This window comes from Mauremys mutica, chromosome 7 (genome assembly GCF_020497125.1).
Source record: "Mauremys mutica isolate MM-2020 ecotype Southern chromosome 7, ASM2049712v1, whole genome shotgun sequence".
In the NCBI taxonomy this organism is placed as follows: domain Eukaryota; kingdom Metazoa; phylum Chordata; order Testudines; family Geoemydidae; genus Mauremys; species Mauremys mutica.
In genome coordinates, this window is record NC_059078.1 from 17,320,478 (window position 1) to 17,464,656 (window position 144,179).

Below are 144,179 nucleotides of genomic sequence, written 5' to 3' on the forward strand. Positions count from 1 at the left end.
TATGTTATGACTGAGTTATTAATATATATTGATGTGATGCCATGTATGTGCACAGCATTATACAACAAAGGGAATGTGCAGATAAGCAACAGGTTCTTGTCCTAAGGAGCTTATATTCTAACAGCACAATGAGTACCACACTGGATGCGTGTGGGTCTAATAATAATCCCTGGAGAAATGTGCATACCAGATGCAAGCTAGTTCTCACTCACTGACTTGGATAGATGGATATATTACATTTTTAAGTTGGGGTTATTGCCTGCAAACTATCAGATTATAGAATCAGTGAAGCAAAATCAAGAACATCCCTCGGCCCACGCTGCTTCCCACAGCCCCCATTGGCCTGGAACAGCAAACCATGGCCAGTGGCAGCTGCGATCGGCCGAACCTGCAAACGCTGCAGTTAACCAAACCATCCCGGCCCAGCTGTGGATTTCCCTGATAGGCCACGTGCCAAAGGGTGCCAATCCCTGAAGTAGTTAGACGGACACACACGTTGTCTGTAGTAAAGGGGCAGCTGCTGTAAGCTCAAATCAAATGAAGTTTTGTGCAGTAAAATTCCTGGAATTGTTGACATTATAGATACAGGAAAAAAGACTTGGTCATTTCACCCATCTCCGCGCACCATTCCCTAGAGCACATTTTCTAGCGCTTTGCCAAGTCATGTTTTAAATAGCACAACTAGTGGTGTTTTGCCACTTCCCTTAGAATCCACTACCTAATAGCTCTCATTGCCACAAAGTTTCCCTGGGCTTCTGCCTACACTTTCCTCCTCTTAATTACATCGACTGATTCTACAGGTGACTAACACAACCCCTCCCTCCTTTGCACTTGGACCCTTTGAATACTAGTAACCAGTGATTAACAGAGATTGAAATAGGAGGGAGAGTTCTCACCAGACAAATGGGAAAGGAGCTATCAGGGAGCACCAATAGCCCAAACAACTCTGGCAGGGGGTCTGGGGGGTTCTCTCTGCTTTTAGGATAGAAGGGGGAGCGGTGATCTAGCCTCTTCCCTCCCTACATTAGACTGTAATCTTGCTCTCCCTGCACCAGTGCAACTGAGAGGAAAATTAGTCCCTATGTAGCTATTGGATTTCAGCACAATGACATTCTGAAGCTCTGGTTGTTGAGGAAACAGGCCTTGCTGAATGAAACAGTGCAGAAAAAGAGCTGTTTATACAATTAATTTGCACTCAAACATAGCAGGTATATGGGCCAATTTAAGGAGAAATGTGTTTTACCAAGACCAATCAAAAATAAAAACTGGTCTCCCATAATGCAGAAGGCCGTGCAGTCCCATAAATCCACTAGGAGTGGCTCAGTCTACTATGAACCCTTCTGATTTAATATGAAATAGGGATGAGGCCACTCGGTCACTGCAGTATGAAGCAACCCCAATTCCCTGGGGCTCCTCAGTGGCAGCAGGGTCAGAAGAGGATATCATTTACATGACACTGTGATGGGTACAAGGGTTTCCCTCAGAGTTTGTAGAGAGCCCTATATAACCATGGGCAGCCCTGAATATCCATTTGTCATCCCCTTTCAGTAAATACTTTGTTACCTCTGCTCATCCAAAATAGAACCTTCTGATTGTCCAGGGTTTCTAAACGCTAACCTTATATTCTAACATATGAGAGGCAGTGTGGTCCTGTGGGTAGGGCACTTAGCCTGTTGGAACACTGGTACAACGACCATCCACAAGCTTTTCCAAGTGATTGTGAAAGCAACTTAAAATGAACAAGTTGCAAGTAAAAACCAGACATTCAATCCTGCCCCTGAAAATCAGCTTATATTATAGTGTTATATTGTACTCCATTCAAACTGCAGGCTGCGCATCAGCAGCCGCTGTGTATATTATGGCTCATCTGCTTCATTTCCTCTTGAGACAAAGGAAACAAGTTGGCTTTTAAGTTGGATGTATTTTGCACTTTTCTAAACAGTCGAGTCAGATTATTAACACAATTCCTGTTAATGAGTTAAACGTGTATGCTGCTCTAAGTCTCCAGCAGTGCTGACATCACATTAAACTCCAACAATTGTATATAAGCCTTGCTAGCTAAAGCAGCATGTGTCAATGCTTTATTGAAAAGGCTGAACGTGATGGCATAACTTCCGTACCAATTGTTGTCTTAGACCTACCCTTTCCAGCTCAGAGCGCTGTAATTGTGTAACATCTGGGATCTTTTCTTTCTTTCTTTTCTTAACAATTTACCTTCTGTATGCGCACCAAATAATATCCTTTTATATGTTGATGTCTCCATAAGCTTAAGGTTTGTTGATGGGTTTTGTTGCCCAGCTGCACACTCAATGAAATTCACAAAGGCGCAAAGAATAATTAATGGTAGGAGATGGTGCATGGAGTTTACAGTATGTTTCTCTTCTTTTTTTAACCCTTTCAAAATAGCTGGCTCTCTAATATGCCTTAGAGAACGTATACAAGGCAAATAGGAAACAAATTGTTGTACTGTTGCAAGAAACACAGTAACCAAACTGAGGACTTCTGAACATAGTAATGTGTTAATCGGGTCTTCTATAAGGGATTCCAACTCTGTCCCATATTTGTGTTCACAATTTTTCACCCATAACTTTTTGCCTGCAGTCAGTGGGTGACACAAATGATGCCGTTTATATGGCTAACTGGTGCAAAATTGGTCCACTTGGTTCATGTGCAAAGGTTTGTCTGTTCTTTGTGTGCCCTGTTAAAAATGATGGCAAAAAAAGAAGGGCTTTGCTGAAGCACTGATTGCTGTGTAGGGATACCTTGGCTCAATTAAATTGCGTTCTTGATCTCTTAGCCTCTGCCCCCATTATGCAGGAGATTATGTGTAAAGTGTAAAGTTGGCTATAAATGAAGGAGCAACTTTTGCATGGGTTATGGAGATAGATATGTAGGGTCTCTTGGACTGGAGACGTCATAGAGACATGGGTCCTAAATGCCTGTAAGGGGCATTTTAAAAAAAGATGGTTTGGAAAATTACACAGGGAGAGGGGCAGGATGCAACATGTGCTAGAGATAACAGAAGTGTGGTTAATATAACTGCTAGGCTGCATGACTCACTGATGATTAGGAGCAAAATAGCAAACATGAGTTTTATTGCACTTTGATGAGTTATCCTAGTCTGGCTGGGAGCTAGACTAGGTGACCTAATGGATCAGTCCCATCTTCTATTTCTATGAGTCTGGTTTAATAAAAAAAGATATTGAGCTGTATTCCAGCTGGGAGCACATGACCATTGATGATTCCGTTTATGAGCAAAAATGTGTTTGCCCTTGACCCGGTTAGTTTTCTTTTCATTCTTGTGAATTTCCTCCCAATGTAGCCTGCATGATGCTAGACAAAACCCTTGGATCTTTGGTTTCTATGCAGGTACATTTTGTGCAGCCAAAACTCCATGTAAAGATTCTGGGGAGACGGACTGAGGGAAAATATTAACTAACTTATTTTGCTTCCCTCGGACACTCACGCTGACTCTGGCAACATGCCAAAACATTTCTCAAAGAACAAATGACTTCTGAATGGCACTAAACCTTTCTCATGTTGTTTAACATCAAAAACTTTAATAAGACCATGGCTGTGTTTCAAAATGGCTTAGATCTCCACCTGGAGGTCAAGGCTAAGCAATTTTGAATATGGAATTGGCATTAGTTCTAGCTTGTAAAGCCTTTCTATTAGATTTTCTATATATGATAGATGGGTCAAACACAGCCTGCTAGGGTCTCTCCTTGAAGGAAAGATGAATGATGTCAATATTTTACGTGAGAAAAGCCAAACAGAAACCTAGGTTGCATTCAGGCTTGTCCAAATGTGGGGAGAAAAATGTTTAAGCTGTAGAAGAAAGAAGAGAGAACATGGGAACATTGACTATGAGGGAGGCCTCAGTTGAAAGTTTCGGATAATGATCATGCTTTATATAGAGAATTGGTTGAGAATTTTATATAGAGAATCGGTTGAGCATTTTTCATTGGAATGATTTTCCAATGGAAAATGTGGTCTCCACAAAACTGACATTTTTCATAGGGAAATTTCAATGTTTCCAAAACATTTTGATCTTCTGATGGGGAAAAGCTAAATGAAACATTTCATTTGGGTAAATTCAATTCAGAATATTTCATTTTGTTGAACTGACCTGAAATGATTCATTTCAAATCATTTCAACAAAACTTTAAACTGAATTTCCCTATCAGTACATTGCCTCATGGACCTTGTAGTTTGAGCCCACATTCTCTCCTAGGGGTCAGGCTCTGGTAGACTAGGTGTCCCATAATACAATGCAAATTCCCCCTCACTCACCTGAGTGGTGCATCATGGGAGTCGCATGACTCTGGATGAATTATGGGAGATGTAGTCTGGCCATGGAACCCAGTGGAGTACAAATGTTTGCTCCTGTTAAGGGCATGATCACCCAGCAAATTCTATGCAGTGGTACAGACCAGAAGATGGAGCCCAGGTCTCCTCCTGCTATGCTGCAGTAGCTGTTTGCAGCCTGACTACAAGGGCACAAATGCCCCTAAGCACTTGCCTGAGCTGAGGAGTTCTTTCCAGGTTTGTGAGTATTAGTTGTTTCTCATCTTGGGGAAACGAACTCACCTTTGATGTATTAAAAAAAAGAAATTAAAGGAATTGATAGCTCTGGCACTGCTATAGCACTTTGTACATAGTAAATGCACACAAGAGTTTGCTTGATGTGTTTCAGGCAAGACCTACCACTGGGATAGAGTGTGTATCAGAGCTACTGAGTGAGAAAGACATGAGATAGGGAGGAGAATAAGTTGCTTCAAACTGTGCTTTGTAAAGGCATCTGTGAAGTGAGGAAAGAAGCCTAGGGGAAGCTTCAGAAACAGCCCTTTGAAATGCTCTTTTCTTGGAAATGCAGTTTGGTATGTTTTACATTATCATATCTGATGCCAGGAAAGTGGGGGGAGAGACTGTGGTGAGGCAAAAGAAAAGTCAAATATTATTTTAAAGTGCATTCTTCTTAGCAGGTTTTCAGTGATTTTAGAAATGCACCTGAATCAAAGCCCTAGATCACAATATCTTGCCACAAATTTGAGGGCTTCAAAATCTAATTCCAAATGCTGTAGCTCAGACCAATATAAAAGACCACCCAAAGCAATATGGATTTAAGCCATAATACGGGAATCTATGGACAAATGGCAGCCGACTCAGTCTGTGAGCCTAATTGTTTGTCTCAAGAACAAATGCCAGGACTAAATTCTACTGTGTACTTGTTAGCAGAAGTCCCAGAAACCATGCAGTCCAGAATCTATGCAAACAAAGTTGATGAAAAATGGGATGCCAGGAAAAACTACGTTTCTGTTTGCATTTGCCTCCCTCTGGTGGGCAAAACTATAAGGGCCTGTACCTCTCCCGGCTCTCACCCTCCATGTGTTACAGTAGATTACCAATGGGATGCTTCTTGCTCTTCTAGAAATCATATTAGACAGACCTCCTGTAAAAATTCTTCTGCTGTAACATTACTTTCAAAGGCAGTGGATTCTGCTAAATTTAGAGCAGTGAAAAGAATTTTGAAAAATGGTCCATCAACACAAATATTTATCCGTTTTTTATTTTTTAGTCTAACAAAATTCAAGCCAAGCACCATGCTTAATCTGCTCCCACATGACCTTGCGATGTCAATAGGAGTGCTATGTGCAAACCGAAGGCACCTATTCTCCCCTGCCTTTCTCCTTTTGTGGTCATTTACACTTACACAGGATAAAAAGCTACTGTTCTGATTGGATAGGTATTTATACCCACTTTGCAGAACTGTAAATGAGCATGCAAGGTACAAGGCAGGGGCGAATCAGACCCAGTTTATGGATCTTAACTTGCTAAAACCACAAATATTTGTATGCTGCACTTGCTGAATTACCTGTCTACACCAAGTATCAGGGGGTGGCCGTGTCAGTCTGTATCCACAAAAAGAAGGAGTCTGGTGGCACCTTAATGACTAACAGATTTATTTGGGCATAAGCTTATGTGGGTAAGCTTCATGCATCTGAAGAAGTGAGGATTTTTACCTTTTGGGTAAAAGGATTTTGCTTTTCTGTCTACACCAGACACAAAAGGAGCCCTTAAGAATAATCAGAGGCACAAATTGTATTGCTTGATACTTATGTCTATCTGTTATTACCACCCAGCAATGTACTCAGTATTGCCAACTCCAGCTATTTGAAAACCAGGAGTCAGGCTCCAAAATTATGAAATTGCCTTAAAATTCATGAGAGACAAGGTGGGTGATGTAATATCTTTTACTGGACCAACTTCTGTTGGTGAGAGAGAGACAAGCTTTTGAGCTACACAGAGCTCTTCTCCCAATCTGCGGAAGGTACTGAGAGTGTCACAGCTAAATACAAGATGGAATAAATTGTTTAGGGTAAGGAGTTAACATATATTCTAAGGGATAATTCAAGGTGAAGTGGCCTGTTAATATGTCTGCAATCATAGGATAAAAAGAGTGGGTTACAGATTATTGTAATAAGCCATAAATCCAGTGTCTTATTAAGACCATGATTTGTAGTGTCTAGCAAAGTTATGAATTAAGCTCCCCAGCTTGTTTATTGAAGGTGTTGTGCAGATTTTCTTTGAGGATGAAGACTGAGAGGTCGCATATGGAATGATTGTTTTGTAAAAAGTGTTGGCCCACCCACCCCTTAGTCTAAAAAACTTGAATCCTAAAGTCTGGTGTTAGGGATGGGGAGAGGAATTAACCATTGGCACAAACAGGTGGTGAAATTGACCCCTCATTCCAAATCCTCACAGGATTACAGGAATTGCATCAGGATTTGAGTAACACGTCTTTTCTGCTACTCATGGGAGCATGTGCTGGTTTCTCAGGAAGAACAATAATCTTTAATGACTGAGAGTTTCAGCATTGACTTCAGCGGGAACAAAATTAAAAATTCCACCCTACAAATACATACAATTAAATAAACAATTCCGCTTTGACCTGCCCACAGGCCTGGTGTCCTTCACCTCCTCTCCAGCTGCCAAGAACATCACACACAATGTACAGGGTGCCTGAAAATGCTGTTTATTCTTATCTGATACTTTCCATACAAGTATTATCACGTCAGGCAAACTCCAGTTGGTATTTTAAAATAAAATAGATTTAATAATTTAATATATAGAGAAATATGTTATCTGTTACTACGGGTTATATGTAGTAGCTCAGGGAAATCCTAACAAAGAAAAGAATAGAGAAGAGAACGCATCAATCATAAGTAGCATAACCTTGAATGTAAAAAAAAAGGCTTAAAATATGTAACATTTTAATGGTGAATCATTACAGCAATAAACAAACAAAACATCCAAAGCATCCTCAGATGGAAATACTTTTCTGAAGGCCTGATCTTTCCATTGACCCTAATGAGGCTGAATCAGGCTTTGAGCTGCTAATAGCATTGGTGAGTATGTGAGTTGTGTTCCTTATTCTCTCTCCTGGTGAGGTTTGTTTTCTCCTTTCATTGACTTCATCTACACTGCAAAATTTTGGTCCATGCAGTTCCTTGGGTAATAGCACTAGATAAAGCTGCAGAGTAAACAGGACTCGGGAGTTATTACCATCATGTCTTCCAACTGTACCCTGAGTGGGGCCAGATGAAAATACCCAGGTCCTGCCATGCTGTTTCTTCCTCTGGTGCTGACCCTGCTGGTGCTGCATTCACGGGACGTTAATATTGCCATTGTAAGTGCAGCTATTGTCTGTTTCACACTGAAGGACTCTGGAAGCATTCCACTGCCATCATATGATGGTGCAGCCACAGCAGTACCTCTCTGGGTAGTCCAGTGCATACACCTTGTTTTCTAGTCCATAGACATAGTACAGGTACGTCTTCCCTGCATACAGATAATGAACTTCTGTGATGGGGATCAGCTCAATAGTCTGGCGCTGAGAAAAGAAAAAAAAGCAAGTGAAAAGTCTTAATTAAGTTAGGCTGACTCCTCATGTTTTGCCACATCTGAAGAGGAAGACAGAAAAACCTGACATCCCAGAGAGAGAGATGCCTTCAGCCACCACGTCAGTTGTCAAATGCTCTCCCCCTTCTTCAACAAACTATCCTGTGGTGTTCGGCGCTTTCGGCCTTGTGCACACTAGAACATTGGCAGTGAGTTTATAACCACGTTGTGACATGCTTGATTTGTTCAAAAACAAGACATGATTAATACTCAGTAATCCTGGGGGCTAACTGTGTGCCTAGGCCAGGCCACCATGTAGTTGTCTTCCTATAACCAGGTTATGACAGTGTTATTTTGCTGTGTAAATGTGAACCTTTCACTGTGTCAACAGGTTAGCCAGTCCTGTATTGTCACAGCTCTGTGTGTGGTAACACAGCCCAGAAAGCATTGCCTCATATATTGCTGGTACATCTCCTGTAGATGCAGTTCCCCCTCTCTGCCCCCACAAGGCACTATGGGATAACTACATGGTACAGCAGCTTTGTATGAGTAGATGTGTAAACAGTGGACGTACAGTTTTCTGGTTAAAAGCCATGAGGGTACAAGTCATCTGTGCTTGCTGTAACCAGGGCAGATAAGCATGTCAGTCATGACCTTGTTACAAAAGTACTTGCGTACTTGTAGATGGATGAGTGCTTAGCTTCCAGGAAAGTTTCCGAATAAAGGAAATTAAAGACATGTTTATTGCTTCAGAAACTAGGTCTGCATCAAAGCCAGCAATCAGGTAATTAATGTCTAAACTGGGTCCCGCACCCTGAAGGATACTGACAGAGCTAATTAGAGCTCTTCATTGGTCAATCAGGGCCCAGGTGTGAGTCCCGTATTAACCTACCAACCAGATTCATTTATAAAGAGATCCCTTGGGTCAATAACCAGGACGGCTGAGGGGGAGGGTAGCAGCAAGGCCTGTATTCTAAAAAAAGTGACCTCTAGAGAGTTAGTTTAGTTTTGGGTGAGCAGGGCTCTCTGTTTGGATTTCTGTGAAGGGTTTACTCCAATCTAAAACCTTTGCTGGGTTCTTTTGGTTATCTAGGAGTTAGGGCTAGTATGTTTTAACAGGCCTAATGCACAAACAAATACTGTGAGTCATTTCCTGGTTTGCGGGGTGGAGGGGTTGTCGATAGTGGTTGGTTTTTGGGGAGAGGGAAGATTAGGGTAAGAGTACAGAAGTCTAATCTCCAGCACACAGTGTGAATGTCCTCAGACATTCTCAGGTCAAACAGAAAAACTGTCTGCGGAACTGCCCATGTGGGAAGAGTACTAAGACTTTTTTTTAAAGTGAAGTATATAGACAATAAGCAGCAGCATGGTCAGAGCCACAGATTCCAAGCTTTTAGACAATGAGATTGCCTCGAGGAGGCATAGTTTGGTCCATTAAATTACAGTTACAGATTCTTTTCAGCCCCCATTCCATGTAGCCTCCTCCCACTGCTCTCAGATAAAGATTGTTAGGAGCATTTCTACCATGGCAACGTTGGAAGAAAGCAATTAAACTTTTTAAATCTTCCCTTTTCATCTAGCTACCCTTGTTCTTTCTATAAAATATTCTACAGTAAAAGACACTAAAGAATCAGCCATTACTACACAGTTGTCCTAGATAGCGCCCATTCTGAATGGGGGAGGGGAACATTAGACTACAGGATCAGCCTTTTGGCTAAGATAAACTGGTATGTTTTACTATGCGGCGTGTCTCTTATTGGAATATGTTTTCCCCTTGCAGGGCGGAGAGGCTTTAGAGTTCAATAGGTCTTGACCCTTTCTAATGTGAATTAAACCCTGGAGAAGTTTGAACCCATGGCTGTTCCTTCTTTCAGTAATGTGCCACATCAAGAACTCCAATCCAGGAGCCCCTGAAAGTTGGGGAGGTTCAGATTTAGAGCCAAAGATTGTTGCTCAGGCCTTCTCTAACCTACAGGGCTCCTACAGCATAAAGAAAATTAAATGGGTGGTTTCAAAATACACAGTAAACTTTGTGTAAAAAGAGACCATATTGCAATCTACCTGCTTTTCAGTTATATACAGTTTACGCTGTCTGGTTATAGTTCTTTTTGATTTAGTCTGTCTGTAATCAATTTCCAACTGGTTCCTATTTCAGCTGTTTCTTTTCTCAGCCAAATACCAGTACTATTGAAGTTTTTCAGATGCTCAGGGAGCTAGAGACATTTTTGCAGAGTGAATAAGGATTATTCCTGTTCTTATTCTTCCGACTCAACGTTTAATGGAGCTCTTAGACTTGTTTCTTCCTTGTATTATTGCTCATCCTCCATTATTTAGATTCAATTTTACTATAGTGAACTTACACTATATACAGTTAAAGTTTATGCCTGTAATGCCTGAGTGGCATATGAACACACACTTCTTTGGTAAACTTTTTCTGTAGTGACTTACTGTTTATTAATAATAATAATTCATTAGATGTCTTTTTATACAGGAAGCTCACAGTGACCCCTTTGTATTCAGAGCAGGGCATCCTTCTACATATTATACAATATTTATCTCACAATCCTGCCCTTAGTGGCATATTTCTTTTCTCATATCTTTTATAAAAGAAAGAAGCAGGATGGGCCAATAGTTAGTGCATTAGCCTGGAACTCAGGATACCTGGGTTTAATTCTGTGCTTTGCTACAGACCTTGGGCAAGTCATTGAGTCTCCCTGTGCCTCAGTTTCCCATCTGTACAATGGGGATAATACCACTGCCTTACAGGGATGTTGTAAGGATAAATCCATTAAAGAGTGTGAGGTGCTCAGACACTATGGAGATGGGGCCTATATAAGTACCTAAGATAGCCACAAGATCATCCTTCTGAGTTAAGGTGCTGGGCTAAGGGACTCAGGAGATTTGGCTTCACATCCCGGCTCTGCCACAGACTTCCTATGTGACCTTACCAAGTCACCCAATCTGTGTCTCAGTTCCTTGACATAGAGATAATACTTCCTTTCTCTTGTCTGGGCTATATAGACTGTAAGTGGGAGGTGTTTACAGGATCCCTACCCTCATGGCTTGGAAGGAGGAAGCATGTCTCAGTAGCACTGTTCTCTCTTTCTCTTACCCAAAAGAGACAATAGCTCTGCGGGCTTCCAGATATGTGTATGGAGAGGATGTAAACAAGGGACATGCTGCACAGACCGTATCCTATTTCCCAACCCTACATACAACCCAACATAATACTTACCAATGTACAACCCAGCAGAGTTCTTGTGAAGTTTAATGCTGACCTTGTTAGCATTAATCCACCCACCTTTCCCTCTTTGCAACCTGATTTTTTTGGAGAGTGGATTCTTGGTGTACTGGCCTGTGGAGAGCCCCTTGTAGCAAGAAGAGGCACACAGGGTCTGGGGGCAGAAACACAGAACTGCCATAAATTCCATGCCACTCTCTTCCCCTAATGGAAGAATTTGTAGGAAACTTGCAAAATTCTTGTACTCCGTATAAGGGCCTCAAGAATATGTTTGGGTACATTTCACTTCTGCTGGAACTCAAGCAGATTGTGAATCACAGAAACAAAGCATTTCCTAGGTGTTTGGTGCCTTTTATAGCATAAAGTGTCACCAATGCAGATTGGTTGGGTCCCCTTCAAATGTTGGCCTCACAAAACATTTCCACAGTAGTTCAAAGACAATGACAGCAAAGACTTGGTGTTCCTCTTGAAGGATCAGCATCTTCCTGGGGGGTTAGCATGTCAGTAAAGAAGTAGCATTGAGAAAGGCAAAGACGAGTCCATCAGTTGTCTTTGGCGCATATAGAAATCTGGGCCTAGGGATGAGTTGTCACAAAGAGTGGAAGTGGTTTAGGAGACAGTGCGGTCCCACGGCTAGAACAGGGAGCTGGGACTCTTGGATTCTATTCATGGCTCAGTCAGTAACTATGTGAATGTCGGTCTTTCGGGGCATCATGGTACCAAACCTCATCTAACGCAGTCCCTGGTAGGACATCACTTGTACGACAGCTGAGATAAGCACTGTAGGTACTTCAACTGCTAAGACTCTATCGCTAGTGGGTTCCCTGTTGCACCCAGTGCTTTCAATGCCACACTCTTCCCATGGCCAAAGACACCCTGACTCTGCCCCTCATTCTGCCCAACTGCATCTTCTGATGGCCCTATCACTCCCTCCCTCACACCCCAGCAGAAGTGAAAATGCAGTCACAGAATCACCATTAGCAGATTTGCCATGCTGGCCCCTGCAGACTCATCACTGCTGAGCTGACTCATCCCAACTAGCTGCATGGCCTTGGGCAGTTCACTTAACAATTCTGTGCATCAGTTCGCACATCTGTGAAATGGGTATAGTAATCCCAACCCACTCACACCATGTAAAACATTTTGAGGCTCTGTGCTGAAAGCGGCAGATAAATCACACGTGCCAATTAGGGAGTTACCTGGGACAAAATCATATTGGGGGACATTTTAGCGAATATGTTTCAACAGCTAGAAATAACTAATCAAGTCCAAATATTTCAATGAGGGACCATGCCAGAAAAAAGTCTGCACAGGAAGCTAACACCTCAGGTTAAATGCCTGTTTGCTAACACCTTGAGCTAAATGGCTGTTCACTAGTCTGTAGTGTTTTGAAAGCATGCATTCAGTTAAATCATTTGACTACATAATTCTCTTTCTTTAGTTCCATTCAGCCTTGCAAAGATGTACATCTCCACTGGTAGCATTTCTTATGAAAAGACACTGCCATCCAGTGCTGAAGCAAAGCTAATGCAACTGGGATCCAATTTAGTATAAACTAAAAAGGCGGAGAAGAATGCAATAGCTGTGGTAGATTAAATAATAATCTCCTGCTCTCAGTAAGTAATGATCCTCAGTTGTCCACCCTGATGTGTTACAATTACACACAAAGTCAATGTTCTAAACACAACTAAATGAAGCAAGCAAAAACTGCCAGACTGTTGTCACGCTGAGCCTACGGAATGTTTATGGGCACAATATTTACCTCCATCATATGGCCGACTTCATAAAAAGCTGGAATGCCAGCCAAACAAATATGCAGTAAAAGGTGTAGAAAAGTGGTAGAACTTTAGCCAAGAGCAAGTGGAGGGTGCAAAGAATTAAGTAGTGAGGAATGGGCCGGCAGGACGCAGCCCAGACCTAAGTAAACAACACATGGTCTGGGAGATTTGGCACTGGAAGAGCTTCTCGACACCTGCTTTCCCAGGCAGCTAGAGGAGGCATTTGGATGGTGTGTCCCAATCTAGTGAACAAACTGCTTTTGATAGTGAGAAGTGGAGATTATCGCCTGGAATTAATTTGGAAAGCACGAGCTTGCCAAAGAGCTGATTTTAGATTGACAGACCATATGGAAAATCAAACCATTGCCCCTTTAGCTTATTTTGGTCTCTTAATTTACTTTTCTTTTTTAAGGTGGCATTTTTCTCTTTCCAGAGGGAAAAGGCAGTATGTACCAGCTATCATTTAGCATTTGCAACCTAATGAAGGCAATAGATGTGACTTGATGGAACATAATGGTTATGCAAAATTAGCTGCTAGGATATTAATCTAGGAGAATAAAGAATTTATTTGCAGTGACTTTGTTTGGAAAAGGGGAAAAAAGTTTCTCTTGTCTTTAGAACCAAGAGCCATTATTTCCCCTGGGATTTCACTCTGATTTTTAAAGATATCGTGCTTTACATCTGCTCAAAAATAATATTGCTCTTAAATGACTAACCTAGTAGTTAACATCTAACATCCTCCTCCCCCATCACTGGTTTTAATCAATTCCACGAATAAATCTAATGACATAAACACAGTCCAAAATTATCACGAGGTAATACCACATACCTATTTGATATTCCCCAGCTTATACATCCAAGGATCACATTTTCCCTCTTAGTTACAGCATCACACTGGGAGCTTATGTTCAATTGGTTCAATTGGTTATGTACCATTACCCTAAGTCCTTTTCAGCATCTCTGCACTTCAGGATACAGACTCCAATCTTGTAAGTGTGACCTACAATATGGGTTACTGGCTAAGAACCTGATTCTTTGACTGCAACTGCTGTCAGTGCGTGTTGGATCAGGCACTAAATTCCACAACCTTGGCTTGCATGAGTAAGAATCAGATCCCCACACCTTTTACCCTTGGTCCCCTATCTGGCTTCCCTGCTTACCTGCTGTAGAATGCGTGATGATGTGGCGAATGCTGCATTATGCTCTGTGATGGCTCTCTGTGAAGCTAGGGAAATCTCTGGTATAGGGAAGTCAATGATGGGATACACCTGAAATTTAAAAAGAAAAGGAATAAAAACCCAACCTGCGTGGCACGAACTATCTGGTTTGTCACTCTGTCAACTCATGCAAGGAGCCAGCTACAGCACAATGAAAACATATTGAATGTCCTTAAATAGTGAAATCATGGATACAGATTTATATTCATTTTACCATAACATTACAGACCTCAGAACGTAATTGTGGCTGGAAAAGAGACTGTGTAAAGATGGAATCTTCCGACTTGGAAGCCAACACTCTTCTCATGCAGTAACACAGCAGCTGAGACCAGCCGATGTTCTCTAATTGATAAGCCCCAGATTCCAGTGCCAAGGTGGTAATTCCATAGAAAGGATTTCCATTATGGAACTCACTCCCGTCTTGTTCCAACAGAATCTCGCCAGTCTTCTGGACTTTGAAGACTTGTTGCAAAGCCTCATTGTCTCACCAAGGCTTTGTCTCAGTGTGTTGATGATTTATGGAAGAAGTACTGGTTCTGTGCATTGGGAAGGATCACTGACCTGGTCAATCAGCCAAATGGAAATCTGAATGGATTTTTTTTTTCCAAGAATGATTTGTTCATATCCCTGGAGCTTTGGAGAGACACATTATAAAAAATATCTCTCTCCCCCTCTATCCATCTACGTCATGAACATAAATGTTTCCTTTATACCTGTGAATGATGTATGCTTAGGACTGCAGAGGCAATACAGCTCTGAGATAGTGAACTGGATTCTATTCCGCCTCACACACCCCTGAACTAAATTGCAGGATCTTTACTACTGACATGACAGGGTTTATTAAACTCTAAGCATTTGGGGGCAGGGACTCTGTTCAGTTACATGTTTGAACTGTGCCTAGCACAATCGAGCCCTGGGGCATGGCTGACACAATACAAATAAATAATATAAAGAATTAATCTAATTCACAGTTAGTTAGTGGTTTGTGGAGCTGGTAGTTATTTTAACTCAAGTCCACTATGTATTAAAACTGACTTGTGGTAAAGTGGAAGAAAGTCCAGAAATAGGAACAATCACTAATTTCCTCCAGCCCTAAGATTTACTCACCAGAACATTTTCATCTTTAAATACATTCTCTCCATTGACTTTACTGAGCAGCTCTCCTGGAAAGTTCAGCTGGTGCTCAGAAACAAATTCAAACACTTTGTTCTTCCTGGGAGAGAAAAAGCATCATAGGTTATTTATATTACTCTAAACTATTTCTAAACACTTGAGAAAGGCTCTAATGCTTCCTGATTTGAGGACAATATTCACTCTTCACAACCTTTATGCTCTTCTGCAACAACCTCTTTTCTTAACAACCTCAAATGTTTTTATGGTATGGATAACTCTTGCATTAAAAGATCCTGAAACTAGGACTTCATGGTTAACAGGCTACCTTACAGTTTTCAAGATGACTTAACCTATTATTTTACTATTGCAGGTTCAGCCATCCGTATATCCTCCTACAGAAGCCATGGTTTCTGTTATAATTAATTATTTTGCCTTCTGGCTTGCAAGATAAAGGCTTGGTTACTAAATAAGGATGACTTCAAAAAGAAGTTATACAATGCTATTGGATATACTGTGTATCAGTGGTGAGCAGCCCACAGGCTGCACGTGACCCGTCAGGGTAATCTGCTGGCGGGCCGCAAGACAGTTTGTTTACATTGACCATCGACAGGCACGGCCGCCCACACCTCTCAGTTCGCTGTTGCCGGCGAGGGAGCTGTGGGAAGTGGCGGCCAGCTCCAAGAGTAGACATACGTATATCTCATGTGTATACAATATTATAACATGCCTTACTATGTCATTCAGTTGCCTGAAGGACTACATGTCTTGAGGATTTAGTGATGAGAAAATAGAGCTTCCCATCTCAGAGCCACTGCCCAGAATGGAAGTATGATCCAAATTTGTTTCCATCTGTTGGCTATGTTGCATCTTGTGCCAAATAAATGTGTAGTGCCAGTCCTTTTCTTTAGTAGTCTGGTGTGCATTTCATAAAAACCATCACCACCACTTGGCAATTCCTGATTTAAAGGTTGTTCCAGGGATTTTTTTGAGAAGTGAAGTTCTTAATACGGTGGAGCTTGGGCATCTGTTAGAAAGTATTTTGGGATGTGGGTCAGCAGGAAATGTGTGGCTTTTAACCAAAGCTCACAACCTGAGATGCTGTTAGACCCTTCTGTTACCTCTGGTTCCAAAGCGCCCAAATTAGAAGTGCTAATACTGGAGCCACAACAGAGGGAACCAGCATTTTTCTGTAGCATAAACCCTGGTACGTGAGGTTCAGCTGCTAGACTCAGATGTCACTACTGGCACTGAGCCACTCAAATAACCAGTGTTAATAGCAAAGTGCTAATGTCATCCATTCTGCTCTGGCTGGTAACCTAACATTAACTCAGACTCGATAATTCATTTCACTCTCTGCACAAAAGAGATGCTTCCAACTGTGAGATGCTGCTGATTACAGGCAGAAAAGCTAATCTTTTGGTTCAAGTGCTGGACAGGAACTCCAGAGTTCCTTGGTTCCATTTCTGACTCTGTCACAGACTTCCTTTGTGACCTTGGGTAAGTCATTTCTCTCTCTGGACCCAATCCATCTCCCACAAAAATCAATGAAAAGACTCCCACTGACTTCAATGAGAGTTGGAGCTGGGCCTGTGCACCTCAGTTCCCTATCTATAAAATGGTAATAAATATTTTTTTTAATCTGTGTCTAGCTCTTATTACCTATCTTGCATAATGAGGCCCAATCTTGGTTGGAAACTCAAGGCGGTGCTGTACTACATATAATAACTACAGCATTCTACCCACTCTACTTACCAGGTTATGATCAGCTGTATGAAATGTAAGAGCTTTTTCTCTCCCTGGCATGTCATACAGGTTTTGTTGCCCCGCCCAGAACAGGTGCTGCACCTTTTAGAGGCAAAAATAAAGGTTTGTGTCAATAGCAGTTAAATGGTTCAAGTTTAACGTTGGAGGGATCTGCAGGCTCAGCCCCTTCAATGTTTTCAATGTTGTTTGGTTTGTTTCTTTTTTGAGCCAATCTCTGTAAGGCAGTAAAGAGGTTAACAAAATTATATGCAGTGGGTGTACTTCTTTCATTACTCTGTGAGGCAAGGGATTTGTATTTATTGTATAAACTGAATGATTAATACCACCACAAAGACTGTTTGTAAATGTGGAATTAGTCAAAGAAATTATTTGTGCATCTAATTAAGGATAATAACCGTTTCCCTACACAATTGTAGAAGGCTGAGTGTCCCTTTCCAGACACTGATATCTCTGCCGCTAACAGATGCAGGAGGCATACACTTATGCATGGAACATTTTGATTGCCTCAACACAACTCAGATTAGCAGCAGTTAATAACTGATTCATTGAAGCTCTTCAAGCCTTCATTAGCCCCAGTGGATTCATGCTTTACAATTACTGCCATGATTATCCACAATACCATCTCTGTTATTTTAAACCTAATGGAGCCAAATAAGCAAAACAGTTTAGCACAGTGGCTTTTTCGGTATGTCACTTAAAGATCATTTTTAAACCTGTTAAGTTTGGTGTTCGGAAAGGCAACAGGGCAATAATTCTCCAAGCTGCACTCGCTTTGTTAAACCCAAACAGTGTTCTGTAGAAACGTAAGCCCTGAAGCAAAGCCCACAGAAGACAATGAGGCTCTTTCCACTAGCTTCAGTGGACTTTTGGATCAATGCCACAAGGCTATTAGCGTTGCTTGGGTCCATTCTCTCTTCCTTGTTTTAAGCATTCGTACTGTGTCTGGTAAACGCTGAAGGCAGTATTGCCAACTCTCATGACGTTAACAGAAGTCTCGTGGTATTTGGTGTCTCCATGTCCTCCAGGTATGAGAATCTTAGGTTTCTTTTCTCTGGTTTGTTTTGTTGTTTTTTTTAAAGTAAGTTTCTCTGGTTGCAGACTAAAGTAGGGTTACCATATGTCCGTATTTTCCCGGACATGTCTGGCTTTTTAACCACCCAGGAGGATTTTTTAAATATATAAAAACGTCTGGAAAATACGGACATATGATAATCCTACCCACTGCCCCTCTCTCCTCTTGGGGTGTCAGCTCCCTGCAGCCTGCAGATTGCAATCCCTCCCCACCCCCAGCCCCCATGCTGCTGCAATCCTACGCCACACGGCTAGGAGCGGTGGCGTCTCTGCAGCCAGCTGCGGGTCGGGGGGTCTCTGCAGCCAGCTGCGGGTCAGGGGGTGACCGCTTCTCCCTCCTCCAAGTATCCCCTGTGGCTCTGGCAGAGCCTTAGTCTATCCCTTCCACCCCGGCCATGCAAGGCCCCGCCCCCGCCCCCGCGCCAGCGGCACGCAACACTTCTCTGCTCCAGCCCGGCCAGAGAGGGAGCCCGCGTCTGGGATGCAGCCTTGCAGGTGGGAGCGGGTTGAGGCTGGGATGCCCAGCTTGGGGACCAGGCCCGGGGCCTGAAGCATCTTCCCGCCCTCCTGGTTCTGGCTGCTGCTGCTGCATGGGGGAAGTGCCCAGCCAGGGGCGCACGGGCTGGAGAGCAGCGGGAGCTGGGAAAGTTGGAGCCTGGTGAGGAGGCGGCTGTTTCGTGAGGCTGGGAGGGAGGGAGGAAGGATGAGGGGGAATGTGGCGCGCTTAGGAGAGGAGGTGGGGCCAGGGCAGGGATTAGGAAAAGGGGTCCAATGGGGCAGGGAGGGGGTGGAGTTGGGGCGGGGACTTTGAGGAAGAGGTTGGAATGAGGGCAGAGCTGGGGCAGGGCCGGGGCCCCTGTGCAGTGTCCTCTTTTTTCAATGTTAATAGATTCATAGATTCTAGGACTGGAAGGGACCTTGAGAGGTCATCGAGTCCAGACCCCTGCCCTCATGGCAGGACCAAATACTGTCTAGACCAGGGGTCCCCAACCCCCGGGCCGCGGACCGGTACCAGTCCGCGGCCTGTTAGGAACCGGGCTGCGAACCGACCCCTAGCACATCAAGCGGCGTGTCTCCGGCGGGGCCCCTGAGCCCCGCCCCCTCAGAGCCGTGTGGTGAGGGGGCGGGGCTGCGAGCTCTGGGCTGAGCTCAGCTGCCTCCGCTCGGCGTGGAGCTCCCAGCCCCGCCCCCTCACCACGCGGCTCTGAGCGGGACGGCGCTCAGGCCCCGCCGGAGGCACGCTGCAGCTGTCGGGCGAGGCGCTGAGACTCCGGGTGAGGAGGGAGCTGGGGGTAAGAGGCTGGGGCCGGGGGGGTTGGCTAAGGGGCAGGAAGTCCTGGGGACAGACAGGGCACAGAGAGGGGGCGGTGGTTGGGGGGGCGGTCAGGGGGCAGGGAATGGGGGGGTTGGATTGTGGGTGTTCCGGGGGGGTCTGTCAGGACTCAGCGGGGGGGGATAGGGGTTGGGGCAGTCAGGGGACAGGGAGCAGGGGTGGGGTCCCAGGGTGGTGGGGGTCTCTGGGGGATGGTGAGGGGACAAGGATCAGGATGGGTCGGGGATTCTGAGGGGGGCGGGCAGTCGGGGGGACAGGAAGTGGGTGGGGGTCAGATGGGGGCAGGTCCGCGGAAATTTTTTTTTCGATGAAACCGGTCCCTGGTGCCAAAAAGGTTGGGGACCGCTGGTCTAGACCATCCCTGATAGACATTTATCTAACCTACTCTTAAATATCTCCAGAGATGGAGATTCCACAACCTCCCTAGGCAGTTTATTCCAGTGTTTAACCACCCTGACAGTTAGGAACTTTTTCCTAATGTCCAACCTAAACCACCCTTGCTGCAGTTTAAGCCCATTCCTTCTTGTTCTATCCTTAGAGGCTAAGGTGAACAAGTTTTCTCCCTCCTCCTTATGACACCCTTTTAGATACCTGAAAACTGCTATCATGTCCCCTCTCAGTCTTCTCTTTTCCAAACTAAACAAATCCAATTTTTTCAGCCTTCCTTCATAGGTCATGTTCTCAAGACCTTTAATCATTCTTGTTGCTCTTCTCTGGACCCTCTCCAATTTCTCCACATCTTTTTTGAAATGCGGTGCCCAGAACTGGACACAATACTCCAGCTGAGGTCTAACCAGCGCAGAGTAGATTGGAAGAATGACTTCTCGTGTCTTGCTCACAACACACCTGTTAATGCATCCCAGAATCATGTTTGCTTTTTTTGCAACAGCATCACACTGTAGACTCATATTCCTACTGACTTCAGGGAAACTGGTCATAAGATTCCTGACTTTGCCCCTTTAATGTGCCTCAACCATGACCAAAAATATCCTGTGCCAGTTCCTCAGCTGGTGAAAATTATCCCAGCTAATGATCATAGAATCATAGAAGATATGGGTTGGAAGGAGACCTCAGGAGGTCATCTAGTCCAACCACAACTAAACCATCATAGCCAGGGCTTTGTCAAGCTGGGCCTTAAAAATCTCTAAGGATGGAGAGTCCACCACCTCACTAGGTAACCCAATCCAGTGCTTCACCACCCTCTTAGTGAAATAGTTTTTTTTCCCCTAATATCCAACCTAGACCTCTCCCACTGCAACTTGAGACCATTTCTCCTTGTTCTGTCATCTGCCAGCATTGAGAACAGCCGAGCTCCATCCTCTTTGGAACCCCCCTGCAGGTAGTTGAAGGCTGCTATCAAATCCCCCCTAATTCTTCTCTTCTGCAGACTAAATAAGCCCAGTTCCCTTAGCCTCTCCTCATAAGTCATGTGCCCCAGCCCCCTAATCATTTTCATTGCCCTCCACTGGACTCTCTCCAATTTGTCCACATCCTTTCTGTAGTGGGGGGCCCAAAACTTAATGCAATACTCCAGATGTGGCCTCACCAGTGCCAAATAGATGGGGATAATCACTTCCCTCGATCTGCTGGCAATACTCCTACTAATTGAGCCCAATATGCTATTAGCCTTCTTGGCAACAAGGGCACACTGTTGACTCATATCCAGCTTCTCGTCCACCGTAATCCCCAGGTACTTTTCTGCCGAACTGCCACTCAGCGAGTCAGTCCTCAACCTGTAACAGTGCATGGGATTCTTCCATCCTAACTGTACGACTCTGCACTTGTCCTTGTTGAACCTCATCAGGTTTCTTTTGACCCAATCCTCCAATTTGTCTAGGTCACTCTGGACCCTATCCCTACCCTCTAGCGTATCTACCTCTCCCCTCGAGCTTAGTGTCATCTGCAAACTTGCTGAGGGTGCAATCCATCCTATCATCCAGATCATCAATGAAGATGTTAAACAAAACTGGTCCCAGGACCGACCCCTGGAGCACGGAACTTGATACCAGCTGCCAACTAGACATCGAGATGTTAATCACTACCCATTGAGCCCAGTAGTGCATTCATCCAGCCCATACTTCTTTAACTTTCTGGCAAGAATACTGTGGGAGACCTTATCGAAAGCTTTGCTAAAGTCAAGGTATATCATGTCCACCACTTTCCCCATATCCACAGAGCCAGTTATCTCATTATAGAAGGCAATCAGGTTGGTCAGGTGTATCCGTGTTGACTGTTTCTGATCACCTTCCACTCCTCCAAATGCTTCAAAATGGATTCCTTAAGGACCTGCTCCATGATTTTTCCAGAGACGGGGTGATGCTGCCCAGGCTGTAGTTCCCCAGTTTCTCCTTCTTCCCTTTTTTAAAGATGGGCACTATATTTGCCTTTTTCCAATCACCTAGGACCTCCTCTGATCACCACGAGTTTTCAAAGATAATGGCTCTGCAATCACATCAGCCAACTCCCTCAGCATCCTTGGATGCATTGCATCCGGCCCCATGGACTTGTGCATGTCCAGCTTTTCTAAATAGTCCTTAACGTGTTCTTTCACCACTGAGGTCTGGTCACCTCCTCCGCATACTGTGCTGCCCAGTGCAGCAGTCTGGGAGCTGACCTTGTCTGTGAAGATTGACGCAAAAAAAGCATTGAGCACTTCAGCTTTTTCTACATCATCTGTCACTGGGTTGCCTTCCCCATTCAATAAGGGTCCCACTCTTTCCCTGACCACCACCTTGTTGCTAACACACCTGTATAAACCCTTCTTGTTACCCTTCACATCCCTTGCTAGCTGCAACTCCAGTTGTGCTTTGGCCTTCTTGATTATATCCCTGCATGCTCGAGCAATATTTTTATATTCCTCCCTAGTCATCTGTCCAAGTTTCCAATTCTTGTAAGCTTCCTTTTTGTGCTTAAGACTACCAAAGATTTCTGTGTCAAGCCAAGCTGATCACCTGCCATATTTGCTATTCTTTCTGCACATCGGAATGGTTTGCTCCTGCGCCCTCAATAAGGCTTCTTTAAAATACAGTCAGCTAGTCTGAATTCCTTTCCCCCTCATATTAGCCTCCCAAGGGATCCTGCCCATCAGTTCCCTGAGGGAGTCAAAGTCTGCTTTTCTGAAGTCCACATTACGTATTCTGCTGCTCTCCTTTCTTCCTTTTGTCAGGATCCTGAACTCGACCATCTCATGGTCACTGCTGCCCAGGTTGCCACCCACTTCTACTTCCCCTACCCAGGGCCGTCTCCAGGAATCAATGGAGGAAGCACGTGCCTGGGGCAGCACATGCTAAGGGGCGGCATTCCATCCATTCTTGGGGCAGCACATTCTGGGCGGCTTTTTTTTTATTCTTTTTTGCTTGGAGCAGCAAAAATGGTAGAGCCAGCCCTGCCCCTACCAATTCTTCCCTGTTTGTGAGCAGCAGGTCAAGAGGAGCACCGACCTTAGTTGGTTTTCCCAGCACTTGCACCAGGAAGTTGTCCCCGACACTCTCCAAAAACATCCTGAATTATCTATGCACTGCTGTATTGTTCTCCCAGCAAATGTCAGGGTGATTGAAGTCCCTCATGAGAACCTGGGCCTGTGATCTGGAAAATTTTGTTAGTTGTCTGAAGAAAGCCTCATCCTCTGAGTCTGGTGGTCTATAGCAGACGCCCACCATGACACCTTGTTGCACTCACCTCTAAACTTAACCCAAAGACTCTGAACAGGCTTTTCTCCAGTTTCATACTGGAGCTCTGAGCAATCATACTGCTCTCTTACTTACAGTGCAACTCATCCACGTAGAGGATCTGCCTCTCTGTGCACAAATGAAGATTAGATTTTTTTTTCTTAATAAATCAAATTATTCTAGAAAATAATCTAAATGGAGCCATGGTAGCAAAATGCCAATGAGCCCACCTTACCTTTTACGTCCAGTACCTGAACGCATCTTGCACCGCTTTTGCTGCTTTTTCCTGTGTCTGGCCCCACTGCACGTAACACATCTCATCTAAAAATGCACCAGAGAAATAAAATATGCCCTCCCTGATACTAGAAACAACCATGTTTCAGATTTGTAAAAGCCAGATTTGTCTTGCACGCTATCTTTATGCTTGCTAACCACAGCCTTGCTCAGTCAGGTTTCAGCAAAAAAGAAGTTATGTTAGGTATGTGCTTTGCACAATGTGATAAATTAGAGGGGGGATAGCTCCCTTTTGTGGACACCCAGCCAGCCAGTTGGCTATGGAATCCCGCTTGGTGGTTGTTCTCTACTTGCTTTACTTGTAAAGGGTTAACAAGCCCACAGGTAAAAGGAAAGGAGTGGGCACCTGACCAAAAGAGCCAAAGGAAGGGTTAGAATTTTTTTAAATTGGGAAAAACTTTCCTTTGTCTGTGTGTTGTTTTCCGGGAAAGAGGGGAACAGGGAGCAGTTATGCTGTGAGAAGCTTTAAGCCAGGTATGAAAAGCCATCAGATCATACCTAAAGATTGCTTATCTGAAACCCCAGAAATGTAAGTAAATTAGGAGATGTCTAGGAAGACGCAATTAGGGTTATTTCTTTTATTTTTTTATTGGCTTGTGGACTTCTCTGTGCTAACCCCTGATGCTTTTGTTTTGCTTGTAACCTTTAAGCTGAACCTCAAGAGAGTTATCTTGATGCTTAATTTTTGTAATTGTTTCTTTTAAGATCTAGCAAAAAGCCTAAGTTCCAAATATCCTTTCTTTTGTGGTTTAATAAAATTTACCTTTTTTTAAGAACAGGATTCGATTTTTGTGTCCCTAAGATGTTTGTGCATATGTTGTTTAATTAGCTGGTGGCAACAGCTGATTTCCTTTGTTCTTTTTTCTCAGCTCTTCCTGGGAAGGGGGGGTGAAAGGGCTTGGCAATTAGGTTGACCAGATGTCCCGATTTTATAGGGACAGTCCTGATTTTTGGGTCTTTTTCTTATGTAGGCTCCTATTACCCCCCACCCCCATCCCGATTTTTCACACTTGCTGTCTGGTCACCCTATTGGCAGTATTCCCAAGTGTTCCTTCCTGGGTTCTCAAGGGTTTTTTGTTTTGTTTTGGTTTTTTTGCACTTGGGTGGTGGCAGCATCTACCCATCCAAGGTCAGAGAGAAGCTGTGACCTTGGGAGTTTAATACAAGCCCTAAGTGGCCAGTATTAATTTTTAAAATTCTTGCAGGCCCCCACCTTCTGCACTCAAAGTGCCAGAGTGGAGAATCAGCCTTGACAACAATAATGTGGAAAATAGAAGGTTGATTAAATCTCAGTGCCTATGAAAGTGGGCTGAATAGGTGTCTATTTATCAAATTTACCACTGGTATAAATGAGATTGGAATGAGATTAAAAGTATTTTATATTATATACACATTTTTGCACATATATTGGTGTATGCAATGACTAGCAAGCTGCTTTGCAGACACATTTTTGTAAAATCTGACTAGATTTAGCTAAACAGTATGCTCTTAGTGCTGTGAACAACAGTATGTTTTTTGTTGCTGGGAACTTTTATGCAGGATAAGCACATTAGAAAGTGGAGGCCGAATGCACAGCTGGGAACTACTCAGTCAGATTACTCTTGCACTTAAAGTTAAGCATATGGCTTGCTGGACTGGGGACTCATTTCCACTGAGAAATTTCAAAACTACAGTCTGAGCAAATGTGTTGATGGATTTACTGTATTGTATGTTTAGGATTCGCACTCATTTGATTGCATGCAGAGTGAAATCTACTCTCAGACAAACCAATGTAATCCATAGGCTAGAGAGGAGTAAGGTATTATAACTCCTGAGGTTGTCTATCTACCGGCGTGGATTTCCAAATAGGATTCTTTTCATTCATAAAGTTCACAATCCAGATTCTGTATATGTGGATCCCTTGATGTCAATAGGAAGTTTGGGTGTATAAAGAATGCAGGATCAGGCTTTTACTATGCAAAGTTTGGAAGTAAACAACTCTATCCTGCTGATTTACCACCCCTACACTCATCCTGAATCCTCCCCATTTATAAGTACAGAACCACTGCATTAAGTGCTAGATAAGATATCTGTGAGTGAAGCACCCAAATGAAAAGTAGGGAATTGGGGACCATCTTGAAGAAGTCATAACTGCTACTTACCCTGCCTGCACCATGGCAAGCACTGCATTTGTGTCGGCCACGACCCTGGCATTTGTGGCATGCCTGAAATCAAAATATTGCTCATGTATAAAGCTACCAAGATATTTCAGAAACATTAACATAGGATTATGCAATCATTTTACATCAAAAATACTTTAGTGATGGTATTTTACTCCCAATCAGACAGCATCAAATAGAGTAAAACCTGTTTTAAAAGACTACTAAAGGAATCATCAATAGTATATTATTTAACGGAGAAGAATTTCTAATTAGACCAACCAGAAAAATGGAAAATATTTTCTGTGCATACTTTTGCTGAAATTTCTTTTTTTTAATCAAAATTTTACTTTAAAAAATTAAACTATCCATGGAGGTGGTCAAAAGAGGAAGGAGATGTCATGAAAAAATATTGGAAAAGCTTCTGCCAATTTTTGTCATTATTAATAAAAGAGAAGGAGAGGGAAAAAAATCACCCTGCACCATTTCTTATAAAGCTTAGAGCAAAATTTGTACCCAAACAGCTAAACAAAAAAGTAGTAAAAAATAAATTATACCTATTTGCCCATATACTGATAGAGATTGTGTGTGTGAGCGTGCATGTGTGTGTGCAAGCACATACAGACACTATATTTTCATATGAAGATCCATAAGATAAAATTACAAAACTAACACTAAAATGTATTGAGAACTCTGCCCTCCACAACCATAAATAACCCATTAGATCTTTGGAAGGCTCATCTAAATGAATGTGTCCTAATTAATAACACACTTTGCCCTTGATTTTAACCGATCCATAGACTAAATTACCTTCACTAATGAAGAGTGAGGTACTCGGAACTTCTTTGTATCATCCTGAAACATTGGCGGCGCCTGGACCTTAATATCCCATGGCCGAGGAGAAGCGCCATTTTGTGGTCCGTCTACCAAGTTATCTGCATCAGGAAAAAAACCTTGTATAAACCTTGGTCGAACATTGCCCTGATGTATATGTTATTGGAAATGAATCTGGTGTTCTCCAACCACTTCCCAATGGAACACCAACAAGCCCCACAAATGGCAGTGCACTACAGGGTGCTCTTGTTGGCATACTCAGCAAAGGATGAAGACTGAACTGCCTACTCTTTCTCTGGTGTAGACTTTCTTACTGACTCCTTCAACTGCCTCTCACGGAGCCCAAGGCCCATCCTAGTCAGGGTTCAGGCACATTGTTCAAGGAGTGTAAGGGACTGTTATCTCTGCTGTACCTTTCTTCTGCATAAATAAAAGAACTTCACTCTCTAGGGCTGTCAATCTGAAATCTTTCACAAGCACCACAGTATATCACATTTTGCAGGAAGTTATTACTATAGAGGCAATCTGCTTTTTCTAATGGAAATAATGTCATTGGCTTCCAAGACCCTTAACAAAAACCTCACAAAATGGGAATAAAATGAACCTAAGTCTATAAAGGAAAGTCTTCCATCCACAGTGCTCTCTTCAAAGTCCCTCAGCTGCTTCATATAATAGGTCATGCCAATCACTTCAGCCAGAGTGTATTACTTCTCTTAGAAACCCATCACACCTCACCTTTGCAAGACAGACCTCATTGTGTCCTTGACTTCTCACAAGCGGTTCTCTTTTTACTCATTAATTTTTTTATTTATTTATTTTTTATCACACATACTGTAATCTGACAAAATACCTCTTTAAAGTAGTCAGTTAAAGCCTATTTTCTTGGTTTAAAGTCCCAAGTCTTTAAGTACTGTAGACAGTTGATCAAGAGAACCCGTGCAAAAAAAATGAATTAAATCTGAATTTAAATTGAAATAAAATAGTTTTAAATGTTAAAATTAAGTTAATGATCTAAGCAGTGAATAGCAGAGCTGAGTCAGCTTCCTATCCACCTGCTACAATATTCAGGCATTACATAGGGTCTCTGAACAAAGTATGATTTTTCAGTGTGTACCCTATTATAGATGGGTGCAAAACAAAATCCCAGGTCTGACTATCCTTCCCCTAAGCTTGGAGAGAGATCTGATCCATTTCCTCATCCAAACTTTTCATCTTAGGTCCATATCTTATAGGTACTAGCAGAGGATGGACCTGTGTGAGATGGTCTAGTGAAAGAGGATGAATGTTCTAGTCATGTGGACACCATAGACTTCATCTGTGACCTTGAATAAATCACATATTCTCTCTTAGACCACATGGGTACTTATTTAGGGCGGCTAGCACATGTCAGCTCTCTCTGCTGCCCATGCCACCTTGGCTACGCTATTACTTTCAGTGCAATAGTTCAATGAGAGCTAGCATGAGTATGAGCTGGGAATCACACCCCTAGCTCCAAGTGTACACACAGCCTCAGTTATTCAAGCATTTCCTGTTTGTGTCATTTCAAATTGGTTATGTGGCAGTTACTCACTAGTAAAAGGTTGAAAAGTCCATTCACTTAGCCTTGATTCCTGATAGGTCTCCAGTCTATACTAGAAAAGAGAAATAATCATGCAATCAATTACCGTTAAGAGAAATTGTATTAAGCCGCCATAGAATCATAGAATATTAGGGTTGGAAGAAATCTCCAGAAGTCATCTAGTCCAATCTCCTGGTCAAAGCAGGACCAACACCAACTAAATCATACTGGAGAACTTTTCCATTTCAAGTTTTAACAATAAGTTGCGTGAAACAGTTGGCAAGGACATTCACTGAATCATTTGACTCAAAGATAGAGCTCCATCAACTTTTTATTTATTTATTTAAAGAATTGGACTAGCAAATGCAAACGGAAAGTCTTTTATTCATGGGATTCTGTTGCTTGTTTACTCAGGAATGTTCAGATAACAGCTAGAAAGTTTGTGAATCCCAAAAGTTGAACAACCTAGTATAAATGGTTATTTGTCTGAAATTTCCTACAAAAGGTGCAGTATTTATGATTTCCTATTCATCAGTTGTCATTTATAGTCTAGTCTGAAGGCTTCAGAAAACCCACTGGGGAGCAGAAACAATACCATGTGACTTGGATGAACTATCACTCAACACAACTGATGTTGTGTTCACAAATGAAGGACTAACAGGCCATAGGCTAGATATTCTTGATTCTGAATATTTAGTGAATACTTCCAAATTACTAATAACCTCGCACCTCATAAGTCTTGTGTGAACCGAAAAAAGGGCTAGACTGGCAATAAATATTATTTTAGTGAGTTATTCAATGAACTCCATTGAGAACACAAAAAGTTTTGTCTATTGTGCTTTGGTGTCTTGTATTTCTCTTTTTAAAAGCTTTGAAGCGAGAAGTGCTCAATTATATATTAGAACTTGCTGCAGCATAACATTTTTGTTCTATTTAACAGCTATGCTCGTCCCATTGTATATGTATTAGAAAGTTGAGTGATCCATTGTGTATAATAACCAGGGGGCGTCTGCATTCTGAAACTCATTAATGCTCAGTTCAATGGCAAACTGGCATTTTTGGAGCAGCACAAACTATTTTAAAAAAACATAAAAGAGCATACACAAAAGAACTTTGCTACAGAGCGGAGAAAGGAGAGAAAGCGAGAGGGAGAGCTCCTCTTGAGCTCACTTTAATAAATTTGTGATGGGGGTAACATAAAGAACCTCGATCAGTCAGTTTTCAGCTGAATTATATATTACAGCGAATAACTCTGGTAGAGTACATTTAGGATTACAATTTGTTCCCTGTGTTTGTGTGAGTAAACCAAGTGCAGGTTAGCATATACCTCCAGTTTTGCCTGGGGAAAGGCAGCAATTTTAGGGACCTGGTGCCGCAGACAAATTCCATAGTTCAGAAGGGAGGAGAAAATCTTTCAGAAATTTTGTAGCTTCTAGGTATTGCGGATGCTCGTACTATAGAGAAAGATGGACTTTTTCACTTGTAGAAGGTTGCAAATAATTGTAAGGTGGGTTTTCCTTGGAAAATATTTATTTGAGCTATAGAATTCCATTTCAAGACAAATGAATTAAAGCCATTTTATTTAATAAATAGATGATTCTTCATGGACCAGTATCACACGACAACTGGAAAATTATCCAAGCAACTTGGCCAAACATGGCCCAAGCACCATTTTTTTTTTCAGTTTCAGATCTGAATATACTCACTCTGTATACAGTCATCTGTCTCAAATCCTGAATGACCAGTTCTCCGGCAGCTTTATTGCCATAGCAGCACTTGGAATTGACGAAGCTGAGGAAGGCATTCCTGGCCATGTCTTCTGTCATTGTGGGAATCCTAAGGATTAACATTCAAATGATAAACTCTTGATTTTTAACCTTTTAAAGAAACAGCCATGTCTATTTAGCATGTTTAACTCACTGCAGAGGAGAGAAGCCCATTTGAGAGAAGCCCAGTCTTTGACACTAATCACTGCTGGCCTCAGCATCTTTTTAATTGCAAACAAATAAAAGACAAATGTATTTTTAAATTACCTGCAAAACGAAAAAGATCTCACTTTGCTCATTATTAGAAAAATGGGTCTAACCCAAAAGTTTGAACCCCCACCTTAAACTCTGCTGGTTGGGATAAGAAAGATGCCAGATCTAAAACAAATTTGCAAAATCAAAACCCAACCTGTGATTTCACCAGATCCAAACCAAAATACAAACCTCTTTCCTGTCCGATCTCTATACACACTTAGAGACTACGTATAATTTTATACATGAAAAGCAGCCATATCTTGAGTCTGGATTTTTTTTATTTCAGTTTAATAGAAACGGCAACAACAAAAAGACTAATGGGCACATGAAGAGACCATAATATGTGTCCTCTGTAACATGCTGCAATAGCTCTGCTCTGAGTGGCGACTACCTCCACAGACAGCAGCCTCCTAGAACTGTAAGGATACAGTACACAATATAACTAGCATACCGACATATACAGCTGAAATAGAATATGAATGATATACTAGCAGTCACAATGGTAATAACTGATTTTAAAGCCCTGCTCCTACTGCCTTTGGTAGTCAATGGTAATACTCACACTGACTGCGAAGGTGGAGGACTGGGGCCTCCATGCCCCCCCTTGTAATACTGTATGTTCTCCTTTTCTATATTTGGTACATTTCTCTAATGTAAAAATGCTCTCGCAAAGATGTATTGAAATACTGTAGAGTGGATGCTAATAGAGGGGATCAGCTCAGCGTTTGCTGTTTGGGGAATGCTTAAGAAAGCAATTCTTTTCTTAGGAGGCAATGATGACTGAATCCTCCCAGGTAAAGTAAGTTTTGCTAAGGATTTGTTAGGGCCCTAGACAATATCCTTTAAGAATCTTTGCTGTCAGGATTGTGACAACTTATATTAAGAAGCCCCTTTTCAATAAAAAGGAAGAGCTAATATCACAAATCCGACAAATAATATGATGCTACAGGCAGTTATCAGAGAGCGCAAACAACCATTTTATAGGCTATTAGCCCGATAAGTCTTGACAGGATAAATCACCCCTGCAGGCCTTCCGATCAATAACGTGAATGTCTGAAACATCCATGACACTCTGATTAGAGACTGGGGGGCTAATAAATCATCCTTGTGTTCATGCTATCCAAAGGAAATTTAAAACACATCTGCTCTTAGCAAATATTCCTGAGCCTCTAGATCCCTTTTTATTTGGCTCAGATGTTTGATTTAATGAGTGTTTAGCAGATAACTATCAACTCACAGCTCCTATGTTTCTTTATTACCTTTTCTGTCATTACCAGGTTGTGTTTAAAAAGACATTCAGGCAGGTCCTAATGCCCTTCCCTCTCATAAAGACTGAGAAACTTAATCCCACTGTACACCTTGTCTAAATCTTTTTTGAGGCTCCCTCCAATCATTACACTATACTGCAGTTCATTAAAATGGTGCTTTCTCATTTGTACTTTGCTTTTCTACTTTACTGGCAAATGGAAGATTGTTTTAAAAGGGTGAGGGCAGAGGCAAAGATGGAAGGTGCTGAGTTCAATACCTGGGACTGCACGTTAAAGGTGAAATTCACCCCTGAGCTGAGGGCTAGCCCAAAGTGCCACTTAAGTTGCACAAGAAAAATGTTGACAGGTTTCGGTGGTAGCCGTGTGAGTCTGTATCAGCCAAAAAAATGAGGCGGCCTTGTGGCACCTTAGAGACTAACAAATTTATTTGGGCATAAGCTTTCATGGGCTAGAACCCACTTCATCAGATGTATGAAGTAAAAGATACAGGAGCAGGTATAAATACATGAAAGGATGGGGGTTGCTTTACCAAGTGTTAGGTCAATCTAATGAGATAAATCAACAGCAGGATACCAAGGGAGGAGAAATAACTTTTGAAGTGGTAAGCGAGTGGCCCATTACAGACAGTTAACAAGAAGGTGTGAGTAACAATAGGAAGAAATTAGTATTGGGGAAATTAAGTTTAGGTTTTTTAATGACCCAACCTAGGGTGACCAGATGAGATGAAGAAAATATCAGGACACATGGGGGGGTGTCCGCCGGCGGAGTGAAATATCGGGACAAATTGTGTCCCGACCGAAGATCGGTCGGGACAAATTGTGTCCCGACCAAAGATCGGTCGGGACGCAGGACAACCACCCAAATATCGGGACGGTCCCAATTTTATCGGAACATCTGGTCACCCTAACCCAACCACTCCAAGTCTTTATTCAGGCCTAATCTGATGGTATCTAGTTTGCAAATGAATTCCAGTTCTGCAGCTTCACTTTGGAGTCTGTTTTTGAAGGATTTTTTTGTTGAAGAATTGCCACTTTGAGGTCTATTATTGAGTGACCAGAGAGATTGAAGCGTTCTACTCGTTTCTGAATGTTATGATTTCTGATGTCAGATTTGTGTCCATTTATTCTTTTGCGTAGAGACTGTCTGGTTTGGCCAATGTACATGGCAGAGGGGCATTGCTGGCACATGATGTGCATCCCCCACTCACGTGAGTTGGTCCAGTCACATGTGAGTAGTCCCAATGAAGTTAATAGATCTGCTAGAGAGGAGGAATGGCCTTGTGACTATGGCATCGGTGGGAACTCAGGTCAGTGCCTGGCTCTGCTTCCTGTCTGGCCTTAGGCAAATCATTTCATTTTTCTGTAACATGAGGAGAAGAATGTTTTCCCTTTGTCTGACTTGTCTATAGAGATTGTAAGGGCGGGGACTGTCTCTCACTATGTCTTTGCCCAGCACCTAGCAGAATGGGGCCTTGATCTTGGTTGTGATCTAGGTGCTGTTGTAATATTAATAATCATCAAAATAATATTCCTCGGGCAGCAGGCTAGGGTCCTAGGTCATGTTAAGCAAATACAGCAGGAAAGGCAAGGATCTCACCTGTGTTCTGGAAATATGGACCTGTCTCTCTGTTCACTGAGCTTTCTCAGTAAGTCTGCAGGTGGTGGCAGGTTTTTTCCTCCTAAGGTAAACAATAAAAATGTGGAATTAGTCTAAAATTTAACAGTAAAATCTTTTACTTTACAGAGATTGTCTGTTGCTATGAATTAGTAATGGCGGAACCTCCAAAAAGAGAGGAATTTAGATAAGGTCTCAGGAGTCTGGAGGCTTATCCAAAATCTGCAAAGTATGGATTATATCCTCAGATGGTGTCAATCATCAAATCTCCAGTGGTTTCTGTGGAACGACACTAACTTATGCCAGCTGAGGATCTGTCCCAGAATCTCCTGAATAGACTTTCTCATGAGGTTTCTAAACCTTTCTATTTTCCGGCAGGCCAGAGTTTGGGAGAGAAGGGCATTTTCTTTCGGAGGGTTTGACAATTCTAGTTTTGGACCTGGCCAAAACCCAGCAAGGCAGAGGAATCAAAAATGAAAATAATTGAGGAGAATGATGAATGTTGGTCACTTTAAAAAAAAAGAAGTTTCAGTTTGAGTTTTGTCAAAGGCTTTTTCTCTGTGGTTTTTGAGAGTTGATGTAGCGACTGAACTTTATCCACGTCAGCAAACTCCATTAATTCAAGTGGAGTTCCGTAGCCTAATAATCCAGAAATATTGGATACATTGTAATAGATTTACTAGTTCATTACTAGGTACTGTTAACTCCTAGCTCAACATCCAGCTGAGGACTCCATAGCCTCCCAAGCCTGCGAAAGAGAAGTACAACCAGAGGTGAAATGGGCTAGGTTCAGGAGGGAGATGGAGGCTGTTGTCAGTAGGAGCAGCAGCAGGCCAAACACAGTAGCCTGAGAGCTGGCAGTGGATGAAGGTAGCCTGGGAGGTGGAACTAGATGGCCTGAGAACTGGACAGAGATGCAGAGACTGTCCGATGGATACAGTGCAGTAGCTTGCAGGAAAGACAGTGTGCAGGGTTTTCATGGGGTCCTTATTACTATTTATTCACCTGTGCTGGGTTTAGCTTTTTTGTTGTTGTTGTAATACTGAAAGCAATTGTGCCTAGGGTGTTTGCACGTCTTTCTGATGACAGGCCTAGTAAAGAAATCTTCTGTGACTCAAAGCATGCAAATGTTTTGAGGAACCCACTGAGCCTAAAGAACCTAATCCTTGAAGCCTTGGAGACACCCAGCATGCTACCAAGTGTTTATGGGACTGGTGCACCCCAGCACTCACAGCAACATCTTGTAGTGGGACCGGGTACAGTATTTAACCACAATCCAGAAATATTTAACACCGTGGCATAGACAGGTGGCAGAGTGTGTTCTTGCACCTTTCTCTAGGGATTTCCTAGTGAACATTAGTGCACTGATCTCATCCAAGTCCCATTCACATACTTGACAAAGCTGCCTCACATGTTGGCATGAACAGCTGCCTCTGCTCAAGAGTGGCCTGGGACCACAGTAGCAAATGTTTTCACACCAGAATAGAGACTTATAGGCAAGAGTGATGAGGGATCTTGCATGGCTCTTGCTTGGATAAAACAGGGGCAATTAATCTCTCACTTTCACAGAACCAAATTCATATACAGATTGTAATAAAAGAGAAACTGTCCATGCTGCACATATACCCCCATCTCGCAAAGTCCATTCATAGCCGTCTAGTTGTTCCAGAAGATCTTCAGGGGGTGCTAGTGGACTTTCAGGCTCCGATTCCAGGTCCAGGATCACTAGTATAGAAATAAGGAACATAAAGTGATCAATTAAATGGAATAATCACTTACTGTGCTATAATTTTACTGGGGAGGGAAATAGGGCAAAGGGAGACAATAAAGGTAAAAATGGAGAGATCACTGCAAACCCTGCCTCCTGGGAGCTCAGTCTCCAGGCTGGGGATGGAGCAACTCTCAGTACACATTTGCAGAAATGTAACTGATGTAACCTAATTGTTAGAGCTGGGGCAGGAATCCTGGGTTCAATTCCTATCTATTCCAATGAATCTTTGACTTTGGGCAAGTTGTTTAACTGGGCCTTAATTCTCCCACTTGTAAATGGGGTACAATCATGCTTGCCTTCTCAGCATTGGTATCTTAATGGAAATGCTTTCAGATCCTCAGATGAAAGATATTGAATACAAACAAAATCATTTCTACTCATGAAGTATTTGTCCTGTTGGATATAGTGAAAAAGATGAATATACTACTGATGTGATTTAACAATAATATTTTGTCATAATTTAAACACTTCACAAACTAAAGGCTCATCGCTTTTTAAGCAAAAAAAAACCCCTTGTACCTGATATCAGATATTAGAATTTAGGTTCTGATTCTGCAGATACTTCTGCACATGCTTAGCTTTATAAACACATTACTTTAATGGGACTATTCATACTTGTGATGTTAAACATGAGCATGCAGAATTAGGGCCTCACAGAAGTATTACTGTAAATAACAGTTTTCCGGAGGTTGGACTTCTCTATTTAGTAACTGGATAAGAAAACATGAATGAGAATTTCAAATTGCCTAAGGGATTTAGGCCCATTAAAGCTAATGAAAGCTGGGTGTCCAACCCCCCTAGCTATCTTAGAAATCTCACCCTTTGTTTTTAGTAATAGTAATGCTGGTAACTAGTGGTGGCTTCTATAAAATTTTGCCACACTTTTAACTATTTTAATCCTAATCTTGGGACACCAGTTGTTTGTTTCTTTATGTGCTGCTCTAAAAATACTCCCCTTCCTGAGCTATAACAATTGGTACTCCTGGTTCTTCATCCAGAAACAATCTCTCTTATTAACTAGCCCTCCATCCAGTGACCTTTCCCATCATATTAGAGTGGTTTGCACCAGGAAGCAAATTCAGTTAATATAAAAAAAACAAAGAAACACGTGGAAGAGCCAGGAAATGTCATCTGCTAACAATGTACAATTCAAATGACACAAAGAATGGCTCAGTGCAGTCATCCATCAAATTGATTTACTTGACTTTTCTTCTGAGACCATTCTTAATACTTCAGAGAGCCTAAATTAACCTCTTCATTATTTTACCTTTGAAAATAAGAAACTATATGCTTCAGTAGAAATGTCACCTTTCCTGTGCAGGAGAAGACAAGGTTGTCCTTGTACTGAAGGAGTGAAGATATCAGCCTGATGTTGAGTGATAAACACTATAGGACACTTTCTTTTAAAAAAAATCCATATGTTGCTTTCAGTATAATTATTTTGGGCATGTCCAGAGCAAATTCAAGGCAATTTTATTTAAGGCAATGAGTAAAGCATCTCTAGAGAGACGAGTAGATTAAATCACAGATTACGGTATATTAGTCTATTAAGTCTCTTGGTTTTGCAAATTTAAAATCAAGGGATTGTTCGATAGTTCTGATCTAGGTCCCATTTTATCTGCACTTCCAATGTCCAGGGATAGGGAAAGGTGTTGGATAAAATACTTCCAGTTTTGCCCCATCTCTGTGTTCAAAAGAAATTATCTGCTGAAAAAAGAGATCTGGAGAACCTACACCTATCTATGACCCACGACCTGGAGGGTTCACCTCTGGATGCTATGAAAATTATTAGTGTTACAGTAGTGACTAGAGATCCAATGGATTTTGAAGGCTCATTGTGCTAGATTCCATACAAATAGATACTTACAGACAATACTTGCCCCAAAGAGCTTTCCAGCTACAAGACAGACAAAGGATGAGTATGGAAACAGAGGCTCCGAGAGGCTGAAATGACTTGCCAGAGGCCACACAGTGGGTCAGTGACAGAGCCAGGAATTAGGGCCCGTATTAGTTGATGCCTGCTCACTCACAGCCTCTCTAGAAGTTCAATTTCCACGATATTTCTGCTGAGATTCCCACTAACAAGTTGAACAGCCGTCCACTATGAACTAAACTGTGACAACCAACCCAATTCACCAACTCATATGACGTAGCAATGGAACTCACTTAGGTCATGATACCCACAAGAAATCAGTCAATTTTATAAATTTGTCGCATTCAGAGAACTAAAAATCCTTTATAAACATTAATTAAGACTGAAATCATCCTTGTGTGGTAGGTGTGCATTATATACATTTTATAGAGGCATAAACTGAGAGTCAGTGGTTTATCCATGGGCACTCTCAGTGCAGACACAAGAACCCAAGTGTCCTTACTCCTAGAACCCTGTTAACCATTACATCACAATCTCTGCCAACATTTTTTATTTCTAAATCACATTGTACTTATAAAAAATATATAGTTCTGCATGTTCCCAAGAGTACCCAAACATTTATTTTAATGGGCTAAAGTTAAAAATAGCCCAGCAATTTTAAGTAACTTATTTACAACAAAAATTGAGCTGAGAATATGTGCTCCAAATTCCAGCTCCACGCAAATGTTTTAACTGGCTGAGTTATAAATATCCCGAATTTGGAGCATATAAATCACCAACAGACTTGTTCCTGTTGCTAGATATCACAATAATATATAAACACATGTACTTTAGAATAACAATGAGACTGAGAAGTACTTTGACCAAAGCCAGGAAATTGAGAGTGTAAGTTGTTACTCATAAGTTGTGCCTCAGTTTGCAGCATGTTCTTGTATTGTACATTAGAGATCTAATCCTTCGCCCACTGAAGTCAGTGGCAAAATTCCCATTGACTTCAGCAATGCATGGAAACACATGGTGACACCAATTTGGAAGTGCCCATGCCCCAGAATTCCATCCACAGACCATATGGGTGCATGGATGGACTTCCAGAATGCAGAGCTCCTCTTTGGGTAGATGCTTTCCACTGTGGCCACCCCAAATTCAAAAGCAGGGTTGTCTGAGCTGTCATCAAAATAGAATGATTTCTTAATGGAAACACCATAATTTTATGATGAAACTAAGGTTACAGGAGTGTGATTTTTTTTCCAGCAAACGCCAACAGGGCAGGTCCGGTTTGGGTTTGAGTTTCTGGCTAAGCAAAACTATTGTATGCCTTATCCTATACTGTTGCATTCTTATACTTTCTGTGATATCTCAGTCATTTGTTTTTCAGACTTTGGGGGTCTATAACAAGACTGCAAAACCAATGCCCCTTCCCTTCCATTGAGCAATATGGAAGCTCAGAGTGATTGGGACTGCCTGGTTAAGAATCCACAATGTAGATATGAGTGGATGAGTGATGGGTACATATAAAATAAATTGCCAAATACATTTTTCCCCTATCATAAAATAAGCAGAACTTAGTCATCTCTTATTTCCCCACCTTTCTTTTATGCCATTTAGCACACGAAAAGCATTTATATATTTTTACTGGAAATGGAGAAAGTGATATTTGGACAAAACTTAAAAATGGTTTGAGAGAGTTCTGGTATTACAGCTGGTTTAAATCTGTCGTCCTTTCCCTACATGTAAAGGAATGTTTATGGGAAAGTTTGTCAATAGTTGGCAAGAATTAAGTATTGAGAAATTATTTTTTTCCTTTTGATGAGAAAGGGAAGGTTTAAAGGTAGAAGTAAATGGTGCCAATGCATTTATATGACTCTCATAATATATTGGGATGATCATTTTCTTTTTTTAAATTGCAATATGTTTATAATGATGCCCTTTTTCTGGAGGAGCAATTGTTTTAATGGATATGTGTAATAGTATATGTTATTGCAGGGTCTGATCGAAAGCCCTTTGAAGTCAATGGAAAGACACCCATAGTTTTCAATGACTTTGGATTCAGCCCTTTCTGAACAACATCTAGCCAATCTCACTCGTTAGAAAAATATAGCCTTCAAATATAATTATTTCTCACAACACCCGGGAAAAGCATCATTGAAACCCAGAGTGAAACCCAGTTCACTCTGTATCCTTTCACCTATTTCTTAACTCTTTGGCGGTTAGTCAGACCAGGAGTTCAGCTTTTTGCATAGAGATTAATATCTCCTTTTTATCTTGATTTAACAATACTTCATGTAGCATCTTTATTTCTCCGAACAATAATCAAGACTTTCATCATTCACGAATTAAACATCAGTACACAATGACGTTTCAGCAGTATTAGTGACGGCAGTGTATCACTGGGGCCCCTTGAAATGGGTGTCTCTTCTGGGACTGTATTATAATCTCTTTAAAAAGGTGCAGACAAAGATTTCAGATAAAAGATCCTTTATCAGAGATGTCTTAATTGCACAGCATTTTATTAGAAGAGATAAATGTCCCTGTTCAATTCTTGCCATGCAGCTTTGTAGTAGAATTCAAAAGTCCTCCGTTTATTAAAAACAAAACTGTGATGCAAAATTACTATGGAATTCTAGTTATGGAAGATATTTTAAGGGCCTGATCCCTTGAAGGAAATTGGAGTTTTCCACTGATTTCAGTGGACTTTGGATCAGACCCTAAGTTTGCACTGAACACCCTCAGCTGTCCAGAGAGGTGTATTTAAGGAATGCATTGACGGTGGCCACATTTTCACAGACAATGGGAGGAAGCATGCATGTATTTATTGTGGGCCTTTTCAGTGCTGGAAACATACTGTTGTTCAGTGCGTGGCCTGAAAGAAAAGCCTATAACTATTTTTAAGCATGCATTATAACAAAATAGGACAACAAACTATTAGAGAAACGGTCCTTTCTGGGCTATATTTCCTTTCGTTTTACTTACTGTCTTCTTCATTCTGTTCATGGTCCATTTTCAAGAGTCAGGAGGCAGAGAGGATTTTCTAATCCCAATTTCCACCATGGAATGCGTTGTTTTCTGAGCATTCTGTGTTCATAGTAGCTAAAGCCCACCCCCTCCAGCCACTCCCACCTCACAAACAATTCAAAGGTCAGAATTAAAGTCAAAGCTGACGCAAAAGTGAGTGACGAAAATAAAAGCCAAACAAATTTATGAGTTTCACGTTCCCCTCCCAAAGCAAAACCCATAAGAGGGGACAAAATGTTTAGAAAGACTAACACACAGGGTCAGATTACGCAATGGGCCCTTCAGGCCAGCTAGCCTGATATAAACGGGCTGTAGAGTAGGTGTAAGTCCCCCTACACATCCTATTCCCATCTGTCCCTCTTCTCCATCCAGTAACATGAGAAGGGTAGTTCTTTCATTACGGGTTTAATGTGATCATGGGCTTTATTCATTTTACTCATCACCCAAAATACAGATGTACTGTTTTATATGTATGTAACAAACACCTTCATGTTATGGGACTTTGCCTTTTTTTCCCCTTTTCACCTATTTTGCTTTCACTAGAAGTCTTTGTATCTGATGTTAGGTATTATCTGCTGTCATGTATGATTATGATGGCTAAATACATGCCAGCTAGACACCAGAGACTTTGGCAGACTTAAGCAATGATCAGAATCCTCCATTCATTGCTCTTCATTTAGCCAGACTTGTATATATGTGAATCCTGTACATTACTACAACTCAAATTAGGATACTTGTGGTCCCTAGTGAATACTGTTGCTATACCAAATGAGCTAATAAATATTCTGTGCCAAGCTATGCTAAGCTTTCCCGACTCCCTCTTGTGTACCTTATATCCCTTTTCTTCTTCTTCTCTGATTCCACACACATACTTCCTTTTTGAACTTCAACCTTCATCCAAAAAAACGAAGTTTACTGTACTATATGAAGACAGCATTTCTTTGGTAATATGTGTGCTCTCTAATGTTATCCATCATTTCTATGAGCTGAAATATTAGGAACAGATTGATACGGATAAGGACAATAAGCTATTGTCTGTCTGGGAAAACAGTTAATAAGATACTTTGGTCAGGCAGCTGATGATTATCATAAACAATTCTGTTCTTGAATTTTCTTATTTATTTGCTATTTCCATCTTGTGCATGTATTTATATTTGTTTTCTTTCATTATTGTTTATATTTTATAGAATAACAAAAAATGGGAGGTTTAAAAAAAATGAATGGAGGATATGTTGTTACTAGCCAATTTTTCAGTGACTTACTTATTGGTTCATGTGACCAAAAGGTTAATATCCAATGATATTCAAATATTTGATTCATTCGGAGCCTGATTCTGTGTCATCCTTATAGACTCAAGACTCAGAAGGGACCATCATGGTCTTCAAGTCTGACCTCCTGCACAACACAGGCCACAGAATTTCACCCACCCACTCCTGTAACAAACCCCTGACCAATGTCTGAGCTATTGAAGTCCTCAGCTTGTGGTTTAAAGACTTCAAGGTGCAGAGAATCCTCCCGCAAGTGACCCATGCCCCATGCTGTAGAGAGAGACAAAAAACAAAACAAAACCAGGGCCTCTGCCAATCTGCCCTGGAGGAAAATTCCTTCCCGACCCCAGATATGGCAATCAGCTAAACCCTGAGCATGTGGGCAAGACTTACCAGCCAGCACCCAGGAAAGAATTCTCTGTAGCAACTCAGGTCCCACCCCATCTAACATCCCATCACAGCCCATTGGGCATATTTTCCACTAATAGTCAAAGATCAATTAATTGCCAAAATTAGGCTTCACACATCCCTTATGTAGGTATGAAGCATGTCTGAGAGAGAGAGGCTGTAGGAGCCTTTCTCTACATGTCTTTGGTCAAAAAGTTCCTTCCATCCCTTTTTTCAATTTTTCATGAAAATATCCTTTTGCATGGACTGCATAATGGACAAGCAAAATTGCAGGCATGATGCTTATACTTACATTGGGTGCTCTCTGGGGTAGGGTTTGGCTTTTTGTTTTGTGTTTGTACAGGGTCCAGCATAATGCGGCCCTGGTCCATGATTGTGGCTCCTAGATGCTGCTGCAGAACAAATACAGCAGCAGCAATGGGGAATCAGTAAGGACCTTATAAACCAGGGGTTCTCAAACTGGGGGTTGGGACCCCTCGGGGGGTCGCAAGCTGTCAGCCTCCACCCCAAACCCCACTTTGCCTCCAGCACTTATAATGGTGTTAAATATGTAAAAAAGTGTTTTTAATTTATAAGGAGGAGGGTTGCTATGTGAAAGGGGTCACCGGTACAAAAGTTTGAGAACCACTGTGAGAAGTGGAGAATACCTGTAATGTAGTGTTCCCTGGCCACACCACTGGCATGCCCTGATCCATGCCTTATGTCTGGACTGGGTGCACAGCTGGTGCATAACTTTTACTCCAGTACGTCACCATCCAGAAAGGCTCCCTACATAAGAGCTATTTGGGGGAGCTGCCTACACATACCTTAAGGCAGGTTTATGCTGTCAGAGTTGTATAAACTGACCTTAATGTAACTCAGAATGAGGCCCTATTATAGCTCCAAACCCTTTATACATTTTGGTCCATACTGACATTGCTCTGAGGTCATCAAGGAAGAGAGTTCACATTCTACTGCTAGCTGCAGTCAGCAGGAGCACATGAGCTGAATCCCCCTCTTTCCAAGAGAGAGGGGGTGGCTAGCAGAGTGTTCTGAGTGAGGGCACCAGGACTCTGGAACTTGCTCCCCTTCTTAGTCCAAAATAGTCTGAATTTGTTAACCAATGACATCTCTTTGATAGGGCTTTTGGAGAGGGCTGAGAGGTGGAAAGGAGTCTCTGTAAGAGTCTGGCTGGCTGAGTTCCTGTCTGAATCGATCATTTAATGCTGCTGAGATGTAATTGTGCTGTTACAAGAGCACTTACAGCCTAGACTAGGAACCTTTTTAGCTATTATTTAAATCAGATTTTTTTAAAAAATATCTAAAAATACTAACCACCCATGGGACAGTGCTGATAAACATTGAGATAAAGTGTGGCATAGAGCCACACCTCTGAGCGGGATAAATGAATAGTATGTATTAATAGCAGTGAATAGATCCATTAGCCCCAATGCTAAGTATTATTACTGCCAGCGACAGTTGTTGGTGTTCATTAAATGCTGTCAGTGTGCTAGGTGTCGTTGTTATTACACCTGAATTTCAACTTGAGAAGCTGTGATTCATTAAATACCTTCAAGATTAAAATAAATGGCTCTTAATGATCGAGCTAGACTTCATGTTGCTGGTAACTTCTACTCTTTAACTAAAAGCTTCAAGCATCCGGAATAGACTCTAAGGCCCTAAACTTGCAATGTTAGCTGCATGGGTGGACCCTCACTGAAATAACTGGGGCTCCTGGGTCAGCAATTTGCATGATCGGGACCTAAATATGCTGCTTAAACTGATTTTTTTTCTTTCCTCCATCTGTCCCTTCCATTTTATGTGAAAAGGCCTGAAGGCTGTCCTGATGTGTTGACCATAACGGTTCACTTTCCATCTAAGTCATACCCATCTTAATAAAAGTCTAATTGTCTTAATAAAACTTAATAGAACTTGATGGTCACATCTTTTCTGGGGTCTCTGATCTTTTCCACCACTGTGTCTGTGCTATATCACATTGAGGCATAGTCAGATTACAATGCTTTGTTGACAGGTTGCAGCATTTCATCATCCAACTGAAAGCCAGAGGGTCTGAGGATTTCTTTGGTGAAGTTCATCTTTTAAGGCTATGAAACAGTCTGATATAAGCGGGACAAGGCATGGAGGCACTGAGTCCTCCTAAAGGTTATTATAATTATTATAATTTGTGAGTGAATTTACTACCCATGAAAGTGGAGGTTTTTATATCAATGATTATACATTGTGCAACCCTTCTCCACATATTGCAGCTTCTGATGGAGTAGGCTGGTAGTATGGTTTGGAAATGTGGTTAATACAGATAGGTCCCATCTATACTGCAAACCAAACTGTGTTGTTTAACTGGGTTGGTTTCACCAGTTTGTAACTGGAGCCTCCAGCACTGTTACTTTTGTAAAGTAAATGGAACCAAAGAGAGAGAGAAATTCCATCCAACTCAATGAGATGTTGGTGCTGAATCTTCAAAAAAGTGTCCAAATGTCACTGTTTTACTGCTGGTCACTTCAGTAGAAACTTTCAAAAACTCTGCGATTGTTGGCAGAAATTAAATTTTGGGTGGGACTTGAGTAGAATCCCATTACAGTGTATTTGTTCCAGAACGCTTCGGGGACTAGAAGACCTAAGGTCTGGTGGAAAAGATAGCAAGACCAAGTGAAGCGAAACCAGAATGAATGAACTGAAGTGGTTGGAGACACTCATTGAGTTTGTGCTATTTTGCTAAATTCACTTCCATTACAGCTCTCACCTCCCTTTACTAGTGAGTAGGACGGGCTGAGTTTTTCCAATTCTGTAACTGAAATTTTAAAAAAAGCAAAAGCAAAATAAAAATAAATGCTGAATTTTTCCCACATTTTTTGACCAGCCTTGGTAGAAATAGCAAGTGAGCTAGTCACAGTCTCATTTCAGGCTAACAGGACATATGTGAGAAGTGACCTTTCCCTTACTCTTAAGATGCTTATTTTACAATTATGTGTATTAGTGGTATCAGTAAAATTATTTTCTATACTTGTGTGAATATATATTGTACTGGGTCTTCCATCCCAATCTAGGAACTCTGGAACTAGCATGTTGTTTCTCTTTGTCAGGGATACATGTAAAAGAGACACCCTTATAGCTATAGTAGCTGCATGGCATTGGCTATTTCCAGCTGCTGAGCTGATGTTAGTTTCTGTTAGCTAATCATATTTTTAGAGGCATTATAGGTTTTCTGGTGTTGAATTTGGGGGTGGGGAATGAATGCACTTTTATAACTGCCCGTTTTTTTTTAAAGACATTGTTGATTAAACTCTGGTTTGGGCCTTATGAGTTTTGGTCAGCTGTAGAATTAGGGCTCATAGTTTCACGGCCCATCCAAAACCTGACTACTGAGAAATGCTCACACCCTTCATTGCATGTGAATTGTATAATGTAAATAAAACAAAACAACTCCTGCCTGTTAAATTGTGATAACATTGTTATCGAATTATCAACTCTCCCTGAAAACAACGAATTACAGCGTAAATATTAGCAAGGGAAAACCCTAGATTCCATTCAGTAGGATAATCTAGAGTAAATAAAAAACAATCTGTGAAATAGCAATGATTCCGGGAAGTATTAAATACAATACCTTATGATATGTGTTTGCATCATCTCTGATTGGAACAAGTTGATGTCTCTCCCAGAACTTTTGGAATGGAAAAGATCTTCCTGGATGTATATTTAAATAATACTTTTAAATAAATACTTCGTGTGGGGATCTCATAGGCCAACACCCCAAGTACAGAAGGGTAAATTAAGGTACAGAAAGATAAAATCACTTGATCAAGCTCATGCAGCAAATCAGTGGCAAAGCTAGGAAACCAAGAGTCCTGGCTTTAAGTCCAATGCTCTACCCAATGGACACACTGCCTCCTATTTTAGAGGTTTTGTGCAGGATTTCAGTCAATAAAATCAATGGGAGACATAGCTATAAAACCTCTGTGTGATGTTTTGAAAATCTACCCTCAATTGTTAACAACCCTTTGGAATTTTCTTTATAAAAAGACATACATGTTCGCTTGGCCCGTGGAAAATTTGACTAAGGCAGAAAATGAAACACACTGATGGCGGAGTTCTATGCCACTCCCAGGGGAACTATAGCATTCTGTGCTGTGCTCAAAAGATAAATGTGACAGGTTTTGGATGCCTGCTGTACTATGATTAAAGAAGACTGAACATACAAACTTCAGTCGGGAACAAATACATTTATCTTTGATGCTAGGAGTCATCTGTTTTACTAGTTAAATAGGTCTATTTTAACTTCGACAGCTCTAAGCCACGAGCAACCCATCTTTCCGGCTGCCATGGAGTAACAGGGAAACCCCAGTGTCCGGCTAAAGCTGCTGTTTAAAGAGTTTCATAAATGCAAGTATGGTGCAGGAATGATTGAATGAGACGCTCAGATACTATGGCAAGGTTGCCAAAACTTAGATTTTATTGCAAGTCTTGTCATATTTGATGTTTTACGTAAAGCCCCAGCTCCTGGAGACATGCATTTAGGTGCAATTCTCAGCTTTCTTTTTATTTTTTTTTAATGAACATTTCTGCCTCGATGGTTGCAGAGAAAAACTTGGAAACATGACCCAGGTGCCCCCAAAAGGTTAAAAAACCTGAAGGCAAATTAAAAAAACAACAACTATTTATTCAGTTATTAAAATTTCTTTATGGGGGCAACTCATGAATTTTGAATGTTTGGGTTTGGCAGGAATTCTAATTCACGTCAGAAAGGAAAGAACCTCTGCCAGCTATTTCCCACAAGCAGGGGCGGCTCTAGACATTTCGCTGCCCCAAGCACAGCGTCATGCTGCGGGGGGCGCTCTGCCAGTCGCCGGTCCCGCGGCTCCGGTGGACCTCCTGCAGGCGTGCCTGTGGATGCTCCACCGAAGCTGCGGGACCAGCGGGACAGCCGCAGGCATGCCAGCGGGAGGTCCACCGGAGCCACCTGCCACCCTCCCAGTGACCGGCAGAGCGCTCCCCGCGGCATGCCGCCCCAAGCACGCGCTTGGCGTGCTGGGGCCTGGAGCAGCCCCTGCCCACAAGTGTTTTATTCCTTACAGAGTTTGGGTGTTCAGCCATTTAAAATGTAGTGTCTAGTCTGCCCAGTGCTAAGCAAATCACATAATCAGTAAGATTTTGCCATTGCTTACATTAGGGCTGTGAGGTAGAGGTAGTCTGAAATTTTTTTCCCACTGAAATTTTAGATGAAAATGAAAAAAATTCCATTTCCATCTACATTTTCCATGGAAATTGTTGAGTTTTGGCTGAAAATGGGAGTTGGATTTGTAGTTTGCTCTGTGTCCCCATTCCCCCGGGTACCAGGCTCTGCAGCTGGACACCATCTCCCACAGTGCACTATTGCCAGGGATTCCATGTTACACAGGAGTCCCCTTATTGGTGGGGGAGATGTAATCCTGCGGGGAACCCTCGCATGTAGAATGAGGACATGAGATACAAACTATCACTTGCTACAAAGCACTACAGCTCCCATTTTTGGCCCAAACCTTTTGGGGCATTTTTGGCCCAAACCTTTTGGGGTGTGACCAAAATATTTTAGCGAAAAACAAAAATTTCCATGGAAAACAGACACGCTCTGCAAAAAAATTAGTCAAAAAACCAATTTTCTGTCAAAAAACAATTTGATAGGAAAATATTGACCAGCTTACTGTGAGGAGTATGTAGGTCTTCATGCTGCCCGCTTGAAGGGACCCCGAGTCCAAAGCCATACCCCACCCCAATGGTGTCACTAGAAGATCCTGCCAAACCAGACGGGTCTGGGGTGTTAAAGTTTAATTTCCAGCCAGGTTCAGGGGTTGCTCAGAGAGGGCCTCTTGGGGGGAGGGATAGCTCAGTGGTTTGAGCTGAGCATTGGCCTGCTAAACCCAGGGTTTTGAGTTCAGTCCTTGAGGGGGCCATTTAGGGATCTGGGGCAAAAATCTGTCAGGGATAGTACTTGGTCCTGCTGTGAAGGCAGGGGACTGGACTCAATGACCTTTCAAGGCCCCTTCCAGTTCCATGAGATAGGTCTATCTCCATATTAAAGAGGTACTATGAGCTGGAGTCACTTAGATACCCCTGAGCCTGTTTAGGCTCAAGACCTTAAGAGAAGGGTGCTACTGTCACTGGAGGGAGACATCAGAGGCTTATGCTGACCAGAGAAAGGAGCTCTGCTGTATGAGTGATACACTCCAGTTTTGTTTTGAGTTTATTGCATGGAAGGAATGTGCAGCTCAAGCCTTTTGCCAAGTTGGTGTCAATTTGGGTTAAATCTAAATCCCCTGCAATAATACCCCAAATCAGAGAGAATAATTTGTATCCAAACCTAACCTTGCAAGGTTAAGTTTGGATACAAATTAGTCTTTCCATACTTGTCCTGCTACAAGGGCTATAATCACTTGGCTAAATGTTTGACCCTTGTTTTGACTGTGGTAGAATTGCTTATAAAGACAAGGTGGTGAGGTCATATCATTTATTGGCCCAGCTTCTGTTGGTGAGACAAGCTTTCGAGTTTACATAGAGCTTTTCTTCGGAACTGGGACAAAAAGATATGACCTCACCCACCTTGTCCTATAATATCCTGGGATCAACACAACTACAACAACACTGCACATTATAATTGTTTGTGTCAGTTAGCTTGCGCTAGTAACTGTACCCAGTTACACAACAACACAGACTACAATGGCTTTGGAGTGCTATCGTAGTTACTAATCTGGTGGCCTTTAGTGTTGGCATTTACTTTTCCTACTCCCCGCCCCCTTTCTCTGTCTACCCCGACAAAGATCTTGGGTCTGAAAAGGATGACGTTTAACTACACACATGAGTTGGTTTCAAAGACAAATCACTTGTTGTGCTGCTCTAGGGCCTGATGTCACTTACCAAAAAGTGCTGTCACTCAAGGGAATGGAGTTACTCTTGCTGTACGCCTTGGCCAATGACAACAATGCAGGCAATGACAACAATAACTATATGATTTGCACCTCAGCAGGAGGTAGCCAGCAGCCTCATTGGCTGCTTGGAGGTAACATCTAATATAGAATATGAAGGCGAGGGAGAAAGGTCTGATTATAATCAGTCTGTGAAGTGCTTGAAGAGAGTGTTGCTATTCCACCACTCATTTAGAACAGCCCGGGCGGGGTGGGGGGAGGTTCATCATCCTCAGAAAGCTCAGCTCCAGTGTTTATTTTATTAACTGGACAGCATCAGGCACACGACAGACAAGACACAGAGGAGTTCATGTTCCCTGCTGCGAGCAGCTCCCACTTTAAATAGACGGCCAACAGAACCCTTCTGGGTCTCCCAGTGTAAGGGTCTGTCCTAAATCCTAATTTTTTAAACAGACCACCCTAGTGAGGAGCCTCCTGAGATCTTTCTGTAATTGACCCTGCTTGTGCTGACAGTGTGGTTTGAGCCCAAGTCCTGCAGAGCTGAAAACATGAGATGCTATCAGTTGAGCTAGAGAAGTAGCTCCAGCAGTTCAAAGCAGACTCGTGGCTGTTGTGTGGCTCAGTCACAATGAGGGAGACAAAGACCCACATTCCCCTTGTGTACGTTACACATGGACTTTTGCTAACATCACTACCTATCCCTCTCTGAACCAATCTCTTCCCCCACTTTCTTGTGAAGGTCCTTATCAATGGATAAGGAACACACATCTGTTGCTCCTGACCCTGAGAGCTATTGCAGAGTACTAGTGTATTTGCAAAATGACAGATCACAGTCCTTCATTTCAAACTCTGTAAGAGAGCTACCTGAAGCTGCTTACATTTCCATCATTTAGAATATGCATTTCACACATAGGAATTTAAAGAATACAGTTAGCAAGCTAAATATCTCAATGCAAAGCTATGGAGAACAAAACCAAAAGCTTGGAATTCAAATCTGTCATATAATATGCTCGCAATGTTTAGTTTTCATTATCACAATTTATTCGACTCCATAAACAAAGAGCGAATGGCGAGGGGTGCACGAGAGAGGTGTTCTGCTGGTTAATTTAAGCACAGTATGACCCACATAAATCATTACTGCACTGATAAAGAGACACCCATCACCCTCTGTGATAATGCTGGGAGTGAAGATCTTTAGATCTGCTGTCCAGTGAAAGTTGGAAAGGAAGGAGTTGCTCAGTTTATTAAAGAGAATAAATAATTCCAGCTGCGCTGTGCTGTGCTGCCCGATGGTGTGTTTCTTAGCAGAACTTCTGACCTATCTGTGAATCACATGACTGAACAGCAGCACTTTGCTGGGTAGTCCTCTGTATACACTTTATTCTCATTTCCAAAGACACAGAAGGAATAGACTTTTCCTCTCCATTCATACTCCACCTTGGTGAGTGGAATCAGCTCAATGGTTTGTTTCTGGAATAGACAAAGGAAATATATGATTGTATCTGATAATAATCCTAAGGGCAGAGTTTAGGAGTCAGATCCTGCTGCCCTGGCTTATGTTGAGGTGCACCTTACTCACAAATAGCCCCTTTCACTTCCCGGGTAAAATGCTACTCAGCATGAGCAAGTGGATCACAACCGGGCTCTTATTTGGTTTAAGGAGCCTGATTCAAAGCTCACAGAAGATCTCAGGAACCAGCGCTGGTCCAAGGATCAGTGGTTGAGAAACACTGGTGTAGTCTATCTGTGCCTAGTGTTTCACTCCTCTCAGAATTCCTATGGTGATGGTGAATTCTTGGAATGGTTTCAGTTCCTTTCCCAAGTATCCTTTGACCGCAACATATTCACACCTTTCTTGCACACCAGGATATTTAGAAGTAGTGGATTTCATTGTACAGGTTTATACCACTTAAATTATTCCATCCCCAAGTTGCTGTAAAACAAGCTTCTTTGAACTTACTGTCTCCCATCTGACTCTCCTTTTATTAAAAAAAAAAATCTTGGGGACTGACTACATCGTTTACATTGATTTTACATGATGGATCTTCATTCGATTTTGATAGATTTACTCCCAGTGAAAGGCAGATCAGAATCATGCAACAGAGATCTGGTAAACACGTGACAAGATGCAACCTCCCGGGCAGATGGTATATTAGTAGCAACTTGCGTTCGCATAGGTGCTGCAGGGAGGTGCAGTAAAACAGCTCCAGGAACAGGAAGGGAAAGCTTGGCTGGCTGAAGGTTGGTCTCTGAATGTGGGGCTGTAGATTTAAGTTAAGAGTCCTCGAACCGGGAGAATATTTTGCATGTTGATGTTTTTGGAGTGTTTTTTGTTTTCTGAGATTACAGTGCACAGTTCTCCTTGAGTAAAGGGAACTGACTGGCTGACCTTGTGTGATTTTGCTGTGTTGTTTTACCAGTTTATAACTGTAAATTACATATTCTGGAGATTAGCAGTAGAAGGATAATATTTTCCCCCAGTTGCCTCCCATTTATTGGGGCAATGAGCTCCCATCTGTTTGGTGCATCTTACTTACCTGTCTCAATATACGACTATTGGAGGCAAACTGCATTTGGTGTTGTGCAATGCATGATTCTGAACCCCTATCAATGGCTGGCTCAGGGAAATTCACTATAGGATACACCTGTGAAAATAAAGACAGAGTTATGAAGGGCATATTTATACACCCTCCAAAATGCAGTTAAAGATAATTAGTAAAGAACTGTAGTCCCTTGGGTATGTTTTAATTTTATCCCATTGTACAGACTGCATGTACAGTGCCGATGCCCTCCTAAGCATCAGTTTGACTGGCAGCTGGCAAAATGTCAGTGCTTCAAGGGATAAATCAGTTTTAATCTAATTTTAAATATAGATCCTGGACTATCCCGCAGCACCTCACATCCCTGGCAAAAAGCAGACCTACAGCTGGCTAAATCAGCACAGGATAGTGAGATTCTCAGATGGCACAATAACCACTCTGGAGAACTCCTTTCCCTGTCTTGTGCTGTGACAAAAAATGGGCCCGAGATGTAACGTCCCTTTATGGATGCAAACTTTCCCTAAATTCCTAGTAGTTCAGATCCAGGGTTCTGGTTCAGGCCTGTCTCTCTTATTGCTCATCCACAAGTATTGATAGCTATCACCAGTGTTTAACTGGACTGTAGCATGATGCCCGTGTTGTAACATGATGCTATAGCAATGGCTGCTACTGTGTTGTTCTGTCATTGGAAAATTGCCGTCACATTTTTTTACTACATGCAGTGAAACCCTCCTATAGAAATGATACATTTATCATAAAATGTATGGCTATTAATTTTACTTCTTTGTCCCTTTAAAATTACTTGGTACTTAGAGAGCTAGTTCATAAACATGGCAGCGTGCTCTGCAGTTTCAGTGGATTTGAGATACAAGAATTTTAACACAATAGCGTCATTATTTACCACTTGATTTTCATCGCTAAATATTTCCTTCCCAGTGACTTCCTGCAGGTGATAAATAGGAAACCCAAAATTCTTGTCAACAACATATTCAGCCACGCTGTTCTTCCTGTTGGGAAAATGGGGGGAGCATGTTGGTTTCTATTTCTCTTCCTTAAAAGTTAGGATTGCTATGATTAGCTGTATACAACAAAACCCCATAGTGTTCAACATGTTTTACAAGCCCTGGGACAAAATCATGCCTTGGGAAGCACACAGGATTATGGCGGAAAAGCCACAGCTGGGAGGGGAACCATCAGGGGTAACTTTTGTGACCTGCTCTTATCTCCCACAAAATCTGTCAAGTTCAAGCCTTTGTAGCTAGAGGACATTCTGGGCTGGGCTTTGGTTATGTGCCTCACATGTTTTAGCTCATATGTCTCAGATCCTACCACCCCCTGCAGGTTACTGCTTTCCTTGGCCTGAATAAACTATGTGAGAAGAGATTCCCAGGGCCACAACCAGTCCCAGGTCTACCTTAATTCTGCCTTTGCATTGATTAATGTGCGCCATTGTGCAAACTCCAAGCAATGAGGGCTTCCATTTGGCCTAAGATATACAGAGATGGTTTCTTCCATGACTGGAATTCAACCACTGGTGGGGTATGAGAGGCACCCTTCAAGCAAGGCACAGCAACATTAAACAGATCAGAATTTAAAGGGAAGATGATGGGTCTGACTCTCATTTACACTAAAGTTCCTTTACACCTTAGGGGCAGTGGCAAGTGTGTGTACATTACATGTACACTCACTTTAAGGCCCCTTCATCTTGCTAGAGCAAGGTAAAGGGATCATAGCGTAAACAAGAATCAGGTCCACTACAAGAAAATGTTAGTGAGGTGAAATGTAGTTTACTCAGAATTCTGTCTGGGCATTGAGCTAAGGAGCTCTGGCTAACCACACCGAGAGAGTTTTAATAGGCACTAATGATCGAGACCTTAGTTTTCTATTTGATCCAAAAGTTCTAGCAATCTAGTTGAACACTCCAGGTCTCTGAATATTTGTGTGCCAGATGCATTCAGCATGGACTGTGATAATGTCATTTCTCATACTGCTTAACTAAAATTAGACGATCAAGTGACTTCTGAAACTTACAAAATTATACTTCCTAGAGGTGAAAGCTGGAGTTCAATGCCACTCTTTCTTTCAGATCTACAGGTAAAATATCAGTTTCTAAGGATTTTGTTAACACTTCTGTTAAATGACGTGACTATCACCAGGAGCACTGATCTCATGGTTGAGCCATATATTTTAAAATGTTGGGCCATATAACTGGCAGGTGTAAATCAGCCTGGTTCCATTGAAGTCAGTACTCCTAACCCTGGCCCAGCATTTCACAGGAATGACCTCAGCTGATCTACCCTCATTTACACCAGTTGATGATCTGTCTCAGTAACATCAGCATGCTTGAGAATGGCCAACAACTGTATATACCCTCCTGTCTAACAAACCCCTGTGTTCATTTGATTTCAACTTACCAAGTGATTGTAAGTTCAGAATGATATAACAAGAGGCCTTTTCCAGAGCAACGGATGCATTTCTGCCAACCGCCACCATGACAGTCTGAGCAACTATGGAAGAAATACAACATTTATGCACTCGCTTTACACATACAAGCCTCCTTTATAGCACTCTCAGGGTACGTCTACACTACCCGCTGGATTGGCGGGTAGTGATCGATCTATCGGGGACTGATTTAATCATGTCTAGTGTAGATGCGATAAAAACGATCCCTGATCACTCTGCCGTCGACTCCGGAACTCCACCGTGGCAAGAGGCGGAAGCAGAGTCGACGGGGGAGCAGCAGCAGTTGACTCGCCGCTGTCCTCATGGCCAGGTAAATCGGCAGAAGATACGCCAGCTTCAGCTCTGAAGTTGCGTTTCTTAGGTCGACACCCTTCCCCTCCCCGCCCCTGTGTAGACCTAGCCTCATTTTCATCCAGAAAAGTGGATCGGTTCAGTGGGCTGTCTGATTTCAATGGGTTCATTAATCGGACATCACCAGTTTGCATGTGTGTATTCTAATGTGACACCAAGGAGTGGGAAAAACAGTCATCTGACTTGACTTTTTAAATTGTAAGGTTTTCAGCCCAGGGATCTTCTCTTACTATGTGTTACTACAGTGTGAGTGAGGCACAATGGGTCTCCAGATCTCGATTGGGTCCCTTGTGTGCTAAAATGATATAATAAATGAATAACAACCTGCAGAAAGCGGGTACAGAATACCATTTTACACCCACTTTGTATTCATTTCCCACTAGTTTAAATGATGCAAAGTAGTGAAGGACAAGGCCCACTGCCTCTCTGTGTCTTAGTCTCTCCAGCATAAAATGGGATTAATAACACCTACCGCACTTTACAGGAGGCTTAGTGAATGTTTGCAAATTGCTTTGCAAGCTTTGAATGCAAGGTGCAAATGTTTGTTATTATAAATGGAAAGATTCCCATTGACTCTAGTGAGCATTGAATTGGATCTGTAGTTTGGTTAAGTTCTTATTCAGCTGGCTCCATTTCACCTATCCCCATTTTCAAAGAGCGTGAAGGAAATGATATCCTAATAAAGAGCTATCTGGTCAACGAAAGCTGTGAAAGAAATACAAATTGCAGCTGGTATTTTAGCATTTTCTTACCATCTCTTTCCTGAACCTGAGCAAAATAAACAACTCTGATTGGATGAGTCTTGCCAGCCAGTCCCATTACAAGCTGTACATCTTCTCTACATTTAAAAAGGTGAAAAGAAAAGAAAAAGATTTTTTCTCTGACAAGAATTTGATCTTCTGACTTTTCATTTTGTCAGGTCCACATTCTCAACAACAAAAGTACATTCTCAACAATACAAGTACCTGGAGCTCAGAACGGGGTAACCTAAGTGGATCTATTTCATCCCATGCACCATGCGGCAAGGGCACCTATGATGAAATTCATCCCTGTGCAAAGAACCCACACAAGATCTGTGCACTATTCTAGTCCCACCAAATCCTAGTTTTGAAGGTTTAAATGGAATGAAAGTAATGCATAGGCCTCATGCTGGATTTCTATACAGGGATGAATTTATCCCCTAATGCAGAGTATTCCAGTAAGGATTCCATATCCAGCAGAGTATTTAATTGCAGACAACTTAATGCTGCTGCTTATGTAAGTGACATCACTCCATTAATATTACTGTTAAAATGAGGTAGGCACATCCTTGTATCCATTCTATAGTCTGTACAAGCTGATATATTAGCAAGAAACTTTTCATAACACGTTTTCTGTGTCTGAAGATGGCAGTAGAGTCTGTCCAGTTTCAAATTTTGCAGTGCTTACCTGAACATGATTGAGTAGCACCTGCAGATTCCAGAATTAGGACTACAAATTAAAGGCAAGAGATTCCAGCAATACCTATTCTTCCATCCTTGTTAACCATAAAGGTTTGTTAGTCTCTAAGGTGCCACAAGAACGCCTCGTTTTTTGGGTTTTTTAGTACTCTTGCAGTTATCTAGACTCATAAAAGGGCTGATACTCATAAAAGTAGCCTTTACCACCTGCAGGACCTGTTTTTCTCCTATAATTTGCATCCTCTGGAGATTCAAGTCCTTTGTCTACAGATACTGCATGCATAGAAGCACTGCCATATTACTCACATTGACTGACCTATGAGAGTGAGCAGTTATGGAGTCACCATTCTTAAGCAGTCCTTTAACCTCTTTGATGAAACTGCCAGATGGGATGAGAGTTGCTGCTAAATCAGATGTGAACAGCCATCGTATCACAATGAATTCTGATTACTAATGAACTGAGCCAGAACAAACTGATGAAAAGCTCAGCATCCTATTACCTGTTCTCTGAGTCATCCAACTAGCTCCTCCGATAAAAACCCCGCATGTCTCTGACAGTGACAATGGTTTAGCTATTGGAGAAGGGTAATTCCCTGCCAACAACTGCTGTGACAGCTATATACCACAGAACGGAAGTTCTATTCAATTTTTTTTACCAATTTCTCATCCTAAATTTGTATAGGAGAGCCTGGGAAAACTTTTCAGGGGACTTGTGCTAAACAATTAATATTGACATCTATAGTGGCTACAGATGGGCAGCCCTTCTTTTTGTGGTTGGTTAAGTACTGAGATGATATTTACAAAGGAAGCACCTCAGTTGAGGATCTCTTTAATTGCTACCAATATCTCAGCATCATTAGTGATCTGGATGATGGGATAGATTGCATCCTCAGCAAGTTCACAGATGACACTAAGCTGCGGGGAGAGGTAGATACTTTGGAGAGTAGAGATAGAGTCCAGAGTGATCTAGACCAGTATTTCCCAAACCTGGGATGCCGCTTGTTTAGGGAAAGCCCCTGGCGGGCCGGGCCAGTTTGTTTACCTGCCACATCCACAGGTTCGGCTGAAGAGTGAGGGGGGGATTTGATAGCAGCCTTCAACTACCTGAAGGGGGGTTCCAAAGAGAATGGAACTAGGCTGTTCTCAGTGGTGACAGATGACAGAACAAGGAGCAATGGTCTCAAGTTGCACTGGGGGAGATCTAGGTTGTATATTAGGAAAATCTATTTCACCAGGAGGGTGGTGAAGCACTGGAATGGGTTGCCTAGGGAGGTGGTAGAATCTGCTTCCTTAGAGGTTTTTAAGGCCCGGCTTGACAAAGCCCTGGCTGGGATGATTTAGTTGGGGGTTGGTCCTGTTTTGAGCAGGGGGTTGGACTAGATGACCTCCTGAGGTCTCTTCCAACCCTAATCTTCTGTGATTCTATGATTCTATCATAGTAGTGTACAGACATAAGGGCGCCTTCTAATGTCATCTTATTCTCTACTCTAGTCATTCATCAACTGTGATATCTGCATTTCTCTTTCTGCCTTTCATTATATCTGGGCAGACAAAACACAGTGAAACTAGTATAAGAAGCCACTCTTAGCAGTTAACCTTCTGTCCTGAAACCTTCCCAAATATTCTGGGTACAAATCTGCTCCAACTTGATTAGGATGCCATTTCTGTTAAGCCTCCCAATTTCTGTCATTCCCTTCACTGTTCACTTAAAACAGGTTAGATTAAATCACTTCTTTATTAAGGGAAAGCCCTAGATTCAAAGAGAGGTCAGACTCATTTGTCAATATAAATTGGGATCAAGTTTTTCTCAAATAACAATGGGTCACGGTCAACTCCCACTGATAGAAAGATTCCCAGTGACATCAATGATCTTTGGATCAGGCCCATAACCTTCCATTCTTTAGCTGTCACACAACCATTTACATCTCCTTCCTGACTTTGTCATTTCTCTTTGAGAGATTTGTCAAAGACTGGGAACAGCTGCCCCGTTTTTGAAAGCTGAAGACATATGTTCCCTCAGTATTTATTAAAGACCTAACTTTATCTGTTCCATCTATTTGGAAGAAAGAATGTGAATTGAATGTCCAACAGACACATAGGTGGGACCAGTTCCTACTAGTGACTATTGTTCTCAGATGACTTGTAATTTGCTTGTCAAGAGCTCAGAAAGAGAAAAGTTTGGGCCAAGTGGTTTTTATATACTCTTCCAAGTATTTTTGAAGAGAAATTTAAGTGTTTTCTTCCTTCCCTGTAAAATTGTACTGCTAGGAAATGGTGACACGTGAAAGAGAACTTGCCATAGTTGCATTATAACATACCTTTCCAGATCCACTACACAAGTGGCACTGATTCTTACCATGTCCTTGGCAATTAGGACAATCCTGAAAGCAAAGCAAAAAAGGTACAAGTAACAGATCTGTGGGTTGAAAGAGAAATACAGCAGCTTGGGGCTGCTGGCATTAGAGCCCATGGGCAATTACTTTTAACCCCAAGGAGTCACCATTCTCACCTAAACCTCATCCTCTCTCTCTATTACACCTGTAGGTCAGGGGAGCCTTGCTTGAAACCCATTGGCAAAGAAACCTAAAATTACTAGTGCAGACAGGGTTTCCACTGAGAAATTAAATGATCATATCACGGGGGGGAGCAGAAAGTATAAAAAGACTGTCAACCCTACATTGAAATACATGCTCAAAGATCTTCTGTCCCCCTCCTAGTGGAAACATCAGGAAGCAGGATATATATTTTCTTACCTAGGTTACTGAGTTCTTACACAAAACCAGTTGGGTTGGCTTTTCTGTCTGGTTTCGTTTGTTTTACTCCAAAAATAGTCTTGCTTTGTTTTGTTGGGTGGATACAAATCCTTTTTCATGGCAGCCTGCCCACTTGAAATGCACACTTCAGACTATCTGGAGCAGTAAAATCAACTCCTTGCCAAAAACAAGGGCTAATCCTTTATCTCATTATTTAAAGCAACAAAAACAATGCTACCTGCCAGAAACCTGAGTTATCTTTTCTTATCCTAAATCAGGAGGGGAAGAAGCAATAAATATAATTATACCCCAGAAGAGCCATTGCAATTAGTAAAAATAGGTATATGTGCTAGATATTTAACCACAAATATAAAACTGAAGTATGATCGCACAGTGATTTTAAAATCAATGTGTAATCAAGCCTTCTGCATTTAGGATAACATGATGTCTTGGGACCAGGATCCCGCTCCACTGAAGCCAATGGGAGTTTTGCCATTGATTTCAATGAGAGTAGGATCAAGCTCTTGAAGAAGATCAGACTTTGAGTTACATGCTGCTGGATTTAGGATTAGAAATATTTTCTATTAGTGTAGGTACTAAGGCACTGAAGTGGGACTTAAAAAACCTGGGCTCAGTCCTGGCTCTGACACAGACTTCCTGTGGGATCTTAGGCAAATTGCTTAACTGCTTTTTGTGCCTTGGTTGCCCCTCTGTACAATGGGATAATAATATTTTCCTTCTCCCACCTTTTGTCCGTCTTGTCTAGTTAGATTGTCAGCTCTTTGGGGACAGGACAGTCGCTTAGCACAATAGGGACCTGATTTCAAATGGGGCACTCCTGTCACCCAATGAATGATCCTTTAGAAGTCGGAATGTTTGTGGGGAGTTTACCTGTACTGAATATGTGTGCGGCACTGGAATGTGCATTTCACAGTCCGTAAACAGAGGAGGTGCATCCACTACTATTGCCCACGGGGCAGGTGCTGGCGCAACATCAGAAGAGTCCACAAATCCACCTAGAGCAAAGGACTAAAGATCAGTCAGAAAAGACAGTGGTGCATTAGGAAGGATAGGAGGTTAGCATGGAATGGACAAAAAAATCACCAGGCACCTCCTTTCACCCGTGCGTTTCAGTGCTAGTGGAAGGTGCCAGGTTGATGGCAGTGGAGGAAACTGAGGGAAGCTGCTTATCCACAAAACAAATATAATTTAGACAGTGGCAGTTCAGATCTTATCCATTATAGCCCCACCTTCCTAGGGGTGAGAGGTGCCAATTAGTACTGACTGGTGTCATGGTTCCTCTGATGCCAGCCTCTGTTTACTGGGCGGAGACCCACCTACTCATTCAAGAAAGACTACTGAATCCATCAGCTGGGAAGGACTTTAGGTCTCTGCTAATCTGTGTTACATTCAATTCCAAAACACACCAGAGTCACTGCACCCCAGAGGGAACCACAGGAGGAGTTGCGCCTTAGGAGATATAAACCCTCCGTGAGGTCTCCAGTGCTCAGAAGGAACACGGAAGCTGTGCCCTCTTTAAACATGTTGCCACCTCTTCCCTTCTCCTCCAGTAGCTTGTTCTCTAACGCTGGAGCGGTGCCTGGCTTCATCCCATTTGGAATCATTTTCCTACAATTGTCGCTTGCCCTTTCGCAGGGGGATGGAGGAAAGCTCCTTGGACTTACCCCTCCCAAGCCAACCCTTTACAGAGGCCAATCAGTTTTAATTAGATGAGAAAATGTCCCCAAGAAAGCTTATATTTGTAACCATATGAGGTTGTATAACCTCAATGTATTCAATTCTCTTCTCTTTCCCTTTGTACGCCCATACCCCAGTCTCTAGACAATCTTCCCCCCTCCCCCCTCCTCCTTTTCTCTCTGAAGGCAGGAAGATGTTACAATCCATTTTACTCTGAGGTCAAAGTAAACCGGCCTCACTGTGCTTGAGCTAGTGTGAAAGTTAATTGTATATCAGGAACTATGACTCCAGTGAGCAACTTCTGGTATGTTAACAAACCTGCATCTGTCAGTGGAAATTGAAGCAAAGGAACATGCTGTTTCCTGAACTGGACTTTTTTTTTTATTGTTATTATAAAAGACAATTACAGTACATGGTGGGAAAGGTTCTAAATGAATCTATTGCCCCAGCTTAAATTTAGCTTGTGTGAATAACCCTGGGGCCTGATCCACAGCCCAGTGAATGTAAATACTCAATGTAAATACTCCCATTCATTTTCTGCGCTTTGGATCAGGCCCAGAGCAAACCAGCTTAGAAGGATGAAAAATATTAGTGGGCACATACAATGGACTGGCAGGAAGTTAGCTTTCACTTAGCTGGCCCCCATGATAACATTCACCTTCCACTTCCAATTTGCCTCACTTTTTCCTCCCCCTTCACCTTCCGCTCTCCTCCATCTCTCTTCTTCCACCCTTGTCTTCTCCTACCTCCCTTTCTTCCCCACTTCTTCTCCCTCTTTCTCCTCTCAGTACTTTCCCTTTCCTCTCTTCCTACCCTTCACCGGGTACGTTTATCTGATCTTCCTTCCCCCATCATCTACCTCTTCGCATCTCTCTCCCCAAAACACTACATAAACAGAAATATCTTCCAATGGTTTTTCATTTAGGGAGAACCGGATGGAGGTGGGGACTGGACTAAAATGCCGGAATGGGATGCCAAACATATCATTACTGAGTTACTACAGGAGCACTAGTCTAAGCAGTTTCACTATCCAAAAGCCAAAGAGAAAACAAATGTCACAAAAGGTGACAGGCAAAGAAAAATAAATTATAATTTTTAAACCTTTTGGTCTCCACCAATTTGGGCTGGATTTAAACTTACCACCTAAACGGGTGAAAGGCTTAGTTATCAATCCGGTTCTCCATGCCTCTGAAATCAGGCCCTAGGAGACCTCAAGTTGGATTCCAAAATTGAGGCATTCAGAATTGGTAGCCATTTTTAAAAATATTGCCCCTTATGATTCTGCTAGTCTGTGTGCAGTTAAGGAGCATGTGGTCACTCGTTAAATCCATAAGTCTACTGAGATAGTCATTCCCTGCCACAGTACATTCTACAGTGTTCACTCTCTGCTAAGTAAGAGCGCTGATTTGCTTACCATTATAAGGCTCGCTGATCGGGAATGTTTCTCTGGTTTCAGTGAAGGTTTGCAGACGATACTGATAAGACCAAACAAAAGTCAACTTTAATGTAAAACTGCTTCTTATTCTCTGCTAGGAGGTGAAGCAATTCTGGGCTTAATCCTGCTCCCTTTAAAAACAATGATACAACCTCTATTGACTTCAAGGAGAGCAGAATTGGTTCCTGCGTTTGGGTAATCAGAGCTGTTCTGATTTCAAAAGCAAGAGCTAGACAGAGCAATAAAATAGTTAAATTAATAAATGATCGCACTGTGGAGTAATAGCCTGGAGAATGCTGTGTCTGGCTGAGGCATAAGCAGTCTTGATATCACAGAGACATGCTAGCATGAAGCTGGGTGGGAGCAATCTGTGCTAAAAGTCATTGGTGAAACTTGGTGAAGACGCACACTGGGGTCACTGCACTAGCATAAGTCACTTCAGTATTTGTTTTCTTTGCTGCTGCCTAACCACAATACTGATCTCTTCCAGTCCAGTCATGTCTTCCAGTCCACAGTGAAGAATCTATGAGATCAAGAACTTTTCAGACCAATTTTACATTTAAGGAAAAATTCTCTTCTCTGGGATGTACTTTAGACACACACACACACACACACACACACACACAGAGTCTCTCTAGTATAATCAGACACACACAGAGTCTCCCTAATATAACCAGAGAAAACACCACATTTTGGAGCAAAGAAAAATGTAACTGGCCTATCTTAGCTGAAAATGGCCAATGTGTGTGTGTGTGTGTGTGTGTGTGTGTGTGTGTGTGTGTGTGTGTGTGTGTGTGTGTGTGTGTGTGTGTGTGTGTGTGTGTGTGTGTCTGGAGGGGGGGTTATGAAATGGGAGCACTTTCAAATTGGTAACATGACAAATGCTGATTTTTTGAGGTTTTAGATTTCGTTGCAAATATCTTGCCCACTTTCCTGTGTCCGAGCCCTTGTCTAAAATGGTGGGGGGGGGAATCGATCTAAGTTACACAACTTCAGCTATGTGAATAATATAGCTGAAGTCAACCTACTTAGATCAATTTACCGTGGTGTCTTCACCGCAGTGAGTCGACTTCTGCCGCTCCCCCGTCGACTCCGCCTGCGCCTCTTGCGGCTCGAGTACTGGAGTCGACGGGAGAGTGCTTGGGGATCGATTTATCGCATCTAGACTAGACGTGATAAATCGATCCCCGTTGGATCAATCACTGCCCATCGATCCAGCGGGTAGCGTAGACATTCCCTGAAACTGTAGATCGTTGCAGTTGGTATAGGAATAAGCCTATCAACTAAGCCTGCCATGCAATGCTAAATTTGGTCAGCTGTTTTCAATACTATATGTACTTACTCTGAAAGTGTTGAGCGGAGTCAGGTTCTGGACCACCATACGTTTTGCAGGGGCAATCCGATAGCAGCACTTATTGGCTATGTACTGTACTAAGGCTTCTCTGGCTACATGATCAGAAATAGCTAGAATGCTGGAAAAGGAAAGAAAAAATGTTTTGGTAAAAACTGGACAATCCACTTCACTTCCTGAGATTGAGGAAGAAACTTCTTTATACAGTGAGGAAAAAATGTAAAACCATCAGCTACCATTTTCTTAAGTGGCTAGCAATATAGCATGCTTCATGTTTAGGTGCCTTGCTAAAGACACATTTGAAAAAGGTCTGATTTCTGAGGGTGCTGAGCCCCTCTGAAAAATCAAGTTGCTTTAAAATATCTTGTTGAGCCCCCAAAATTTGGGGTGCTCTAACTCACAAGTTACTTATGAAAATCATGGCCCTCACCCTAGATTACAGTTGTTTGTAAAGTCTGGACTAATTTGACGGTAGGCTGACGTTTCTGATGGCAAATAACGGTCAGGAAAGGTCCAGATCAAATCCCTGAATCCAAAAACTCCTGAACATTGGGGCCATAAAAAGATTCAGATCTGATCAGACTCAGAGCCAAATTCCCAGATGTTCAGAATCAGTGTTTGAATTCAACAGAGCGTAGAGATCAGTTCAAGCTGTTACTCTAATGTAAGATTTGGACTCAGGATTCTGGTTCAGTGTCACCTCTCTTCTCTATGCTCTTTCTCTGGGCTAGATGGACTTTTGGTCTGACCCAGTATGGCCGTTCTTATGTTCTGTTTTCTTTTCCAGGGTAAAGTGAAAATGCATTGTTCTGTTTTAGAAGATGTTTCTCTTCATAAAGCTGCTGTTTTAAAGCAGTGAGCACAAGGCTGTAGGAAGACAGGCAAAGGACAATTCTATTAGCTGCTAGTCAAAGGGACTTAATGGGCTAAGCTCCCATTGACTTCAGTGGGATTCGAATCAGGTCCAAACTCAGATAACAGCAATCAGCATCCAAGCAATATGATAGATAGTATCCAGCATTAACTTATCTAGGTAAATACATCAAGAAAACATGGAAATGAATTGTTACACTGTGATTCCACCATGTTCCACAGACAATAATGTAAATGTGAGTTCAAAAAGGGTTTGCGCTCCCACACTGGAAACAGCACCTAAAAGGCATCTTACCTCCACTCTGTCTGAGGTGGAATGGAATCACTGTGCTCTCCTTCGGGCAGCTGATCAGCTGGGGGAGGTAAACCTTTGTTTCCTACAGTGAAATAACAGCAAGAAAAGTTACATTTAGTAACTTGCATTGGCACAGTTCAATTTTCTGCTAGTTTGGAAAGATGCAGATGATGAGTTCAGAACTCTGCATCTTATAATATAACTTGCTGGCTTTACTGATACCTCATCTTCCTGTGTCTTTTATTAGTCTCATTTACCTGTAGTATTGTATCATAATCTAGATTTTTGGCTGTCTTTTTATTGTGTATCTCTTCAAGGCTAGCACAATAAAGACCTGTTCCTTGATTACTTTAACACTGTCTGCAATAGGTGGTTATTTAAAAGTGACAGACATTGCCCATGACAAACAACCCTCATGTACTGTGGGAGATTGTACCAACCGTAGTCTCCTGAATCTTCCCCTTCATCTTCAGTCGCCCTGTCCATTAGCTCCAAGGGGGGCGCAGAGGGTTGGTCATGGGGCAAAGAATAGGAAGCAGGGGCATCTGCAACACATGAGTTTAAAAGAAGTGAATTCTGGTAGGGATCTAAAAGTACATACAGGAGACTGATAGTGCTTTGCAAGGAAACAGCCATTAACAATACAATAAAAACATCAAGAGGAGAGAACATATGAAGTCATTAATACCCGTTTGAAGTAATGATGGGAAACCTTCAGCAGAAGGTTCGAAGAAATGTGCTGGATTGGAAGTGATGTCTTCACAACAATGGTGTGATGTTTGCAGGTCAGTATACTGCAAGTTCCCAATCAGTTTGTCCTATCTCTATGGTACTTGTAGGTCACCAAGAACCATGTGTTTCTGCAAAATGATTAGTCCGTATCTGAATTAGTTACCATTCCAGAATTGAATGTTTGGCTTGACCAGTCCTTCTAGGGTGCATTAACCATAGATCCCATGGACTGGGATACCCATGTGAACTGCCTAAGAAATGCCACAGAAGTAGATGGCCGTGGTATTGTGATGATGCAGAAGATGCGGGTTAAGAGGCAGTCTCAAAATTTCTGACTTTTAGGTTAATGGAGGTCAGCCATATTGCAAAAATAACAGGATTGATCTTTGAATTACAAGATGTCCCCTTTCTGGACCATATAAAAACATATTATTCAAGCATTCCCTTCTAGTCAGTCTATGAAGTGTTAGATGGTGGCCACAGGTAAGAATGTGTGGGTGGGAATCTCAAAGCAGTGAATGGGATCAAGCAAAATGAGGCAAAAGGCAGCACTGGAGCTGTCTATCTATCTAATCTAGCTCTCTAGTAGCAAGGGAGGAAGGCAAAAATCTTTCATAGGAATCCACTCTGGCAGATCTGCCCAGCCAAAAGTGCTTAACAACCCAGAGAGTTTACAAAGTCAATTGCTAAACTAACCTATTTCAGTAGCAAACAAACCTGCTCACTGTATTCAGAGTAAATTGACTGAGAGAGCAAAGTCCAAAGAGAATAAAAAACAATCACTGTTAATTTGTCTCAGAAACATCTCTGCCATGTTTCTGAGTACAAGAAGCAGACGTCAAGTTTGTTCTTCGAGTTCAGGAAGGTGTGGCAATGAGCAACACAGAATGCCACAGGACTCTTCCTTCTCTAATGGGACCTTTCGGGTTACTGCAGGTCAGAAATGTGGCAATATTGTTCTCATAAATATGCAGGCAGTGTGCTATATATTTATACAGTCTGTACAGTATCTGCAACACATGCCTGGCATATTATTGGTTTTGTTACCCTTTACTATTGGTCAGCTTTATGCTATATGGTTAGCCACAATGCTGGGGAAGGAAAGGCCATTTTGTCTTTAAGGAACATGACTGTGAACATCCAGATTTTATTCTTTGCAACAGGTTTGTTTTCCATGTGCCCTTGGGAAAACCCCTTAACTCCTCCATGCCTCAGTCTCCTCATCTGTAAAATGGACAGAATTCTATTTACCTGCCCACATCCACATTAGTGTAAGATCATCGCAAAATCACCACACCATTTAGCACAGTTTAACAGCCTCTGCTCAAGATAGCTTCAGGACTGAACTAGTAGGAATGCCGCAAGCTACGGACATAGGTGCACTGGCAGAGCTGTGTGAAAGTTCCACAGCATCTGCCTTGTAACGTGCCTGCCTCCGTCTGGCGCTATTAGTCACTCACTTTCAGAAGCATTAAATTTACTCACAAACTTTAAGTTAACTAAGGGCCCTGTTTGCACTGGTTACAGCCCCATGAAAACGTCCTGACGTCAGTGGAGTTGTGCAGTGTGTAATTCTTGGCCCAGAATAAGTAACTAAAATAAGAGACTGGAATGCATGAATTTTCGCTTGTCTCACTTACCTGGTGTGCTGCAGATGTGACAGTGGTCTCTATCTTGCATCCTCTGCTGTACGGTGAAGACTCCTAACCTATTCTGACTCCAAATGAGTCAAGTCGACCGTGCTAGATAATATACCTAGGTCTGTTGTTGTTAGTATAACTGGATCTGTTGTTGCTGTTGTAAAACGTATTTTCACGTCGTCAAAGAATGGGTAAATATTTGAATGTGACTCCACCTTCTTTGAAAGTGCAGCTCAGGCATGGTAAAGGACAGGGGACTTTTTAGAGGGGAACAAGCATAACCATGTGGAATTTCACAATGTGAGCTGCAATCGTGATGATCAGCATGCCTGACTGCAAAGGAAAAGCACTGACCGTGATGTGCTTTATGTGTCTCTCAGAAGACAGCCTCAAACCTTCCTTCAGGTACACAACATTTATCATTCAGGGGAGACCCTAAGTATTTGCAACATATTAGTATCTTCATGTACTATGAACTGTTCTGTGCTTGGGTTATTCTTTTCTGACATACCAGCATGATGTCATTAGGAATACTTCCAAAAACACACATACAAAATCAAAACCTGGTCTATTTTAATTGTTACCATTATTGCATACGTTTTTTGAAGCCCAGTGTTGTTCTTATTGAAGTCAACAAGGTGGGACAATGGTCTTTTCTTTTGTTTTCCTCATTTTTTAGACAGGACAACAAACAAAACTAAGGATTGTGGGTTGTTTAGCTCCTGGCCAATCTTGCTTGAAAACAGCCTGCTCAGTAGTTTAGATCTAATCTCAGGTAAACAGCTGCTAATTTACAAATACCATTGCCCATACCTTGTGCAACAGAGGGAGAAAGGAGACATTCACTTCCATAATTCAGACGGCTTTCATTTCTGTTTGGAAGAACGCAAACAAAGAATATAATGAAACAAACCCTCTGCTAGGAGAAGTGGATGCACAGCAAGGTCATGATTCATTATGACGTAGAATTAGTGGTATTTATTACCCGCTCGCCCCTGGAGGCAGCCCCACCAGGACGAAGGTTGAGACACATTGTCAGCGCAATTTAGGAGAAACTCATCCTGCTATTGCCTGTACTGTGCTGTGCTTGTTGGGTGTGTTACTTTGAGTTGTGAGAATGTGGCAAAAAAAAAAAGCCCTGTGAATAGTCCATCGCATTTTTAAACCAATATGAATGTGTTTGCACTCCTTTTGCAAATACCTCCAGGAATTAGATTAGTGGTTGGCTGGAATGCTCATGGAAACCGAGTTGGGTTTTTACTTAATAAAAAAGTAAACAAAAGCCAGCTTCACCTCCTTAAAATGTTTCTTAACTGTGATTACCATAGCAAGTGCTTGCATAATATTGATTTTTTTTCCCTCCTGCTAGCAATCTCACTACAAAACTGTCATTAATCATTCATTGGAAGCCAGTTCTGTTTTCAAGCCCTTAATCACTGGATTTCCCATACTAACTTAACTGGTTGCACAATACCCTGTACAATGAGTGGATGGATGGAACAGCACTCTCCAACTGAGGCCTCTCCTGTTCCTGGCATGCCCCCAAAGCTGTGGGGCAATGGGATAGAATGGCACAGAACTGGCTATCCACCAACCGCACAAGCCACAGATTCCCCCATTCCAGGGTAATCACCAGTTGCCTGATAAAGCAGTTTTACGGTCTCCTTGCCTTGGCAAAGTGGTACAGAGACTGTACTGTGGCCAAAGGTCTAGCCTAGTGTGAATTAAAAACCCAATCGTCAAGCAGGTGGTCACCTGAGCAGGTCTTTAACCTGCTTTTTATCCCCTGTATAATTGTTCTGCTTTGTCCGGATACAAAGAGAGAGATTTCCAGCCTATTTGTGGGCCTTAAACCCCAGCACTCCTGTATGCTTTGCTGGCAGTTGTGCAGGTCTATGTGAGCTGCGAATATGCTTTCTAAATTAAAATACTTCTCTCTGATATTTTAGTTGGTGTCCTGGTTCTTACCTGGGCTGAATCATTTTATAGCGGCTGCGAGCAACTATTTTAAGCCTCTGCTTTGCACAGTTTTATTGGGGAAGTTTTCTAAAACAGAGACTGAGGGATAGGAGTGTCATATGTGAAGGCCACATCAGAACAAACTCATAGCATTTGATGGATGAAAAATGAGCGATGGGGATCTGGATAGCAAAGGTGGTTTTGAGTGATATATGGGGCCTTTCACTAGTAATTCAAATGCAGTCTAGGCCACAAGTGACAGACATCAGTTGACTGTTGAAGATCTGTAGTTGGTAAAGATTATTTTGGTATCTCGGTTCAGATCCAAGAGGTCAGGTGCCTACATCATATAAATAAAGCATCACAATCAGTGTGCCTAGCAGAGAAGGCAAGGACTGAGTGACAATGAAGAATGAACAACTCTCATACATCTAGAGGCGGTCTCTCCAGGCCGGGCCTTAGGGGCACAGTGTGGATGTTTGCAGTGCCAGTGATCAAACTGTAACTGGTCAAAAGATAAATAAATGACTTTAGTGTCATCAGGCTGGAACTTTTTGAAAGAACTACAAATGTGGCAGAGGCATAATGTCCGGAGGTGGATCATGAATTTCCCAGTGTTTAAGTGTTTCATATCCAAAGTTTTGGTTTGGCTCTACTTCAGCCAAAAATCTTCAAACTATATTGAGCTACAGTTCAAAAGGCACAATATATAGAGAAGGGCAGGGTACACTAAAGCAACCTGTACAATACACTAAGCTGTTTAGACGTCTTGTTTTAATGCATAGTGCCCCTTTCTTCCTTTTCTAGACCACTCTGCCACTGATGAGTGGATATTTTTAAATCTTGATTCCAAGGGTGTAGAAACCTAAGATTTTCCCTTTATTGTTTGTATTTAACAGTGTAGGTATAATATGATGTATTAAACATATAGCTGAATCTGTGTTGTAAATTTTAAAGTAACTTTGCCAGATGCTTGAAGCAGAACTTACAGAGACTTTGTAAACCAAAGTCTATAATGTTGTCATAAGTACCTTACCCTTGATAATTCTTCTTTATTTCTTAAGCATTTCTCTAACAATCTCCATAAAAACCTCAACAAGAACACCCAAGGAAATAACATAAATAGCATAAAAAAGTACTGATTTGAAAAAGGTCAAACCAGTGAACATGTCTGAGGTCTTTTATAGACATTGGATAATTTGCTCTTGGTACCTGTTTAGAATCATGCCAGATGTCAGATTCTAAAAAGGAAATCCAAATAAGGTTAAAAATAAAAGGGGGAAGATTCCAAAATGGGCAGTAAAGGTAATACCATTGCTATGACTAACAGTCCTGGCAGGCCAAATTTTTATCTCCTTTACACCCGTGTGATCTCTGAGTCACTGCCCAGAAGTCAACGGAGTTAGAGATAACCGTGTGTTGTTATAAATGAATGATGTGTGAATCTTAGAATGTTTATCTGAATCTCTGAAAATGCTGTGCAGGAATTTTCCTAGCATTTCTGGTACTTCCTGCTCCCAGCTGGACTAGAAACATTGCAAAAATAGCCTCTCGTCACATCCCAGGCAGAAGCATGTAATACAGAGGGGTGCGGAGCTTAAAATAAGGGGGAAAAGAAGTTAACTGAAACCTTATTCTAGTTAGCTGGAAGAGAGCTAAGAGAGACCATTTAAGCTGTTCTGAAAACAGACTCCCCCACAACGTACATCATTGTCAAGGGAAACACTTGCAATGTTTGCCCAGATTAGCAACTGGTGTAAATTAGCATAGGTTTCAATGGAGATACTTATTTGTATCAAGTGAGGATCTGGCCCATTGTGCTTCAAAGGATAAATGTATGCCTCCTGTTATTATTAGTAATGGAAGTTGCACATTTAAGTTAACATCCCAAACACAGCACTGTTCAACAGATGGAAGGGGAACAAGGATAGCCCTACTTTAAGAAGGGTTAAAATGTACCACATTGTCCAGTTCCAAGTTGCAAAAATAATTGAGAGTCTTCACATCATGCTTAAGCATCCTTTTGAAGGAAAAATACTGTGTTGTTCTATAATAAATACTCTAAACATGGTAATAGCATTGTTACATGCAGTTTTTAGGTGTGTAACTGTACTGCAATCCTCAACTGCGAATTTCATTGTTTTGGTGTGTTTCATATAGGACTACATTTTCAAACCAGGGTATATTGCCACAACAATAAAATGTGGGATTTTAAAGATTTATCGACGGCAACCACATCTGAAAATATGGCCATTCACCTTCATTGAATATGCTGTTTTTCCCCATGTCTTGGGAAAGTGTCCATCATGCCTCACTCGGGAAGGATTTTATTTATCCTGAGCAGCAAAAACTAGGAGTTTTTGATGGAAACAAACTGTAACTGACTCATATACATATCATGGGATGAAGACATCTTTACACAACATAAAAAAAGCAACACTGAGAATCCTAACTCGCATTCACTAGAACTTTCCAGAGTTGGATGAGAAACTCCCTTTGACTTAGCAACAGCATAAACTGAAAGGAAACTGTTTCATTTTATAAACATTTCTGTTAACATTTAAAAACCAACTGAGACATTTCTACAAATTCTCCCCAAAGTTTTACTTTTATTTGGATTAAAAATCAAAAGAGTTTCATAGCTCTCTTAATCAGCAGCCTCCCTCTCTGCATTACTGTATTAAAATTGCATGCAGCGACTGTACGATTCCATGATTTTTCCAACATAGCAGAATGTTTGTACCTCTCCTTCACAAAAATACATTCTTATTTCTTAAGCTCACCCGATCTGCAGCTCTTGCTCCATTGTTGTCGAAAGACACTGACTGCTGTTTGCTCAAGAAATGACACTTCCTGTGCTGTTGGTTAGCTCCCAAAAGGCCTCACAGTTGGAGGAAGTTGCAGTGTCTGTACTAAATCTGCAAGTACGGGATCACACAAATTCCTGTAGGGTTTCAACATGCCATCCCCCTAGTTTTAATCAGCAAGAACCAGCTAGTTAAAAAGTTGCTCTCTAAGGGCTTGATCCTGTGCCCATGTAAAGATTCCCACTGACTTCAACAGGGCAGGATAAGGGCCTAGCTCTCTTGGTCACTGACTGCTTCAGCCCACTGGGCTTGTCTAGACTAGAATAAAAACATGTATTTCTAAAACTGTAGTCCAGACAAGCCCGCTCTTCCTTTTTCCTATCTGGGCCCCTGAATTTGTTACCTTGGAAACTCCTAGCTCTGGTCTGAATGGGCTCTATTGGAGGGTCTGGACATTAACCCTGCTTTAGCGCAGCTGCTCTGCAACAGAAAAGAACCTCTACGGATTTATGTGGGGACGGCTTCTCTGCAAACCCCATCCACACGAAAAGGCTTAATCCACATCCCTTAACGACCATCTGGATGCTGTTACAGTGGGGTGTCCCTGGGGCCAGTCCTTCTACATATGAAGTGTTTCATATTGCATACTTCTCGTGACACTTCCCTGGGGTATCCTAGGTTGCAAGGCACCTCGCTATTACCTGCCCTTAACCTCTGACAACACAAGCGCCACCTGCCAGGCCTCTGCAGACCTTGCTCTCTCTGTACAGGTTAGTGATAGGGACTCTCTAACCCGAGTCCTCCAAGCGTCCCTTTGCAGTGCCCTGTCCCTGTTCCACTGAACGTTCACGGAACTCTGTGATGCGCTGCTCCCACAGCTTGGAAGAGTCAGCTTGGGATCACCACTCTGCATAACACGCACCACACAGATATGGATATAGTGAAAACAAGAATAAAGCTTATTATCAAAGGACAGAGATTCCAATAATAGGAAGAAAGAATATTGGAAACAAATGGTTACATATCAAACAAAATCAAAATACACTTTCTAGAGCCTAAACTTAAATCACCAAACATGCTTGTCTCTCTCACCAACAGAAGTTGGTCCAATAAAAGATATTAACTCACCCACCTTGCCTCTGTAATATCCTGGAATCGACACAGATACAACTACACTGCAGAAGATATTTCCCTGTCTCATACAAGATAGCTTAAAAAGTCCTTTTTCCCAGTATTTTCAGCCAGGTTGGCTGAGATCCTGCTTTCATAAAATCAAGCCCCCTGGCAGCTTGTCCTCACAGACTGGATGATTCCTGGGGGTTCATCTTACCTATGTAGACCAGGCCAGACCTTTGATGTTCATCTGAAAATAGGATTCCAGCCTCCCTCTGTTGTTTACCTCTTCCTGTTCATCTCCTTCTGAAGCGTCCACAAGCTCTTCATTAGCATTTGTCTCCCTTGCTAATAGACTTTTATTGTGAGATTCACAGTGGTCCACCTCCCACTTTGTCTGGAGAAGTTTGTTGCATGACATGCTAACTTTGTGTGACCTGCCTTTAACCTCAAGGCCTAGAGAACATAATTTTCAGCATATACACATAACTCCTCACGTTTTCCATACGTACATTTCATAATAACTATGAGGCCCAGTGTGACACAGGCTTTCAGCAGGGACTTTATCTTTCTCTATCCCTGTACCCATACGTACCCCTAAGCCATCTGCCAGTTGGCATCCTTGGGTCACACATATATTTTGAGTCATTACATGCATTTTATTAACACTTTCAGCATAACAGTTCAGACTAGTAAGCAGCGTATTGCATACACCACCTGATGGAAGATTTCAAGATTGAGTCCCAGATTCTGATCTCATTGATACAGGCAAATTCCAGGATAAGTCTCTTAGGCTTGATTCTTCTCTCACTATAACTGGTACACAAGTTCAATTCCAGTGAACTTCAGTGGAGTTAGACCAGAATCTGGCTGTGCACGCCCCGCCCTGGGAACCTCCGCCAAAAACTCAAACTGCAACTCTCTGGGCTTGAGAAAGTTTGGCTAACTTTTGTTTTTCGTTTTCTTAGGCTTCTGTACATTATAGTTCTCAAAGTGGCAAAATGGCAATATGGCCGCTATTTCTACTTTACATCTACCTCCATCAGAAACAACAAGTTCTGGTGGCAAAATTTTGTCTTGGGAAATCCAGCCCAAATAGGGAGAACAAAGATTTATGAATAGCTAAATCAGATAAGGTGGAAATTTGTCATCTGAGCAGCATAGACCATGGCGACAGTCTCTCACTCTCATGCACATTCAGAGTAATTCCATTGAAGTCACACACTGAAGACCCAAAATGTTACATTAAAGTCAATGTACATCGTGTTACACTTGTTTAAAATGGGTGTGAATGAGAACAGAATAAGGTCCAATCCTTTTGTCAGAAAAAAAGGAATCATTTTATTGTTTGCATTGATACAATCACACACTAGATGGCACTATAGAACTAATAAATGGTACAACATTGAAACTAGCAGATAAGAAATTACTATTGGAAGTGAGCATTATACTATTATTTATTCATAAATGTGTTATTACAATAAACTAAACACATTTTCCTCCCTTGCAGACATACCTTGAAAACTGGCAACTGGTGTTGCTCTTTGATCTTTCCGTATAATTGCAGTGCCATGCAATATTTATGGGAAAAGTAAATCTGACTTGATGAAATATCCTTCCAGTTTTAAAAAGACAGGATATATAGTCTAGGAACATAATGCACTAAAATCTCATTCTGTGTCTCTTGTTTTAAATGTTGTATTGCTTATCTGTATATGTACCTAAACTATATTCCTCCTATGCTCTTCCCTGAAAAGATTTGGGGTAAAATTTTCAAAAGCTCATAAGGCCCATTTTCAAAACAGACTTAGGACCCCGAGACCCATTGACTTTCAGTGGGACTTAGGTTCTTTAATTGCTTAAGTCTGTTTTGGGGATTTAGGTTAAGTAAAGCTATGAAAGGGATGGATGCTCCATTTCATAGAGGATTTCAAGATCTCAAATTTGGCTTCATTTCAAATTGGAATGCAAACCAAATATTTTTAAATTCTCTGCAAAGGAAGATTTTGAAGAATTTCCATGTCAGGTGGGTCAAAATGTTTTAGTTTTGACTTTTTAAAGAAACAACAACTTTATAATACAAAATAAAAACAATTCAAAACAAAATGTGATTTCAAAGTAAAACAAAAAATATCAAAATTTTTCCCCAGTTTTCTTCCACAATTAAATTCCAGCAAAATTGACCTGATTTAGCAGAGCATTTTTATTTTGACAGCACTATATAATGTGATGGACTATCGTTTTCTTGAAGTTTCACCAGACAGCTCTACTTCTAAATCACTGAGGCACTTTTGAAAAAATAACATTTGATTGGCTGAAAAGATCCTGGTTAAAGATTTTAAAAACAAAGACTGTCCAAAAATACTACAAGGAGAACCATTCAGATCCATATTTTTGAAATTATTCAGCCTGTTCAAATTTTTCCAGCACACATACACATTCATCTGGGAAAGATGGGATTGGGGCAAAGGAGTTTAGCCACATAATTCTGCTGTTGAAAAATCAGACAAATTACATTAATTTCAGATTCTGATCTTAGTTTCATTGATGTAAATACAGAATAATTTTTCTGAAGTCAATGGAGCTCATTGAGATTTATAATCAAAATGTTCACCCCAGCAGGGCTGGCTCTAGACCCCAGCGCGCCAAGCGCGCGCGCGTGGGGCGGCATTTTAACTGGAGGGCGGCAGGCGGGTCCGGCGGACCTTCCGCAGTCATGCCTGCGGGAGGTCCAACGGAGCCGCGGGACGACCGGACGTCCCGCAGACATGAGGGCGGCGGGTGCGCTGGTCCCGCGGCTCGTGTGGACCTCCCGCAGGCATGCCTGCGGAAGCTCCACCGTAGGCGCAGGACCAGCGGCATGTCTGCGGGAGGTCCTGCGGAGGCGCGGGACCGGCGCCCGGCAGCGCAAGCGGCGCAGCGCAAGCAGCGCAGCGCGCCGCCCTGCTTGGGGCGGCGGAATTCGTAGAGTCGCCCCTGCACCCCAGACACTTGTATCAATTCTTCAACAGAACAAGCCCTCTTTTACCTTAGATGTATAAGCAAAGGGTACCAGAGTCTGTTAAATTCTGATCCATTGCCCATCCGAACTTACATTCACTATCAGAAAAGAGATGCTTTCTAAACATCCCTGAATTTAAAGCTGACTGTTTATAATTGGTGAAGTGTTACAAACATACTAAGTAATATGATTCTTGCAGTGGCATCAAAAATAACCCGATCCTGACTGCTGGTATCAGGGGTTCAATTATTCTGTTTATGGTGACTAATACTTTGGGTTTTCATTGCAGAAGTCATTAGCAGCAATAAATCGGTCTGAAAGTAGTTTTCGCTCAGAAAATATTAGGTAAGATACACTGTTACCCAAGTAAATATTAAACATAGGGTAACATTTTCAAAAGCACCTAAGTGACTTAGGAGTCCATGTTTAATGAGACAGGTGCTTTTGAAAATTTTACCCATGCAGTCATTAGAACTGGTTCGTCTAGGTCACTTCCAAGTCATCAAAGCTGATGGCCTTTCCCTGTCCTATGCAAAATTGGTTAGTGATTTCAGTCCTTTTCCTAGTGGACAACACCAGCAAAAATGGATTGTAAAGTCTTACTTAGATTGTAAGTTCTTTGGGGCAGGGGCTCACTTTTTGTTCTGGGTTCATACAGTGCTAGCACAGTGGGGTCCTGGTCCATGAGTGGGGCTCCCGTGCAACACAACTAATAGTAATAACAATAAACTGACACCAATTAGAACTATTGATAATCTTGGCAGAGGACAAAGACTGAGTTGTATGGCAGCTGGGCTACCATCTTAGCCCCAGAGTTGATCCCTCCAGGTCAAGGTTAGGGCACACTGACAATGTGTTAGCAGAACAGGAGGACGTTTAAACTCCCATTGCTTATACTGGATATGTGAACAAATAGCTTCTTTGGAGCTCTTATCACAACCACTAAATCCCACTTGACTATTTAAAAGAACAATGCAGTCCACCTTGGTTATATCCCACCTACAAAAACTGGATTTGACAAGCACGTGCAAGTAATCACTTGGGCATTAGTACTATAGTGTTGTTGGCACAAGTGCCCAGATAAATTTATTCTTAACAGGAATACTACCTAGTCATCTTTTATTACTATGACATTTGTACAGAAAGAGAAACTATAGATGTGTGTGCATATATCACAGTCACATGGCAAATGAGGTACAATCCAAACATGCTGAAAACTCAGCAGCAAGAAAGATTAGAATTTGGTAGTGGATGATTAACAATATGCATTAGAGACCTGATCCACTGAAGTCATGGAAAGATTCACATTGACTTCAAAAGGCTTTTGGTCAGGCCCTATATGCTTAATTTAAAAAAAAAATCCACAATTTGTCCTATTTCCTTCTCTGTTTAGCTTCATTTGGAGATTCTATTAGAAAAGTTAAAATGCTGCCTCTGTGTTTCCCACAGACAAGATTATTGATGGCTGAACCAGCAAGCCAAGCACTGCAGTGGAGACAGACATTCTAAAAATGTCAGATGCGTCACTACCATCCACATGCTGTTTGCTGAGCTAGTCGCAAACTCTGAAGGTTCACAGCAAAACCTTTTCAACTTGTGCCTGGTACCATATTATCACTGAACTCTCAGTTGTGGCAAGAATAAAAGAATCCACAAACAACAAAGGGAAATGTGCAGTCAGCATTACTGGAGTGCAGCCACGTACTAACCACCACTGCTTGATCCACACCAATGTTAGTACCTTCAGTCCAAAATTTGGTTTGATTTACACTGGTCCAACTTCACTGAAGTCAGTGGGTTTCCCTAATGTAACACAGAGCAGACTGTTGGGTCACATCATTTTTACTATTACTGATAACGGAAGACAAAGATCTAGGACCTGTTTTCCTTGTATTTCTTTACTCATAAAAATTTAGACCTTATTAACACCAAGCGACCCAGTGAACTCTGAGTAAAAGTAGATTAGGCCAGGCCCACACGTAGTGTAGAAACTAAATGGGATTGTAATCCAAAATTGAGTTTGCATTCTACCAGTGGCAAGGGTGGGACGGGGAGAGCCACAGCAAACCCCCAGTCGCCCACAGAGACTGTGACATACATACAGGATCCGGTCCTAGAACTGAATAATCAACTTGACAAACCTTTTGCTCCCCTGATTTTTTCCTGCTGCAGCCTGCCCCATACATGCAAATCAATGAACTTCTATTGACCAAAACAAAACAAAAATAGTACTAGATTAATCCTTTCTTTGTATGTTTCTGGACAACAGCCATTGGCCTTGGCATTCTGAGAAGAGATCAGTCAGTCACATAATGGAGCAGCAGCACTTTTTGGGGTAGTTCTCTGCATACACCCTATTTTCATCTCCATACACATAATAGGAATACCGTTTCCCTTGCCATTCGTATTCCACTTTAGTAAGAGGAATCAGCTCAATAGTTTGCCTCTGGAATAAAGAGAGAGACAGAAAATACAAGGATAATGAAGCTAAATCTATACAATACAGGACTATTTGTAAGCTCTCTTGGTGGCCTTCTCAAAAGCACTTTATGTAGCGCTTTGCATGTTTGAAGACCAGTGTAAACATTAAATAATTAATCCGCACCACACCCCTGGGTAAGAAAGCAGGTAAGTCCCATTTTACAGGTGTGGAAACTGAGGCACATAGAGACATGAGCTGACCTACCCACAGGCAATCAATGGCAGAGTTGAGATTCTAACCCAAGGAGTTCCTATCTCCCAGTACCATGTTCTATCTCGCTGGCAGTTCTCTTATGCTCAATTCTAACAATATTGCATTTTTCTTTATTATTACACTCGCCCCCCCATCCTCACCCCCATTCTAAATCAAATTAAAGATGTTTTAAAGGTCCTGGTATGCAGACACGTAAGAAAATCCAGTTCCTTTAATGTTAATAGTCATTATCCACCTGATGGAAAGTCTTTTGCGCTGGTGCTTGAAGAATGGTTTCAAATGGTCCAATAAAAAAGGGCACAGTGAGACTTGCATAAATGCTAAGCTGCTACAGTCTGACGTCCACAAACTAGTTGCTTTGCCTCCTCTTGTTAGATGTGGGCTGCAGTGCACTCACCTGTCTCAGTACACGAGATGTGGATGCAAACTGAGTGTGATGTTGCACAAGAGCATTTTGGGAAGCCTGACTTATGGAAGGATCAGGAAAATTCACAACAGGGTAAACCTGGAGAAATGGAAAATATTTAAGACACACAAATAGAAAGGAGATCACAATTACTTCCAAATATCAGGCCCATCTCAGTCCTGAGGTCTCTCGGGACTTGTCTCCACAGGGACACTTAGGAAAATTAATCTGAATTAACTACAGGTGGGAATTTTAAGTGGATAATGTTAAACTTCATTAAACCTGTGTGTGGACACCGTAATTCAGAATTAAAGTGGCTGTAATTCGGTTTAGTTTAATTCACTTCCAGAGTGAATTAAGGCCACTTCAGTTCTCAATTACAGTGCATTCAGACCGGGCTTTAATGCTGTTTAACTAATCAATTTAAAATTTAACCCATAGCCAATTCAGATTAATTTTCCTGAGTGTCGCAGTGGAGACAAACGCTCACTCACATGAGTAATCTTTATTCACAGCAGTGGAACAGATCAATGGAGCTATGCCACTTTACATCAATGAGGATCTGGCCAGTGAGGTCAATGGAATTGCTTGCATAAAGAAAAGCGACTCACGTGAGTATGGTTTTGTAGGACATTTTGTGCCAGTTGTAAAGAAAACAAAAGCATTCTTCCCTAGTATCTTTTTCAGCAGTCTTCACTGCTGCTAGGTGTTGCAGTTGCTAAAAACTAAGGGCCTGTCTGTGCTAGGTTTCAAAAGGGGGTTAGTCACACTAGTGCAAGCCATGTCTTACACCACCTACACTGGGGCAAAAAGTATACACAAACCCTATGGGCTAAATCTTGAAAAGCAATATGCTCTGGATTTCCAGGGTAGTCACCTAATTGCATTTGATTGTGGATCCCTTGGCAGGATCTACAAGAATCACTGCAATCCACTCCAAATATACCCTGCAGGAAATCAATATGTATCATCCATTTTGTAGCTCCTCCAAAAGTGGGTGGTTAAGAAGGACTTGGAGTGTGTTATGAAATACCAAGCCACCTCAAACACGAGTGCTGATATTATTATTATTTGTATTATGGCCGCACCTAGAAGCCCCAGACATGGGTTCAAACACAGAACCAGTCTGAGATTAACAAACTATGATAGATGCTATGCAGGGGTGCCTGGTCCCTGGAGAACCTCTACAGGGTTAGCCACCAGGAAGATCAGAAGACATTGCGTTTATATTTGCTATTTAAAAGCTCCTGCAAATATGTAACTGTGAGAGGAACAAAGCTGCAAAATTTGGATCTGGATTTCCAACATCACCAAGCCGGATGCTGTTTAGGTCTGGGTTTTTTCTTTGGGACCATCTCTAATGTAAACTGCATGTAACTAAATATATTTGAAATTTATTTTTTTGTGTGTGAGCACTGGGAATTTATGTGAGCCCAGTGACCATAAACCCATACACTGCTAGCCCAATAGATATATGACCGACAGGCTAAATGCAGGGAAAGTGCGGCTTTCCATCCACAGGTGTAGAAATGGGACGACATTATCTGCTAGTGTTAATTAGCACAGCTTAAATGGAACTGCACCAGTTTATGCCAACAGAGGATCTGGCCCATTTTTGTGGGAAATATAATGAGATCCACGTTGCAGGGATTTACAGGACCTTCCCCTGGTCTGAATAGTAAAAGGTGTTGAACATCTCTCACTCCCATTGACTTAATTTGGGATTTGCGGGTGAGCAGCACCTCTGGTCATCAAGCCAAAGAGGTGAATTGATACACACACAAAATATCCCAAACCAGCAATTGGCCCTGAGTCCTTTCATAACAGGAAAATCCTACTGTAGATGACATTTGAGAATTAACTAATTTAGTTACATTAGTAACTAGAAAAACAGAGCGCTGTGTTCTCAAACGTCTTTTTCTTCTTTTGATACTTTAAATTCTTAGTAAACTCCACCTCAGGCTATGTGAGTTGTTCTGTTTCCAGACCTGTCATTTTGCTACTTCAAGAGGTGATAGAGTCTAGAGTTTCATTACCATGGACTGTTCATCAACAAACATCTTCTGCCCAGTGACCTCCTTGAAGAGATCAGCAGGAAACCCAGATCTTTGGTCCGCCACGTATTCAAAAATGTTGTTGTTCCTATAAGAACAAGGACACAAATATTGCCACCTATTGTACCTCCCCTTACTCAAATGGATTTTAGAGGGCCCTTCTTTATGTGTTTCTTGTGCTACAAAAACATCAAACTCCACAAGGCAGAGTTGTTAAATATGTTCTCTGATCTGTACTGAGGTTCCTGGTGGTAGAGCTTTAAACATAACACATGGTATTCTTTGTACTTTTCTAATGATAATATGGAGGCATGCTATGCTAAAATGCAAACTTTGAGACTTTGGCATTCAAATTCCAGTTGTAGTGGATCCAACTGAAATGCTGAGATGGTTTATTTATATTTGTTCTTTGGAACAATCCTCTTACAAAACCCATCAACTGATATTAAAATAAAATGCCTTTAAAAATTACAAATATTAAAATAACAATGGCTGAACATTTTTAAGTTGGTGACTGGGCCAACAGAGGACAACAGGGGTTTAATTCAGACCAATGTAAAACAATCTGGGAACTCTAACCCAATCTGGGGCCTGAAAAGTCGAAGAAGATACTGCACTACAGTAGATTAGCAAAGGGACAGGATACAAAGCAAGAGATAAAACTGCTGTTCTGCAAGGCACTTGTTAGACCACCCCGTCTGGTACTCCATGTACTACCCTGGTCATTGAATCAGGGAAGGACTTTTTTCTCCTTCATATGAAACGCAGTGTAGAACAACAAGGATCTCATTAATTAAATAAGCAGGGAACAACTCTCCTATTCTCTACTGTGGCTCTTCCTTAAATAGGCATCAATGATTAAACAGCCAGTGATGTGATACTGAGTCCAGTCCTAACCTAAGTTTCTTTGTTGCTGGCACGACATCAGAGAGATGAGCTGCTGACATAGCCCATAGCTTTGATCCTATCTTAGTACGGGGCCACAACTAAGCTTTCAACTTCACTGTGATTACTGTACATTTTCAGGAAGCTTGTCTCCTCCAACACCCTTCTTAAGATGCTGCTCTCTTCTGGAGCTTTCTGGTACATTTCAACAGACTTTTTGAAATGATAATTAGCTGGTATGGATTTGTGTACAGCCCAACTTTGTGAAGCTGGTAATGTTCCTGAAATCCTAACGGCCCCCTTCCCGAGGGAAAGCAATACATCACAATCCAGCCTGTCAGAACATTGCCGATTTAACCCTGTATGCACCACGGTGAGGACGAAGGAGCTTCTCTGTAATTATTTAAAGTTTTATTAGACTTGCCATTTGACTTGAAGCTCAATGTAGTACAGCAACTCTCCTTTTCCTGCACACGTTATGCAGGTTTTGTGGCCTGAACCAGAACAACTGTTGCATCTGTAGACAAAAAAATGATAATTACAGTGGATGGTGAGAAACTATTACCACAGTGATTTTGGATACATATTCTGTGTGTGTGCGTGCACACATACACATCATACTTCATTTGGTACCACATTGGAGATCCAGTCCAGCCGAGGCTTACTATTTGCCATCGTGTCTACTACCAGGAGTGGTCTCACTGAAGAACATGACTTCAGAAAGTCACTGACCCATTGACTCATGGTAGTAAGTACTTTACCCGTTAGTATTTATAGTATTGAGTCCTAATCCGGTATTTTATATGTATGGGTAAGCCATGGAGTCTACTCTCTGTTTCCAATCACAAGTTTATTCACACTTAGCATGATTCTATGAGTGTTTCCAGCAGCAACTAGACAGCTTCACTGCAATGTCTTAGGTAGCTGATGCCACCAAAGCACTGGGGAAACATTGTTCTCCAAGCACAAGGTTCAGTTTCATGTACAGAGTGGTTCTGCCACTGAGGCACTGCCACCCGCTCAGAAAAATGAGATGGTATAATCACAGTACAACAGACTGACACTATTCGCAGCTGTGAATTTCAAAGAATAGCTCTTCCAGAGCTAGGCTGCAGCTGGGTTGAACTCTCCCACTACCCTCCTGCCTTGGAGAGAATTGCTTCCCCTGTAACTCATGGCTTCCTAGGGAAGCCACTGAAGGCAGTAAATCTTCACAAACAGACAAGGGGTGTCAACACGAGGCTTCCAGGCAGGAAGTAACCAGTGGAGGGAAACTCCATGCTATGCAAAGAAATGGAGAGGAGCTTACTCCTAGGTGGGAAGGAAGCTGGATGGGATCTACAGGTCCAGTTTTGAAGAGCGCACTAAAAAACTCTGGGCCAGCCCCGGCCCCATAATGAATAACACATTTTGCTCATTCCAGCAGGAGTTTCAACAGCAACAGCTGGACTTCATTGATTATCCTGGGCAGCCACAGCCCAGTACTGAGGGGCATTTTCACAAACCAACCAATACTTGTACAGCTACGTTGGCTAGCTGAGCCCACCTAAGAATCTGACCTTGAACTGTCCCTGAATGTAGCATTATTCCACCCCTGCTGCCAATGAGCCACAGTTTTGAGGCTGATGCTAATTAAAATATGGACTTGTCAGGTTGGCTTCTCCTTGAGTATTGACTCACCTGCTCCGTCCAGAACCTCTGCAGTGTGTGCACCTGTCCTTATTCAGTTGTTTCCCAGAGCCATGACAAATCCAGCACTGTACCTGCATTAATTAGATGGAAAACTCAGAGCCATATATACTTTGCCAGAGCAGTTTGCTGCTGTTGCAACCTTCATTTCCTCACGTGGAAAACAGATTGCAACTTTAATAGACTCATAGATCTTTAAGTCCAGAAGGGGTCATTAGATCTTCTAATCTGTATAACACAGGCCACAGAATTTCACAGAGTTACCCCTGTACTGAGTCCTGTAATGTGTTTGACCAAAGCACTCCTAATAAGCATAATTAATCTTTAAGGGCCCTACTTCACAAAACTCCATTGCACTCAGCATCTGACTACATAAGTTAGTCCCTAACTGCTTGAGAGATGAACTGCTTGAGAGATGCTTAGATCTGTGAGCTCTTTGTGACAGAAACTGTCTTTTTGTTCTGTGTCCGTACAGTGCCTAGCACCATAGGGTCCTGGTCCATGACAGAGACTCCCTGGCACTACGATAATACAAATAATAAATAACAATCAATGCTGTAAAACAGAGCACAATCCAATTGTGAACTCTTCACTGCCAACCGCACTCGCCTTCTAACCTTCCAAAGCTATTTGATTTCTGCATCTTTGCCTGGTTCTTATCTCAACACCTTTCCCCAGAATGAATTCAGTCCTAAGCAAAGGATCCCCTTACACATGGCTACTCACCTTTCTTCTTCCATGACACTTTGTGCAGCGAATTGTACCTGAACATCGACAATTATGGCAGCCCTTAAATCAAAGGAGAAATTTTAAAGGCAGCCAGTGGTTTGACATTTCTTTAATGTAGCTGTTTATGTAACTACCTGGACACCTCTTGGTATCCCTCCTCCAAAAAAAGACAATGGGATTTTTTTTTTCTTCTTTTGTGGAAACATTCTAGAGAAACCTCATTCTTTACACTTTTATAAGGCCTTTCATTCAAGGTTCTTAAAGCTACCTACAGCCAAATTACAACCACCCTTCTACAGGTGGAATTGCGAGAGAAGATATTAAGTGTGTCTTTTGTTTTGCAAAGTAGCTGTAAGCTCATTGGTGCCAACACCCCAAGGTCCATCCAATCACGTGGGAGAGTGATTTTGAATGACAGCCCATATAAGCACTTCTATAATTTGTTTGAAGTAAGGCTAAAACATTCAGCCCATGTTTACACTAGGGAATTTTAGGAGGCGAAACTGTCACCAGTGATAACACTGGTTCAACTAGACCTTGTGGTAGCACTAGTGAGAGCCACGGTGTAGACAAAAAATCATGATAAACCAGTATTAGCACAGGTGGTAGAGAAGCAAGAAGGGAACAGTCTATGTGAGAGCACGAATGCTCAGTCTGTATGCTGGAGCTCTCATCGGGCAGGGCTACATCTGTGAGTTACAAGCTGCTCTTCGCTTACGGATTCTGATTTTCCTTCCAAAGAAAACACCCACAGAAATAAATTAAACTAGGATACCATGTCCTGTGACTCTGTCAGTTCATTTCTTTCCCTATAAGGGGATAACTGGAATTCAAACATTCCTGACTACAATGAAGCACTTATTGATTATTGTAACAGACAGGTAAACTGAGGCACAGAGCAGCACTTGCCCAAAGTGAGACTGTGTCAGAGCTGGGACTAGCACTCAGGAGTAACGATCCCCAGTTCACTTGCTTTACCCATAATACCATATCACAGCATATATTAGACTCCTATTCAGTTTGCTCTTGGTCTTTCTTCGTGGCTGTGTATTGCCCATTTTACCCCCTCTCACTCCTCCCCACCTTTAAGAAGTAAGGTTTAAATGATGGAAGAGGTCAGATATTTAAAGTGAGAGAACTCTCTCAAAATTCCTTTCTTATTACAGAAGCAAGGGAAAGAAAAACATCTATTAAATCACATCCTATTAAAATGTCCCAAAGCATCTCTTTTCCTGGACTGTAGCACTGCTTTCCCAAAAGACAGGGCTTTTCCTCACAAAATACCAGTCCCTCTTGGGCACAATTTTACAAAACACCAAAAAACGGCTCAAGGGAAGCAGAAAGTGATGCTTCCATATTTGGATAACAATTTTAAATAGAAATTAAAATGTTAAAAAACAAATAACTCTCTTGCTTATAATTAAATTATTTGGGATTCTGATAGCGCTAATTCATCTTGATATAAAACAGCTCCTAAACCTGCCACATACCTTTAACAAACTTATCCAGTCCTGTAGGTTCAAACTCTCTCTCTCTCTGAAATAATACCTCACTCCTATATAGCACTTTTCCCTCATAGATCTAAGAACACTTTACAAAGGAGGTAAGTATCAGCTATGTTATATTAGCTTTTACACTCCATATATACGCACATTGGGCTTGATACATGATTGTCCTAAGAACCCTAAATGGGAATGGGGTATCTCCTAGTGTAGGAGTAACCTGCAGATGGTGCAATACTGGCATAACTGGCTCTATGCGTCTTCCCCTCCACTCCGCACTGAAGCCCTCACAGCAGAGTGGCATCAGAGGGATTCTTTGAGGAGTGAAAGTGGCTACCGTGTTCCCCTGCCCCAGCTATCATAATAGCCCATTAGGGAAGCAGGTTTACACAGCTCAGTTCAAATTAGGGCCACCCTGAGGCGGAGGATGTCCCCAGCTGGTCAAAGACAGGGGAGCATAAACTCTGGCAAATGAAGTATAAAAATATGAGTCGGAAGGTCAAAAAAGAACCTGAAGAACAGCTAGACAGAGTATTAGCAAAAAAAGTATTAGCAAAAAAATTTTTAAATACATCAGAAGCAGGAAGCCTGCTAAACAACCAGTGGGGCCACTGGACGATCAAGATGCTAAAGGAGCACTCATGGATGATAAGGCCATTGCGGAGAAATGAAATGCATTATTTGCATTGGTCTTCACAGCTGAGGATGTGAGGGAGATTCCCAAACCTGAGCCATTCTTTTTAGGTGACAAATCTGAGGAACTGTCCCAGACTGAGGTGTCATTAGAGGAGGTTTTGGAACAAATTGATCAACTAAACAGTAATAAGTCACCAGGACCAGATGGTATTCCCCCCGAAGAGTTCTGAAGGAACTCAAATGTGAAATGTCAGGACTAATAACTGTAGTCTGTAACCTATCATTTAAATCAGCATCTGTACCAAATGACTGAAGGATAGCTAATGTGACGCCAATTATTAAAAAAGGCTCCAGAGGTCACCGAGGCAAATACAGGCCAGTAAGCCTGACTTCAGTACTGGCCAAACTGGTTGAAACTATAGTAAAGAATAAAATTGTCAGATACATAGACAAACATAATTTGTTCGGGAAGAGTCAACATGATTTTTGTAAAGAGAAATCATGCCTCACCAATCTACAAGAATTCTTTGAGTGGGTCAACAGTCATGTGGACAAGGGGGATCCAGTGGATATAGTGTATTTAGATTTTCATAAAGATTTTGACACGGTCCCTCTCCAAAGGCTCTTAAGCAAAGTAAGCTGTCATGGGATAAGAGGGAAGGTCCTCTCATGGATTGGTAACTGGTTAAAAGATAGGAAACAAAGGGTAGGAATAAATGGTTAGGTTTCAGAATGGAGAGAGAGGTAAATACTGGTGCCCCCCCCCAGGGGTCTGTACTGGCCCAGTCCTATTCAACATATTCATAAATGATCTGGAAAAAGGGGTAAACAGTGAGGTGGCAAAATCTGCAGATGATACAAAACTACTCAAGATCGTTAAGTCCCAGGCAGATGGCGAAGAGCTACAAAGGGAGCTCTCAAAACTGGGTGAGTGGGCAACAAAATGGCAGATGAAATTCAATGTTGATAAATGCACATTGGAAAACATAATCCCAACTATACATATAAAATGATGGGGTCTAAATTGGCTGTTACCAGTCAAGAAAGAGATCTTGGAGTCATTGTGGATAGTTCTCTGAAAACATCCACTAATTGTGCAGTGGCAGTGAAAAAGGTGAACAGAACGTTGGGAATCATTAAGAAAGGGATAGATAATGTGGAAGCAGGGAAAGAATTAATAAGGATTTGAAGGGGATCTTAATGCATGTCAGTCAGTTAGCAAGAGTTAGCCCAGCTGTAGCCCTAATGACGTGAGAAGCAAGGATAGTGTGAGGCAGAGGGAAAGAACTGTGTAAAAAGTTATTACGACCTTGTAACTGATAACCAAATATGCAGCCTGGTGTCTTCTAGGAGTGAGAAAACAAGATAGCAGAATGGCTTATGTATAAACAAAATGAAGTTGTTGCTCTTGATTGTCTGTATTATTGCTAGTTATTGTCTGTAACAAAAGTATAAACGCTTGCTGTAATTGTTTACCAGTTGAGAGACCTGTCCGGGACTGGGGCGACCCTGTGTCCTATGGCACTCTCTCCCTCCATTGTAATTACTGGAGAAATAATAAAGTATTTGATTTTACTGCACCCAACAGAAAAAGCGAGAACTGAGTTTTTCTCCGACAATAATAAGGCAGAAAATATCATATTGCCTCTATATAAATCCATGGTATGGCCACATCTTGAATACTGTGTGCAGATGTGGTCACCCCATCTCAAAAAAGATATATTGGAATTGAAAAAGATTCAGAAACGGGCAACAAAAATGATTAGGGGTATAGAATGGCTGCCATAGGAGGAGAGATTAATAAGACTGGGATTTTTCAGCATGAGTGGTGTGGAGAAAATAAATAAGGAAGTGTTATTTACTCCTTCTCATAACACAAGAACTAGGGGTCACCAAATGAAATTAATAGGCAGCAGGTTTAAAACAAACAAAAGGAAGTATTTTTTCACACAATGCACAGTTAACCTATTGAACTCCTGGCCAGAGGATGTTGTGAAAGCCAAGACAATAACAGGGTTCAAAAAAGAACTCGATACATTCATGGAGCATAGGTCCATCAATGGGCTATTAGCCAGGATGGGCAGGGATGGTGTCCCTAGCCTCTGTCTACCAGAAGCTGGGAATGGGCAACAGGGGATGGATCACTTGATGATTACGTGTTCTGTTCATTCCAGGGCCGCCCAGAGGGGGGGCAAGAGGAGCAATTTGCCCCAGGCCCCGGGCCCCACAGGGGCCCCCACGAGAGTTTTTCGGGGGCCCTGGAGCGGGGTCCCTCACTCGCTCCAGGGGGCCCAGAAATCTCTTGCGGGGCCGGGCCCAGGAGCTTCTTCCGCTCCTGGTCTTCGCTGGTGGGGGGTCCTTCCCCACTGGCAAATTACCGCCGAAGCGGGACCCGCTGCCGAAGTTCAGCTCGGTCTTCGGCGGTAATTCGGCGGTGGGGGGCCCTTCCATTCCGGGACCCACCGCCAAAGTGCCCCGAAGACCCGCGGTGGGGGCCCCCCGCCGCCGAACTACCGCCGAAGACCGGGCTGCACTTCGGCGGCGGGTCCCGCTTCGGCGGCAGGGGGCCCCTGCCATGGGTCTTTGGGGCACTTCGACGACAGGGGAGGGCCCCCGCCGCGGGTCTTCGGGGCACTTCGGCGGTGGGTCCCGGAACAGAAGGGCCCCCCACTGCCGAAGACCCCTGGCCCCCGGAATTCTCTGGGCGGCCCTGGTTCATTCCCTCTGGGGCACCTGGCATTGGCTACTGTTGGAAGACAGGATATTGGACATGATACTTGGTCTGACCCAGTATGGCTGTTCTTATGTTCTTATTAGGTGCAAAAGTAACTTAAAGCTGCCTTAGGCGTCACTTCAGTCCCTGTGAATGAAATGTGACCCCATTATAACAGTGGTCTCCATAATGTGGGGCGCCTCCTTAGGTGGACACAGAGGAACATTTGAGGAGGTGCAGCAGGGCCCCCAGTTCTGCTCCGGCCCCAGCTCCTGGCCTCAGCCACTGGTTCCCGTCCCCCAGCTGCAGACCCAGCCTCGTCTCCTGGCTTTCGGCCCAGCCACAACTCCGGCCACAGCATCGACCCCGGCCCCAACTGTGGCCACGCTCCCAACCCTGCTCCTAACCATGGCTTGGGGGTGGGGGCACAGCAGGGGTTAGGAAGGGCACACAGTGAAAAGTTTGGGTACCACTGCATTATAAGTTTGCTCGTGCACCACCAAAGTCAATGGCAAAATACTCCCACTGACTTGAGTGGTGCAAGTGGTACCCAAGTACATATGTGTGTAGATTGCAGGGGGAAATGAAACATATTGGGTCTAATCTTCTATTCAGATCAGAGTCAACGGAAGGAGTGGATGCTCCATGTCTCTGAAAATAAGGTCTGTCTTTCTAGCTAGTATTTAAATGTGTGCTCAGAGTAGAAAGTTTTGCAAACTGAATCTCAGCACCTAGCACACTGCAGCTTTAGCGAGCATACAGCACTTTGTGAGCACCTTTCCAATTTTACACCAGCTCATTAGGAAAACAAACTGCATATTAACTCCCTTTGTTTTGCTGTTGTATCTGCTGAAGACCGATACCCACCAAGAGCCAGCGTCATAAAAATACAAATGGCCCAGTATCAAATCACAGAAATTACCTCCATCGTAAAACATGAATAAGTGTCCATATGTTTCCCACTACAAGGCCAAATCCTGAGCGGGGCTGTATGCCTGCAATGTCGGTGGAGACAGGATAGGAGCACCCCCCAGGATTTGGCCCACAGCTATTTAAAGCTGGGGAAAAGATATTCATTGTTTTGACATTCAGGGTATCGCCTAACAGCTTAAAATGCCTCTTGCTAATAAAGCAGACCTTGGTTTATGGAGCAGCTATTCTACCACACTGAGGCCTGGTCTACACTACGCGTTTAAACGAATTTAGCAGCATTAAACCGATTTAACCCTGCACCCGTCCACACAACGCGGCCCTTTATATCGATATAAAGGGCTCTTTAAACCGGTTTCTGTACTCCTCCCCGACGAGGGGAGTAGCGCTGAAATCGGTATTACCATGTCGGATTAGGGTTAGTGTGGCCGCAAATCGACGGTATTGGCCTCCGGGCGGTATCCCACAGTGCACCATTGTGACCGTTCTGGAAAACAATCTGAACTCGGATGCACTGGCCACGTAGACAGGAAAAGCCCCGCGAAATCTCCAGGCTATGATAGACAGAGGCCACAGCACAGTGCTGTGTGACAAGCGTAACGGAAAGCCAAAGAATCAACTGGACGCTCATGGAGGGAGGGAGGGGGTACTGAGGACTCCAGCTATCCCACAGTCCCCGCAGTTTCCGAAAAGCATTTGCATTCTTGGCTGAGCTCCCAATGCTTGAAGGGTCAAAAACATTTTCCCAGGCGTCTGCCAGGGCAATCCCCAGGGAAAAAGGGCGTGAAATGATTGTCTGCCGTTGCTTTCACAGAGGAAGGATTGAGTGACAACATTTACCCAGTATCACCCGCAACACTGTTTTTGCACTGGGATCTCAACTCAGAATTCCAATGGGCGGGGGAGACTGCGGGAACTATGGGATAGCTACGGGATAGCTACCCACAGTGCAACGCTCCGGAAATCGACGCTAGCCTCGGTACATGGACGCACACCGCCGAATTAATGTGCTTAGTGTGGCCACGTGCACTCGACTTTATACAATCTGTTTTATAAAACCAGTTTATGTAAAATCGGAATAATCCTGTAGTGTAGACATACCCTCATAGTCCCCTAAATGGGGCTAAATGCTGGCACAGTGGCTGTGCACTCAGAAACAGCTGTCACGCCTTCTTGGGTGATAAAAGCTTGATCTTGCAACTCTTACTAAGCTTTATTCATGTGACTAATTCTTACCCATGCTAGTATTCCCATTGAGGTCAATGGGCAAGTGGGGATTAATCACATGAGTAAGGGTTGCAGGATCAGAGCCTAGAACCCATTTTGTTGAGCAACAGCACATAGCTTGGGACAGCTGCCTTCACTTCTCTCTCTTGGAGGATGGAGTTTTCAAAATCACTTAGCGCTAGCCTCACTCTGCTCCCATTGAACTCTCTCTTAAAAACCCCATTGACTTCAGTGAGAATACAGCAAGGCCATCACAGTGCTTTTGTAAATCCCACCATTTTCTTGTGAGAATATTGACAATTTAACTTCCACCTGTAAAATCAGCAGCCATGAGCTGAGAAGACTTTCCCCTAATCTCTCATCCAAAGATCAGAAAATACCTGTTGGCTAGCTGCTTGTTTCTGTGGTGCATTTCTATCGATAGAAACAATGGCAGAATGTGACTGAAGATGTCATAGAAAAATACCGGACTGCGATGGAGTGTTCACCCCACACTTGAAGACTAAGAAGAGGGCTAATTAACCCTACAGGCCACGGCTGAGAGAATCAAGTGGCTAAGTAATTCCTGGATTGAGTGAGGGAGTCCAGCATGGGAGGAACAAGCTGGGTTGGGGCTATAAAGGCAGGAAATTGGCAGCAGAAAGGGGCTGCTGGGAAAGTCTGCAGTCACTCCCCAGGAGAACGGAGGTGTGTTTGGGCTGGCAAACCAGTGATGGGAAAAGACAGGAAGGCAGGACCGGGCTCAGGGAAAGGCAGTAAGGTCTAAGACGGAACAAAACTTGACTGCTGGCTAGAGGATCCCTGAGGTAAAACCGGGAGTAGTGGTTCCCTGCCAGCCACTGAGGGAGTGGCACTACGAGGCAGTGAACAGGAAGACAGCCTAGGACTGCTGGCAAGGAAAGATTTTCCAACTCTGGAAGGGAAACCATTTTGTGACCAACTCGTGAAGAGGCAGCAGCAGCTCGTGGAGCAAGAGAAGGACCACAGGCCCCGAGAGGGAGGCAGAGGATGGCATGCAACTGCAGGAAGGAGCGTGGGCCTCGCGAGCTATTCCCAGAGTGACCAGGAGAAGGCGCCATCCTAACAGTGAGTGGAGCACCCTGTTACACAGACTCATTCATTTCTAAATATATGTATTTATATACATGTAAACTCACCAAAGCACACGATGAGGTGATTTATTATTAGTTAAGCACTGGAATAAATTGCCTAGGGAGGCTGCGGAATCTCCATCATTGGAGATTTTTAAGAGCAAGTTAGACAAACACCTGTCAGGGATAGTCTAGATAATACTTAATCCTGCCTTGAGTGCAGGGGACTGGACTAGATGACCTATCGAGGACCCTCCCAATCCTACAATTCTATGATTCTATGATTATAATACCTTTAATGAAGACGTGTGAGGCACTTTGACTCTGGTTATGTTGTCTGTGAACATGGTAGGAATTTCCACTTGTATAGTCCATGGCAAAGGAGCTGGCCCAAGCAAAAAAGAGTCAACAAATTCACCTGAAGCAGAGACAAAACTGTATTGAGTACAAACACCAGGTATTTATTTCCTGACACCTGCAATTAAATCATGCCACACCTGTATCTGTTATGTTGATCCCAGTTAAGGTGATTAACTAAAATAAATACCACTTTTATGTCAAAGAGTTCCATTGTTTACCAACCATAATTTCTTTCCAAAAAGGAAAATTTTATAGAGTATTTTGCAAACACAAACAAATCCAGCTAAAATATTCAACCAAAATGGTGTTAATGCAGCATAGTCAAATTTCCTCTGAGAAATTAAGATTACAAAAATCGTTGTTTCCAAAATTCAGTGACACTTCTTGTGAGCTCTAATCCTGCAAACACTTTTCTGCATTCTTATCTTTACTACTATGAGTAGTTCCAATTGAAATCAAGGTTAGTAAAGTTAAGCAAATGCCTCAGTGTTTAGAGGATCAGGAACTTACTAGTTACAAGCAATTGTGTTCAATAAATCTTGGCTTCATGTCCCCAATGAATGGAATGGGCAGTGGTTATGAAAAAGAAAAACAAATCCCTAAGCTGAGAGACAGTCAAGTAAAATCCCTTTTTTTGTGCTCTGCTTCCTTCAGGAGGAATAGAATCACTCCACACCAGTTTGACAAACCCTCAAATCAAAATCCCTCCATGATTACTAGAGCCAGGCAAAAAAAGGTTGCAAAATATCTTGAAATTTTCAGTCTCCCATTTTGCAAGTTGCAAAAGGGAATGATTATTGTTTGTTTGAAATTTTTCATAAAATCAAGAATTTTCAGGGCTTAGGTCTTTGCTCTCCCTTCTCCAGCCTTTTTTTCCTCCATCAGCCCCCACCCCTCTTTTTCCCCTTTCTTTTTTTCCCCCTCCATTCCTTTCTTTTTTTTCTTTTGCCTGTCAAAAAGAGGAGGAAAAGGAAAAAACAAAAATTGGGGAAAAAATGAAAACGGAAAATGATTCATTCCCAGTTATATGAATAAACCAGAAATTTTATTAAAGATTTGCGGGGGGGAGGGGCAAAATTTTCCATTTTTGAAAAAAAGGGCCATTTTTCAAGAAAAACATTTGCTTTGAAAAATTTCAACCAACTCTATGTGATGTGTTGCTTGAAGGCTACCAGAACCCAAATCTCTTCTGGTCTGCCAACTCCTAATAACCCTGAAATGTTGGCTGTCACCTAGTTTCTATAACATTTGCCTTACGATGGACTGCAGTGTTCCCCCCATTTACATTAAAACTATGAACTAGGCATAATGTCCTCAGTAAGCTCCAGTACACACCAGAACGTTCATGTTCCTATGGAGTTAGAACGCTTCCTTCAGGGATCTAGTTTATTTCAACTTCCAAACTACATAAATCACATACCATGTTCATAAATTAACTGGCTTATTGTGCTTAAGGTGTGTAATGAATTGTCATAGTATTTTTATCCAGGCAGGTGTTTTATTTAATTTTTAATAACTGCAATTTGGCAACTGAGTAGGAAGGTAACTTTTCTTGTGCACATTTTTCATTAGCTTTTGGCAGAAATGCACAACACAACAGTTAGACCTGTATCATAGAAGAGGCCAATCTCACAAGATTCTTACTTGACATCAGAATCCTACTTACCCTTGTAAGGTGTTGTCTTCCACTCAGATGATCTGGATTCAGTGAAGGTCTCTAGCCGATACTAAAAAATTAATTAATTAATATAAAACAAAAACCTCTAACAATCCCAAAGTGGGCGTGATTGGGCATTGAATGAAGTGTATACAAAAACTCAATTGAGACTGCAATCTAGAGTTTAAGAAAGTAGATTCACACTAGCTAAAATAATGACCTGTCTCACTGTTGACAGGGTGAGGTGGTATCGTCACAGAATGCTGTATTATGGGCCTGAGCTGAAGTCTATCAAAGTCAACAGGAGACTTTCCATTGTTATCAATGGTCTTTTGATCAGGCCCCATATTTGCTCTATACCAGCGGTTCTCAATCCACAGCCTGCGGGCCGCATGTAGCCTGTTAGCACATAGCTGCGGCCCAACACAGCTGTGTGCTAAAGGCCATGGGCTACGGGCTCCCGGCTGCCTTGCTGCCTGGTGGGCTCCGGGGTTGAGGTCCTGGCTGCACCCTGACCCCCCGCGGTGGGGTCTGGGCAGCCAGCTGCCCTGCCGCATGGTCTGCTCTGGGGTCCGGACTGCTGGCTACCGCCCGGCCCCGCATGGCAGGGTCTGGGGTCAAGGTCCTGGTTGCCCCTTGGTCCCACACAGCTGGGTCAGGGGTCCCCGTGCAGCATGGTCTGGGGTTGGGGTCCCTGCCTCTTGCCCCACACCCAGCTCTCTGCTCCTGGCTCCACTCTGTGGAGGGGTCTCTGGGTGGAGGCTGCTGAGCATAGGGGCTTGTGGGGGTGGGGTTAGGCGGGGGACACCATGGTTCTCAATCTGCAGCCCAGGTAACACTATGCATATGCAGCCCACAATGAGAAATAGGTTGAGAACCACTGCTCTGTGCTCTAAAAACCAAAAATGCCAATGAGACCATTGCACCTGCTCTATTTAATTTCCCTATTTCTTTTTGTTTCAGTCATTCGCTTCTTCATTTACCTTCTCATTTGGCTATTTTCCTCATATCCCCTCCCTCTCTTCTATTCACACATTCTTCTGCTCTTCACTTTAGTTTCACCTAAGCTAACACTATCTATCTATGGGTTTCTAGAGGAAGTCGCCGTGGAATATTTGTGTTGTTTGGAATTCAGTGATTGGTCCTATTAATTAACAATGGCTATATCCAAACGTTGCTTCTCTCTCTGACATTGTCTATGCTGTCAGTTTTTCAGGCTATCGCCCACTGTTCGCTGCCGGTGGTGCAACTGCAATGGTTCTAGTAGTGGTGGCTACCTATGTAGACTGGCTGCTGACCTTTTCACCCCTAGTCCTTCTCCTATTTGGATCAGGGATCAAAATGGAATATATATTTTTAAAAGACTTGACACTGGCAAAAAGGTCCATAGCAATGGAATCAAATTATGAACCTACATTTTCCAGATTCTAAACCAAGCCATCATTGAAAAGCTACGAAGTGGAAGTAGCTCTTTGCTGTCATTCTAAAGATTACATTCCTTTATGATTCCCCAGATGTTCAGAGCATGCAAACACAATTCCAAACTGAAGCTAGCCCCACCATCCCAATGGGAGTTTCTCAGTAAAGGGTCTGTTGTGTGGGTAAGGGTAATTTGCAACGCTTGGCAGCTGTTTGATCCCAGTGAAATGCCCAGCTCCCGCTGAAGTTAGTGGACAAACTCATTGGGCTGCAAAAGTTGAACATACTCTGTAGGTGTTGAATGGCTGCAAAGTCCGAAACACCATTTCCTTGGCAGGGGCCGAGCTGTAGCAGCACCTACTGGCTGCGTACTGTATAAGAGCTTCTTTGGCTGCATCTTCTGAAACAGCAGGAATGCTACCAGAAAGAGATAAGAAAGCATGGACCGGTTTGAAATTGGCTTTCAATTTTCAGAGCGATTTTGACATCCCAGCATCACACATTCTCCCATAAAAGGCCTCTCCCTAATTTACATAGCACTCCACTGCACTGACAGAAAAATGCTGGGTAAGATGACAGGTTTGGAAAAACCTAGACTCTCTTAGAGATTCAAATCCCAGCCAGGATAACTCAAGCCTTCATCTCTCCCAGGATGAGAGGTGTTTAGGATGCAACATTAACAAGTGAGGTCCTGATTTTCAACAATCAGGTCAGCATGTATTTGAGAATGTGAAAATTTATGTCTATTGTGCACCTCAGATGTGTGCATGTAAAATCCCTGAATTTGCTCACCCGTGGCTAAGTGCATGCTTATCTACTCAGCAGCATAGGCTGATCATGGCTTTGTGCACACATATCTTGATGTATAAGGTAGGCACTCACATGCTGGCTGGGAGAGCTGAAAATGGGGAAGGCCTAACGCTCCCACAGCACCATTGATAAGAGCAGTGTCTGACTCCCAGGGGTGGCTCCAGGCCCCAGCACGCTAAGCGCGTGCTTGGGGTGGCATGCCGCGGGGGGCGCTCTGCCGGTCGCCGGGAGGGCGGCAGGCGGCTCCGGTGGACCTCCTGCAGGTGTGCCTGCGATGGGTCCACTGGTCCGGTGCCTGCGGGAGGTCCACCAAAGCTGTGGGACCAGCAGACCGCGGGACCAGCGGACCCTCCACAGGCACGCCTGCGGGAGGTCCACCGGAGCCACCTGCCGCCCTCCCGGCGACCGGCAGAGCGCTCCCCGTGGCATGCCGCCCTGCTTGGGGCAGTGAAATGTCTAGAGCCGCCCCTGCTGACTCCATGTCACTGGCCAAAAAATTGACTCTGCTCTCTTGTGTGCAGTGTGCCAGCTGGCTGCCACCCTCTCATCAGCAGTGTTGATTGTGCTTAGTTTGCAAAGGGTGCAAGGTAACTCTTAATCATCATCATTACATTTGAAAGCACATCTTACTTCCAGTCTGTTTGAGGTGGAGGGGGCCCACCTCCACGATCAGTCACCAGATCTGATGGAGGCGGTAAACCTTTTCCTCCTGCGAGAAACGAAAAGGCAGAAGTTGGTATTTTACAGGTTTAGAGAGACACACTAATTTGCTACTTGTCCTTCAATTCCTGTCTGCTTTTGAAATAAGGCCAAAATCACTGGTTTCTGTCTTGTTCTAATGAACAGCCTCTGACCAGCACAGGACACACACAAAATATCAGAGGAAAACTGATCTTTTAGAGAAAAAGAGAGAAATCAGGGGTACATTCATTGGATAGTTCAGCGGGGATAGAGAGGCAATTGTTTGGCACAGCAGGGGTAGACGGCTGTGGCGTAGGTGGGGGTAACTCGCAACTCTTGGCAGCTGCTTGATCCTAGTGGAATCTCTCTCCCACCCTATCACTTGGGAAAATGCCTCAGAAAATAAGATTACATTCAAGAATATAGAAAATACAGTCAAGTATCAGAGGGGTAGCCGTGTTAGTCTGGTTCTGTAGAAGCAGCAAAGAATCCTGTGGCACCTTATAGACTAACAGACGTTTTGCAGCATGAGCTTTCGTGGGTGAATACCCACTTCTTCGGATGCAAGACGAAGAAGTGGGTATTCACCCACGAAAGCTCATGCTGCAAAACGTCTGTTAGAAAATACAGTGTCAATCAGCTGGTGCAAAATGCTCTACACTGACTTCCTTTTAAAGAGATAGACAGTCTCAGGAAAAAGAATAGTCTGTGGGTTTATGTACTAACCACCATCACCCAGAGCTGTGCCTTCATAGCCAGAGACATCGTCCATGGGATAAGCAGGGGGAGCAGACGGTTCTTCTCCACTAGTAATGTCATCAGGAACGATGGCACCTATGGCATAAAGAGTTTAGCAATAGAAAGTTGTCATAATGTCCTCACTCAAACATGCAATGAACCAGCTAGGGTCCTGGATATACAGAATGGTTTATATTGGGCCCAATTTTCCTCCCAGTCACATCAGAGCTACACTAGCATAAAACTGGTGTGAGAGGAGACTCAGGGTACGTCTACACTTACCTGCCGGTTCGACGCGGAGAGTTCGACTTTTCGGAGTTCGAACTATCGCGTCTGATCTAGACGCGATAGTTCGAACTCCGGAAGCGCCGCGGTCGACTCCGGTACTCCACCTCGGCAGAAGGAGTTGGCGGAGTCGACGGGGGAGCCGCGGAGTTCGACCCCGCCGCGTCTGGACGGGTGAGTTGTTCGAATTAGGGTACTTCGAATTCAGCTACGCTATTCACGTAGCTGAATTTGCGTACCCTAATTCGAACCCCCTTCTTAGTGTAGACCAGGCCTCAGACTGCTGGTCTTTAATCAAATAAGTGTTTGAGATACGCCAGGAAGTTTTGCCGTAAAAATGGTAGCAATGGGTGACCTCTGTCATGCACATGGAAACTACTGATGAGTAAACTTCCATAAGGTTTGAGGTGTGGCCAGGATAAACACCTATGAATCGAGATGTCTGCAAAATAGGCCTGAAAATCTTATAAGAAAATCTGTGTTCCTGTGATTCTGTTTGATTCTTACTGCAGAAGAAGTACCACAAAAGCCTCTCCTGTGATATTTCATTACTTTTGCTTATGGCTTAAGACAGAATGAGAATGCACAGAGATGAAGTAAACTCAGGGGAAAATATTATCTGAGCACTTTTTCTTTTTAATCCAACCAAAATTTCAGTAAAGTTTTGGACAGAGATTTGAATCAATGCTTACCAGTGCAGGCTGATGAAATCTGAATGTCGGTAGCTGAAACTGACATTTAAGGAGGACTCAGAGCCTGTTTGAATCCACCTGTAGCAAACTATGACTCATGTTACTCAGTAGTAGCAAGACTGTTTCAGGAATGACCCTGAGGAACTCTAGAGAGACCCATGCCTACCCTTGTTATCTACCACAAGCAGGAACTGAAGATGGAGGGAAAGAAAATAAATAGATCCTTATGACCAGAGATCTGAGCTCTTCTGAAGAAATGAAAGTCTCTTGCACTCTCTCATTCTGAATTTCAGCATAGTGGTTCAATTTGCAATTGTTTAATTGCAAGCATTTTAATTGCTGAACCACAAACACAATTCACTCAGCAGGAAGGAATGTACATTACTTTATGCTGCTTCCCATTAACTAACTAGATTTGGCATTTATTCACAAAAATGGTAAGAAATTAGCATTTAAGAAGACAATGCATTATGCAATTTGTGCATTAATCTCTACATGACTCCGCACTCCTTCTGTGGAGTCAAAATTCCCACTGACTTCAAGTAAGGAACACCCGGTTGAAAAGGGACCCTGGCAGCTCCAGTCAGCACTGCTGACCAGGCTGTTAAGAGTCCGGTTGGCGGCACTACAGGGCTGGCAGACTCCCTACCTGGCTCTACACGGCTCCCAGCAGCAGCCGGCATGTCCAACCCTAATCCTGCGTGCAGGGGCAGCCAGGTGGCTCCATGCCCGTGGGTGCCGCCCCTGCAGCTCCCATTGGCTGAGGTTCCCGGCCAATGGGAGCTGCTGAGCCACCGCTTGGGCTGGGGGCAGCGCACAGAGCTTTCCTGATCACTCTTGCATTTAGGGGCCACAGGACATGCTGGCCATTTCCGGAAGCTGCGCAGAGCCAGGTACAGAGCCTGCCTTAGCTCTGCTGTGCCGCTGACTGGGAGCTGCCTGAGGTAAGCACCACCTGTCTGGAGCCTGTACCCCACATGCGAACTCCCTGCCCCAGCCCTGAGCCCCCCCCCCGCATCCAAATTCCCTCCCAGAGCCCACACCCCAAATCCCCTTCCATGCCCAAACCCCTTGCCCCAGCTCAGCACCCCCTCCCACACTCTGAACCCCTCGGCCTACACCCCAAACCGTTCATCCACAGCCGCACCCCAGAGTCACAACTCGGAAGGTCAAAAAAGAACCTGAAGAACAGCTAGACAGAGTATTAGCAAAAAAAGTATTAGCAAAAAAATTTTTAAATACATCAGAAGCAGGAAGCCTGCTAAACAACCAGTGGGGCCACTGGACGATCAAGATGCTAAAGGAGCACTCATGGATGATAAGGCCATTGCGGAGAAATGAAATGCATTATTTGCATTGGTCTTCACAGCTGAGGATGTGAGGGAGATTCCCAAACCTGAGCCATTCTTTTTAGGTGACAAATCTGAGGAACTGTCCCAGACTGAGGTGTCATTAGAGGAGGTTTTGGAACAAATTGATCAACTAAACAGTAATAAGTCACCAGGACCAGATGGTATTCCCCCCGAAGAGTTCTGAAGGAACTCAAATGTGAAATGTCAGGACTAATAACTGTAGTCTGTAACCTATCATTTAAATCAGCATCTGTACCAAATGACTGAAGGATAGCTAATGTGACGCCAATTATTAAAAAAGGCTCCAGAGGTCACCGAGGCAAATACAGGCCAGTAAGCCTGACTTCAGTACTGGCCAAACTGGTTGAAACTATAGTAAAGAATAAAATTGTCAGATACATAGACAAACATAATTTGTTCGGGAAGAGTCAACATGATTTTTGTAAAGAGAAATCATGCCTCACCAATCTACAAGAATTCTTTGAGTGGGTCAACAGTCATGTGGACAAGGGGGATCCAGTGGATATAGTGTATTTAGATTTTCATAAAGATTTTGACACGGTCCCTCTCCAAAGGCTCTTAAGCAAAGTAAGCTGTCATGGGATAAGAGGGAAGGTCCTCTCATGGATTGGTAACTGGTTAAAAGATAGGAAACAAAGGGTAGGAATAAATGGTTAGGTTTCAGAATGGAGAGAGAGGTAAATACTGGTGCCCCCCCCCAGGGGTCTGTACTGGCCCAGTCCTATTCAACATATTCATAAATGATCTGGAAAAAGGGGTAAACAGTGAGGTGGCAAAATCTGCAGATGATACAAAACTACTCAAGATCGTTAAGTCCCAGGCAGATGGCGAAGAGCTACAAAGGGAGCTCTCAAAACTGGGTGAGTGGGCAACAAAATGGCAGATGAAATTCAATGTTGATAAATGCACATTGGAAAACATAATCCCAACTATACATATAAAATGATGGGGTCTAAATTGGCTGTTACCAGTCAAGAAAGAGATCTTGGAGTCATTGTGGATAGTTCTCTGAAAACATCCACTAATTGTGCAGTGGCAGTGAAAAAGGTGAACAGAACGTTGGGAATCATTAAGAAAGGGATAGATAATGTGGAAGCAGGGAAAGAATTAATAAGGATTTGAAGGGGATCTTAATGCATGTCAGTCAGTTAGCAAGAGTTAGCCCAGCTGTAGCCCTAATGACGTGAGAAGCAAGGATAGTGTGAGGCAGAGGGAAAGAACTGTGTAAAAAGTTATTACGACCTTGTAACTGATAACCAAATATGCAGCCTGGTGTCTTCTAGGAGTGAGAAAACAAGATAGCAGAATGGCTTATGTATAAACAAAATGAAGTTGTTGCTCTTGATTGTCTGTATTATTGCTAGTTATTGTCTGTAACAAAAGTATAAACGCTTGCTGTAATTGTTTACCAGTTGAGAGACCTGTCCGGGACTGGGGCGACCCTGTGTCCTATGGCACTCTCTCCCTCCATTGTAATTACTGGAGAAATAATAAAGTATTTGATTTTACTGCACCCAACAGAAAAAGCGAGAACTGAGTTTTTCTCCGACAATAATAAGGCAGAAAATATCATATTGCCTCTATATAAATCCATGGTATGGCCACATCTTGAATACTGTGTGCAGATGTGGTCACCCCATCTCAAAAAAGATATATTGGAATTGAAAAAGATTCAGAAACGGGCAACAAAAATGATTAGGGGTATAGAATGGCTGCCATAGGAGGAGAGATTAATAAGACTGGGATTTTTCAGCATGAGTGGTGTGGAGAAAATAAATAAGGAAGTGTTATTTACTCCTTCTCATAACACAAGAACTAGGGGTCACCAAATGAAATTAATAGGCAGCAGGTTTAAAACAAACAAAAGGAAGTATTTTTTCACACAATGCACAGTTAACCTATTGAACTCCTGGCCAGAGGATGTTGTGAAAGCCAAGACAATAACAGGGTTCAAAAAAGAACTCGATACATTCATGGAGCATAGGTCCATCAATGGGCTATTAGCCAGGATGGGCAGGGATGGTGTCCCTAGCCTCTGTCTACCAGAAGCTGGGAATGGGCAACAGGGGATGGATCACTTGATGATTACGTGTTCTGTTCATTCCAGGGCCGCCCAGAGGGGGGGCAAGAGGAGCAATTTGCCCCAGGCCCCGGGCCCCACAGGGGCCCCCACGAGAGTTTTTCGGGGGCCCTGGAGCGGGGTCCCTCACTCGCTCCAGGGGGCCCAGAAATCTCTTGCGGGGCCGGGCCCAGGAGCTTCTTCCGCTCCTGGTCTTCGCTGGTGGGGGGTCCTTCCCCACTGGCAAATTACCGCCGAAGCGGGACCCGCTGCCGAAGTTCAGCTCGGTCTTCGGCGGTAATTCGGCGGTGGGGGGCCCTTCCATTCCGGGACCCACCGCCAAAGTGCCCCGAAGACCCGCGGTGGGGGCCCCCCGCCGCCGAACTACCGCCGAAGACCGGGCTGCACTTCGGCGGCGGGTCCCGCTTCGGCGGCAGGGGGCCCCTGCCATGGGTCTTTGGGGCACTTCGACGACAGGGGAGGGCCCCCGCCGCGGGTCTTCGGGGCACTTCGGCGGTGGGTCCCGGAACAGAAGGGCCCCCCACTGCCGAAGACCCCTGGCCCCCGGAATTCTCTGGGCGGCCCTGGTTCATTCCCTCTGGGGCACCTGGCATTGGCTACTGTTGGAAGACAGGATATTGGACATGATACTTGGTCTGACCCAGTATGGCTGTTCTTATGTTCTTATTAGGTGCAAAAGTAACTTAAAGCTGCCTTAGGCGTCACTTCAGTCCCTGTGAATGAAATGTGACCCCATTATAACAGTGGTCTCCATAATGTGGGGCGCCTCCTTAGGTGGACACAGAGGAACATTTGAGGAGGTGCAGCAGGGCCCCCAGTTCTGCTCCGGCCCCAGCTCCTGGCCTCAGCCACTGGTTCCCGTCCCCCAGCTGCAGACCCAGCCTCGTCTCCTGGCTTTCGGCCCAGCCACAACTCCGGCCACAGCATCGACCCCGGCCCCAACTGTGGCCACGCTCCCAACCCTGCTCCTAACCATGGCTTGGGGGTGGGGGCACAGCAGGGGTTAGGAAGGGCACACAGTGAAAAGTTTGGGTACCACTGCATTATAAGTTTGCTCGTGCACCACCAAAGTCAATGGCAAAATACTCCCACTGACTTGAGTGGTGCAAGTGGTACCCAAGTACATATGTGTGTAGATTGCAGGGGGAAATGAAACATATTGGGTCTAATCTTCTATTCAGATCAGAGTCAACGGAAGGAGTGGATGCTCCATGTCTCTGAAAATAAGGTCTGTCTTTCTAGCTAGTATTTAAATGTGTGCTCAGAGTAGAAAGTTTTGCAAACTGAATCTCAGCACCTAGCACACTGCAGCTTTAGCGAGCATACAGCACTTTGTGAGCACCTTTCCAATTTTACACCAGCTCATTAGGAAAACAAACTGCATATTAACTCCCTTTGTTTTGCTGTTGTATCTGCTGAAGACCGATACCCACCAAGAGCCAGCGTCATAAAAATACAAATGGCCCAGTATCAAATCACAGAAATTACCTCCATCGTAAAACATGAATAAGTGTCCATATGTTTCCCACTACAAGGCCAAATCCTGAGCGGGGCTGTATGCCTGCAATGTCGGTGGAGACAGGATAGGAGCACCCCCCAGGATTTGGCCCACAGCTATTTAAAGCTGGGGAAAAGATATTCATTGTTTTGACATTCAGGGTATCGCCTAACAGCTTAAAATGCCTCTTGCTAATAAAGCAGACCTTGGTTTATGGAGCAGCTATTCTACCACACTGAGGCCTGGTCTACACTACGCGTTTAAACGAATTTAGCAGCATTAAACCGATTTAACCCTGCACCCGTCCACACAACGCGGCCCTTTATATCGATATAAAGGGCTCTTTAAACCGGTTTCTGTACTCCTCCCCGACGAGGGGAGTAGCGCTGAAATCGGTATTACCATGTCGGATTAGGGTTAGTGTGGCCGCAAATCGACGGTATTGGCCTCCGGGCGGTATCCCACAGTGCACCATTGTGACCGTTCTGGAAAACAATCTGAACTCGGATGCACTGGCCACGTAGACAGGAAAAGCCCCGCGAAATCTCCAGGCTATGATAGACAGAGGCCACAGCACAGTGCTGTGTGACAAGCGTAACGGAAAGCCAAAGAATCAACTGGACGCTCATGGAGGGAGGGAGGGGGTACTGAGGACTCCAGCTATCCCACAGTCCCCGCAGTTTCCGAAAAGCATTTGCATTCTTGGCTGAGCTCCCAATGCTTGAAGGGTCAAAAACATTTTCCCAGGCGTCTGCCAGGGCAATCCCCAGGGAAAAAGGGCGTGAAATGATTGTCTGCCGTTGCTTTCACAGAGGAAGGATTGAGTGACAACATTTACCCAGTATCACCCGCAACACTGTTTTTGCACTGGGATCTCAACTCAGAATTCCAATGGGCGGGGGAGACTGCGGGAACTATGGGATAGCTACGGGATAGCTACCCACAGTGCAACGCTCCGGAAATCGACGCTAGCCTCGGTACATGGACGCACACCGCCGAATTAATGTGCTTAGTGTGGCCACGTGCACTCAACTTTATACAATCTGTTTTATAAAACCAGTTTATGTAAAATCGGAATAATCCTGTAGTGTAGACATACCCTCATAGTCCCCTAAATGGGGCTAAATGCTGGCACAGTGGCTGTGCACTCAGAAACAGCTGTCACGCCTTCTTGGGTGATAAAAGCTTGATCTTGCAACTCTTACTAAGCTTTATTCATGTGACTAATTCTTACCCATGCTAGTATTCCCATTGAGGTCAATGGGCAAGTGGGGATTAATCACATGAGTAAGGGTTGCAGGATCAGAGCCTAGAACCCATTTTGTTGAGCAACAGCACATAGCTTGGGACAGCTGCCTTCACTTCTCTCTCTTGGAGGATGGAGTTTTCAAAATCACTTAGCGCTAGCCTCACTCTGCTCCCATTGAACTCTCTCTTAAAAACCCCATTGACTTCAGTGAGAATACAGCAAGGCCATCACAGTGCTTTTGTAAATCCCACCATTTTCTTGTGAGAATATTGACAATTTAACTTCCACCTGTAAAATCAGCAGCCATGAGCTGAGAAGACTTTCCCCTAATCTCTCATCCAAAGATCAGAAAATACCTGTTGGCTAGCTGCTTGTTTCTGTGGTGCATTTCTATCGATAGAAACAATGGCAGAATGTGACTGAAGATGTCATAGAAAAATACCGGACTGCGATGGAGTGTTCACCCCACACTTGAAGACTAAGAAGAGGGCTAATTAACCCTACAGGCCACGGCTGAGAGAATCAAGTGGCTAAGTAATTCCTGGATTGAGTGAGGGAGTCCAGCATGGGAGGAACAAGCTGGGTTGGGGCTATAAAGGCAGGAAATTGGCAGCAGAAAGGGGCTGCTGGGAAAGTCTGCAGTCACTCCCCAGGAGAACGGAGGTGTGTTTGGGCTGGCAAACCAGTGATGGGAAAAGACAGGAAGGCAGGACCGGGCTCAGGGAAAGGCAGTAAGGTCTAAGACGGAACAAAACTTGACTGCTGGCTAGAGGATCCCTGAGGTAAAACCGGGAGTAGTGGTTCCCTGCCAGCCACTGAGGGAGTGGCACTACGAGGCAGTGAACAGGAAGACAGCCTAGGACTGCTGGCAAGGAAAGATTTTCCAACTCTGGAAGGGAAACCATTTTGTGACCAACTCGTGAAGAGGCAGCAGCAGCTCGTGGAGCAAGAGAAGGACCACAGGCCCCGAGAGGGAGGCAGAGGATGGCATGCAACTGCAGGAAGGAGCGTGGGCCTCGCGAGCTATTCCCAGAGTGACCAGGAGAAGGCGCCATCCTAACAGTGAGTGGAGCACCCTGTTACACAGACTCATTCATTTCTAAATATATGTATTTATATACATGTAAACTCACCAAAGCACACGATGAGGTGATTTATTATTAGTTAAGCACTGGAATAAATTGCCTAGGGAGTCTGCGGAATCTCCATCATTGGAGATTTTTAAGAGCAAGTTAGACAAACACCTGTCAGGGATAGTCTAGATAATACTTAATCCTGCCTTGAGTGCAGGGGACTGGACTAGATGACCTATCGAGGACCCTCCCAATCCTACAATTCTATGATTCTATGATTATAATACCTTTAATGAAGACGTGTGAGGCACTTTGACTCTGGTTATGTTGTCTGTGAACATGGTAGGAATTTCCACTTGTATAGTCCATGGCAAAGGAGCTGGCCCAAGCAAAAAAGAGTCAACAAATTCACCTGAAGCAGAGACAAAACTGTATTGAGTACAAACACCAGGTATTTATTTCCTGACACCTGCAATTAAATCATGCCACACCTGTATCTGTTATGTTGATCCCAGTTAAGGTGATTAACTAAAATAAATACCACTTTTATGTCAAAGAGTTCCATTGTTTACCAACCATAATTTCTTTCCAAAAAGGAAAATTTTATAGAGTATTTTGCAAACACAAACAAATCCAGCTAAAATATTCAACCAAAATGGTGTTAATGCAGCATAGTCAAATTTCCTCTGAGAAATTAAGATTACAAAAATCGTTGTTTCCAAAATTCAGTGACACTTCTTGTGAGCTCTAATCCTGCAAACACTTTTCTGCATTCTTATCTTTACTACTATGAGTAGTTCCAATTGAAATCAAGGTTAGTAAAGTTAAGCAAATGCCTCAGTGTTTAGAGGATCAGGAACTTACTAGTTACAAGCAATTGTGTTCAATAAATCTTGGCTTCATGTCCCCAATGAATGGAATGGGCAGTGGTTATGAAAAAGAAAAACAAATCCCTAAGCTGAGAGACAGTCAAGTAAAATCCCCTTTTTTTTTGTGCTCTGCTTCCTTCAGGAGGAATAGAATCACTCCACACCAGTTTGACAAACCCTCAAATCAAAATCCCTCCATGATTACTAGAGCCAGGCAAAAAAAGGTTGCAAAATATCTTGAAATTTTCAGTCTCCCATTTTGCAAGTTGCAAAAGGGAATGATTATTGTTTGTTTGAAATTTTTCATATAATCAAGAATTTTCAGGGCTTAGGTCTTTGCTCTCCCTTCTCCAGCCTTTTTTTCCTCCATCAGCCCCCACCCCTCTTTTTCCCCTTTCTTTTTTTCCCCCTCCATTCCTTTCTTTTTTTTCTTTTGCCTGTCAAAAAGAGGAGGAAAAGGAAAAAACAAAAATTGGGGAAAAAATGAAAACGGAAAATGATTCATTCCCAGTTATATGAATAAACCAGAAATTTTATTAAAGATTTGCGGGGGGGAGGGGCAAAATTTTCCATTTTTGAAAAAAAGGGCCATTTTTCAAGAAAAACATTTGCTTTGAAAAATTTCAACCAACTCTATGTGATGTGTTGCTTGAAGGCTACCAGAACCCAAATCTCTTCTGGTCTGCCAACTCCTAATAACCCTGAAATGTTGGCTGTCACCTAGTTTCTATAACATTTGCCTTACGATGGACTGCAGTGTTCCCCCCATTTACATTAAAACTATGAACTAGGCATAATGTCCTCAGTAAGCTCCAGTACACACCAGAACGTTCATGTTCCTATGGAGTTAGAACGCTTCCTTCAGGGATCTAGTTTATTTCAACTTCCAAACTACATAAATCACATACCATGTTCATAAATTAACTGGCTTATTGTGCTTAAGGTGTGTAATGAATTGTCATAGTATTTTTATCCAGGCAGGTGTTTTATTTAATTTTTAATAACTGCAATTTGGCAACTGAGTAGGAAGGTAACTTTTCTTGTGCACATTTTTCATTAGCTTTTGGCAGAAATGCACAACACAACAGTTAGACCTGTATCATAGAAGAGGCCAATCTCACAAGATTCTTACTTGACATCAGAATCCTACTTACCCTTGTAAGGTGTTGTCTTCCACTCAGATGATCTGGATTCAGTGAAGGTCTCTAGCCGATACTAAAAAATTAATTAATTAATATAAAACAAAAACCTCTAACAATCCCAAAGTGGGCGTGATTGGGCATTGAATGAAGTGTATACAAAAACTCAATTGAGACTGCAATCTAGAGTTTAAGAAAGTAGATTCACACTAGCTAAAATAATGACCTGTCTCACTGTTGACAGGGTGAGGTGGTATCGTCACAGAATGCTGTATTATGGGCCTGAGCTGAAGTCTATCAAAGTCAACAGGAGACTTTCCATTGTTATCAATGGTCTTTTGATCAGGCCCCATATTTGCTCTATACCAGCGGTTCTCAATCCACAGCCTGCGGGCCGCATGTAGCCTGTTAGCACATAGCTGCGGCCCAACACAGCTGTGTGCTAAAGGCCATGGGCTACGGGCTCCCGGCTGCCTTGCTGCCTGGTGGGCTCCGGGGTTGAGGTCCTGGCTGCACCCTGACCCCCCGCGGTGGGGTCTGGGCAGCCAGCTGCCCTGCCGCATGGTCTGCTCTGGGGTCCGGACTGCTGGCTACCGCCCGGCCCCGCATGGCAGGGTCTGGGGTCAAGGTCCTGGTTGCCCCTTGGTCCCACACAGCTGGGTCAGGGGTCCCCGTGCAGCATGGTCTGGGGTTGGGGTCCCTGCCTCTTGCCCCACACCCAGCTCTCTGCTCCTGGCTCCACTCTGTGGAGGGGTCTCTGGGTGGAGGCTGCTGAGCATAGGGGCTTGTGGGGGTGGGGTTAGGCGGGGGACACCATGGTTCTCAATCTGCAGCCCAGGTAACACTATGCATATGCAGCCCACAATGAGAAATAGGTTGAGAACCACTGCTCTGTGCTCTAAAAACCAAAAATGCCAATGAGACCATTGCACCTGCTCTATTTAATTTCCCTATTTCTTTTTGTTTCAGTCATTCGCTTCTTCATTTACCTTCTCATTTGGCTATTTTCCTCATATCCCCTCCCTCTCTTCTATTCACACATTCTTCTGCTCTTCACTTTAGTTTCACCTAAGCTAACACTATCTATCTATGGGTTTCTAGAGGAAGTCGCCGTGGAATATTTGTGTTGTTTGGAATTCAGTGATTGGTCCTATTAATTAACAATGGCTATATCCAAACGTTGCTTCTCTCTCTGACATTGTCTATGCTGTCAGTTTTTCAGGCTATCGCCCACTGTTCGCTGCCGGTGGTGCAACTGCAATGGTTCTAGTAGTGGTGGCTACCTATGTAGACTGGCTGCTGACCTTTTCACCCCTAGTCCTTCTCCTATTTGGATCAGGGATCAAAATGGAATATATATTTTTAAAAGACTTGACACTGGCAAAAAGGTCCATAGCAATGGAATCAAATTATGAACCTACATTTTCCAGATTCTAAACCAAGCCATCATTGAAAAGCTACGAAGTGGAAGTAGCTCTTTGCTGTCATTCTAAAGATTACATTCCTTTATGATTCCCCAGATGTTCAGAGCATGCAAACACAATTCCAAACTGAAGCTAGCCCCACCATCCCAATGGGAGTTTCTCAGTAAAGGGTCTGTTGTGTGGGTAAGGGTAATTTGCAACGCTTGGCAGCTGTTTGATCCCAGTGAAATGCCCAGCTCCCGCTGAAGTTAGTGGACAAACTCATTGGGCTGCAAAAGTTGAACATACTCTGTAGGTGTTGAATGGCTGCAAAGTCCGAAACACCATTTCCTTGGCAGGGGCCGAGCTGTAGCAGCACCTACTGGCTGCGTACTGTATAAGAGCTTCTTTGGCTGCATCTTCTGAAACAGCAGGAATGCTACCAGAAAGAGATAAGAAAGCGTGGACCGGTTTGAAATTGGCTTTCAATTTTCAGAGCGATTTTGACATCCCAGCATCACACATTCTCCCATAAAAGGCCTCTCCCTAATTTACATAGCACTCCACTGCACTGACAGAAAAATGCTGGGTAAGATGACAGGTTTGGAAAAACCTAGACTCTCTTAGAGATTCAAATCCCAGCCAGGATAACTCAAGCCTTCATCTCTCCCAGGATGAGAGGTGTTTAGGATGCAACATTAACAAGTGAGGTCCTGATTTTCAACAATCAGGTCAGCATGTATTTGAGAATGTGAAAATGTATGTCTATTGTGCACCTCAGATGTGTGCATGTAAAATCCCTGAATTTGCTCACCCGTGGCTAAGTGCATGCTTATCTACTCAGCAGCATAGGCTGATCATGGCTTTGTGCACACATATCTTGATGTATAAGGTAGGCACTCACATGCTGGCTGGGAGAGCTGAAAATGGGGAAGGCCTAACGCTCCCACAGCACCATTGATAAGAGCAGTGTCTGACTCCCAGGGGCGGCTCCAGGCCCCAGCACGCTAAGCGCGTGCTTGGGGTGGCATGCCGCGGGGGGCGCTCTGCCGGTCGCCGGGAGGGCGGCAGGCGGCTCCGGTGGACCTCCTGCAGGCGTGCCTGCGATGGGTCCACTGGTCCGGTGCCTGCGGGAGGTCCACCAAAGCTGTGGGACCAGCGGACCGCAGGACCAGCGGACCCTCCACAGGCACGCCTGCGGGAGGTCCACCGGAGCCACCTGCCGCCCTCCCGGCGACCGGCAGAGCGCTCCCCGTGGCATGCCGCCCTGCTTGGGGCGGCGAAATGTCTAGAGCCGCCCCTGCTGACTCCATGTCACTGGCCAAAAAATTGACTCTGCTCTCTTGTGTGCAGTGTGCCAGCTGGCTGCCACCCTCTCATCAGCAGTGTTGACTGTGCTTAGTTTGCAAAGGGTGCAAGGTAACTCTTAATCATCATCATTACATTTGAAAGCACATCTTACTTCCAGTCTGTTTGAGGTGGAGGGGGCCCACCTCCACGATCAGTCACCAGATCTGATGGAGGCGGTAAACCTTTTCCTCCTGCGAGAAACGAAAAGGCAGAAGTTGGTATTTTACAGGTTTAGAGAGACACACTAATTTGCTACTTGTCCTTCAATTCCTGTCTGCTTTTGAAATAAGGCCAAAATCACTGGTTTCTGTCTTGTTCTAATGAACAGCCTCTGACCAGCACAGGACACACACAAAATATCAGAGGAAAACTGATCTTTTAGAGAAAAAGAGAGAAATCAGGGGTACATTCATTGGATAGTTCAGCGGGGATAGAGAGGCAATTGTTTGGCACAGCAGGGGTAGACGGCTGTGGCATAGGTGGGGGTAACTCGCAACTCTTGGCAGCTGCTTGATCCTAGTGGAATCTCTCTCCCACCCTATCACTTGGGAAAATGCCTCAGAAAATAAGATTACATTCAAGAATATAGAAAATACAGTGTCAATCAGCTGGTGCAAAATGCTCTACACTGACTTCCTTTTAAAGAGATAGACAGTCTCAGGAAAAAGAATAGTCTGTGGGTTCATGTACTAACCACCATCACCCAGAGCTGTGCCTTCATAGCCAGAGACATCGTCCATGGGATAAGCAGGGGGAGCAGACGGTTCTTCTCCACTAGTAATGTCATCAGGAACGATGGCACCTATGGCATAAAGAGTTTAGCAATAGAAAGTTGTCATAATGTCCTCACTCAAACATGCAATGAACCAGCTAGGGTCCTGGATATACAGAATGGTTTATATTGGGCCCAATTCTCCTCCCAGTCACATCAGAGCTACACTAGCATAAAACTGGTGTGAGAGGAGACTCAGGGTACGTCTACACTTACCTGCCGGTTCGACGCGGAGAGTTCGACTTTTCGGAGTTCGAACTATCGCGTCTGATCTAGACGCGATAGTTCGAACTCCGGAAGCGCCGTGGTCGACTCCGGTACTCCACCTCGGCAGAAGGAGTTGGCGGAGTCGACGGGGGAGCCGCGGAGTTCGACCCCGCCGCGTCTGGACGGGTGAGTTGTTCGAATTAGGGTACTTCGAATTCAGCTACGCTATTCACGTAGCTGAATTTGCGTACCCTAATTCGAACCCCCTTCTTAGTGTAGACCAGGCCTCAGACTGCTGGTCTTTAATCAAATAAGTGTTTGAGATACGCCAGGAAGTTTTGCCGTAAAAATGGTAGCAATGGGTGACCTCTGTCATGCACATGGAAACTACTGATGAGTAAACTTCCATAAGGTTTGAGGTGTGGCCAGGATAAACACCTATGAATCGAGATGTCTGCAAAATAGGCCTGAAAATCTTATAAGAAAATCTGTGTTCCTGTGATTCTGTTTGATTCTTACTGCAGTGGAAGTACCACAAAAGCCTCTCCTGTGATATTTCATTACTTTTGCTTATGGCTTAAGACAGAATGAGAATGCACAGAGATGAAGTAAACTCAGGGGAAAATATTATCTGAGCACTTTTTCTTTTTAATCCAACCAAAATTTCAGTAAAGTTTTGGACAGAGATTTGAATCAATGCTTACCAGTGCAGGCTGATGAAATCTGAATGTCGGTAGCTGAAACTGACATTTAAGGAGGACTCAGAGCCTGTTTGAATCCACCTGTAGCAAACTATGACTCATGTTACTCAGTAGTAGCAAGACTGTTTCAGGAATGACACTGAGGAACTCTAGAGAGACCCATGCCTACCCTTGTTATCTACCACAAGCAGGAACTGAAGATGGAGGGAAAGAAAATAAATAGATCCTTATGACCAGAGATCTGAGCTCTTCTGAAGAAATGAAAGTCTCTTGCACTCTCTCATTCTGAATTTCAGCATAGTGGTTCAATTTGCAATTGTTTAATTGCAAGCATTTTAATTGCTGAACCACAAACACAATTCACTCAGCAGGAAGGAATGTACATTACTTTATGCTGCTTCCCATTAACTAACTAGATTTGGCGTTTATTCACAAAAATGGTAAGAAATTAGCATTTAAGAAGACAATGCATTATGCAATTTGTGCATTAATCTCTTCATGACTCCGCACTCCTTCTGTGGAGTCAAAATTCCCACTGACTTCAAGTAAGGAACACCCGGTTGAAAAGGGACCCTGGCAGCTCCAGTCAGCACTGCTGACCAGGCTGTTAAGAGTCCGGTTGGCGGCACTACAGGGCTGGCAGACTCCCTACCTGGCTCTACACGGCTCCCAGAAGCAGCCAGCATGTCCAACCCTAATCCTGCGCGCAGGGGCAGCCAGGTGGCTCCATGCACGTGGGTGCCGCCCCTGCAGCTCCCATTGGCTGAGGTTCCCGGCCAATGGGAGCTGCTGAGCCACCGCTTGGGCTGGGGGCAGCGCACAGAGCTTTCCGGATCACTCTTGCATTTAGGGGCCACAGGACATGCTGGCCATTTCCGGAAGCTGCGCAGAGCCAGGTACAGAGCCTGCCTTAGCTCTGCTGTGCCGCCGACTGGGAGCTGCCTGAGGTAAGCACCACCTGTCTGGAGCCTGTACCCCACATGCGAACTCCCTGCCCCAGCCCTGAGCCCCCCCCCGCATCCAAATTCCCTCCCAGAGCCCACACCCCAAATCCCCTCCCATGCCCAAACCCCTTGCCCCAGCTCAGCACCCCCTCCCACACTCTGAACCCCTCGGCCTACACCCCAAACCGTTCATCCACAGCCGCACCCCAGAGTCACAACACAAGCCAGGGCCCTCACCCCCTCCCGCACCTCAAGCCCCTGCCCCAGCCCAGTAAAAGTGACTGAGGGTGGGAGAGACCAAGCGACAGAGGGAGGGGGTTGGAGTGAGTGGGGGATGGGACCTTGGGGAAGGGGCGGGGCCTCTGGGGAATGGGCGGGGTAAGGGGTGGGGCAAGGGTGTTCAGTTTTGTGCGATCAGAAAGTTGGCAATCCTAGACTGGGTCCATTCTGAGCTCCTTGGCAAAGATTGACATACAAGAACTGACTCAGCCAGCAAAGCAAACATCAGTGTCATGAGAGTCATTGATTGCTGGGGTTTTCATACCAAAATATCCTTCAGCAGAGGCATGAGACATCTGATCAACAGCTCCATAACTCTGGCTGGAAACTCTGATCAAAAAAGCAAAAGAAAACAGGCAATCTGAGTGTTTAGGAATAAACAGGTAGAAAGATTGCAGTGGGGAAGTGGACATGGAGAAATGAGAGAACTGGAGCAATGCTGAAGGGCAAATGAAGAGAGATCGCAAGAAGAATCTTTTTTCTCTAAAGACATTTTATGGATTCTTTGGAATTTATGGAAACATTGATGTGCTTTGTGCTCAGCACTTTTGAAAATCAGGCCACTTACTTAGGTAGCTAAATCAGGATTTGAGTAACTAATTTAGGCATTGACTTTTGTAAATCTCAGCCACTGTGCCTAATTTGGACGGAGACTTTTTTTTCCCCTTTAAAGCACCCTGGCCGTACCAGTCTAGAATATGCTTTATAACTGAGAAGGCATGAACTGCTGTAGCTTTGCATTTCGTATGCCAAGATATGATTTTATTTAGTAGACTACTGAACCTAGGTTGCAAAACAATATGACACACTCAGCTTGATGGATACTCCTACATAAATTCCAAAAGGCCATTATGATGCCACTTAATATCCATTCTTTACTGGGAAATATTTTCGAGATCACAAATGACCTCAAATTATAGACATACCCAGGGGTGAAAGTAACTTACAGGACTTACCGGTACTGCCGGAGTCCTGAGGAGGGCGTGGCCTCAACCGGTAGAGGCGTGGCCACAACCGGAAGAGGCGGTACCTCTCAAGATTTAAAGGCCCTGGGGCACTTGCTGTGGCTGGGAGCCCCAGGGCCTTTAAATCAACCCAGGGCTCCCAGCTGCAGAGGTGGCTGGGAGCCCCCCGGGGCTCCTGCCACTACGGAGCTCCGGACCCTTTAAATCCCCAATGCAGCTCCAGCTGCCGGAGCCGCGGGCGGGATTCAAAGGGCTCTGGGCTTCCCGCAGCTGGGGGAGCTCTGAGCCCTTTAAATCCGGCCCCAGCCCGGCCACCGGAGCCAGAGGTGAAGCCAAGGCAGCCCAGAGTCCAGCCGCGGCAGCCCAGAGCCCTTTAAATCCGGCCCCAGCCTGGCCGCGGGAGCCACTGGTGGGATTTAAGGGGCTCTGGGCTGCCCGCTGTGGCGGGGAACCCAGAGCCCTTTCACTCCCCGCCGTGGAAGCCGGTGCAGTCCAACACGGCATACTGGCTCTTGCCGGTACGCTGTACCAGACCGTACCGGCTTACTTTCACCTCTGGACATACCACTCAAGGTGCTCCACCAAAAGCCTTCATTTGCATTTCCCTGCTGACACCTGGTTTTGGGGGTGTAAAATCTGTCTGAAAAAATTAATCTGCACTGGAAAGTTGTACCAAATCAGTCTTATTAGCCTGTGCAATAACACTGACATTTTGCATGTCTTAACTTCTGTGTTATAGAATCCACAAAGTGAGAAAGTTTCTCACTGTTTGAAGGAAGCATTTAAAAATTATTATATTAGAAACTTAACACACAAGCAAAACCGCCTTTATGTAAGCAAAATTAGGAGCCAAATAATACGTTAATGGAGGTAAAGTAATTCTATAGTTTCATGGTCAACACTTGAAAAGCAACAAGTCTCATCTCAGTGTATCTATTGACTACTGCTGATAGCACCTTCTCAGAACCAGCTAGTTCTTTGCCATCCAAGGGCGAAGATCAGCACCTGGATGAAGAGTAGCTGAATGGCAGGAGGAAAAGAGAAAAATCCCAGAACCTTTGCTGCTGTAAGTCATGTATTTCAATGGAGTTACACTGCTTTACCCCAGCAGTGGATCTGGCCCCAGATCTTTCGGGCACACTTATCACTGGGGGAGAAAAGGGGGAGGACTCGGCTAGATCACCCACTCCGTCGCTAACACCCTGTGGCCCACTCACCCCTCCCACTTCCTAGTCAAGCTAACCCCGAAGCCCGGCTACACGAGGCTGAGACACGCTCCCCCTGGGGAAAACTTTGGGCTGCTCTGTGCGCAGCTGATCCTGCTGCGCGTCCGCTGCTTCCCGGGGCGCGCCCTGGGGGACGCGAATGCCCGGCTCGTTGTTGCGGCCCCAGCCCAGGGGATGTGTGTATTGACCGGAGGAGGAGCAGAGGGGTGATGACGAGACCGTCCCATGGAGGGGACCGCGGGGCGCTCCAGATCTCTGGGTCCCTCGGGTCCCCCGGTCGCTGTTGTCTCGGATCGGTGCGTTCCCAGGGCCGCTGCGCCACCCCGGAGCAGGCAGGGCCGCAGCGAACAGAAGCGAAAGTGAAAGGCAGGCAGGCTGCGCTCTGCCCGAAGGGTCTCCCGACCAGTCCCAAAGCGAAGGCGAAGTTAAAAGCCCTCACCTGATCGCCTGGCCCTCCGCTGCCATCGCTGCCGGGGGGGTCCTGAACGCTGGTGCGGGGCTGCTCCGCTTCGCCTCCCCACCCACACCCAACTTTTCCCTGGGGGAAGCCAGCCCCCTGCTTTCGGTTACGTCCTCCGCACCCTTCGTTTGCTGGTTTGGTTGGAGAAGTTACTGGCCGGCTGTGCAAAGGCTGATGCCTGGAGCATTTAAAGTGTAAACTTACCCTAATTCACAATGCCTGAGGGGAGGGACAATCTTCAGGCATTGATATATTGTGCTTTCCACAACCAACTCTCTGTACAACTTTTCATGAGGGTTGTACCCGAATACTTGGCTGCGAATAGCTAAACTTTATTCTTAAATGCATTCACCTAAATCTGGGTTATTGCTGATTGTGTACTCTCTGTACCATATGACTTTTAAAAACAAACTTTGTGGATAATCCAAGCACTATACCCAGATGTATTATTTGTATCTTTTCTCAACCTGTGTATTATACAATTTTAACATTAGCTTTAATAAAAAATTGTAAATATGTAGGTAGTGCGTCCTCCTCCATTACTTTAAAGCAACCAGGGCACTGAATTCTGCCAGATGTTAGTCTCTTATTGAGTGTGGATGTCACAGTGCCTGGTCCCAGGTGCAGAGGTTAGCGGCGCCGATCCTGGGTGCAGCTGTTACTTTGCTGGTATATTTATTGTGGAAAGTTTGTGGTTGCCGCTGCTGTTTTGAACAAGTACAGCGTCAAAATGCATAGTGTCATTGGCATTGAGTGGTCTTGGCCCTTATGTGCTGAGTTCTCTTGTGCCACTCAGTGCACACCTCTAGGGACACCACTTGGTCACTGTGAAGATTGATGGTGTTGGTGCTAAGGGCTGTGTATAAAAAAAATATTGCTTGTTCTGCATCAATAACACACACACACACACAGCTGCCAGGAGGTTATTGTCAGCTGTTGGATTTTGAATCAGAGCTATGGAACAAATACTTTTTCTAAGGAGATCCCTGAGAGTATTTACATGGGGATTCCTAGAATATTTTTAACTCTTTCAGTGCTGCACTCCCTAGCATGCTCTCACAGGACCTGATTCCACTGTCATTGCATGCAAGGAACTTTCACTGGCTTCAGTACAAGTACTGCATGAAGTGTAGATTTGGAATCATTCCAGAGGTGCTGGTGAGTGATTGGCTAGTGATGGAAGATACACAGTTTATACAACATGGCTTCTGGTTTCAAACATGTCCAGTAATTTGGAGTGGCTCAAATTGAGAGTGCCTACTTAAGTCAGAAATTGAGGCTCCCAAAATGATTGTTACTGAATATTTGGGTTTTTTGGGTTTGTATGACCAAGGACCCCTGTCATGGGGTTGATTAATTTTCTTTTCCATTATAATAATAAATTATTTTAAATTAAAGATTTTGGATTTCAGAGGAAGGAATGCTCTGGACACAAGATTTCCAGATTTATCTTGGACTTCCTGTGTGAACTTGGTCAAGTGACTTAACCTCACCATGCATGAATTCCCTATTTCTATGGGGTTAAGTGTACTTCATCTCCCATTCTTTGGCTTGTCTCTTCAGTCTTTAAGCTCTGTGGGGCAGGCTTGGTCTCTCAGCATGTGTATGTACAGTGATTAGCACAATGGGGCCCTGAACTCTAGATGATACTGTAATACAAATCAGTATCATAACTGAGTCCCCCTAACAATCAGGTTACATGCTGCTTTGCTATTAAATTCATACTCTTTCAACCCACCACAATCTAAGATTTCTCCTTAGGCACCTTCTTTTACGTAGCATATGGATATTTATGGGTGCATCTTGTTCGTTGGCCTTTATAGTTTTGTTCCTCTCGTCCTGAGTACTGTCATTAGGCTGTGTTCTGTTGCAACAGTAATAATCTAAATCTACCTGTTGATTCAATATTGAGTTATATTGGCTTCTGCAGGCTTTACTCGATAACCCAGGCTGCTCCACTCCAAACTGCAAGACACTGGCCAGGAAGGGCAATGGCTAAATTGTCTGTGGAATGCACTGGCTCATTATCTCGCAGGCAGCCTCTTCTAGTAGAATTCCTAAGGGAGAGGCCTCACTGCAAATATCTGCCAACTTCCTGTTTGGGTGAATCCCTGCTGACTTAGGGAAGTGCAATGGAGGTAAAAAATTGTACACGGTATCACTCACCAACTGTTAAAATGCAGCTGTTTCCTGGGTGCTATGCAGCAGCCATTTCGTACAGCACGAGTGCGTGCTAGCTGTTGATTTTTAAAAGAAGAAATGAAACTCCAAAAGAGATGTTCATTGTCATTAAGCAGCATGTCCGGATTTGAGGAGGGAAGTTGGATTAATTTGTATTGTTGTCTTCTCCCTTTCACTTGGTCTTTCACATGATCAACCTTCACATGGCATGCTGGCGAAGAGAGGAACTTCACTAACACATAGCAGCACAGGGCACTCAGCAATTTTTATTCTTAAATGTGGGGGAAGTGATTTTTTTTTAAAGTGACATACAAATAATAAGCTATGTCATTAGTAATGCTTTATAAGATTTATAACCATCCTTTTATTACCATTAAGTAACCATGATTTATAACCAACCATTTCTTACCATTAAGTAACTATCCAATTATGCTAAACATGGGTGCATTTGAAGGAAAAAAGCCATAAACTGAGTGCCTCCAGCACTAGGGAAGCACATGTATCTCACTGGACCTCATGCTCCAGCACACATGGCTGTTCTTAGAATAGCAAGAAAAATGCACATGGAGGAAAAATAATAAAGAATCAAATATAATTAGATTACATCCTGCAATATAAATCAGAGCAGAACCATAAATAGAACAGGAAACAATTCTGGAGCCTACAATGTCCAACGATTCCGAATGGGAAGGATCTTCAATTGAAAATGGAATGTGTTGGAATGAGCACATTGGGACAACGTCCCTTTAAAGGGAAGGGTTTTGGTCACCCTTTAGGATGGAACCTGCCACCTAGAGTGGTGGAGAATAAGCTAGAGTTAGTCCAGCATCCACCATAACAAACGAATGGCGCACTGACTGAGCAGGAGAATATAGCGTGGCTGGCAGTGATAACTAGAACAGATACCGCTGCAGATAGCAGGGCTTGTGGAACAGGAGCTCTGCCAGGACAACCTGGTGGGGCTGCCATTGAGTGACAGTAACACTGATTCCACAACCTCTCCACTAGCTTTGCTTCTGCCGTAAAAGAGTGTCAAGTGATTCACTAGAAGGGCGGACTTAGACTGGGCCTCGAGAGGTGGGTTCAACTCCGGGCTCTTCCACAGCCTTCCTGTGTGACCTTGGATATTATTTATTTGTCATATGATTGTAGCACCTAAGAACTCCAGTTGTGGAACAGGACCCTGTCATGCTATGCGCTGTACAAACACAAAACACAAAGAACGGCCCTGCCACAATGGCCTTACAATCTAGGTCTAAGCCAAGAGACAGCAGATGGATACAGATGTACCAACAGAAGAATAAAAGGAAACAAAAAGACAGTGTTGTTCAGCATGATCGGAAGTGATCTTAGCACACCAGCTATCTACATGGAGCTAACAGTTCCCTACTTCTCAGGGTTGTTGTGAGGATAACTTCATTAATGTTTCTAAGGCTCTCAAATTCTGTGATGATGGGGGCCATATCAATAACAAAATGACTTTGCTTTTAAGGAACTCTAGGGTTCCAAAACTGTATCTTGAATTATTATGGAATAATTTATTCGCTTACAATATTGGAGCCAGGATTTCATCCTTTATCTACAGAAGACCTCAGCTGCAGGACCTCCCTTAGCAAGACAAGCACAGCTAAAAGCTTTTAAAAATAGAGCACATAGGCATGACGCTTTTTGAAGGAAAGAGAATTAGCTACTGGATATGAGACAGTTTTGTTGGCCTTTGTATTCCTGAATGCGGTAACGTGCCTTGTAACCTGTTCAAAAATGTGCTGGACCTGCTTATTCACACAGAGTGGAGCAATGCAAATGATGTCTAGTTTGCAAAACATTTCTCTTGTTTTGACGGATGAGGCCACGTAAGCCCATCACACATATTCCCTTTTGCAAATGTAAATGCAAATACCCAACTGATTTCCACTTCTAGCCTAACTCGAGAACTCCATAGAGCAGCTCGGTAAGCAAAGCAGTACAACTGCATTGCTAAAGAATCAAGTATGTCTATAAATACAGCATGACATAGGGATAATGGCTGCAATTTATTTTATGTTGGCAACAGAGTAAAAGTCAAAGAAAAGAAGGCACACCAACAAAAAATGGAATAACTCTGTGATGGAATTGGACATGTACTTGTATGCTGAACGCCTAAACAAAATGTAATTAATATATTTTATTTTAAAAAATAGAAAGAAATAGCAAAGTGAACTGAAGCACAAATCAAAAGCCAATTTGTTCCTGTCAACCTTATTCTGTATGGAACAAAATAAAACAAGTGGTCTTGCTGTTGTTGTTTCTGCTGTTTAAAACCGTACTCTTTGTTTCTGTGTTTCAAAGACTTTAGGGATCAAGATATCACACTGCGTTCATGGATTTAGGACACACCACCGTAGCTCTGTTTGATGGGGGGAGGCAATATTTCTCTGGAGAGATGCAGAATTTTCTCTGGCAATACAGTCTGGCTGGGTCAGATGGTACAAACAATCTCTGGGGTAGATGAAGACCTTGGTTTCTTTTCGTGCTACTGTATCTGTGTCTGTCTATGTCTATGGTGCTGTTTAGTGTCCATCACTGTAGTAGACCAGAATCTGTGCTGCACCTCCCAGGAGTCACACAGCACAGACATAGCTACTGTTTCATGTCTCCATAATTCTAACTGCTCCAGTGTACTCTATATGCCATTATCTAAATCATTGATGAAGTTATTGAACAGAACCGGACCCAGAACTGATCCCTACAGGACCTCACTTGATATGCCCTTCCAGCTTGACTGTGAACCACTGATAACTATTCTCTGGGAATGGTTTTCCAACCAGTTATGCACCCATCAAGGTTGTATTTCCCTAGTTTGTTTGAGGAAGCCATGCAAGCTATACCACATCTACCACTTCCCCCATCCACAAGGCTTGTTACCCTGTTGCTACCTGCCCCATTAATTCTTTAGCTATTCCAGCCATGAGCACGCACTTGACCACTTCTCCCATATCACGTTCGTGCAATCTCCCAATACATTCCTTATGCAGCCAACAGCCTCCTCAACAAAGTTTGAAACCACAACCCTGTTCCTCTTCAGATCCCTCTATAAAACTTACTTTGACCATGATGCCTGCAGAATGCTGATAATGGCTAGGCAGGTGGAGAGCTGAAACTATCTCTAATGATCTGCTCATTTGTCTCCATTAACACAGGCGAGAGTCCCCCCTGGGGGTTAGTGAAGGGGACCCCCAGTCTCAAGCCCCAACAACAGAATCGCTATGTATAAGCTGTGCACACAGCTAGTCTGTGAAGCTACTTGTGGATGTTACAGTGAACCTGTCCTCCCTTCATATACTCCAGCCCATTCATGTGTGGGTTTTGCCTATTATCTCTTATCTTAAAATAAGATTGCAAACTATTTGGGGCAGAGACTAGGGAGTTGTCTTTTACCATGTCTGTACAGCACAATAGGTCCCCAACCTGGTAGAGGTTATTAGGGCCTTCTAGGTGCTATGATAATACAAATAATAATTTTTACTGGTATAACTTGAGAGCAAAATTTGATTTAACCCTAGAATCTTAAAAGGAACATAACTGATTTTTTGCAGTTGAGGCAAATTATGCCATAGAATGGAACTGTAATGTAACAAAATAAATCTTTGTCCCTTGGCCCTGGTTTATCCCAGTTGTTAAGAGCTCTTTATGAAATTGTTGCCATCAGGGGGAGCTTATTGTAAAGAGGGACTTTGGAACCGCTACTTGTGTGTAGCATTTCCACATTGCAGCTACTGCCAAAATTTGCAAAGTTAAACAACACAGGAAAGTTGCATACCTTTGAATTGCAAAACAGGCACTGCTCTGTAAATATAACCGATAGAATCACGGTGTCGGGCACTTTGGAATAAATGAAAGCATCATCTCTACCTCCTGGGCTGCCTGTAAGAGACAGGAGCACCTGTCTGCATACTGAGGAGATACACATTTGATTATGGTGGGGGGAAGCAAAGTGAGAAAGACAATGTGCTCAAATGCAGGTAAACAGCTGTTTAGGATCTGTTCCAGTCTGCTGCGTAATGCTATGTAGTTGTGGCTGCCTGGAGCCATGTGTAGGTAGGCCATTAGGGGGCATTAGAGGAAAAGTTAAAAAGACTAGTATAGTACACAAATAAAGATCACTCAGGCCTGGTCTACACTTCAGCTATGGGAATAACTGAAGGCTCCCCCGTTGACTCCGCCTGTGCCGCTTGTGGCGGTGGAGTACAGGAGTCGACAGGAGAGCCGCTCAGGGATTGATTTATCAAGTCTAGGCTAGACTAGACGCGATAAATTGACCCCCACTGGATCGATCACTGCCCGCCGATCCGGTGTTAGTGTAGCCATACCTTCTGTTGCTCCTTCCTCTGGTGTCCTGAGACTCTGTACATTCAACAGTCTGGCCTGCTCCAGAGCTCTGAATCCTGATCCCACCAGGGAGTGTGTCTCCGGCATGAAGCTCCAGTTGTTACAATTAATTCTAATTAAGGGCCAAAAGACCCAAGGTGGATCACAAACAGAACTCCCCAAGTTTTCACTCTCTTGTTCCGAGTCAAAATAAAGCACCATGACTGGCCCCGAGCTGGAGCAGATATATTGACACCATGTTCAACTGTAGTAAGTGGTAGCAGCAAAGAGTCTTGTGGCACCTTATAGACTAACAGATGTATTGGAGCATGAGCTTTCATGGATGAATACATGCATCCGACGAAGTGGGTATTCACCCACGAAAGCTCATGCTCCAATACGTCTGTTAGTCTATAAGGTGCCACAGGACTCTTTGCTGCTTTTACAGATCCAGACTAACACGGCTACCCCTCTGATACTTGTAGTAAGCGGTGTTTCTTCCCTCAATCTCCCCGCACTCTCTACCCCCAAAAGCTCTCATTCTGGATCATATTGAGATACTGACTATGACTCAACATTTCTTCCACAAAGCCCCACCATGCCGTCCTACTCAATCTGTGTGACCTCCATTCATCGAAAGCCTCCCCATCAGGGGTTAAAATAAAGGGAGGCAGGGGAGAATACAGCCCTGCTGTTAAAAGCAGGGCTCCCTTTTCTCCTTGGCTGGTGATGCTAAAAGTATAAAGAACATTTTCCCCATTCCCTGGCTTGGATGAGCTCCCCACAGCTCCCTGTCCCCTATGGTGGTGTTATGAGAGCACCCCCTTTTCAGTCTCCTTTAACCACTGTTCCTCCCAGCTTAAAACTGACATCCATGGCCACATTCCCAAACCAGAGAGATGTACAGTTGTGTTTACAACTGCCTCAAAAGGCAAAAAAATGCATTAAAATGTTCGCTTTCCCGCTCTGCTCCTGTGCTGCAGGGCTTTTGTAGCTTGCTCTTTTATCAGCCTGACTCGGCTATTAAGCATAATAAAATGGCCGTTTCTCTGATTGCAGCTTGGTATAAAATGGTACTTGTTTTAGGAGTGAACAGAGTCTGCTGCACACTGGTGATAATTTATTTCGTTGTCCTGACTCCTGGTAGAATTAGAGAAATGTACACCTGGCAGGGAACTCAAGTCCAGCCTTCTGCACTGAGGCTTGACCTTCCCTGACAGGTGTTTGTCCAGCCTGGTCTTAAAAACCTCCAATGTTGGGGATTCCACAACCTCCCTTGGAAGCCCATTCCAATATTTAACTATGCTTCTAGTTACAATTTTTTTTCCAAATATCTAACCTAAATCTCCCTTGCTGGAGATTAAGCAGATTGCTTCTTGGCCAATCTTTAGTGAACATGGAGAACAATTGATTACCGTGATGCTTGTAACCATTTTCCTGCAGCTTGTGTGTGTGTGTGTTTTCGTCTCTTGGGGATAAATTATTATTAATTATTATTATTAAATAAATAAATCATAATAATAAATTATTTCTTATGTTGCTGCATTTTGGCAATAGGGCATGAATGAATAAAAACTAGCTAAACCTCCCCCCACCAAGATAAATAAGAGCTGATAGCAGCACATTGACAATAGTTTTCTGACCAGCAGCATACAAACTGGTTTAATCTAGTTTAATTACTATCTGATTGGTAAAGTCATTGGTGGTAAATCAACAAAAGTCTCATTCTTAATAAGGAAAAGCCAAGTGAGTCTATATTATGAAGTGAAATTCAAGAGAGCAATATATACATAAAGGGGGGAATAAGACTGGGATGAAGACAGATATAAATTCAAGCTAAAAAGCTCTGCTCCAAAACTTCCGTTTTATGCTTTCATCGGGCCAGAGACTTGCTGTGATTTTTCAAAAAACTTGATTTATGTTAAAGTAGCCTTTTAAAGTTAATTTGGCACCACCGTGTGGCAGACTTGTGCACTGCCGCTTCATGAAAAATTCTACAATCTTCATCTAACGTTGTTAAAATAATGTCATCTTTGCTAGATGCCCTCTTGGTGAGCAAATAATGTTCAAAGATTTGTGTGTGAATCAATACGCTTCCCATTCTGGCTTGATAAAAATGCAGCTGGGATTTTTGGCCTTGTAAATGAAACAATCAGCTAATCAGCCCTGGCTTATATAATTAATATTCCAACTAAGACTAATTATTATGTTGTTTCACTTAAGTAGCTAGAAAAAGTGTGGCCTGTAACCACTGCTTGGGTTATATAAACAACCAGTAGTGCTGCCATACAGAGCAAATACTAATCAGGACCAAGCATATTGGTAGAAAAGAACCAGCAACCTAGAGGGTATTAAATAAACACTTGCGCTCCCCCATGCTACTGCTTTGAATTCACATTTCACTTTCTGTTACAGGCAAGGATTTTGATCCTGATTGAATTTTTTGGAGTTATTAATAATTTAATCCAGCTGTATGTGGCTGAAACTGAATGTTTACGATTTACGCACTGCAGAAGTCACACCAGAGCTGAATATGACCCATGAAATACAGATGACCGTGAAACTTTGCTGCAGGATGTCAGATGATTTCAGAAAAGTTCCTGCCTTTAATCATACCCTCTTCTTTCATGTCAAATTTTTTGATGATAAAGGGCATAGTTATTTGTTCAATTTTTTGGCTTTAGCAGCAACAGTAGTGAGATTTAAAAGAAAGCAGTAAATATGTGGCACTCTTACTTATAACACTGATTAGTGTCTTGTGGGAACAGTGCAAATAATAATAGGAAACACGGTTGTATTTGTATTTGTGTTTTATACAGCACCCAGTTCATTGTCCCCATTAAACAAATAACATTTAATGATAATAACTAGGGACTATACAATATTGTGGGTTATCTTTAACCTAATATTGTCTCAGCAATAACTCTATGTACATGCTATTCATCTGCCTAACTTCTCTCGTTTTTATAGGAAAGAGCTGTCTGTTCCAGCAGCTGTTTATCAGGGTTTACCGCCCCACTTCACAGTACTGTCAGTCTGAGCTAATACAACAGTAGATAATTAATAAAACAAAATCACACAAACCAGTATTAACTGGAGAGGTGGAACTTTTGGTATGAGGTTTCAACTACATAGTGCTTGTGCCTCTGTAGAGTCCCATGGCACATCACAGAGATGGGTAAATACCTCATTTGAGTGCCTTAGGTCCACATTTTCAAAAGCAGACTGCAGTTTTGGTGGCCTGCATTTCTGAGTGCCTGGGGCCAGATTGATCAAGGAGCTGAGCACCCTCAGCTGAGTCTGAAATTCAGACAGGCTTTCCTGAAACAGCCTCCCTGTGCACTGTCCTGAATCTTCCCACAGTAGTCTGTGCTTTCATGCTAGTCCACAGCCTGCTTGTGCTTGGATTCAGCTGTAATATTAATATTGTCCTGTTTTTGTTTTTCTATTAAGCAGGAAATCTATCCGACCCTGCAGTAGTACAAACATCCATGCTGGCAGATCCCATTGCAGAACTAGGCATGAAAGAGTTTTTCTTAGGTGAGGTACAACTGCTGTGCCTTCATCCATCCACTCTCATCTCACAGCCCAAAACTCTTCTTTCCTGTTCTGCAGTGACGGGCTCAAATCTGAATAAAGACTATCATGTCCTCTAACATAGTCCAGGTTCCTATTATACATCTCTCATTACTCTCCCCAAATCTCACCTGATCGGAAAAAACATTATAATGTTTGTCCTAAACAATTGCCATCAGTGGAACATCAGCATCTGTAAGGCATTTCTCTGTAAAGAGGGTCTTATTTAATCTCCTCTCCTAACATAAACATTTCCATAAATGCAAAGAGAACATAAGAACGGCAATATGGGGTCAGACCAAAGGTCCATCTAGCCCAGTATCCTGTCTTCAACAGTGGCCAATGCCAGGTGCCCCAAAGGGAATGAATGGAACAGGTAATCATCAAGTGATCCATCCCCTGTCGCCCATTCCCATCTTCTGGCAAACAGAGGCTAGGAACACCATCCCTGCCCATCCCGGATAATAGCCATTGATGGACCTATCCTCCGTTAATTTATCTAGTTCTTTTTTTAGCCCTGTTATAGTCTTGGCCTTCACAACATTTTCAGGCAAGGAGTTCCACAGATTGACTGTGCGTTATGTGAAAAAATACTCCCTTTTGTTTGTTTTAAACCTGCTGCCTATTGATTTCATTTGGTGACCCCTAGTTCTTGTGTTATGGGAAGGAGTAAATAACACTTCCTTCTTTACTTTCTCCACACCAGTCATGATTTTATAGATCTCTATCATATCCACGGCGGAAATTCGGCAGCTAGTTCTTCACTCGCTCCGGGACTCACCACTGAAGTGCCCTGAAGGACCCCCGCCGCCGAATGCTCAGAGGAGGAGCTGCCGCCTAGGGCGGCAAAAACCGTGGCGCCGCTCCTGATCATATCTCCCCTTAGTCATCTCTTTTCCAAGCTGAAAAGTCCCAGTCTTATTAATCTCTCCTCATACGGCAGCCATTCCATATCCCTAATCATTTTTGTTGCCCTTTTCTGAACTTTTTCCAATTCCAATATATCTTTTTTGAGACAGGGTGACACGAACTACACGCAATATTCAAGAAGTGGGCGTATCATGGATTTATATAGCGGCAATATGATATTTTCTGTCTTATTATCTATTCCTTTCTTAATGATGAGTGGGTTTTGCCACTAGGGCATGGGTTTGATTTTTTCAAAGGCTTCCCCTTTCTCTCAAGTCCCAAACTTCTTTAAATTCAAAAGTGCTAAGGAAAAGACTTAACTTTAATAATAAATAGACGTTTTTGTACCTCCTCCACTATGAATTTAAAATTTTAATTGATATTAAATACAACAGAGTTTCTCTTTGAGCTTTTTGTTTGCAACGTACATTTTCCAGCTCTATCTGAAACGGTAATGGTGTTAATGCCCTAGTACTCTGAGCAGCTTCAGTCTTCATTAGCACTTGAGGGCTCCTTGAATTCAAACTGAGAAATACAAGGCTGTAAAGACCCCAGGCCTTTCATAAAAGAATATTGTGAGTCAGGGCAATTTGGTTTCCAGGGCCATTGCTACAGTGCTTTGCTTGCTGTACCTTCTTGCAAACCTTCCTTCAGTAGGAAAATTTGGTGCCAGCTAAGAGTCTCAGTCCTATGGGCATTAGCCGTCTCATCTGAGTGATCAGATATTAACAAAGAATTGTCGTATGGTTAGACTTCTCTTCCAGATTAATAGATGCAGTCATGCTGAGAGAAGAGAAAGTCCAGCCAGACCTTGAAGATGGACAAGAAAAGGTTTGTGATCAAGATGAGATTTCTGAAGATAAGGTTCCTCTGGTGGAGAAGAGGGGCCCTAAAGCTAGAAAATAAAATATTTTTGGTAGGTAAATGGGGGAGATCAATTCCTAAAATTTCCTTTGTAACTTTCAAGCAGGTGTAATTCCCTGAAGCATACTTAAAATGTGTTGCTAGAACACTGCGTAACAATGGAAACTTCTAACTTGGCACTTCTGTTCCCCATGTGTCTTTAAACCCGATTTGCTGGCTTGAATGGCATAATTAGGTTTTTACTACCTTTTACAGCTAGTTTGACAAATGGTATGGAAGAGCTAGCTGAACTCCATTGTGCCTCATGCGGCGTGAACAAAATTGTCAGCTACACTCCAAAGGGACAGTCTCTCAATCCAGTGAGAAAGACAAAGGCAGAATCCCGCTTTGTCTGCAGAGTTTTCAGATTTAGCAGTTCCAAAAGCAGGGCATATTCAGCCCGACGGCAACTCCTTTGCACCCCTTAACACTGGGTGTTTTGTCACTTTAACATGAGGTCCTAATTTATAAGCATTACTTTTCTGCCTGGTTTCCCTTTCTCACTCATAACACATCCCAGGCTGTTATAGGATGACTCAATGTCAAAGCTTTTCAGCTCCCCAAATTCCTTTTCTCTTTATTACCCTCTGTGGCCCAGGCCTCTTTGGTTGCTCATGAGCTTTGATTTTCTGCAGGTTTGGTTTATTTCTGTCTGTTTATTTCTTCTCTAATCTAGAGCAATATACTTCCCTTGCTAGATCTAAGGAAACAGGAGCCCTCTAGGTTTACGTTGTAAATAGACCTATCCCGTGGAACAATTGAGGGAGCTGATGATGTGTTTACAAATGGGATCCCCGCTGCCTGGCTGGAATTAGGAATGTAATCAGGGGTTCTAGTTCATGAGATGAATGCTAGATAGTACTAGTAGAGAGTTTAACTATCAATAGATTTTTGGGCAGGGATTTTCAAAGGAACCTAAACAACTGAGGCACCCATCTCCTATTGAGTTTCAGCGTTAGTTGGGCCCCTCGTTCTCTTAGGTGCCTTTGAAAATCCTAGCTGTAGTGTCCTGTATTCCCAGCAATACAGGGGAAAGGATCTAATGGTCACAGTATCCAGCTCTGAGAGGCCAAACTAGGCAATTATTTCATAGCTTCCACTTTGGAGTAGAAACATTAAGTAGGGAATGGGTTTGTGCATGTCAGTCCAGCAGTGAGGCCAATGAGCACCCTTGATAATTCCATTATTTTCTGACTCTTTATTTACTTTCCTTTGAGACAATTCCTTTGACATTGCCTGTTGTTCTGAACCATTTAAGGCACCAGGTCAAATATATTTCTATAAGCCCCCAAAGGGCATGAAGCTGAAACACTGTTCTAACTACCTTTGCAAACTTGTGCCTTGAAATATGTGAGGCATGCACCTTTAGTTCGTAGTGAAGGCCTATCCTGTTGTTGTGAAGAATGGGCCGCTCTCTAATGCAAACCCTTTGCAAAAAGCCCATGAGCAGGGGAGGTCCAAGGCAACCAGGAGGAGTCTTGGTTCCTCCCCCGTAGGTCAAGAGGCAGCAGTGGAGCTGCTTCACAACCACTATTCCAGCCTCGGGGTTGCAGTAGCCCTTGTAACTGTTGAGTACCCTACCCATGATGGTGATAAATCTGCATCGTTAAACCACCATTGGCCCTGGCCCCTTCCCTGCTTTCTAAACATCCCTCAGTCAGGGTGAAAAGAGCCTCCATAGAACACCGTCCTGTGGCAGTTAGTGGTGCAGACTTGCTGCCTGGCAGAAACACACCAGTTTCATTGCATCCAAGGCCTTCCCAATTTACCCTAAAAGGCATAAATCTACATAAGAGTGTCCCAAAGCCATGAAACGGAACCAAATATAATCTGAATTATTATACCAGGAAAGTTAAATCTGAATAAATGGAGCTCTCCCAGCTCTTCTCCTGACCTTTATGGTTTAATTAGACAGTCCATTCCGCAGCATATTGTAGTCATAAACTCATGGAGCATCCCAGTCTTTATACCCCGGACAAACTGGTGTTATTTCCCTGAGGAAAAAGTGCAATGGTAATTCCAGAGTCTCGGGTGTCTTTCACTCATGTGGCCTACTCGTTGCTGTTTGTTCTGTGTGTCAGCATCTCAGAAGTGATCCATAAATATCACCAGCAGAGATGGGCGTTGGAAATTAGCTCCTATTTCTACACCCGCAGGCATCCAAACCCCAACCTCAGAGAATGCTGAAAGAAAAGAGCGAGAAATACCCAGAAACAAGTCAAGACAGAGCCCAGGTCTCTCTCCCAAAGAGAACAGCGTAGAGTTATTCATTCTAATCAGTCAGGCTAGCAGATGAATGAAGTGGAGAAAATGACCCAACATCTGGGCTGAGATTGGCCTTTTGGAGGAGTGATTTCTCTCCCTGAAATGGCAGGCAGGGGGAGGTGGCGTTGTTGATTGAAATGAATAACTGGAAGTAGTTCTTCGGAAGGACGGATTGGTTTCCACGAGGGACTGATTCATAGGGTGGGGGAGTGGATTGGTCTCCTTCACTTCAGTCTCTTCTGGGTAACCTGTGACTTTTCCTGACTTTCAGTCAGCATTTTCTTAGGGGTTAGGAGACTGAAGAGAACAAGCAGAGAAAAATGTCCAAGGTCTGTAGCAATAATTAATGAGTTGGGGATTTTTTTATGTTTAATATTTCTTTTTTTTTTTTAAGAAAAATTGCCCTACAGACCTGGACTCAAAGTCCCACCTATTCTACAGGTGGGCTGAGGGGGAGGGAAGATAGTTCTAAGCCAAAACAGCCCTCAGTGTAACATAGAGCAGTCTCAGGGTGCTCTATCTTCCCCCACCAAGGAACTGTCAGAGCACAATGTGCTCAGCCCTGCCCTTGGATTGACCCCATCTTGCCCCCAACATGCCCATCGTTCAGGGTGGCGAGGGATAGGAGTTGGTTACACCACTTATGTACCACCAGAGGATTCTCCTCTGATGCAGGCATCCTCAGCTGCTCCTTTCTAGCACTTTTCCAGCTTTTTTTGTGGTGGTGTTGAAATGGAAGCTAAGGATCAGGGTCATCATTTTTTTATAGGAAATCAGTGTTATTCCACATGGCAGGGCAGGGGGGATTTTAATGACCTGAGCCTGTAGCACACAACACAGAAAGTAGGTATGAATAACACATGTAGCAGAGCTATACACTATAAAATGCAATGTAACAGTGTAATATGTAGAAGGTGGTAGACACATGCCGCATAGACCCACGTGTAGCCTTCCATCTAGCATGCACAAGCCCTGTGTCCTGTGCTGTACGTCAGACCTAAGTTAAATAGCAGGACCTTTAGGCTTATACAGCTGTCTGTCCCCAAGCATCCCCGTCCATTATGGTCTCCCAAGCCAGGCAAGTCCAGTACACTACAGCTTCCATGGTCTTTTATTTATGTTGCTATTAAATTCAATAGAGTATCCACCCCGCTCGCACCTCCCACCCCCAATTTTCATTGCTCAGCGTGCTGCAGATTTTTGTATGGACAATGAATAACCATTGTGGAAGTTGGTGGGCCGGGGGGGAGGGGTGGGGTGAGATGGCTGAAGTTTTGGCCAGCTGGGAAAGCTGGTGCTTTTGGTGCTCAGGAATGTGTGGCAAGTGGATTTGGATTTTGGCAACCGGGAGGGTAGGGACAAAGGAGAAAGACATTCAGCTCTAGATTACGGTTGACCTTAAGAAAGTCTGCCAGGAGCTCTTTTAGCTCCCACCTTATGTGGCATAGGAAGCACCAATATTAGCCCTTCCACCCCTAGGGCCCAGAAGTATTTACAAGACCCCCCCACTACATAGAAACTGAGGTGCTCATAAACACTAGCAGATTTATTCTCACCCCGCTCTGTGAGGGAAGGACATTTTATTATCTCCTCGCTACAGATGGGGAACTGAGGCACAGAAAGACAGTGACTTGCCCAAGGTCACACCTGGAGTCTGTGGCAGAGCCAGGAATCTCACTCAGACCTTCCTGCTCCCAGGCCATTGCCTTTATCACAAAACTATCTGAGTAACTTCCCCTTCCTCTCAAATCAAGGAGAGTTCTTTGTGTCTGTGTGTGAATGGTGGCGGGGGGCGGGGGGAATTAAGTCTCCTGGGGCATAAAGACAGTGACTGACTACCACCATTAGACATCCTAGAGAGAGCAGCGTGGGAGCAGGGAACAGCCAAAGTAGGGGAGGGCGCGTGCTGCACCCTTTCAAACTATGTTACAGCCTCTGCTCTGGCATTCTCACGTCCCCATTGCTCCTAAAGGCATTCTGGCCCTGTCAGCTAGAATACCTTCTTGGTCTGCTAGTGGGCTGGAGCATCTTCAGACCAGCCCTCTGCCTTCTTTCCCCTCTACCCCACCTCCTAGTGCATGTACTGCTGGCAAAAAACAGAGCAGGGCCCTTAACATTAGCATTGCTCAGTGTCAAAGACAGGATTGCTAGTGGGGGAAAATATCCCAGATCACCCCCTTCTCCGTCTGTCAGAAGACAGTATTGCTCGGAACAGCTGCGTTTCCTAATTTCACCGCCCGTTCTCTGGACCCCTGCCAGACAAGCATTGCTCTTCCATGAGATTTATGTTGCTCATACATTTTCAGCGATCGACTCCACTGCTAGGGCTCTGGAGTGAAATGACTGATTGCGCTGGGAAGAGTGTCCCCCAACCCCCGAGCCAGGCAAAAATAGTTTCCTTTGGATCTGTCCTGGGTAGCACGGATTTACACAGTTTAAAAGCTGCTTCCTTCTCTCCCAGACATGGTTGCATTTCAGCAACAGATTGTGTATCTAATTCATAATATCTGGTTTTGCATCCATGATTTTGTGCCCTTAATGCATTGCACCCACAGTTCTGTGCCCATGCTTCATTTGGACATTTTGTTGGCAGTTCATTGCAGCCAAAGAACTGAGGGGGGAGGAGGGGGGAGGGCACAGTTCATCACGGGCATCAAACACAAATGGAGGCCCAGCTTGCATGGGCTAACGAATTTGCCTCAGGTTGCAGAAGGAAGCCTGTGGTAAAGACAGAAACTTACGTGAAGTATCCCAACTTTGGAGGTGTAGGGTCATCTCTCTCCTCCTTCCTCTTCCTGTTGCTTTGGTCTCTGGACGCCTCTTTACTCTCCTGAGCTTTGTACATATTTGGTATGTTAACAAATGGACGCTTAATACAGAACTGACAAGTCCTATCTTGGCTAGCAGTTCAAAGGAAGCAGCAGTGAGCCTGATCATTCCCCCAAGATCTGCCTGCAAACGGAAGCCTTCCTGTATGTATCTCCCACTCCCACATGGAAAAAAGGGTCAACCATCTCCACAGCGCCATCTCCCTGTTCTCAGATGGCATGGTGGGCGCTCCACAGGTCTGATGATCCATTCAAGCACAGTGGGTGTGTACTGGGTGTGAAGTTCATCATTTTTCCACTCCCCCCCACAGAGGAATATGGTCTGTGGCTGCATCACTTTTCTGCACTTTTCTCCCACTCAGGTGGGGATCTTGAATGCAGAGGGTGGTCCTGGGGGGTCTTCCAGGGAACAGAGGGTGGAGCTCCAGTAGGGTGACCAGACAGCAAATGTGAAAAATCGGGACCGGGTGTGTGTGTGGGGAGGGGGTGTAATAGGAGCCTATATAAGAAAAGACCCAGAAATCAGGACTGTCCCTATAAAATCAGAACATCTGGTCACCCTACGCTCCAGACAGCCGGAACTGGTGTAGAGTTGTGGAGCCTTTCACTCTAGGATCCCCTATATACCTGCCTAGGATACATAAGATCCCAGGACTTCTTGGAGGTTACTACCCCTGCCCAGATCGGGGGGTGGGGGGGGAAAAGAAAGACAGGGCAGGTGGTTGTGTCGTTTCCCAGAGGTACCCCCCTGGGTACCTGAGGCACCTTCCTACCAACTGCCCTTAACATGGACAAGCCTTGTCTGTGCCTGGCAGGTGTCAGCATCCTGACTCCACCAGCCACAGGCAGCCAAGCCCTCCCCTCTCAGCCCACACAAGCTCCGCTGTACCTCTGCAGGTTAGTGATAGGCACATGCAGGGCCGGCTTTATGACCTGCGGGGCCCGACTGGAATACTCGGCGGTGGTCCGGGGCTTCGGCAGCACTTCGGCGGTAGGGGGTCCGCTCCAGGTTTTCCGTGGCACCGAAGGACCCCCCCCCCCCGCCGAAATGCTGCTGAAGACCCCCGGAGCGGACCCCCTGCTGCCGAAATGCCGCCAAAGACCCCCAGAGCAGGGCCCCCTTAGGCACGGGCATGGGGTCCTCTTCAGCGCGAGGCCCAATTCCGGGGAATCAGGTGAATCGGCTTAAAGTCGGCCCTGAGCACATGCCAACCCTTGGGTCATCCAAGCATCTCCCTGGAGTGTACACATCCAGCTCCACAGCACACTCGCAGAATCACCAGAGCCGCTGTTCCCAAAGGAACATGTTATCTGTACACACATTTCCCAATAATTATGGTGATTAGTGTGACCCCGGCTTTCAGTAGAGCCCTTACATGACAGTCTCTGGCAAACTAGTATGTAGCTACCAGACCCAGGGGGCCCTACATCCTGTGCCCGCGAGCACCAAGAGGTTGCTGGGTCACAGTGTCAAACCCGACACTATGATGGAATAATTGGAGAGAAATCTCTGCAAGGAAAACATCACTGAGATTTACTCTTTCTGTAGCCCGAGGTTGCCCTCTGAGAAGGCCACTGCCCCCCATACTAGCTAACCCTTAACTTACATCATAACCCTTGAACTTCCTGAAATGAAGAGAACAAACCACAATAGGCATAACTACAGGATTAATGCTGCTTTTACTCACAGGACCCTTGTCTCAAAAAAAAATTGCAAATATTGTTAAAACACTCCTAATTCATATGCCTGGCCTCCAGGCCGTGTGGGGGCTCCATTCTTGAAGAGCATGAGGATTTGTTTCAGTGCTATTTAGCTTCATGGTGGGCAGGTCTAGCTTTAATGCTGCAGAAAGTAAACAAGCAAACCCAGCATTAACTAAGAAGGACTCAAATAGAGTTATACCCAAGCTGGATTTGGTTTATTAAATCAGGACCTGCCAGTACTCTTTGTTTATTGGTTGTTGCATTGCCTGTGAATAAACACAGGAGTTCTTCTTCCTGTTCATCAACAATCTTCTCTGGGCCCTGATCCAGTAAGTTACCAAGTTACATGTTTGACTTTAAACACTTGATTAAGCACATGAGCACTGAAGACACTAGGATGGTGTATTTGTATACCTTGCTGAATTTGGGCCTGAATTGGGGAGGGAACTGGGGTGGGGGGGATTATTTCCATAAAACTCCCTGACCAGTGTGGATTACAGTCTGCCTCTGTGCCAATCCTGAGATGGTTTGAGTTTGTTACAGCCCCCAGCTAGGGGAATGGAGGCTCTTTAACTCACGCCATAGCAGCTCATGCTTTTAGCTCTGGAGGTCCCTGGTTCAATCCCATGTGTGTTAGCCAAGATGGCGGCCATCACATATGACCTGATGGTGATCCCTTTAAACACGCTGAAGATACCTTTTTCCTTGGGTGATTCCATTGACTTGAATATGAAAACCAGTACGGTGCACTCTAGAATTCAAGCCAGCAGAAGGTGGTTGGAATTCCGTCAGGTCCCTAACCGTACAAAAGGTGCCCTCGTAGGAGACATGGTTACAAGAGGCCTGTCATGTTTCAACCAATGAAAGAGAGAATGAAATCTGGGTTTAGTGCTTCATTATACGAACTGCTTTAAAGAGGTAGTTAAGGAGAAAGGGTTTGTACAGAAAATACCTCAGCGCTGATAACCTCAAACATCAAAGACTGTTGATGAAAGCAGCAGAGGCACTGAGTTGGGGGTGCTGAAGCTGACGGGAATGTATTTTTTTTGCTGTTGTGATTTTTAGCCCCATTCCAAGTGGCTGCAGTCATTAGTGGTGTATTGCTTACATAATAAAATCTTCGCTATAAATCACCAACGCTTATTTGGTAGTTGTTTGTGTCTCTAGGCAATGATCTTTCCTCTAATGAGTCATAGATCTTCCCTTTTTCCTACCGCTTTCATTATGCAGTCTCCTCATAATAGGCTCTAAATCAGACTCTCTCTGCATGGCAGATTTTTGACCTGGAAGGAACTTTTTACCAGCAAGATGCTTGTAAAGGAAAGAGTCCATAAAACTGGAACACATTGTCCAGTACTAAATCTTAGGCCCAAGGGAGCTGATGTTGGAAAGCACCCCAACCTATGTGTCTATGAGCTCAGCAGAACCAGCTGACTGAATTAAAGCTGTACTTTTCACTGCAGATTATTTGAATTTGGTCTATTTTGATCATTGATTTATTCACAACACACTGTGTACAGACTGCGTTTGGTTTATCTAATTCCACTGGATTATAATAGGCCAGACAGACAGCAGCTTTGTTGTGGGAATCTGCTGCTTGTGCAGTAGCTAACGATCTCTGTTCAGTGTCCATTGTAAGAAAGAGTCCAACACATGAAGGTTTCAGAAAGTTATAAGGGGAAGTGATTGCATAACCAGCTACCAGCACTTGCTCAGATCATGCTAGGGATAATCAGCTGAAATGCACAGCAGGCAGAGTCTGATTTTCAGAGGTGTAGAGCACCTACTGACTTCAGCTGTAGCTATAGATGCTCAGCACTTCTAAAAATCAGGCCCTGCCACACTTGTGAGTCTGGGACCTGATTCTGCATTTCTGTAAAAGAAGTCAGTGGAGTCAGACTGATGTACAATCTGAGTGAGACCAAAACCAAGTCTGTAGGTAACTAGACTAGTCATATCCAATTATACATAGGCATGTTAGGACAGTGACTGTAAACTTTTGCCGTTAATAGTTTCCTCCCTTCACCTGCCATTTCTCACTCTTTGTGGACCTACTGAAAACACCCCTTCCAAACCTCCAACACATCCCAAATCTCCCTTCACACACACAACATGCAGACACAAACGTCTATGTACACACACACAGAGAGAGAGACACAAATACCTTTGACTGAAGTGTTGCCTCTTGGAGAAGTCACAGAATGTGTGAAATCTCACATTTGCACTAGTGTTACAGCTTTAGCATCATCTTGCAACACGGCTTGTCTCAGCTGAGGGAAGAAAATTCTTTCATTAGATAGACACACCCATCCAACATGGCCACCGTTGCCTACCATAGAGAATAGAATTATGACATACTAATAGGTTCCTTTTCTGTATTTAGCTGTGATCTTAGCTTCATTTGTGTGAAAAATAAACTGAACAGGTCTCAACTAGAAATCTATTAACCCATGTAAATGAAAACATTCCTACACTGCAAATTCCACAAAGCCTTTGTTGAATCCATTCACCAGTCCAGCCAATGAAACTGGCAAATGAATCCCTAGTAACACAGACTGCTCAGAAGGGTCGGAAGACATCTTCATGTGTGACTCCTTGAGTTTTGTAGGACTGCTTACACTCATTTTGCTCCCTCTTCGCTCCGTTGTAATGGTTACACGAGGTACAAAGCAGGGGAGAATCAGGCCCTTCCTTCTTTAGATGCTAGCCATTGCTTTTTGCCTTTCTGTACCAGCCTCTCACAGTGTGAATCATTCATTTGCTTTTCACTGTAGATTATTTGAATTTGGCCCATTTTGATTGTTGATTTATGTCACAACACACTGTTTGTGAACAGACTGTGTTTGTCTTATCTAACTCCACTAGATCAGACAGCAGCTTTCTTGTGGGAATCTGCTATTTATGCAGTGGCTAATGTAGGTAATCTTGGCAACCCCCTGTTAGTGAAAATCTAAAACTTAAAAATAACTCTTGTTTAGTTGTTTATTCCACAATACCACATGATAGCACAATGCGGAGGACTAGACTAGATGATCTAGCGAGGTCCTTCCAATCCCTACATGTCTATGGTAGGAGAAAATTATGATTAGTTATTGTCCAGATAGTCTGTGTAATTAATTCAAATTAAGATGTTTGTAAACGTATTTTTTTCATACTGGAATTTTTTTACACTACGTTTAGAATAAATGTGTTAACTTAGTCACTAGAACCTACAAAGCACTGGAAAGAGATAGTAGATAGATATTTAACTGCAATAAGTGTTCGAAGGATCCTAATTAATATAGTTATGATGGCTCTTTGCCTAACTTTCTAAGGAGAAAAATATCCCTGAGTATGTGCCCTTCTTGATTTGTGATGTTGATTATTTCTGTTTGTTTGAAATTTTCTTTACATGAAAAAGCTAGAAGACTCCAAGTTCCTTCCCCGAGACTATATATTTTTGGCTGCCTTGTAAAAGGACTCTGGGGATTTGTTCGGCTGTTCCGTGACAATATGGCTTCTTTGGAGATATTTATAGACCATGATCTGCCTCCCCTGAGTCACTTCTTTTACAGGCTCCAAATAACTCTATTTGCCTCAGCCTCTCATATGGTCTTGCTCTCTGATCCATGTATCATTTTTGTTGCTTTCTCCTTTGGTAATGGGGTGTTGGAGCGAGTGCAAAGCTTCAGTGGGAGCAATGGGATGTTTCCCGGTAGCACAGGGAAACATTGTGCTCCACCATACAGAGGAGCGCATGCTTGCTACACAATCCCATAGGAGCAGATTGTATGCGTTTCTCCCTTCCCTCGTTGTCACCCGGCCAGCTAGCTAGTGTGTAGGATGCAGGGCCTTCAGCCCACCTCACCTTCCTTACCCTTTTGTGGGGTGCCGTGAGACCCAAGAGTTATTCTCAGGGAGCAGGCTCCACACCTAGTCAAACACTAGCCACTATCTGGCCCATAATGTCGCTTGTACATTTCTTGGTGGGCTTACATTCTGCCACGGGGCACACCGAAGGATGAATGAGTGATGCCATGGTCCAGATTGTGGCTGGCCTGACACAGGTGTCCAAGGAGGCACAAGCCTACTTCCTATCCCCTCCCTCTGCAGTCCTGACACTGCATTAGTCTAGCACAGCCACCAGCGTTAGACTGTGCACATGGGAGTAGGACAGTCCAAGCCCGCTCTGCAGTGGCCAGTGGAGCTGAACCAGAAGAGTGTGATCTTACTGCACTCTGGAAATGGATGCTAAGTTCCTATTCCAGCATGCACCCCTGCAGAGCCCCTGAAGTTCTCTGTTCTATACTCTGAACTAACACCCCCCCTAGAGTGCAGTCCCATTAAAGCCGCCAATAATATATTTTGCAACATTTTCTCTTTAAAATTACCCTTCTTCCTTCTCTCTACGAATCATCCAGGCCAACTCCTTTGAAAAGATCGCTCTATGGTGTGAAAGCATAGATGAGTCCAGTGCCCCTTTAAGGAATGCTTTCAGGCCTCAGTGTGAGCTACACTCTTAATTTTAGCTTGGAGGTTTGCCACAGGCAGCTTTCACAGAGGGTCTTGAAGCTCTAGCGAGGCAGCTGTTCTCTGGTATCCAGGGTGGGGTTTGCTAAGTAAAGAAGAGCACAAAGCGTGAGATACTGAATGTACAACTTTCTTTCGAGGTATTTTGCCGGCAGAGCAAGGGTTCTGGGACTTTTTTTTAAATTGACTTGTGCCATTCTAGCGAGACACTATGGCAGAAGAGCAAACTGGCCTTGAGGAGAGGATAATAATAAAGGACCAGCACACGAAGGAAATAGACCTGGTGAACAGAGATCCAAAGCACATTAATGAAGATGTTATAAAGGTACATTTTCTGAGCACCTTTGATTTTTATAAGCATCTCTGCATTTTAGTGCAATAAATCTATTGGTAGTTTGCTTTTGTATCAGGCTCAAATTCTATAGTATGTTTAACTCACGTAATATAGTGTGTAGCTGGACAATATGCCAAAGGAAGAGGGATTATCGAGGGCAGTAGTTTGAAAATGTGCTGTAGGGGGAAATCCTGCATTGCCAGGGCGATGCATACACTGACTAGGTGATTTCATGTGGCTTTCCCATCTCTGATGAATGTGCTTGTTTAATTCTTTGAACATACTCACTCCAACGTCCGTGACTGTAGCTTGCCAATTGACTGACATTTTCCCATTAGTCTTGGGGAGCAGGAAGTCAAATATAAAAGAGCCTCACGCCCAGGTCACGCTAAAGAATTAAAGTGACCCTTTAAAAAAAAACCCTCTGCCAAAATTCATGACACTGATTGTCTCTGCAAGTTGTCCCTGTTCGGAGCAGCACGGGAGATGATGGGGCAGCTGAATGTGTTCACAGTGTCACAGCCTTATTTAGAACAGAATTGTTTCTCCCTAATACCACCATGCCCTGATTAACAAAGACACCAAGCAAGGAATACTAGACTGAACCTCAAAAGGGCGTTGTCTCTAACTTTGACCATTGAAGCGTGTGAGCTTGGTGCAACTCTATCCTCTTAGGGTGAATTTGGCCCCAGAAGGGTAAGCGAGAAGATTGAAAAGGCTCTGTTAAATTATTCTTTTTCCTTAAAGCATCACAGGCATTCAGACGAGATAAATGAGTGTGGATTGAACCTCTTCTTAAAGTCAATAGAGGAGGTCTTGGAACGTGAGCTTTGGTTTCTGCATTTAGAAAAAGAGCCACCATAGAAAACAGGTGACACAAAGGCCAGGTTAGTATTCAAAGTGGGAGGCTCACTGATCGGCCACCAAGTGCAACAGCTAGCGTGCTGTAGCTGGACATTCAGTGAGCAGGGCAAAATGGGATTGGGACAGCTGGGTAGTGGTGTTATATCCTGCATATGTTCCCCACCAAGCATGCATTCTTGTATCTCTCTGCACATCACTCTCTGTTTTGTTAGTACCAGTAAATATATTGGTCCAGATACTGCACTCAGCTATACCAATGTACATATGGAGTAGGGCTATTTTTGATTATATAGGGGGATAAACATAGGCCAGACTGGTATATACTTTGGCTGTGTCTCCATACCAAAATGAAAAAGAGAGAATGAAAAGGTGTATAGTTGCTACAGATGGAACGATAGGATTTTATCAGAATTACATCAAGGAATTGCTTTGAAATTTCCAGGAGGAAGATGGTATTAGACTGAAGTGAGATTAAAAACAGCCTTGTGGCTGAAATATCTGTGCTTTTACAGATCTAACACAATTACTTGTATGTTAAGATTCCATCTTCCGAAACTGAAGCCCTATGCCACTGCTTGCTACATGGCCCTGAAGGTAGCAAAATGCGGTTGTTTAGGTCCCAATCCTGTGGCGTGTGGGAAAGTGTGGTTCCTGCATTCTCCCTCTGGCTCCCAGACACCACTGAAGCCCAAGAGGATCTGCAGCTTTGAGGGATATACAGGGAGCCATTCTCTAATGATCAGTCATGCCCAGAGGTTCTTTAATGTGGAGAATCAGCAAGCACAATTTATAATGGTTTCATAATAAAATGACAAATGCTTTTTAACCTGTGTTTATCATCCATGAGTAATATTTTTTGTCAACGCTACAGTGATAAATGCAGCTGATGACTACATTACCCACAAGAAATACGTCAGCTCCTGCTTTCTCGCAGACGTATCTTAACTAAGCAGATCTGTAATTAAAAGAAACCCCGCCTCAAAGTTCTGCCGGGTAGCAGCAATGTCCCTGGGAGATGTGGAGAGGAAAGTGGATCTACCTCCCTCAGAGTGTGTAAAGCTGATTAATTGAGCTCTGAATATTTAAAAATAATAATAATAAATCAAGTTTGTGGGCATTTTATGAATGCAATCCACCACTTAGCAGCAAGCCTGCCAATGCCTTTGAAGGCTCAAAAAGGTAGGAATAGGCGGTGTGTGTTATTTCAAGAGTAAACAGTTTCACGGCACATTTCCTGCCCCGGGTGCTCACGGTGACGGACCTGCGAGCATTGTGGTGGAGGCGACAAAGCGTCATGGGGACAAAGACCTGCATGTTTGGAACCCACCTTCCTGAGTCACCATGTGTTGCCTGGCAGCAATTCAGACTGCATGAGATACTTAAAAAACATGCCTAGCATTGGACCCTTATGACCAACTGAAGAGCTTCCCCAGCTGAGGGCCCTTGTCTTCGGGATTTGTGAGGCAACCAATGCTGTAGACTGGCGCATGTCCATGAATATTGTTTTTAATTTAATTTAGTCTTTATGTATCTTCCTCTTCCAGTGGGGAGCTTTGTGTTTCTCTGTCTGTTTCTAATGCACGCATAATCAAGGTATCTAAGCACCAAGAGCTAGATTAATAAAGGCAATGATTTTCCACAAAAAGCACCTCAACTCTCTGGCTCAGATGCTTGTGTGTTACAGCCCCTTTGTGCAGCTCAATGAAAAAGACCCTTATCCAGCTGCAAATGAGAATTCCCCCTTGGCATGGGGTAACTCCCTGCAGCATCTGGGCCCATCATCATCCCGACATAGAGGGGAGGGAAGAGTGGGGCTGGAAAGGGGTCATGGTGGAGTGGAGCTCCATTCCACCAATCCTCCATTGTTATATTGTTGATATCAGGGCTGCTACTTAGAACTGCCCAGCAGTAGCTCTAAGTGGTGTTAGGGTTGGATCAGGAAGATACAACTTGCTCCCCAGTATTCACTCCTACCTCTCTCTGAGCCAGCATCTCCGCGTGCCTCCTGTTTTTAGTTCTGATATTTCCTGGGGCAGTATTACCCTTCCCAAGAACAGCACCACAAGCTGCTGCATTGTCTCCATGCAGGATCAGAATCAGAAGTGTAGACCTCACTAAACAGCTGCTCTAGTGGTATTTCAGACTAAAGGAGAAGCAGGATGTAGGGGAAATCTCACCACAAGTCTGACCTGGTTGGGTCCCCACTCATTTCAACAGGTGCAATGTCTTAGAATGTACCTGGATAAGGTTTAGCTGCATCCTTATGTTTTTTTTCATTGCACAGATCAAACCACTGTGGTATGCATTTTCATTACTCAGATATTAAATCATATATGAAAAGGAAGCATCCCAAGAGCAGTAAATGTATTTTCAGACACCAATGTTTTTGTTCTTGCATGCTCTTCATTATATAACTGCCTTCATGTTTCCTTCCTGACACCCAAATCAATCTAATTGTTGTATTTTGTAGTAGCGGTATTCAACAGTTTAAAGTGCGGGGACTACCTGCTCATACTTTAGCTAATGGTAAAAACATTGTCATCAAACTTAAACCATGATTTAGGGGTAGCTCCTGCATCAGCGTAGGGGGTAAAAATGTTTTGTGCCCCATAACAGGCATGCTCAGAGGCAACCCAGTTGTGGAACCTGTTACGTCTGACCATATATTTGTGCCTTATGATATAAGAAAAACAGACGGTGATTTGGTGAAGAACTGGCGAAGGGCTCGACACTTTGCAGCTAATTTTGGCCCCCAAACTCAAGTGTGGAGAAGACCTTTCGGACAACGGCAGTTACTGTGGCCCAGCTCACCAAAGCCAGCTGATGAGAAGTGAATGGAGAGTAGGGCAGACACTTTCACCTTCCACACAGGACCCATTTTCCACTGGTTCTTGGCTTCGGCCCTTTATTTTGGAAGGGCTACAGAGTCTGATATCATATACCTAACTTCCTTCACTGTACCCTCTATTTTCTCCAGTTCTTCGGCATCGTCACTAGTAGAATAGGGGCATGCCTACGTATGACAGATCTCAGCTGGCCAATAAACAGAAGAGTGATTGTGAGCACTGTTCTCCAATTGGATGATAATTACCTACCCTGCTTGAATTCTGTGTGAGTGGCACCCCCTAACCCACCCCTCTATCTTGTCTGCATTCCAGGTGGATTTTGAAGATGTCATTGCTGAGCCAGCAGGTACATACAGTTTTGATGGAGTATGGAAAACCAGCTACACCACCTTCACGGTCAGCAAGTACTGGTGCTACCGGCTGCTTTCGGTTGTGTTGGGAATCCCTCTGGCAGTCATCTGGGGCTTCCTCTTTGCTTTAATCTCCTTTTGCCATATCTGGGCAGTAGTGCCTTGCATCAAAAGCTATGTGATCGAAATCCAGTGTGTCAGCAGAATTTACTCCCTCTGCATCCACACCTTCTGTGACCCACTGTGTGAGGCCCTGGGAAAGATCTTTAGCAGCATCAAAGTTGCCCTACGCAAGGAAATCTAGAGCGATTGGCGGAGAAAACTAGCAGAAACAATCACTCACCCAACAATCACACTTTCAAAGTTTTCCTGAAAGACTGTGCACCATATTCTTCGCTCAGTTACATTGGCATAACCAGGGAATAACTCCAATGACGCCTATGCAGTTACTACACATTCAATCTAATGTAAAGGAGAACAGAACTTCCTCTGTAATTATTTCATGGACCACAACCTTAGATTAATACATGCATTTATTAAGTAACAAAGAAGGGTGTGAGAAAGCTAAAGTACATTTGGGTACAATGCATAATTGTCTGTTTAGTTAGCCATTAGCTCAAAATAGTACCAGGAAGCACAGGTCTGTAATAATTATTATTGCTGCAAATAGTGGCTGTTGTAAACGCTTTTGTTTTAATTCGCAATATGCCAAAAGTGTATGGCTTGATGATGTAAATGACAAAGTTTTGTTTCCATGTGTGTTTCCATTTAAGCAAAGCTTTTAAATCCAGGTAACCTTATTGGGTACATTTTTGACAGTTCAACATGCTTTTTCAGGGGATGCAATTTGTGTCTGTTGTTTTGTGGCTGCAAGTGCATATCATGGCATTTGGACCCCTTAACTAACTGTGGGAATAAATCAGGATCCAGGATTCAAGGGCAGGCACAAAAACTGCAGACATTTGGCCCAATTTTTTTTCTCAGACCCAAATTACACTTACAAACCAGACAACTGGGCCTCCCTACCACATCTGAATATTTACCTCAATGACTGCAAACATATTTGACTATTTTACTTCAATAATGACCAGGTTGGCTTTCATAAAAGGTTTTGGCTTATTTGTTGAGGAGGTGGGGGTGGGGGTTATGTTATTTTCTTGTTAGATCGCATGATCAACTGGGGAATTCATTTACCTCCCTAACTGCGTTTAGTCATAGCTAATCAGTCCTGTTGCCATGTTTCTATGTTCCCTGTAGTTACAGCTGTCTTTACACTGGAGCAAGAAT

The 144,179-nt window shown here is 43.5% G+C and overlaps 4 protein-coding genes across 9 annotated transcripts; 1 reads left to right on the forward strand and 3 right to left on the reverse strand.

Moving 5' to 3' along the window:
* Positions 1-7,031: 7,031 nt before the first annotated feature.
* On the reverse strand, positions 7,032-39,534 carry LOC123373653 (protein SSUH2 homolog). Of its 2 annotated transcripts, XM_045022689.1 has the most exons (13): positions 39,429-39,534; positions 34,441-34,539; positions 32,797-32,878; positions 29,618-29,747; positions 27,924-27,984; positions 26,330-26,454; positions 25,523-25,585; positions 23,323-23,408; positions 17,004-17,096; positions 15,246-15,351; positions 14,082-14,189; positions 11,138-11,297; positions 7,032-7,894 (listed from the first exon to the last, which is right to left on the reverse strand). In XM_045022689.1, exons 1-13 carry the CDS (start codon positions 39,454-39,456, stop codon positions 7,881-7,883), a joined length of 1,155 nt encoding a protein of 384 aa, XP_044878624.1. In that variant the 5' UTR covers positions 39,457-39,534; the 3' UTR covers positions 7,032-7,880. The 2 variants fall into 2 exon arrangements, with proteins under 2 accessions (XP_044878624.1, XP_044878625.1); XM_045022690.1 differs by lacking the exon at positions 11,138-11,297.
* A 9,523-nt stretch (positions 39,535-49,057) lies between these two features.
* Positions 49,058-70,604, reverse strand: LOC123373754 (protein SSUH2 homolog). 4 transcript variants are annotated; one of them, XM_045022867.1, is made up of 13 exons: positions 70,352-70,377; positions 66,423-66,481; positions 63,678-63,782; positions 63,238-63,319; positions 62,061-62,190; positions 60,698-60,758; positions 58,477-58,601; positions 57,151-57,213; positions 54,146-54,231; positions 52,994-53,086; positions 51,481-51,586; positions 50,577-50,684; positions 49,058-49,509 (listed from the first exon to the last, which is right to left on the reverse strand). In XM_045022867.1, exons 1-13 carry the CDS (start codon positions 70,372-70,374, stop codon positions 49,369-49,371), a joined length of 1,182 nt encoding a protein of 393 aa, XP_044878802.1. In that variant the 5' UTR covers positions 70,375-70,377; the 3' UTR covers positions 49,058-49,368. The 4 variants fall into 4 exon arrangements, with proteins under 4 accessions (XP_044878802.1, XP_044878804.1, XP_044878803.1 ...); XM_045022869.1 differs by lacking the exon at positions 66,423-66,481 and having other exon boundaries at positions 70,352-70,604; XM_045022868.1 differs by lacking the exons at positions 66,423-66,481; positions 70,352-70,377 and adding an exon at positions 65,610-65,681.
* Positions 70,605-74,342: 3,738 nt separating this feature from the next.
* On the reverse strand, positions 74,343-115,567 carry LOC123375029 (protein SSUH2 homolog). Of its 2 annotated transcripts, XM_045025582.1 has the most exons (13): positions 115,256-115,567; positions 112,891-112,955; positions 110,417-110,524; positions 109,835-109,913; positions 108,682-108,811; positions 106,985-107,045; positions 105,249-105,373; positions 82,945-83,007; positions 82,210-82,292; positions 80,954-81,046; positions 79,627-79,732; positions 77,582-77,689; positions 74,343-76,935 (listed from the first exon to the last, which is right to left on the reverse strand). In XM_045025582.1, the coding sequence occupies exons 1-13, from the start codon at positions 115,279-115,281 to the stop codon at positions 76,795-76,797; spliced, it is 1,188 nt and encodes a 395-aa protein (XP_044881517.1). In that variant the 5' UTR covers positions 115,282-115,567; the 3' UTR covers positions 74,343-76,794. The 2 variants fall into 2 exon arrangements, with proteins under 2 accessions (XP_044881517.1, XP_044881516.1); XM_045025581.1 differs by lacking the exons at positions 105,249-105,373; positions 106,985-107,045; positions 108,682-108,811; ... (2 more) ...; positions 112,891-112,955; positions 115,256-115,567 and adding exons at positions 91,340-91,464; positions 93,073-93,133; positions 94,770-94,899; positions 95,923-96,001; positions 96,700-96,844.
* Positions 115,568-138,659: 23,092 nt separating this feature from the next.
* On the forward strand, positions 138,660-143,974 carry CAV3 (caveolin 3). The gene is made up of 2 exons (XM_045022879.1): positions 138,660-138,823; positions 142,855-143,974. The coding sequence occupies exons 1-2, from the start codon at positions 138,710-138,712 to the stop codon at positions 143,194-143,196; spliced, it is 456 nt and encodes a 151-aa protein (XP_044878814.1). The 5' UTR covers positions 138,660-138,709; the 3' UTR covers positions 143,197-143,974.
* The last annotated feature ends 205 nt before the right edge of the window (positions 143,975-144,179 follow it).

Excerpts from the sequence above, each read along its gene's own strand:
- LOC123373653 (XM_045022689.1), bottom strand. The coding sequence starts at position 39,456 with ATGGACCATGAACAGAATGAAGAAGACA. Across the intron at positions 27,985-29,617 it reads GACAGATGACTGTATACAGA|TATAGACTGGAGACCTATCA; the intron begins GTGAGTATATTC and ends TCTCTTTTCTAG. Across the intron at positions 17,097-23,322 it reads TCAGGTACTGGACGTAAAAG|GTGCAGCACCTGTTCTGGGC; the intron begins GTAAGGTGGGCT and ends TGCCTCTAAAAG.
- LOC123373754 (XM_045022866.1), bottom strand. The coding sequence starts at position 63,909 with ATGTTCTCTCCTCTTGATGTTTTTATTGTATTGTTAATGGCTGTTTCC. Across the intron at positions 62,191-63,237 it reads CCACCTCAGACAGAGTGGAG|CATTCTAGCTATTTCTGATC; the intron begins GTAAGATGCCTT and ends TTCCTTTTCCAG. Across the intron at positions 49,510-50,576 it reads ATAGTCGTATATTGAGACAG|AAACAAACCATTGAGCTGAT; the intron begins GTAAGTAAGATG and ends TGTCTATTCCAG.
- LOC123375029 (XM_045025582.1), bottom strand. The coding sequence starts at position 115,281 with ATGGCAGCGGAGGGCCAGGCGATCAG. Across the intron at positions 109,914-110,416 it reads CACAGCTCTGGGTGATGGTG|GAGGAAAAGGTTTACCGCCT; the intron begins GTTAGTACATGA and ends CGTTTCTCGCAG. Across the intron at positions 81,047-82,209 it reads AGAGGTTCTGGACGGAGCAG|ATGCAACAGTTGTTCTGGTT; the intron begins GTGAGTCAATAC and ends TTTTGTCTACAG.
- CAV3 (XM_045022879.1), top strand. The coding sequence starts at position 138,710 with ATGGCAGAAGAGCAAACTGGCCTTGAGGAGAGGATAATAATAAAGGAC. Across the intron at positions 138,824-142,854 it reads TTAATGAAGATGTTATAAAG|GTGGATTTTGAAGATGTCAT; the intron begins GTACATTTTCTG and ends TCTGCATTCCAG.